Source organism: Diplotaxodon limnothrissa, linkage group LG5 (genome assembly GCF_057381915.1).
Source record: "Diplotaxodon limnothrissa isolate DT_005_m linkage group LG5, D_limnothrissa_male_GT1.1, whole genome shotgun sequence".
In the NCBI taxonomy this organism is placed as follows: Eukaryota; Metazoa; Chordata; class Actinopteri; order Cichliformes; family Cichlidae; genus Diplotaxodon; species Diplotaxodon limnothrissa.
The window spans coordinates 2736133-2880311 of NC_140600.1; the positions used below are offsets into that span (position 1 = coordinate 2736133).

At 46.2% G+C, this 144179-nt stretch overlaps 1 protein-coding gene across 1 annotated transcript; it reads right to left on the reverse strand.

The window, feature by feature from the left end:
• Positions 1 to 837: 837 nt before the first annotated feature.
• Positions 838 to 69748, reverse strand: plekha6 (pleckstrin homology domain containing A6). The gene is made up of 23 exons (XM_085354814.1): positions 69185 to 69748; positions 63720 to 63795; positions 63196 to 63296; positions 48751 to 48866; positions 40154 to 40552; positions 39026 to 39488; positions 38717 to 38803; positions 38229 to 38282; positions 31818 to 31889; positions 31158 to 31238; positions 30164 to 30313; positions 29899 to 29994; positions 25893 to 26004; positions 25655 to 25794; positions 20712 to 20879; positions 20253 to 20328; positions 19885 to 19988; positions 19022 to 19180; positions 17956 to 18102; positions 17684 to 17814; positions 9655 to 9803; positions 4129 to 4236; positions 838 to 3808 (listed from the first exon to the last, which is right to left on the reverse strand). Exons 1-22 carry the CDS (start codon positions 69746 to 69748, stop codon positions 4139 to 4141), a joined length of 3543 nt encoding a protein of 1180 aa, XP_085210940.1. The 3' UTR covers positions 838 to 3808; positions 4129 to 4138.
• Between the last annotated feature and the right edge of the window lie 74431 nt (positions 69749 to 144179).

Genomic DNA, 144179 nt, shown 5'->3' on the forward strand with positions numbered 1-144179 from the left:
GTGAGGACCTGATTACTTTCCATTGTAACATGATACTTAGAGGGTTTTAAGTATCACAGAGCGCACTTAGCTTTTTTTTTTTTGTACTATATATATATATATATATATATATATATATATATATATATATATATATTAGGGGTGCAACGGTATTTGTATCGACATTGAACCGTTCAATACAGTGCTTTCGGTTCGGTAAGCATATGTATCGAACAATACAAAATTTGTAATTTATTTTATCAACTTTCCTTCTGACAATGCTGTCTGTGTTGTGCGCTCAGTGAATCTGCGTTTGACTACTCCGCCTAGGCTGCACTGTCGAGCGCAGATCCACTGAGCGCTCAACACAGACAGCATAGGCAGAAGGAAGAGCGCAGGGCAAGCTAGCAAGACAGAAGTTAAGCTCTCCTTGCAACATGGCAAATTGAACCTCATTCAGATCTGGCGTTTGGAACTATTTTGGTTTTCATGTGATGTATGACCCTGAAGGTAAGCGCGTCATGGACTAAAGTAAAACAGTATGTTGGATGTGCCACGCAGTGTTGGTCAAGTTACTTGAAAAAAGTAATCAATAACTAATTACTGATTACTTCCCCAAAAAAGTAATCCCGTTACTTTACTGATTACTTATTTTCAAAAGTAATTAATTACTTGGTTACTCAGTTACTTTTTAAAAACACGATTTACAACCTGAAGAGGTGATAAAGCGATAGATCTTTCAGTCCAAAAAATGTACAAGTACAAAATGTAATCAAATGGAAAAGTCTCTTTTTTAAACTTGTTTTATCAGTTTTAATCTTTTAACTTTATGCATCAAGCAAAAATTTAATTATATGCAACATTCTCTGACTTGAATAAATTAGTTTAACATTTAAACCTATTTTCTGCACATTCCAGCACATAAAATAAAATATTTTTTGTGTTTACACTCACTCTTTCAAATAGATGCAAGTAAAACACAGCAGAAAATAAATAAAGTCAAAGACTCAGCGGTCCTGTTGCTCTATTTTCACCTGTAAAGCAGGACTGCGGTAGGCGGAGGTTTACCCTGGTGCAGGTGTGCCGCGGTCAGTTGAAGAATCCGTGACTTTCTCTGTGAGTTTCCCATTACGTCGTAGCTACTCGGTGCTTGCTTGGAAGTTTAGGGGTTTTTTCGCTGTAAAAAGAAGTTTTCTTCCCACGCACAATGTACGCTAATGTTTTTGTCACTTTTTATGGAATCAAACTCAAAGTACGGTCAGTACTTCCACGCTTTAAACGCTGCACGCTCATACTCTCTCCCACAATCGATATGTGATCCATTGTTGATCTGCACACAGCTGTTGTCACTAACGGCGCACTCGCTTACGTCACTGTCGTGAGACATTCTCGCAAAAAATCACGGTTTTAGTAACGCAGTAGCGCAGCGTTCCTACGGGAAAGTAACGGTAATCTAATTACCGTTTTTGCAATAGTAATCCCTTACTTTACTCGTTACTTGAAAAAAGTAATCAGATTACAGATTGCCCATCTCTGGTGCCACGCAATGCTCAATTACATAGGTGGGAACTAGTGTGTTAGCGCAGTTAGCTCGTTAACGTGTTGGCCGTCTAGCCCCATGCACGGGGCGATCCGCGGTAGTTCGTTAACGGAGATTTGCCGTGTTGTGGCGTTAAGGTCATTTCAACGAGATTAACGCTGACAGCACTAGTGGGAACACAATGAATATGACTGCACATTTACGCCGACATCATCCTAGTGCAAAGACAAGTGGAAGCAGACAAAAACAACAAGCACGCATGCTACAAACTTTACCAGAGTCATTTAGACAGCCGTTAGCACACGATTCTCCTTATGGGGACCTGATATGTTTAATATGCTGCTGAGAATAAAGCCCAGAAGAAGCGTATAGTATAGCTTTTATTTTGGAAAGAGACATTTCTCTGTCAATCGCTGTCAAAATAAAAAACACGCACAAGGGTTAGGGTTAAATTTAAAAACTGTACTTTTGAGTTAAAATATATATTCATAATTTTAATAAATGACAAATTAAAAAGGCATGAACATTTTTGTCGAAAAAATATCGAACCGTGACACCAAAGTATCGAACCGAACCGTGAATTTTGTGTATCGTTGCACTCCTAATATATATATATATATATATATATGTGTGTGTGTGTGTGTGTACAGTACAAGAAGCAAATAAAATGTTATGGCTCTGCATTATTGGATGAAATGCCAGTGTTTCACAAAAGAGAACATCTTTTAAATAACAAACTACCAAACTGCTCTTCTAAGGTCACTTCTATTGTCCCATATACAGCATATCATTATCTAGAGAAACAAACAATCCACATACCTATAAACGTGACACAATCACAGGGAAAAGTCATCGAGGAACTCCTACTCAATTTGATGTTAAGTGCAAAGCCATTTAACCAAATGCAGTATGTGTCTGTGTTGAGGTAATCATGTCTCTTAAAAATAGAACTACCAATCCTGTATGTGAGTCCAATTTAAATTACATTCATATACAACAACTTATCTTGGTTTCCACCAGATTTCAGCTACATAAATTTTCAACATCCCTCAATATTTGCTGTACAGTACCCACACCAGTCAGATGGCTATTTCAATGTACAGAGGTTATAGGTCTCTTCAGCGTCCCGGACATCGTGCTCAGAGATAAACCTGTAACACTACGAAGGGTACATGACTACACGGCATCTGTGTTCAGCTCTTGGTAGGCTGTATAAAATGTAAAGAAAAACAAAAGATCCATATCAAATGTTGACATAAAGCAGCAACATATTTTAAAGCTGCTGCGTGTCACTGGTGCACAGCTTCAAGGCCAGCATCAGTAACAATTTGAGGGTGCAGCATGGTATAGATATTTTCAACATCTGTGAAGGCAAATGTGAATTTACTTACATGCAACGATATGTGTACAAGTTTATACAGCAACATGCTCTCAATCACACATGCTTTTCTGCCAAATCCTTGGACTGTATCAGCATTGATAACATGTCCAGGTCCTAAAATGGCCTGCCTCCACTTCAGGTCCTACTTCACTCACTGTAAACATTTGGTGCATTATGAAATGAATTACACCAAACATGGGAGCTTCTTCTTTTCAAAAAAATTTCTCCTTTTTATTATATATATAGTTTTTCTTGTACCGTTTTCATAAACGTAATTAATTTGTTTGTAAATCATTACATTCTGTTTTTATTTGCATTTTACACAGCATCTGACCGTAAAGAAAATGTGATTCTGTTACACGAAACTTTCCAAAGACTTCAACCAGTGTGAATAAATATCCATAGCCTCACTCCTCACTGAGCTTCACAGGCCAGTAGTTGGGCTGGTTGGTTCTTCAACTTTGGCTTTCAGGGCCCAGATGCATCTTTAGATTCATTTACATCACACTCTTAGAAACTGTCTCTCTTCATACTCTCTGTAGCTTTTTTTCATAGTTGATCTTCAGCGAGAGCTTCTTATATGCTATGTTCCCTTGTTAGTTTTTCAGTAATTTCTACTTTGTAGGATATATCCTGAGCTAAAAGAAAAAGAAGTATGCTAAGTAATCTGAAGTGTTCCTTTGTCATTACAGTGCATATATAACAGGAGGAGTCTTGAGTTCATGAGTCTTACCCCATTCTTTTGGATTTCAAATTGTTATTACCTCCCAGAAATTTAATTTGACACATTTAAATGATTTTGTTGTAAAAATTTGGTCTTTCTTTTTCCATTTTCTGAGACTTTCCAGTTTTTTGAGTCAATCCTCAGAAAGATGCTCCATCAACCTTAACAGCGCCCAGGGCTTGAACTAAAAGAGGAATAAAATAAAATTATAAGAGAGGCAAAGATAGCTTATCGTGGGTAATAAATGGTTATACTTTTTCTGTATAACCATGTCATTTTTCTTATGATGTTGTAAATTAATAAAATAAGCATCAAGACTGTGATATTACTGAGGGAACACTTGCCCACATTGTGAACATAACTACGACTTTTCAAAACCTACATCCTTATAAATAGTCATATCATTTGGGAGATATCACACAAAAACAGCACCAGAGAGTAATGTAAGAAGACGTTCTTCTGAAAAGGACAGGTGGAAAGGTTATGCTGCTAATAGAGACTCACCTTGTGAGAATCACACCTTCATGGTGTGGGTTGAGATGGGAAAGTCAGCCGAGGAAGGGGGAGAAACTATGTTTGTTGGGGAGACTGGAGAACTGGAGGCACACTGAGCTGCAGTGAGAAGAGACGGGCAGAAGGTGAAAATGTAAAACAAAACAGAGCAGTGATTTCTTTCCACTCAGACATGGAGCATCAAAGAAGCTCCAGACTGGGCTTCATGTGATTTGAGACACTGCAAAGTAACACAAGTACAGTTGAATACGCTCAAGGACACATTTCTTCTGTATTTTTGCAAAGTAAAGATGAGAAGGTTAAAATTTTAGATCCTCCCGCAGGCCCACCACCCGCAGGAGGCGCCATAGTGTGCATTGTGTGCCGGGTGGCGGCCAGGAGCAGAGGCCCTGGCGGACTGATCTCCGGCTGCCAAGACTGGCAATAGGGACATGGAATGTCACCTCTCTGGTGGGCAAGGAGCCTGAGTTAGTGCGTGAGGTTGAGAGGTACCGGCTAGATATAGTCGGGCTCACCTCTACGCATGGCTTGGGCGCTGCAACCAGTCTCCTAGAGAGGGGCTGGACACTGTCTCAGTCTGGAGTTGCCCCTGGTGAGAGGCGGCGGGCTGGGGTGGGTATTCTAATATTCCCTCAGCTGGCTGCCGGTACGTTGGGGTTTTTCCAGGTGGATGAGAGGGTTTGTTCCCTGCGCCTTAGGGTCGGGGAACGGGTCTCGACTGTCATCTGCGCTTGTCATCGGTGCTGGAAGGTGCTCCACGTGGAGACTCTGTTGTCCTGCAGGGAGACTTCAGTGCTCACATGGGTAACAACAGCGAGACCTGGAGGGGCGTCATTGGGAGGAACGGCCTCCCTGATCAGAACCCTAATGGTGTTTTATTGGACTTCTGTGCAAATCACAGTTTGGCCATAACGAACACCTTGTTCGAACATAAGGTTGTCCATAAGTGCACGTGGCACCAGGACGCTCTAGGCCGTAGGTCGATGATCGATTTTGTAATCGTATCACCAGACCTGCGACCATATGTTCTGGACACTCGGGTAAAGAGAGGGGCTGGCTGTCAACTGATCACCACCTGGTGGTGAGTTGGATCAGGTGGCGGGGGAGGACGCTGGACAGACCCGGTGCACCTAAACGCGTAGTGAGGGTGTGCTGGGAAGGTCTAGCAGAGGCCCCAGTCCGCGAGAGCTTCAACGCACACCTCCGGTAGAGCTTCAACAGCATTCCGAGGGAGACTGGGGACACTGAGTCCGAATGGACCATGTTCAGCGTCTCCATTGCCGAAGCTGCTACATTGCGCTGCGGCCGCAAGGAGGTTGGTGCCTGCCGTGGTGGTAATCCCCGAACCAAATGGTGGACACCGGAGGTCAAGGGAGCCACCAGGCTGAAGAAGGAGTCCTATCGGGCTTGGTTAGCCTGTGGGACTCCAGAGGCAGCCAACAGGCCAAGCGGAATGTGGCTTGGGCAGTGGCTGAAGCAAAAACTCGGGTGTGGGAGGAGTTCGGAGAGGCCATGGAAAAAGACTTTTGGACTGCCTCGAAGAGATTCTGGCAAACCGTCAGGCATCTCAGGAGGGGAAAGCGGTGCTCTACCTGCACTGTGTATAGTGCTGCCGGAGCGCTGCTGACGTCGACTGAGAAAATTGTCAGGCGGTGGAAGGAATACTTCGAGGACCTCCTTAATCCCACTGAGACGTCTTCCAAGGAGGAAGCAAAGTCTGGGGATGAGTCGCCAATTTCCGGGGGCGAGGTCATTGAGGCAGTTAAACAACTCCTTGGTGGCAGAGCCCCTGGTGTTGATGAGGTCCGCCCCGAGTTCCTGAAAGCTCTGGACGTTGTAGGGTTGTCCTGGTTGACACGCCTCTACAATGTTGCGTGGGGATCCGGGGCAGTACCCCTGGACTGGCAGACCAGGGTGGTGGTCCCCATCTTTAAGAAGAGAGACCAGAGGGTGTGTTCCAACTACAGGGGGATCACACTCCTCAGCCTCCCTGGGAAAGTCTATGCCAGGGTGTTGGAAAGGAGACTTCGTCCGCTAGTCGAATCTCAGATACAGGAGGAACAATAATAATAATAATAATGGATTGGATTTATATAGCGCTTTTCAAGGCACCCAAAGCGCTTTACAATACCACTATTCATTCACTCTCACATTCATACACTGGTGGAAGCAAGCTACCGTTTGTAGCCACAGCTGCCCTGGGGCAGACTGACAGAAGCGAGGCTGCCATATCGCGCCATCGGCCCCTCTGGCCAACACCAGTAGGCAAGTAGGGTAAAGTGTCTTGCCCAAGGACACAACGACTAGGACAGAGAGCCCAGGGATCGAACCGGCGACCTTCCGGTTACAGATGCAATTCCCAACCCCCTGAGCCACGGTCGCCCCAATGCGGTTTTCATCCTGGTCGCGGAACACTGGACCAGCTTTTTATCCTCTCAAGGATACTTGAGGGTGCATGGGAGTTTGCCCAACCAGTCTACATGTGTTTTGTGGACTTGGAGAAGGCATTCGACCGTGTCCCTCGGGGTGTCCTGTGGGAGGTGTTGCGGGAGTATGGGGTGTCTGGCCCATTGCTACGGGCCATTCAATCCCTATACAACCGTTGCAAGAGCTTGGTTCACATTGCCGGCAATAAGTCGGACTCGTTCCAGGTGGGTGATGGGCTCCGCCAGGGCTGCCCTTTGTCTCCGGTTCTGTTCATAATTTTTATGGACAGGATTTCTAGGCGCAGCCAAGTGGCGGAGGGCTTTCGCTTTGGTGGCCTCAGAATCTCATCTCTGCTTTTTGTGGATGATGTGGTTCTGTTGGCTTCATCGGGTGAGGGCCTCCAGCTCGCACTGGAACGGTTTGCAGCCGAGTGTGAAGCAGCGGGAATGAGGATCAGCACCTCCAAATCTGAGGCCATGGTTCTCAGCCGGAAAAGGGTGGAGTGCCCACTCCGGGTCGGGGATGAGTTTCTGCCTCAAGTGTCTCGGGGTCTTGTTCGCGAGTGATGGGAGAAGGGAGCCGGAGATCGACAGACGGATTGGGGCTGCAGCTGCAGTAATGCGGACGCTGCACCGGTCCATTGTGGTGAAGAGGGAGCTGAGTGTAAAAGTGAAGCTCTCAATTTACCGGTTGATCTACGTCCCTACCCTCACCTATGGCCACGAGCTGTGGGTAGTGACCAAAAGAACGAGATCGCGGATACAAGCGGCAGAAATGAGCTTTCTCCGATGGGTGGCTGGCCTCTCCCTTAGAGATAGGGTGAGAAGTTCGGCCATCCGGGAGGGGCTCAGAGTAGAGCCGCTGCTGCTCCACATCGAAAGGAGCCAGCTGCTCCACATCGAAAGGAGCAGGATGCCTCCTGGGCGCTTCCTGGGTGAGGTGTTCCAGGCATGTCCCACCAGGAGGAGGCCCTGGGGCAGACCCAGGACACGCTGGAGCGATTATATCTCTCGGCTGGCCTGGGAATGCCTTGGTGTTCCCCCGGATAAGTTGGAGGAGGTGGCTGGGGAGAGGGAGGTCTGGGCCTCTCGGCTGCTGCCCCTGCGACCCGGCCTCGGATAAAGCAGATGAAGATGGATGGATGGATGAAGCTGATAGTAATATATATATATATATATATATACATATATATATATATATATTAGGGGTGCAACAATACTCGTATCGATATTGAACCGTTCGATACAGTGCTTTCGGTTCGGTACGCATATGTATTGAACAATACAACATTTTAAATTTATTTGATCAACTTTCCTTCTGACGATGCTGTCTGTGTTGAGCGCTCAGTGGATCTGTGCTCGACAGTGCAGCCTAGGCGGAGTAGTCAAACGCAGATTCACTGAGCGCAGAGCAAGCTAGCGAGACAGAAGTTAAGCTCTCTAATATGGCAAATTGAACCTCCCCCACCCTAATTCAGATCTGGCGTTTGGAACTATTTTGGTTTTCATGTGAAGTATGACACTGAAGGTAAGCGCGTCGTGGACAAAAGTAAAACAGTATGTTGGATGTGCCACGCAATGCTCAATTGGTGGGAACTAGTGCGTTAGCGCAGTTAGTTCGTTAACGTGTTGATGCCGTCCAGCCCCACGCACAGGGCGATCCGCGGTAGCTCGTTAACGGAGATTTGCCGTGTTGTGACGTTAACGTCATTTCAGATTAACGCTGACAGCACTAGTGGGAACACAATGAATATGACTGCACATTTACTCCAACATCATCCTAGTGCAAAGACAAGTGGAAGCAGACAAAAACAACAAGCACGCATGCTACAAACTTTACCAGAGTCATTTAGACAGCCGTTAGCACACGATTCTCCTTATGGGGACCTGATATGTTTAATATGCTGCTGAGAGTATACCCCAGAAGAAGCGTATAGTATAGCTTTTATTTTGAAAGAGCCATTTCTCTGTAATAAACTCTCTTTTCCAAAGAGGAGTGATTCCTCGATCAGATAGATTAATTTTTTTATTACTTTGTTGTTTCAGCAACATTACATTTAAAAACTGTACTTTTGAGTTAAAATACATATATATATAATTTTAATAAATGACAAATTAAAAAGGCATGAACATTTTTTTTTGTATCGAAAAAATATCGAACCGTGACACCAAAGTATCGAACTGAACCGTAAATTTTGTGTATCGTTGCACCCCTAAAAAAAAAAAAAAAAAAAAAAAATACATATATATATATATATATATATATATATATATATATATGACTCATCCAGGCTACAGAAACTGATCAGGAAGGCTGGCTCTGTGGTTGGCATGAAGCTGGACACTCTGGTGACAGTGGCAGAGAAAAGGACACTAAAAAAACTGCTGGACAATTATGGACAATGCTGGGCATCCTCTGCACACGGCCATAAACAACCAGAAGAGTCTGTTCAGTGACAGGTTGCTTCTCCCAAAGACAAGAACCAACAGACTTAAAAACTCCTTTGTCCCACACGCCGTCAGACTGTTTAACGCCTCTCTGGAGGGGAGAGGGAGGGGGAAAAGGAGGACAAAGGAGGGGGGAACAACTAAGCTGTAGTGCCTCTTCACTTCACTGTGCAATACTTTTGTTAATAGTCAACGGTGCAATAGACCTCAATACTTTAAATGTGCAATTCACTTGTATTTTTATTTTTATTCGTATTTATTCTATTTATCCCCTTCGTATATTTTATTTATATATGTCTCTGTATTTATATATGTGTGTGTGCGTATATGTATTGTAACTTCTGTCGGTGCTGTGCCTTTGGAAACCGAATTTCCCAGACGAACCCACCCGAGGGATTAATAAAGTTTTATCTTATCTTATCTTTTATTCATATATATATATATATATATATATATATATATATATATATATATATATATATATATATATAAGTTCATGCACATAAAAGCAGCTACCAGTCAGGGCTTTAAAACACAGAGAGCAATTGTGCCACTGTGGTCCTGTCTATGTCATGACTTAGTTTTGAAAGAGTGTGGTGGACTCAGGTGCCATGTGATGCTGCCATGTGGTGAGAGTGTTCACCAGAGAGAAGGCGACTACGACGAGAGGCCTCAGCAGCCAGAGCACAGGAGATCTCAATACGCTTCTCTTGCTCCTGCAACTGCTGCTGGGAGCTGGCTGGAGCTCCACCTTCCACTGGGCCGTCCAGAAGGGGAACCATATTCTGCAGACTGACAGGAAGTACATGAATGTGATAACATTCATAAAAATTAAAATCTCTCAATATATATATTTAGTAAATTTATAAATACCCGCACGGAAAAATATTAGAAAAAATGCATACAAAACCCTCAATTTCTTAATAACATTTAACTTTTCACTAATGAATTACACAGCGTTGAGAAATACATTTCATTACAGTACGTGTTTTTTCTGAAAATGCTGTACCTGAGTTAAGGAAGTCATTCCACCACTGTTCATTTCTTCATTGTCATGTACCAACACAATTTAGAGCAGCTATCTAAACTATACTGCCACACAGGTAAGCTATCACATTAATAGTCCCCACTGTGTCCAATATTGTGAATTTTGTTGTGAGCTAGAGCATCCACCCCGAGTGGAGCTCTCTGATCGTGCAGCGAGTAAAATAGGGGACACTGAGCATTCTCCCTGGATGCATAAACGTCCACGGTCGCCTGACCGAATCGCAGCCAGATCTGCTTCCCTACCTCCGCGTGAAGCTTCCAGTCCCCATACAGCGGGTTGCCCCTGGAGAGAAGATCTGCTCCAAAGTTCAAGATCCCCGGCACGTGAGTTGCTCTCAGTGACAGCAGGTGGACACTGCTCCAGACTATCAGTCTGTGTGCCAGCGTGTGTAACTTGGGGGACCCCAGACCCCCCTGTCTGTTGATGTAGGCCACAACGGTGGAATTGTCCGACCTCACTAAAACATGATGACCTCTCAGCCAAGGGAGAAAGTGTTTTAGTGACAGGTGAACCGCCAGCAGTTCCAGACAGTTTCTGTGGGCGGAGCGCATGTGAGGGCCCCATTCCCCATTCACTGTTCTGCCCACGTGGGTGGCCCCCCAGCCGGAAAGAGAGGCATCTGTGGAAATCACCTTCCTGGCTGAAACTGCCCCCATGGCAACGCCCTGAGACAAGAAACCTGGCCTCTTCCACTCGTGGAGAGCGAGTGAACAGTCTGCAGAGACTCTCACGCGACGGTGGCCGTCTCGGTGAGGGTCCAGTCCCCGCGAGCCCACCCAGCGCTGAAAGCCTCTCATGTGCAGGCGTCCCAGTGGTATCGCCACTAGAGAAGAAGCCATCAGACCGAGCAGCCTCTGGCACTGTTTGAGGGTCACTGTGTTGCCTCTGCGAAACAGTGCAAGGGATGACTGTATGGCCGCCGTTCTCTCCGGGGACAGAAAAGCCCTCACCCGAAGGGAGTCTAGGCTGAGCCCTATGAAAGTAATGCATTGAGTTGGCGTCAATGTGCTCTTTTCCACGTTTATCTGGAAACCCAAACTCTCCAGATGGTGTATGAGAGCATTTGTGTGACAAGTCGCTCCCTGGCGGGTTGGGGCTGCCACCAGCCAATCGTCGATGTACGTGGCCACCCGAATGCCCTTTTTCCTGAGCGGGGCCACTGCTGCCTCGGTGCATTTCACAAACACCCTTGGGCTCAGTGAGAGACCAAAAGGCAGGACTACAAACTCGTATGCCATCCCCTGGAAAGCAAATCTCAGATACCTTCGGTGTGGGGGATATATGGGGATGTGGAAATAAGCATCCCTCAGGTCGATTGATGTGAACCAGTCGCCCGCTCGTACAAACCGTAGCAGCGAGGCGTGCGTCAACATCCTGAACTTGTATGTCCTCAAATGCCGGTTCAGGGCACAGAGGGCTCTCATCCCCCTCCCCCCCCTTCTTTGGCACAAGGAAATACCTTGAATAAAATCCGTTGTGCATTTCCTCGGGAGGGACAACTCTTATAGCTCCTTTGTCTCTCAAGGTGGAAATTTCCTCCAGGAGAAAACTGGCAGACTCGCCCGGAGCACGAGAGTAAATAATTTCTTTGAATTGTGGTGGAGCGACACTGAATTGCAGCCTGTAGCCCTTTTTCAATGTCCTCAGCACCCATGCTGACTGAGTGCAGGTGGCCCAGCTCTTCATGTGGAGAGACAGGCGAACGAGGTGACGGGCTCATCTGCATCATCACAGCCGTGGAAACGCGAGTCTCCACGGGCTGCGTTATGGCAGACGGTGCTCCGTTTTTCAGCATGTTTGATTTTTTCATGTGTTTTGCAACACTCGACAGCGCCGCCCTTGGCAAACTGCCTGGATGCATGTGTCGGGGCTTTTTTAATACAGAATGCATGAGAGAAGTGCTCGTGAAACAACACTGCGAACTTTGGCTCTCTTTCCCTCTGGCGGGTCCGGTGACAGGAACGCCGGCCCGAGTTAAGCACTCTGTGTGGAACATGTCCCGTTGAACTTGCTCTGGAACGGAGCTGGGAGGCGGGAGGGTGGCCCATGAAGGGGGGAAACTGGGTTCGCTCCCGCCTAGAAGAGAGGCTGTCAGGCCGGCCGCTTCTTCCTCCTCACGATCGCGGCAGCGGGGTGAGGAGGAGGGGCCGCTTGAGGTCTGGCCTGGGGAGATTGCTTCCGAGTCCATGGATTCTTAGGGGCCCCGGCAGCCTGGGGGGCTGCCTGCGTCTTAGGCACTTTGGGAATCCTGAAAGCGGGGACCGGGCGAGACGCTGCCTGCGCGAATGACTGGCGCGGCGCTGCTGGGGTGGCGTGCTGGGCCCTCCTCGGCAGGCAGAGTTTCAGAGCCTCATCATCTCTCTTTTTCTCCTCACATCTCTTCTGCATGGATGTAACAGCCGCACCGAAGAGACCGTGAGGGACGACAGGGGTGTCGAGGAGTTCCTCTTTTTCCTTAGTCATCAGGTTGGTGAGCGTGCTCGCTCCTGAAGAACCATGAGGCCCATGGCTCTCCCAGTAGCCTGTATGGCTACCTTGTGGAGGCGGAGGACGTGGTCAGTTATAACACAGATTTCTTCCCACACTGTGGTATCTGTGTTAGCTGTCATGTCCTCTTCTAGCTCAGCTTGGTAATAATAATAATAATAATAATAATTATTATTATTATTATTATTATTATTTTAGCACAAGGTTTAGTTTAAGTTTGCACAAAAATAGCTGACAGAATTGTTCATTAAGGAGCTACTTTTTACTTTCTTACTTTGAGTACATTTCAGAGCCTGTACTTTCTCACTTTTACTCGAGTAAAGAAGTTGCTTCACTACTTTAAATTTCACTGGAGTGTTTTCTTTTTTGTGAAAGTCTGTCATTTTGCCACCCCTCACAGTTTGTACTGACAAGTATGCTTAGTTATGTGTCAGTTTCATTTCATTGTATACAGTAAATCCTAGTCTGATAAATTGAGTCAATGTAAAAGAGTCACACTGTTAAAACTGAAAGGTTTCCCTTTTCAGCTTTTGTATTGTCAGTTTGGGTTCCTTAATGGATATTGTATTTATTTTAGGTACATTGCTTTATATGTTTTTAGACCTGGGACATAGTAATTCTTCAAATTTTGGGGTATATAAAGTATTCCTTATTCTTACAAATATCATGGTTCTGGGTCCTTTTGACCCAGCATTTTATGTTTTTATGACCTGTTGTATTATGGTTTATGATTCTTTGTGGTATCCTGAGTTTATTCTGTGTTAACCTTTGTACTTTGTGTCTCCCTCTGTGCATCGGTGTTTATTTAATTGTGTGAGTGCTTGACCCTTGTTTCCCCTCCTTGTGTTCAGTGTTGGGAAGGTTACTTTTAAAATGTATTCCACTACAGATTACAGATTGCATGCCCCAAAATGTATTTTGTAAGGTATTCTGTTACGTTACGTTCTGTTACACGCGTATATAAAACAGGTCTGCGGCTCCCAACCATAGTAAAGGGACCTCTGGCTAATACATCGGGTTTGTGTCAGGCTCTTAGCCAAAAACTAGCTTTACTTTGTTCTCTGGGTCCCTTTGCTAGCGAGAGACAGAGAGAGGCGTAGAAAGGCTGCTTCAACGGAGCTTATTGTTTCGGAGGAAAACACGAACACAGCGTACAGTCGAGTCTTAATAGCTTACTTACAGCTGGGCTACACTGCCCATGAGGCTACATTCTTTAGGGCTATGCCTGTCACACTCTGCCTATTGCCTTCAAATTAAATAATTTTTTGAACAATAATTTTTTAAAATATTTCTTTATGTCATTATGCGGACCGCAAGTAGAGCTGTCATAGGCCGTGGGATTGAGACACAGGCTTTAGAGCCTCTTGATGTGTGTTTTGATTGGGTTTCCACCGGCGTGGAATTACCAAAAATAGAGAGAGCATAGCCTAACATATGAAACAGTAAAAGATCGCTGTGTAATACATTTATTTCAACAACGTAACTGTATTCTAAATACCACCTTTTTAAATGGTAACTGTAACGGAATACAGTTACCCATATTTTGTATTTTAAATACATAATGCCGGTACATGTAATCTGTGACTCCCCAACACTGGTTGTGTTTTATTTCATCATGTTTCCCCAGCCCAGTCTGTGCTCTCCCCCATGCTCCTCTGTGTTCTCTCTCCCCCTCTGTGTACTTCCTGTTTTACTTTGATAGTCTCCCGTCAGTGTACGTCATGTTGTGTTTGCTCCTGCCTGTCTCGTTATGATTATTTGTCTCAGCTGTGTTCCCCGTGTGCTCCCACGTCACTTGTTATCTTTCTCTATATTGTGTCCACGTCTCCCTCATGCTGTGTGCGTTTCACTCTATGATTCTCCGTGACTTTTGTTTATATTATCCCAGTGTAGTATTGTATGCTTTTTCCCTTGAGTCAGCAATAAAACTGCTTTTTGAGTTTGCATTTTTGCCTCTGTGAAGTCTGCTTTTGGGTCCGATATCCTGCCTGCCACTCAGCGACTCGTGACAACAAATTGTTTTTCTAACCACAGTTCTCTTTTGAATATCATCTATGGGCAGAAATCTGTGCCATCAGAAACTGAATTTGAATAAGTTGAATTTGAATTGCTCAGATTGAATCTGAATTGTAACTTGAATAAATGCTTTTGAAAACTGAATTTGAATTAGTCTAATTTGAAATTGAATTTATGGTTTGAAAATGATGATCACTAAATTGAAATTGAATTTATATTTTGAAAATGAATTGATTTGCTTTGAAACTGCATTTTATCCTTTAAAAATTCAGCTCTCGAATAATTTCAGTTTCACTTCTCACCATTCAGTTTCAGTTCTACAATTCAATTTCAGTTCCAAAATTCAGTTTTTTGGAACTTACATCCGGTTCCGGTTCAAGCGCAGATTAATAGAACTACGTTTTACTAGCGGACCGAAAGTGTTACTGACGGGAATCTACAGCATGTTGAGCTGAATTAAGACTTCAGAAGTCATTCGTCATGTCGAATGACCAGCGGATAAACTCTCAGGTTGGTAATAAATGTATTACATGTATAAGAACAAGCGTTATGTTAACAAATGATAGCCATAAGGTAACTTTTGTGCTTATTGTAGCTGCTAGCTAAAAACGCTAATTTAGCGTAGTTTGCCCTGAATTCAGCTTTGACAAACAAATATGATCGGCTGTTTCTAGTAGAATTCCAAAGTTGTCATCTTGGACCCTCTCAGAGTACCCCCTCTGTATGCTTGCAGAGACCCCTACAGTTAGGGAAACATGCAAAACGGTGCCCAAACCTTTGTATTTTAGCTTTATTTATGTCTTACACAGCATCCCAACTCTTTAGCTAACTTAATAACTTTAGCTAAAGTGAATAGTTAGTCTAATTCATTAGTGCAGCATTACTGGATCATCTCTGTTTGAAGTGATATAATATGATATACAACTATCACTGAAACGGCAAACTTTGTAAATAAGCAAACAACACTTCTCATTCTCTAAACGTTTGGCCACAGCTGTAGATTACACTATCAGTGCTTGTTCACTCTTGACAATAATTACATTTCTAAATTCTCTTTGTGCATTTACAGGTAAACAATATCTAATATTTTATCTAAATGACTGCTTTGTCTTTTAAAAAGGGTGAAGAGCCTGAGGCCGGTGACAGTCCAGTTCTACTCTAAGTACATCCTTACAGTGGATCTCAGGACAAGGCCACATTCTTGTCCTGCCAGAAGAGAAGAGAAACTTCAGAGTCTTCATGCAGTTCAACCACACCTGTCATATTCCGTATGACAGGGGTCTCAAACTCCAGTCCTCGAGGGCCGGTGTCATGCAACTTTTCCATGCCCTCGAGGACTGGAGTTTGAGACACCTGCCGTATGGTGTTCATGCTGTTTTCTACCACACAGTTACAGCATGTCTGACTGCCTGTTCAGCATATGCAAAAATATATGATGAGTTTAAGCATGTGATGACTAAGGCCTTCCATTATGGTGTTTGTCATCACATGTCACAGACATCTGGATGATCATTTGGAATAAACAAAAAACTTGTTACTTCATCTTTTATCTTTATTATTATTATTGTTCTTATTTTACATTTTTCATTGTTAGGCATTGGGTTTATTTGTAGTAGTCCTTTCCAACGTCTTTCCCTCTTCCATGTTACTGTGTCAGCATCTATTTGGGTTTGGAAGTGGAACAGAAATTAAAGAAATCCAAAGTGCCATTAAAACCAGGAGACATTCTTATATTTCAGAAGAAGGGATTAATTCAAAAGAAATGACCTCAATGCCATATTTTATTTAGGAACCCGAGAGAGCACTTTGCAAAATAACACATTCTTATAATTTCACCCTCAGATGAGCCAAGCTACAACTGTCAGGGAAGGTGGTGTAGGCACAGAGCATATGAGAGTGGTTAAGTTAATGTCTCTTGTCTAGATGAAGGCACAATACGGATCAATGGCAAGGCGTAGAGATTCAGTATCTTCAGTCTTCAGTGGACACTCCATTTCTGGCACAAAACACCTGTAAAAGATGGTCGATTTAGGAGGTGACCCGACAACTTCAGCCTGTCAAACATATTAATGGAGCAGTATGCTTTAAAAAAAAAAAAAAAAAAAAATCAAATTAAGCATGCATTCAGTACCCTAAGAATTATTATGGTAGTTAAACACAGTGATAGTTGTATATCACTTCAAACAGAGGTGATCCAGTAATGCTGCACTAATGAATTAGACTAACTATTCACTTTAGCTAAAGTTATCAAGTTAGCTACAGAGTTGGGATGCTGTGCAAGACATAAATAAAGCTAAAATACAAAGGTTTGGACACTGTTTTGCATGTTTCCCTACTGTAGGGGTCTCTGCAAGCATACAGAGGGGGTACTCTGAGAGGGTACAAGATGACAACTTTGGAATTCTACTAGAAACAGTCGATCATATTTGTTTGTCAAAGCTGAATTCAGGGAAAACTACGCTAAATTAACGTTTTTAGCTAACAGCTACAATAAGCACAAAAGTTACCTTACGGCTATCATTTGTTAACATGACGCTTGTTCTTATACATGTAATACATTTATTACCAACCTGAGAGTTTATCCGCTGGTCATTCGACATGACGAATGACTTCTGAAGTCTTAATTCAGCTCAACATGCTGTAGATTCCCGTCAGTAACACTTTCGGTCCGCTAGTAAAACGTAGTTCTATTAATCTGCGCTTGAACCGGAACCGGATGTAAGTTCCAAAAAACTGAATTTTGGAACTGAAATTGAATTGTAGAACTGAAACTGAATGGTGAGAAGTGAAACTGAAATTATTCGAGAGCTGAATTTTTAAAGGATAAAATTCAGTTTCAAAGCAAATCAATTCATTTTCAAAATATAAATTCAATTTCAATTTAGACTAATTCAAATTCAGTTTTCAAAAGCATTTATTCAAGTTACAATTCAGATTCAATCTGAGCAATTCAAATTCAAATTGAACTTATTCAAATTCAGTTTCTGATGGCACAGATTTCTGCCCATAATCATCTCCTTTTATTATAAATGAAGAGGTAAAAGATGTTACAAATTTAAAATGTGTACAGCTTTAAATAAACAGACTTTTGCTAGAAATTTAAAGGAAGTTAAAACTGTACTTTGATTTGGCAATAAGGGTCTTGATTCGTTCTAGCTTCTTCTGCTTCTCCTTCTGCTCCTCTGGGCTCAAGAGAGTGTTATTCTCCACATCCAGGTAGCGTTCAGGGATCAGAACCTTGTCAGGAGCCATCTTTTATAACAAGAAAGAAAAAATCTCTTTTATCTTTGTCTTTTATGATTTTGGACACAAAGGTAAGCTATTATGATTCTATTGTGAACATACCTGCCTTAAAATAGCCACAAAGTTAATAAATGATTCAACTTATTTCACCTCTTTGCTGATGTTGTAATGCTCTGGTTCAATCTGTAAACGTCTCAGACGAGCAATTTCTTCCTCTGGTGACTCTTGCCCCTGTCCTCGAACTGCCTTCTCTAAGTCTTTGATGTCAATCTCATGAGCTGTCAGCCGCCTACGGACCTGTGAATACAAACACAAACTAGATAGGACACACAGGCAGATACAATCAAATCATCAGCTAGCTAAAATGCGTATACCCTAGTCATACAACTTTGGCCTATCTCAATCACTGGTTTTATATTTGTAAATATTGGCAATGTTTTTCAGTGGATTATCTTACCCACCTGGAAGTACCAGAAATGCAAACAGGTGGACAATACGCATGGTACATGGACTGGTTTTTACTTTCCTACCATATCTAAATGCTCAAAGCACTTTACAGAATTTGCCTCGTTCCCACAAGCACTTTTTCTATGCAAGTGCTTTCTATCTAGCATTCACACACATTCATACTCCAATGGACGCACTGGAGAGCAACTTGGGGTTAGTATCTTGGAAAATTTAGCATACAGACTGGAGCAGGCAGGAATCGACCAACCAACCTTCCAATTAGCAGATGACCTTCTCTACCTTCTGAGCTACAGCCACCCCAGTGTGATCAGTGTAAAGTGATCTCTATCATTCTGTCATTTTTACACATGAACTGACGGTGTTGGAGAATCACATTCACACAACAGGAGAAGGTCCATTTCAGATAAGTTGTAACTACTTGGTGTTTACATGGGTTATGTCTAGCTATTGTACCCAAGTGAATTTGCTAGACCACAACTTTCTCAGATGGGCTCACATGGAAATTACAAAGCTTTGTACTGGGGTAGGCAGGTATGACAGCAACAATTTGGGAAATCTGGGAAATGTGTGATATTGAGAAAAATTTCAAGCTGCAGTACATGTGTGAAAGTTCTTTCACACATGTACTGCAGCTATGACTATCATCTGAAAAATAAACACATACATGATTCATTTTTTACTTTACCAGCTCACTGTGACAATACTACAATTAAATACATGACAAGGATCACCATTAGCTTGCTCATACCACTTTGTAATTGGCTGGAGACTGGCCTCCTGACAGGTTTAGGCTTCTCCTTTTGTCCCTCATAGAACTGCACTGGTTGCGACGAAGTCGCTCATTTTGTTCCTCCACACTCATCTTCATCTTAATTTCTGTGGGAAAAGCAGCACTTTTTGGGCGCTCCTATGACAGAGAACAGGCTTATTTTTAGAGATAATTTCTCTCATATAAAAATATAATAAAATGGATTATAAATAAATTAATGCTGTCAGTGATAATCTCGTTAAAATGACGTTAACGCCATAACCGCATTAACGCGGTGGAGATTTGTGGTTATGGCGGTTATGGCATTAACGTCATTTTAACGAGATTAACGCTGACAGCGCTAAAATGAATATCAACCTTGTAACAGTTGCAGTGGTGTGGTGTCTCTTTAAGACAATGTAAGGGTTAGAGATGTCATAAGTATGCACCACTGCCCACTTTGGAGTATGAGATCCACTTGCTTGCAAGTGAGTTTATGGACTCGGACCTCTTTAACTTTTTGCAACGGGTTGTAGGAACACTGTGCTTCATGTATGATAATTAGTAGCTGTTCAATGGGTCTTTGTAAGGTTGAGTGTGCATTAAAATACAAGCACTGTGGAATTCCCAGTGCCAGTGTGGTCATGAGTTTTTCTGACTGTCCTGCTAAGTGTTTCCACTGCTCCTCTCAACCACTGAGTACAACCCACATTACAACCTCTTATGTGCATTCATGTCTAATGTTGTGAATATGACCCATTTCACATGTTTCTCAGTTCCACTGACCTGTTCATTGTTTATTATTGTTTGTTGTTTATTAAGGCTTATATTTTTTCTCTCCTAACCAGAGTGGGTTGACATACCCTGGAGACTCCATTAAGCACTCTGCTGTTACGGCGATGAACTTCAGTAAAGTTCCTCTGTGATTCATCAGTGGGGGATTTGGTTCTAGGAGGAACAATGCCAACTGTGCATGTGAAAAAATAAATACACTTATAAGTACAGGCCAAAAAAAACATGTTTGTATTCTCAAACATAACACTATGAGTCAGTCTTTAAAGTGTCACTTGATTAATTCATGCAATCAGACGTCAAAAGACAGAATACTGAATTTTTATCTTTAACTTGCTATTATAAGCGCCTTAAAGAATGTATCTCTGGGTTCTGCATACCCAAGTTATTGTTGTCATTGTTATTGCCATTTTTAAATCTTGATATTAAACTGTTGTACCTTTATTCATGGTGGACTGCCTGTCCTGGGCCTGCTCCTGAACATCACTGATATTGTTCGATTCTCCAAACTTGGGCTGGAATGCAGAGATGTTTTTATTTTGTCAGCACTGAACCTGAAGGTAGTGAACGATTCTAATACTGTTCAAAAAACTCAAGAATGCATTAGATAATGCCTTGTAATGGAAGAAACAGCTGGTACACCTGAAGAATCCCCAATGATGCAATCACACTATGGTTGAAAAAGTCTTCTTATTTTAAAGGAATTGCAGTAACCCATTCTTTAACAGTACTATACCTTTACTGTACAGCTGACCAGCTGCCAACTGAAGTGACAGTGCTGATCAAAATGTCCTCTTCAAGTACACATGACTTCAACAAATGTGATGCACCAAGGTTGGTTCACATTTTATTTCTTTCTCTAATGAAAGAGAGTATACCAGCAGAAATACCCAATTACCTTTCTGAAGTCAGAATCTTCACCACCAAGGTAATCAACATCGATGCCGAAGCTGTGTGGCCAGGTCGTGCTGTCAAAAGGCAGGGGAGGGATGGAGGGAGGAAAGGTATAGGAGGGATCCAATGGGTAATAGGATTTGGGAAGGGGAGGCCTAGGGGGAACACTTTCCTTGATCACCATAAGGGCAGTAGGGAGTGAAGAAGGAAGTTAACATAGGATAGGAGGAAGAGAGAGTGCTGCATATCAGGATAAGTGACAATAAGCCAGGCAAATTGCAAAGCAGAAATGTATTGATTGAGTTTCAGTCTAGTTAGTTAAAGAGTTGGATGAAAATCCCCAGCTGGTTGCTGAAACACTGATCACACCTTATAATAGCTAAACTCTAAGAAGCATTAAGACAGACTTAATTCAACATATGAAAATAATTATTTACGCATATTAATGTCTGTGAAGGTTCTCAGTCATCCAGGTCATCGTAGTCAAAGGAGCTTGCAAAGAAAAGCGTCTGGACTTCTTTAAGTTACTTGAAGACGTTTCACCTCTCATCCGAGAAGCTTCTTCAGTTCTAAGGTCAAATGGTGGAGAGTCCCAGATATAAACCTAGTGGGAGTTTCCCCCCACAGAGGGACAAAAGGACCCCCTGATGATCCTCTAATCGCTTGAGCCAAGGTGTGAAACTGGGTGTGGGTCACAATCAGCCAGAGTTTCGGGTGAGTTCATTGTGAAACCTGGCCCCACCTTATCATGCGAATTCCTGAGGTCAGATGGCCCAGGATGTGAGTGGGCGTTAAGGCGTCTGGGAAGGGATCTCAAAACTGGATTATAGATGGCAGAGAGTTGGTGTCGTAAACCCCCGCCTCTGTTCAAAGATGGTCGCTCACAGTGGACATAGATGGCTTCTTTCACTCCTCTTTCAAACCATCTGTCCTCTCTGTCCAAAATGTGAACATTGGCATCCTCGAAAGAGTGACCTTTGTCCTTAAGATGCAGATGGACTGCTGAGTCTTGTCCTGTGGAGGTGGCTCTTCTGTGTTGTGCCATGCGCCTGTGAAGTGGCTGTTTGGTCTCTCCAATGTAGAGGCCCAGACCTCTACATTGGAGAGACCAAACAGTCACAAAGTCCAGACGCTTTTCTTTGCAAGCTCCATATTAATGTGGAATCAAGTAATATGAAAGTTCAAGGCATCGTCTTTTCACAAACTAATGTTAATCTAAAGTATTGATCTAAAGATGGTCTTAAGTGTTGACCATAAACCTAACACTGGCCAGCCAAGTAAGAGCCGTATACCTGTCAAATTTAAACTAAAACATTATACGGTAGGGCTGCACAGCAATTGTGAGGTTTGAAACAGGCTTGATTGTTTACAAGAATATTAAGGGTATAGAGTGCAAAACTACATCTTAACCATACCTCAAGTAGAACAGTGTGGTAAAAAGCACTGATCATGCACTCTTCCCTTCTTATCTTAACATCTAATATCTTAGACTTGTCACCCCTTTGTATTTCTATTTGTATTCTATCCCTTTATTCTATCCCCCACCTCCTCCTTTTTGGTTGGTTTTATTTTTGTTTATTTCTCTTGCCTGTCTTGCTGTATACATCATCATACAATGTAATAGCTGAAATAAAACAAATTAAAATGAATAAATAAATAGATTAAAGATTCACATGAAGAGGATGGACCCATAGACACTCTAGCTGTTCGTGCAATAGCAAAATGTGTTTGGCACCATAATGCATTCAGATCACAATTCGGATAGGACAGGATTTTTTGAAATACTTTATCTCTTCTTCTTATTTACCTCTTCTTAAGTTGTTCAGAACTTTAGTTGTTCAGTTGAAGTTGATGTTGATACTAAAATAATTAGGAAACAATTTGAAATTAATCTAAAATAATTTGGCTTTGACTTTGTTCTTTATTTTATTGACAGGGACTCTGGAATTCAAGCCTGAATATTTGTCATTGTCCTTGACCCAGTGTTTTGCACACGCACACACACACACACACACACACACACACACACACACACACACACACACACACACACACACAAAACAAGGTGCACGTCAGGTGTTGAGAAACCAGGACACCTTGATGAGAAGTGGGCTACTGGAACAATATGGCATAAGTGGGAAAGAGAAGAAAATAGGGCGCTGTTGATATCGAAACAGCTAGGAGCTCAGTATTTCAACATTCAGAAGAAGGAACTGCTCTCACAGCTAGAGATTGACAAGGTACAAAACAAATGTTATGGCAAGGGGGAGCCTGGACAACATGTCAGGGGGATCAAGTATCAGAGCTGCAGAGAGGTGCAATGGAGAAGGTGCCTAAGACGTACAGCAAGCTGTCCATACTGGAGGCCTTGGAAACTGCCAAGCAAAGATTCACAGCCTTGGCCAGCCACTTGACAAGGTACACCAGAGAAATAGAAAGCAGGAGAATGAACCAGCTGTTCTCTGCAGAACCATCCAAAGTGTACTCTCAGTGGCAGGGGAACAGTATGAGAACAATATGAGAACAGCACCAACAAAGCTGGAGACTGGAAAATACTGAAAGAACATATATGAGAAGGATGCAACTCATAACAGCAATGCTCAGTGGCTAGTGGATCTAGAAGCAGACCACAGGAACCTCCATGAACAGGGTCCAGTAACCATCACAGTGGCAGACATCCAAGAAAGGGTCTCCAGTATGAAGAGTTGGACAGCACCAGGCCCCGACATGGTTCACACCTAATGGATGAAGAAGCTGACTGCACTCCACAAGCGTCTGGCAGCACAAATGAACCAGCTGCTTGTCGATGAGAGACACCCAGAATGGCTAACTGAAGGCCAGGCAATCCTGATCCCCAGAAGGGACCGGTCCCATCCGGCCAATAACCTGCCTCAGTACCACCTGACAGTCATCATAGTGGCTAAGATGAACAGGTCTATGGCTCAATACATGAGCGGGGCACAGAAAGGGATTGGCAAGAATACCAGAGGCGCAAAACACCAGCTACTGGGAGACAGACCAGTCACACCAGACTGCAAGATGAGGCTGACTAACGTGTGCACTACCTGGATTGATTACAAGACGGCCTATGACTTAATGCCCCACAACTGTATCCTGGAATGCCTAGACCTATACAAGATCAACAGGACCCCAAGATCCTTCATCAGGAACTCAATGGGGATGTGGCGTACAACACTAGAGGTCAACTTTAAGTCCATAGCACAAGTCAGCATCAAGTGCGGGATCTACCAAGGAGATGCTCTGTCCTCACTGCTGTTCTGCATAGGCCTGAACCCCCTCAGTGAAATCATTGACAAGACTGGCTACGGATACTGACTACGGAGTTGAGCAGTTGTTAGCCACCTCCTCTACATGGATGACATCAAGCTGTATGCCGATTCACTGATCCACACCACCAGGATATACAGCAATGACATCGGAATGTTGTTCGGATTGGAGAACCTGGTACCTGGGAATCCCACAGGCAAATGGGAACAACGAGGAGCCCGTTAGGAAAGATGCAAACACCAAGTACCTGCAGAAGGTCAGGCAAGTCTTGAAGAGTCAGCTGAATGGTAAGAACAAGATCCTGACATCAAGACCAGGATGCTCCTGACCATGCTTGGAGGGTTTCACTCCAAGTCCAGCACCCTGAGGCTGTATGCTAAGTGGAAGGAAGGAGGCCAGGGACTGGTGAGTGTCAGTACCACAGTCCACGATGAGACAACAAAAATCCTTGAGTACATCAAAAAGACAGCCACAACTGACTGTGTGCTCAGTGAATATCTTAGGCAGCAGAAACCCAAGAAAGAGGAGGAACCATCATGGAAGGACAGGCCCCTGCACAGTATGTACCACCGACAGACAGAGGAAGTGGCTGACATCCTACCAGTGGCTGGACAAAGCTGGACATTTAGACTGGTTGGGCAAACTCACGTGCATCCTTGAATATCCTTGAGTGGATAAAGAGGAGTTCTAAGACAAGGAACGAAACTGCTTTGTTCCTCCTGAATCTAAGGTTCAACAAACAGATGGACTCCCCTCTCCAGTCCTGGCATAGACTTTCCCACTGTGATCCCCCTATAATTGGAGCATAATCTCTTGTCCTCTTTCTTAAATATGGGAACAAATACCCCAATCTCCCATTTTAAAGGCACCACTTCAGACCTCCACAGAACATTGCAAAAAAACATGGCAGCCAGGACAGCTATAGCATGGCAATACGATGCTATGAACAGCTAATAAATAAATGATTTGTTCTTAAATTTAGAAATAGTGAAGCCATTATTTAGAAATTATGAAAACACCTTTCATCAAACAGGTTGTATATTAAGTTATTAATTAAGAATAAAAATGTCATACCTGTGTTTTTTTAAATGCACACTGATGTAATGAACTATTTACTTAAACACTTACTGAATGAGCCCGATGTTAGGAAACACCCCAGTAATCATGGGAAAACTAACAATGATCCAGATGTAAGCATGTTACGACATGTTTTCTGAGGACAAGCTTGGCTTCATCTCTGCAACCTTCGAAGGTTAACTAATTAATCTCTCGAGTATCAGAATGGATATGGATTGCATCTGAGTGCTGATTGGTATATTCAGAATATTGGCATTGTACACCAAGAAAACTGGTCTGTTCTCTGGCCTTTCCTGGGTTTATAGCTTAGTTAGTCCCTTTTTGATCTATTTCCTCCTCTACAGGGTTTAATGTCCTTAAGGACTCCCTGAGGTTCTAGAAAGCTAGAGTAATCTATGAAAAGTATGCTCACAGTTTTCACAACCATAATAATTTACATGTTCTGCATAAGACACTGGGTCAGCTTCCCTATAACTTTGGGGTCCATGGTTTGGCATTTTGTCAGGTTTGAAATTAGGCACAAGGCATGGCTTGGGACGTTTAGAATTTCCTCTTCTATGCAATTTAGGATTAAGTGCTTACCTCCAGACCCAACTCCTTGGTTGGAGAAGCCTGGCAAACAGGCACTGGGGAGTAGGGGCTCAGTGGACTGGTAAGGCTTACTGAGCTCAGTGGGCTTGCTGGACTATTGGTGGTAAAGGACCCTGATGCACCACTGTCAACTGAAAAGAGAAACAAACTTAAAGTGTCAGGAAAAGGCCATTAGATAGAAGGTAGAAACACAGGCCATTATGTTCAAGATTAGTTTAGTTTCTTTTACCTCTACCCTTGGCTGTTTTTATGCCTCTGGATAAGCTGTTCTTTTGTAGACCTTCTAATACATCCTGGACTCTCCAAAACTCTTTTTGGATGTGCCGCCGAACTAATTCACTCTAAAAAGAAATTACAAGGAAAAATAGCAGAAATTAGACCCTAATACTAATAACAGTCAGGTCCATTTATTAATTTCAGTTATGTGGAAAAAATGTGGAATTGGTGTTCCCCCGGATAAGCTGGAGGAGGTGGCTGGGGAGAGGGAGGTCTGGGCCTCTTTGCTTAGGCTGCTGCTCCCGCGACCCGGCCCCGGATAAAGCGGATGAAGATGGATGGATGGATGGATGGAAAAAAATAACTACATGTCATCGAAATTGCTGGCATTTTTTTTTGTTTCATTTTAACAAAAAAAGAGGAAAAAACAAACAAAATCTGTTGTTATGGAATCATTAAAGGATTAGATATATATAAAATATATGATAGCAGACCTCCACTAAGATAGCAGAGAATATCATTCTGAGTACTTACTTCGCATGCACTAGTATTTGTAATATACTCATTTTGTTTTCTTTGTTTTTTCTAAATGTTGTTTAAAAAGTTTGTAGTGCAGTAAAAATTAGATAACATGACATATTTTTACTTTGATTACACAAAGATTACGTAGAAGTAATGGATAATAGGTTTTTGTACTTTTCTCGATATATATCTTGTGTTTTTTGTTTAGCGTTGCCCTGTTTAGTTTTGATAATTTTTCTCAGTCTCCCCATGACTGTTTGTTTTTTTGTTCAGCCAGAAATAAACGGCTCTCCTTTTGTTTGCTCCATTTCTGTCTCCATTTATCTGCCTTTGGGTCCACACACTCCACTCCACGCCGTCAGCTACAGCAGACATGAAACATCCCAATGGCATTCAACTCTGGATAATATGGCTCTTCGGAAAGAAGACTCAAATCAGGCTCGACTCCCTAAAATAACTCTCAAAGGCGAATTTTATGAGCTGGAGAGGAATGGCATCTCACTAGTTTAGAAGATGATCGTTTAGGCTGGAAAGAGTTTGCTCCTCCATAAAGCTCACTAAGTCACTGACTTAAGAAAATAAGAGGTTTATTTTCAGAGTCATAGCTCTGTTAAGCCAAGCATTCCTTTAACCTTAACCAGTAACAACTTTATGAATTTCATTACACAAAGATTTTTAACCGTTAGAGAATTATTTATTCATAACATCTGACTGCTCAAAGAAATACTACCATAAATTAATGCTTTAATCATATAAAGGCGCTCAATCAGTCCCTATTACTGGGCTGCATACCACAGGCCTTTAAGGTGGCAGTGATTAAACCATTACTTAAAAAGCCATCACTTTACTCAACTGTCTTAGCTAATTAAAGGACATTCTCTAACTATCCTTTTATCTGAAAAATTCTTGAAATAGCAGTCATAAAACAGCTAACTGCTCATCTGCAGAGGAACTATTTATTTGAAGAGCTTCAAAAAGGCAGAAACATGATTACTGAAGATCACAATGATCTTCTTATGGCCTCTGACAGTGGACTTACCGTGTGCATGTTTTACTTGACCTCAGTGCAGCTTTAGATACTGTTGATCATTGCGTTTTATTACAGAGCATGTCACAGGTATTAAAAGGTACTGTGCTGCAATGGTTTGAATCATATCTATCTGATATACTCAAATTTGTTCATATTAATGTGGAGTCCTCTTCATACAATGAGGTTAATTACAGAGTTCACAGGCTTATGTGCAAGGATATGTTCTATTTAAATTATACATGCTTCCCATCTTATCTTAAAGACCTCATAGTCTACCACTTTGTTCTTAGACTGCTGGCTTACTTGTCATGGTACTCCAGTCCTTCTGTGTGTCCACTTTGCCCTAATCTCCTCCTGTGCACATATTTTCTGCCTCTCCCTCTGTTTTAATCAGGTTTGTACAGTTGTTGTTGGGTTGGGACCTTAGTTACACTACAGTGCAACATGTCACAATTAAAAGCTAATCTTTAGCTATTAGCAGTCGCTTATTGACAAAGTAGTTTACTTTTTGCTGGAATCTCCTGCTCTAATTACATCCCACCATCTATTTTCTGACCATGACAATTATACCTTCTTCCATCTCATCCTCACTCTGTTGTTGGGACTGCTAATCCAGAATTCAAAATTGTGCTCCTCACATACAAGGTCTTAAATAATCAGGCCCCATCTTATCTTAATGACCTTGTAGTACCATATCACCCTATTAGAGCACTTTGCTCTCACACTGCAGGCCTACTTGTTGTTCCTAGAGTATTTAAAAGTAGAATGGGAGGCAGAGCCCACAGTTTTCAGGCTCCTCTTCTGTGGAACCAGCTTCCAGTTTGAATTCAGGAGACAGACACTATCTCTACTTTCAAGATTAGGCTTCAAACTTTCCTTTTTGCTAAAGCATATAGTTAGGGCTGGACCAGGTGACCCTGAATCCTCCCTTAGTTATGCTGCAATCAGTGTAGGCTGCTGGGGGATTCCCATGATGCATTGGGTGTTTGTTCTTCATTCACTATGTGTTAATAGACCTCTCTGCACTGAATCATACTCGTTATTTATCTCTGTCTCTCTTCCGCAGCATGTCTTTATCCGGTCTTCCTTCTCTCACCCCAACTGGTCACAGCAGATGGCCCCGCCCCTCCCTGAGCCTGGTTCTGCCGGAGGTGTCTTCCTGTTAAAAGGGAGTTTTTCCTTCCCACTGTCACCAAAGTCCTTGCTCATAGGGGGTCATATGATTGTTTTTGTTTTTTTCTCTGTATGTATTATTGTAGGGTCTACCTTACAATATAAAGTGCCGTGAGGCCACTGTTGTTGTGATTTGTTGCTGTATAAATAAAATTGAATTAAATTGAAAATTCAATTATCCATTCTCTGGCACTTCTTGGGATTGCGAGGGCTGGTTACTAGTTGTTGCTGGTACTGTTGACAGTGCAGCAACAGCCCTGACACCTGACTGTCAGTGAATATGAGAGTTTGCTGCATCTATTTCTATTTTCTTTTTCTCTCTCAGCTTTTCAGCTCCACCTTTTTGTGTTTGTTCATCTTTATCAACCACTTCTCCCCCACTAAACTCTGTTCCACAAGGTGCACCCAGGGAAGGTAAAGGAGGAGCCGGTAACATAAAGAGATTAGATTAGGAAATCAGTGTCAGAAATTACAATGAACAAATGGGCTGCAAGTGCTTGTAGGACTGGTGAGCAGCGGACTCTGTTTTAAAGTGAGATTTAGGTTTAGGTGTTGATATTACTGGATTTTTATCAATTGAGAGAGTCAATAAAACGTTGTTTAGTTAATAATTAGAAACTGGCAGAAAAAGCAGGCTCACTTTGCTTAATTTAAACGTTCCAAATTAATCACAAAATGTGCATATCCTGCATATCTGGCCTTTTTCAATTTAATCTCATTTTTTCCACACAGTGACAAACTTGTTAAATTAGCCTCTGGAATTACTTATATGTAATTCACACAAGCTTAATATTTAAAATTGTTTTCCAGTGTCACTTTGACACAAATCAACAGAATGTAGCCAGCCAACCTCCTTTGACCTAAGGTTGCAAAAACCCTATAATAGCCAGTTGCTGTAAAAATATTTAATCAGATTTTTAGATTAACTTATATCACATCAAAACCTCTGCTGTCTTGTTTTCGTTTTTTGTTTTGTTGTCATCATTAAAAATCATTCAAAACAGACAAATAAAGAAAAAATGACAGTTACTACAAATCAAAAAAAGTAGATGGTGGTGGCTGGCTGAATAATTATGACTAGATAATCTCTTACTGTAAAATAACCTAAAAATAATGATTAATTAAAAAGGGGGGGGGGGGGGGGGGGGATTACAGATATGATGATATTGTTCAATTCAATTTCAATTAAATTTTATTTATATAGCGCCAAATCACAACAAAAGTCGCCTCGAGGCGCTTTATATTAATAATAATATTAATAATATATGTATTATATTACATTGTGACCTTTTACCTGTCCTCCAGCATTAAGCTGCTCCCACAGGTCTCCATGGATGGCATTGGCCTCATCCTCTAATGCTTCAAACTCCATGCAAGCAGTTGTTAAAGCCTGAGAGACATACAAAATAAAATAAAAATAGTATTATTTATACTGTCAGCAATATTCAGACTGTTTGATTTAGACATATAACAAATAGAACATTTAATGAGCAGATGTACATTGCACAATCACGTGGAGCTGTGCATTTTTTGAAATGCAGACAAGTTACTGAACTCACACTGGAGGCCTGGGAGAGCTCCCCTCTGATGTTAATCAGCTGGTTCTGCTGGGTTTCCTTTTTGAACTGCAGCTTTTCCATGATTAAAGGCTGGTTATGGTATATCTCCATTTCCTGATGAGTAGCCAACAGTGCTTCCTCTAGGCTGTCCTGGTAACAGCAAGTGTTTTGTTGAAAATTAGTTTTTCTGCTTATTTAGTAAATAGACAGTGCACTGCAACATCCCTGTTGATCTATTTAAGAGAACATACACATTTCATCTAAATATTCGGATGTAAGGTTATAATGGTTTCACATAAATAAATGAGTGAAATTATTAGCTACGATACATGCTAACTGACCAGAAGAAACACTACATTGTGCACTAATTTAACGCAAGAGTCAGAAGACGTTGATTCAACTCTGTGGTCATTAATTGTGCTGTAGTTAGTGGGGTTGTTGTATTGGAACAATTCAGCCTCACCGCAGGGAGTAAAACTACTTGGGTAGGGTTAGAAAAAAATCATGCTTTGGGTTAAAACACAACAGATAACACTTTTTTCAAAGCTTGCCAGAGCGACGCATCCCCTCAGAATCCACATAGGCACGAGACATTCCTCCAGTTGAAATACATTTGTTTCAAAGTCGTGCTGACTGTAATGAAAAAAGAGGCCAGGGTGGTGAAAAACAAAACAACTTTCAGTGTAAAGAGGTCCCGTACAACAACACCACAAAATACAGCTTGAAGTCACCACAAATTAAGTGTTGACTAAAGGTAAGGTTGTATTAATAGCTAGGTTGTTCTAATGTACTGAGTTAAACTGCTTTCCTCTGATATATAAAGTATATTATCTTCAAATATGGTTAGGACAAATAAGGCTTTATGGGTTTCCTTTACCATGACAGTAGTACATTGCTGTGTTCAGTAGCTATTAAAAAACTCCAGTGATTTCATACGAAGCGTTTCTTAAGAATTTCACAATAAAATGTCACATTTCCGAGGAAAATTGTGTACCTTATTCATTCTCAGTCTGTGGACAACTGCCTCATGGTCTTTCAAAATCTGGTTCTGCTCACATAATCGCCCCAAGAGCTTCTGTGTAACAAGGAGTGGTTATTTTGTGAATTTGAGAGACACCAGGAAGGAAATATAAAACAAAGACAGGACAGCAGTGTGTATATGTCAGTAAAAAATATACAGCATAGTATATATGTGCACAAAAACATCACATTTGTATGCAATATGTGACTCTTAATCTGCTTCTTCTAGTTTCAACCACTAAACTGAGTAGCAACTGATTTCAGACATTTAATAAATAGGGTTACTGTAATTATATTTTTTATTGTTTTACTGACAATGTTCACCCTCATGCAAAAACTAGGAAAACTATATTGTAAATATATTATTGTGGACTTCTTGATGCATTCTCAATCATCCAGGAAAGTAAATCTCCAAAAGTTGATTCTGTTCATCTGGACGTAGCGTTTTCAAAAACGCTACATCCAGATGAACAGAATCAACTTTTGGAGATTATTGTGGACTGTAAAATTGAGATTAGGTTCCTAGTCTACAGGACATACAAACATGGGGAAATGAGTGCTCACATACTTCTCACCATGCACTGTATAAAAAAATAAAAAGCACATCATTTGGGTGTGAATGCAAAACTCTTACACTGGTTTCGATCTCATTGAGTTTCAGTGTAGGATGCAGTTCTCTGTAGTTTATATCCTGGAAAGGAGGCACCTGTAAAAAATGATTTGCCTGTCATTATCAATCAGAGACTGTATACTGTTCCACTGAGACGAAAACAAAATTAAAATATATATTCTGGTCTTTATTAAAGTAATGTAAAGCCCAATTACATCTTTACATTGAAATAAAATCTCAATGATTCTATTTATTCACAAAATTATTGAGATCAATGGTTATGTTCTTTCTGAGATCAACAGTTCCTGTACTGTTAAACTTGACTAAATTGAGCTATGTAACGGTTTTCAATCTAGTCAACATGACTGTATTAAAATTACATACCAACAAAAACAAACAAAACCAACAAGTACATAAAATAAAACAAAATCATAAATTTCCACTTTTTTCTAAAAATTTCAATTCACCCCTTTAAAAGGGTGATAAATAATTAGAAAGCAAACAGTAATGTCAAGGTTGAGCTTAAACATAAGCAATTCAGAAGTGTGAGAGAAAAAAGTAAAACAACATGTGACCACATTAACGAAACCAATATTTCAAATTATGGGATCCCCGATAATCACAGCAGAAGGGGTAAAAAGACGAGCGTGACACGGATTGCTTTTGGATTGACTAAATCCTGTTTGTGTTGTGGGGTGGTGACATTAAGATTGTAAGTAACAAATCTGTATCGCAACCAATGTTCTGGCCACACACGAGAGTGTTTGATATATTTTGGGACTACGACTATAAATAATTAGCAGTTTTCACAACTGTGGCTCAAATATCCTGCCAAGTGCAGCATTCAGTTATGTTGAATTCACTCTAGAGATCTTCTTGTCACTATGCTTGCACATTTTAATTTTAATGCCATAAATGCCAGTGAATCAGACCTGAATTCAGCTGATTCTCCATGTATATCTTCAGTGAAATCTCAGCTGCAGGGGAGGGGTTGAGTGTACAATAAAATAAGCAGTCACCATTATTCCTTAGTGCTAGTGGTGCTGAAACCCAGTAGTGTGATGACAAATCGATGACCTCCACAACAGTTGGAGGTAGTGATGGGATTTCCAGCTCTTTTTAGAGAACCGGCTCTTTCGGCTCGGCTCACTAAGAAGAGCCGGCTCTTTCGGGTCCCAAGCGGCTCTTCAGATTGTTTTGTTGCTTTAATTTATTATTAACAACAATATAAAATTATGCAGAAAAGGAATTAGTAATGTAAAAAAAAAAGTGGTTTTATTTGTATATGCTTATATATAAATATATACGGTGGCCCCTTGAAACAAAGCACGTACAAATCCCAAAGCACGTACAAACTCCAAAACACATTTCTAGCGTTAACTGAACTTCCAAAACAGAGCTACCTAGATCACTTAAATTGCACAATTAAAAGCATATGTGTATTGTTTGTGTATTTATACACAAGCACTCATATATATTCAAATAATTCAAAAACTTTTCATTTACCTGTTACTACCACACACCAAATCCAGTCGTTGGTACTTCCTGGCTTGTGTAGCCACTAGGTAACAAAAGCTCAACACTGCGCCTAGCATCATGGAGCACTTCTGTTGTGTTTTGTATGTGCTTCGGAGTTTGTACGTGCTATGGAGTTTTTACGTGTTTTGGAGTTTTTACATGTTTTGGTGTTTGTACGTGCTTCAGGGTTTGTACGTCCTTCAGAGTTTGTACGTGCTATGCAGTTTGTACATGTTTTGGAGTTTTTACGTGTTTTGGTGTTTGTACGTGCTTCAGGGTTTGTACGTCCTTCAGAGTTTGTACGTGCTATGGAGTTTGTACGTGCTATGAAGTTTTTACGTGTTTTGGAATTTTTACGTGCTTCGGGGTTTGTACTTGCTTCGGAGTTTGTATGTGCTATGGAGTTTTTACGTGTTTTGGAGTTTCTACGTGCTTCGGGGTTTGTATGTGCCGTAAATATACTTTAAATATACTTTTGTTTATTCACTCCACATAAAATGTTAAAAAGAAATCATATAATACAAAAACCAACTATTTACATTTCAACTTTTAACTATTTAAATTTTCAGATTTTTCCTTTTAAACAAATTTAAAGTAAAACAACATAAAACACTGCAAGTCACAACACAATTAAATATAAATTAAAATATAAAAACAAAAAGAAGATGTACATTCTCTGTCATATGGGCCTGCATGAATAAACTTTCTGAATCCTTTATCATCCGCAACTGAAAATAGTTGTGGACCATTACTATACCTTTTTAATGTGAAGTTGTTGTCACTGGCTCTCTTTCTCTATCTCTCCCTCCCGCTCTGTTCCTGTGCTACTAAGAGTGTAACTACCAGCCCTCCCCCCTCTTCCCAGCGCAAAGCACAGGTCGCGTGCGAAGTGAAGCGGAAAAAAAGTTCAAGAGAGAGGGTGAGAGAAAGAAGAAAAAAAAAACCACGGCTCGCGTCGTTCACTTCAAAGACCCGGCTCTAAGAGCCGTTTCGTTCGCGACCGACACATCACTAGTTGGAGGTGCTAGTCCAGACAGTGGTGGAACTGCCAGCTATACAACTTCAAGCAGGCGGCAGCGAATTGCCGATGGCTGGACAGGGTTAAAAAATTATTCAAAAGGAATGACTGGCCATTGGGGCGGGGGGGCTGGAAGGAGGTGTTGGCCGTCCGATTGGGATCTGGGATGCGGGGCCTCCCTGCTGCTGCGGAGCCTGGGACGGTCTGCTTGCTTCCACCCTGGGGGGAAGGGTAAAATCTCCTGGGTCTAGATGCCAAGGTGTTGGAAATGATTTTCTGTCTGTTAGTCGATACAAGAGGGAAAATGCGGTTTTAATACTGGACAAGCCCTTCATGCTATGGAGGATACTTGATGGGGCATGTGAGTTTGCCCAACCAGTCTGCATGTGTTTTGACTTGGAGAAGGCATTTGACCACATATGACAGGTGCTTCAGGAGTATGGGGTGTCATTCAAACCTTATACAACCATTGCAAGAGTTTGGTACGCATTGCTGGCAAGACCCTGGTGGTGACCAAGGGCCAGCGCTGGTCCACCAGATGACGGGGTTCTGTTGGCTTCATCAAGTGATGGCCTCCAACTCAAACTAGAGCAGCAGCGGGTATGAGAATCGGCCCCGGAAGGGTCGAGTGCCTACTCTGGGTCAGGGATGAGTTCCTGCCCCAAGTAGAGGAGTTTAATTATCTCAGGGTTTTTTTCATGCGTGAGGAGAGAAGAGAGCGGGGGATTGACAGACAAATTGGTGCGGCTGCTGCAGTGATGCGGATGCTGTACCGGTCTGTTGTGGTGAAGAGATATCTGAGCGTAAAAGCGAAGCTCTCAATTTCTTGGTTGGTCTACATCCCTACCTTTACCTATGATATGAGCTTTGGGTAGTGACTGGAGAGATCTCTCAGCTGGCCTGGGAAGGCCTTGGTGTTCCCCTAGAAAAGAGGCTGGAGGAGGTCTGGCCTTCTCTACTTAGGGTGCTGCCCCCGCGGCCCAGTCCAGGATAAGTGTAAGAAAATGGATGGATGGATGGAATGAATAATGGCCCAATTTCATTGGCCGGGGATTTGGGAGGACATGCACCAGTGACGCTGTAACTTAGGTGGTAAAGCAGGTCGCCTACTAATTATTGGTTCAGATACTAATCCTATGTTGCTCTCTGATGCATCCATCGGAGTATGAATGCATCTGAATGTTAGATAGAAGGCACTTACATAGAAATAGCATATAAAAAAAAGTGCTTATGTGAAGCAAGATGTGTAAACCGCTTTGAATGCTCAGAGTAGAAAAGCGTTATATAAGAACCAGTCCAGTCCATTTGGTGTGCATCGTACTCTGATTGTGAGCTGGTGAACCAGTGGGCCATTTCAAAAACACCCAGTAGTGTTAAGGGTACTCTCATTCAAGCGCACTGGCATGGACCGGCATGAGGACTACTGTTCCCTTCACGGTCTTTTTGAACTCCTCTCTCTTTGTTATTTCTCAAGTTTCTCATGTTCCTACTTCCTAGTGTTTCTATCATTTGGTATAGCTACATCTATCACTGGTGTCATCCTCCTCTGCTTGTCCACCTCTACTATGTCCGGTTGATTAGCCATCAGCTGTTTATCAATTTGTATCTGGAAGTCCCACAGGATCTTAGGTTGGTCAATCTCAACTACCCTTGGGAGGCAAGACAAGGGTAGTTTGACCTCTGGACCTCCAGGCCATACCCAGCACAGATATCCCTGTATACTATGCTAGTCACTTGGTTAGGGCATTTCATGTATTCCCTACTTGCGATTATCTTGCGCCCTGCTGTTACTTGCTTGTCTTGGGGGAATCTCTGCACAGCCTGCACCTGGGATCTTTTGCTTAGAGTATGTTCCTGTGCTGTCTTGATTATTTCCTCTGTGCTTTCTTTGAGTCTAGCATTCTCTAGCCATTGTAGGATTTCTTGACATCAGCTATGTCTTCTATCTGCCAGTGGTAGATGCGGTGCACAGACCTGTCTTTCCATAATAGTCCCCTTCTTGCTCCTCTGCATGTGCCTGTTCATGCTAACTACTATGATGCCTGACAGGAGCTTCCATGTTGAGCTGAAGGTTATTTGTCGGTAGTTGGATGTGACCGGTGCAATATGGGGATCCGTGGGTATCAGGACTGTCTGTCTTTCAGTTAGCCATTCTCTGTGTATCTCATCCATTAGCGGCTGGTTCATTTGTGCTGAGAGACATTTGTGGAGTGTAATTAGCTTTGTTAACCAGTAGGTTAGAATCATGTTAGGGCCTGGTACTGTGTAACTTTTCATGCTTGAGACACTTTCTTGGAGATGTCTGCCACTGTGATGGTTACTGAATCCTTTTTAGGGATGTTACTGTGGTCTGCCACTTGCCACTAAGCAAGAGAACAAAAACAATTTTTGGATAGATTAAACAAGATTCCGGTACAAGATTATCTGGTACCTGATTGATGGGAAGAGAAAAGTATGGAGAACTAAAGGAACAACATTATCTTTCCAACATGTTGAAGGTGTTATGGCATGGACATGTATGGCTGCATTTGGAAGCAGGTCACTACTGATGATGATAATGATGTGACTGCTGATTGAATTGGCAGGATGAATTCTGAGGTTTACACGGCTATGCTCTCTGGCGGTTCAAACCTTCAGGTACAGAAACAGCCAAGTATTAAGCATTTAGTATAGTTACTTATAAACCCCTGAAAATGTGGGACTATGGCTGGAAACAGTTAATTCAGTACTTTTGTTGAAGGTCTTGAAGCCTTTACTTCATTTTTTCTTATTTAAAATTCCCTGTTGTTATGTACAGAGACATAAATTACACAAATTGTGTCAATGCCCAAACTTTTATGGGCCTAACTGTAGGTGGACAGCAGCTATCATAACCAGAACTGTGCACTTAAGATGAGCATATTAAGGACATCCCAACTTGTTGGTGTCAAAAAATTTCAAATACAGTGGAACCCCGACATACAAATACCCCGTTTCACAAAAAATTCAAGTTACGAAGGCACTGAACGTCAATATTTTTGCCCGTGTTACGGCAAAATGCCCGAGTAACAAAATACGCTGGCTCTGATTGGCTGAGCCTACAATGCCCACAATGCCTTTCGAATCATGTGACAACCCCTTGGCTTCCGTACTTGCGCTTCGCTGTTCCACTTGAATGACATATTGTTGTTCTAGTTAGCAATTAGCCTATAGCCTATCGTGCAGCATCGCCTCAGTCAAAACGCGCGATGGATGCTTCGGCTTGTGAAAATTTTCGATTTAAGAAAGACCCTCGGGAATGAATTAATTTCGTAAGTCGGGGTTCCACTGTAATTCAAAGCATAAATAAAAATGGGAGTTTTCATGTATGTAATCTCCAAAGTCTGTATCCCACATTACACAGCCAATACATTAATTTGATTTTGACTTCAATAAGAAATGAAGGTAGGCAACACATTAAATTAGGCTGACTATTTAGGACACTATACCATACAAAAAGAGCAAAATAAATGACATTTTGTTGTTATGGTGGTGTTATAAATACGTTTAGTCTCAACTGAAGCCTGCCTCCTCAGGGGCTGCTACTTTCCTTACTTCTACTTTGTTGTTGAGGGTGAGTGCTCGAAAAAATTGGGGACCATCCCAAATAGAGAGCTTTCCCTGAGTAACTGAAGCTTGGATTATAGACCAGAGAAGAAAGTTGTATGACAGGACAACTGGAACAATATTTGAACTGTTATAAAGGAATCATATTTTCGAAGTTAATGGACAGCCAAAGATACTCTATACAAGAGAAGCACACAAAAAACATAGAAAAGAGATTTTAAAGGGCAGTAAAGTAGGTAAGAACTGTCAAGAATTATGAAAAATGGTGTGTATAAAGTATTTATTGGCAAACACTACTGTATGTTTCCTCCTACCTGTTGATCTAGGTAATCCAGGTTACGCTGGAGCTGAAAATCTAATATATCCTCCTGAACCAAGCAGCAGCATTGGTGGCAAGCGTGGAAATCAAAAAGACAAATATTGTATAGATAGCAACTCTTTATCTTATTATTTTGATCTTATGATGTATTGTTTTAATAAATGCATATGCAATAAATATATATTTGTAAAGTTCCTTTAAAAACAAGACCAAAATGTGAAAGTCATCCTTAATGTCCCCTTTGCATATCATTCCTAGTTTATTTTTCACAATCACAAATACAGTGTATTAATGGTACCCAATCATTGCTTATTATCAGTAGATACCCAAAGCCAAGGTAACCAAAATGGATCAGACATCTCTACTTGGACATACAGATAATTAATGCCAGACCCCACAGCTGACAGCATTTACAATACAAAGTTACATATGCCACAGCATGAAGTGCATTAAGTACAATTTACATACTTTTGCAGCACATACCATTTTACTGTGAACAGAAGGGGAAACAGGGTAGTTGTGGTGGTATAATCCTTGGTTTAATGATCTCCTATCACCATGGTAGTTATACTAAAGGCAGTAGGGAAGAGAACATAGAAAGAAGAAAGGACAAAATAGAAGTAAGGTGAGTGAGAGTGTCAGAGTGGTGTTAGATGAATATGGTGTCACTATATCAAAACTGGAGAGTCTTGATTTTATCCCTGCTGACTTTCTGTATTGATAAATGTTATTCAAAGACTTATCAAACATTAGTTTCTCAAAGCTACACACAAACACAGTAAACCGGTTCACCTTTGGGGAGCTGAAAGATCTTCTCAGACTGTAGACTGGTGGATAGATTGCATCTTCATTCATCCTCCCTGAAAACCGGTCAAAACCATTGGATAGTGATCGAGCAGGTGAGGCATAGGTGCATGACGCTGGTGAATAGGGCCGCCTCGATGATGAGGATGGTGATCTGGGCACAGACTTGGAGCGTGGCTGAATAAACAGGCTCCTCATGGATGTTTCCATTCCACCATAGTACTGTGGCCCCCATTGGTCTTGGGGCATCTGTTTCCTGTACAACCGGTGGGGTTCATCCCTCAGAGAGTGTCGCTTTTGCTCAATAGTCCATAGTCTGTCATAGCCCCCCACAGCAGACATAGAGCAGATGCTGTCTGGTCGGACCCCTGGTAGGTACAAAGAGTATTCGTCCACAAAGTTATAGTAGCCAGCTGAGACTTCTTGGTTCACAGAATAGTAAGAGGGTGGCCTGAAAGCACAGGAAAAATTAGAGAATATTTCCGACATGAAAAACTATTTGAATGTGTGAAAGTTTATCTTGGTCTAGTTCTTCTTTAAGAAACACAATAGGATAAAGACTAAAATTACATTTTTCCCTTTTTAAAATACACATTAATTTTTATATATATACATTACATTTTCATAAAACAAATCAAATTAAGTCTTTCTAGAAACACAGAAAGGAAACTTACTCATGAAATAGCAGTTATAGACAAACAATACAAAACAGAAAAGATGAAAATAAAAACAGTTGAAAGGTTTTATTTAATTATGGGATCTTTGAAATTAGTGTGATAATATTTTTTTGGGATTAAATAAGAAGTGTGAATAATTTGGTTAGTGCCAAAGGTGTCTGAAAACTATAGAAAATCATTTGAGAACCAACACTTCTTCAAACAGCCTTACAAAACAAGTTGTGCACTGCTTTAATATTTGTTTTTGAAAGGTTTTCTATTCCATTAAAATAATCAACAATAATGTATATAATCTGTATTTCTGATAGTTTACATTATTAGTGTGCACGTAATTCAATGATCACTGTGCCAGTGTAAAATCATAGTAAATAACTTATAATATTTGAAGACCTGGAGACACAAAGAGCAGTTATATTTCTTCTCTTCTAAATTGAGCTACCTGTTGATGTCTTCTTGCGAGGCCATGCCCCGCCGCTGGTTGACCCACTGTTGCAGTTGAGCCATTGAGCACTTTCTTTGGGCCAACCTCTCTGGAGCTGTCCTTGGGACAAAACCTCTCCTCAGCACCACATTCTCCTGTTGTTCCCTGGGCTCATATGATAAACCAACACCTGGCTCTTCATGTCCCTCAGCTGGTTGATGTCCATTGTGGCTGTTGGATGGAGGGGGTTTACTACTGCTGTTGAGGGGCATGGCACTAGGAGGAGGAGTTGTTCTTCCCCCTTCAGCTTCTTCACTTTTCCCTTCCATTCTATCATTTATGTGAGAGCATAAGTGTTGTGTTTGTGAGTTATGAGGCTTTGTCTCCATGCTGTGGTTGATAAAATCTTGGTGTTTCCTGGGTATTTGGAAGAAAAAGAATGAATGAGAATTAGGACAGCACTGGATCTGACACCAAAAGATCAAGCAGAGTACGGCACCAAAGAGTCAAGAGTCACTGTTACCGATATTACCCCACTTATTTATTTAATAATAGTAGTTTCTGTTGTTGCTGAGTCCTTGGTATGTGCCAGGGACTTGTCCTGCTCCAGGGCCTTTCCGTAGGACATGCCTGGAATAGCTCACCTAGGAAGCGTCCAGGAGGAATCCTAGTCTGATGCCCAACTACCTCAACTGGCACAGAAGCAGAAGTAGAGGAGCAGCCGTTCTACACTGTGTCCCTCTTGAATAACCAAGCTCTTCACCCTATCTCTAAGGGAGGGCCTAGCCACTCTTCTAAAGAAATTTATTCCACTTGTGTCCACAACCTGATTGTTTCATCCACTAATGAGAGCTTGTGACCATAGGGTGAGAATAGGAACACAGATTGCCTGGTAAAAATACATCCTCGCTTTTATTCTCAGCTCTCTCATTGCCACAACAGAGCTCATGTGTTGTATTATCTCATGTTGACAGATGACGTGAGGGAGTGTTCCATTCTCCCCTCAGTTGGGAACAAATACGTGAGATACTTCAGCTCCACTGCTTGGGGGGTATAACTCGGCCCTGATCTGCAGTCGGTGCTCTGCCCTTTCAGACTTGGAGGTGTTAATTATTATTCCCGCCGTTTCACACTCGGCCACAAAAAGCTCCAGTGCAAACTGGTGGTCACCACCTGATGAAGCCTGAAGGCTATCACTTAGCTATGTCTAGATATTTTTTCACAGCCAGGTTCCACCATCACCCATTGCTGGCTGACTTCTGGCATGGTAAGTGGTATGTCATAGAGATATGGGTTTTGGGTCACTGTTTATGTGATGGCATGCCACATCTGGCCAGATTGTGGCTTGGTTTATGTGGCCCAGGCTCATAGGAAACAGGACTGGCCTGGATCCGGCATCAAGTTGGCACTTCTGACTGACTGGTGTCATGGCAGGGTGTATGTCAGCCAGATGTGGGCCAGGTCTGGCAATGATGTTTAGTTGGAGGCCAGGATGGGACAGTTCAGGAGGCCTCCTGGCCTGGCCTCCTGTGTTATCGGGCCCCAGGCCGGCCACCTGAACTGTGTTTCGGACTCTGCTCCCCTGTGAGTTTTGTGTGCCTTATTTTGGGACTCTGGGGCCTCCATCTTTGGTCATGGCCCGGTCCCTCCGTCCTGGGCCCCCTGCCGCCCGCAGGTGGTGTGTTTCTGTGGCTGTCGGGGGCCAGCCCTTGAGGGGGGGGTACTGTCATGGTCCTGTGGCCATGACTCAGTGACTTTGTGTTTATGTTCTTTATTGTTATTACTTTCATTATTATTCGTGGCTGTTTGGGGATGGTTTGTGTTTGGGATTTTAGATACTGGGTTCTGGGTTTGTGCTCCCTCTATTGGTCCCTGGTGTTAGTGTTCCCCTGTCTCGTCAGGTTAATCAGGTCCAGCTGTTTCCCCCACCTGTGTGTGATTTCCCAGTGTCTCTCTGTGTACTTATAGTGTGTGTTTTCCTCTGCTCCTCGTCGCGTCGTCTGTGTTCATACCCTGTGAAATCCCCTGCGTGCTCTCCCTGCTGTTCTCCCTTCATGTTCAGGTTTGCCACTCCTTTGTGTAGTTTCTCCCAGTTTAGTTCGTCCTGAGTTCAGTTTTTGCCATCTCCACTTTATGTTTGGTATTGTCAATAAATCACCCTTCACGTCTGAAATAGTGCTGCGTTTGAGTCCTCCTTCCACTCTTCACACGGCCGCTGACCCGGACCGTGACAGAAACCTGGCTTACAAAATCAATTCCTGACAGACATCACAATAACGGCTTTTCTGTTGCGACTGCCCCAGGGTGGCGGTTTTGCAATTTATGTAAAAAAGTTCCTAATTAAGTTCAGTTCCTTAATCTTAATTATGCAAATTCTCATGACCAATGATCAGTGGGCTGGTTTCAGTCATTATGCAAATGTGCTGTTTATAAGATTGGGGAAACCTGCTGAGACTGAAGAAGTCACTTGGATGAGCGACAAAACGTTTCTCCCACAAAACGCTACGTCCAGATGAACAGAATCAACTTTTTGGAGGTTTTCAAAGGCTATTTTATCACCATTGTGGGCTGTTACAGACACCCCTCGGCTAGTAGTGAGGCTTGAATTTCATTTAGTGAAAAACTATCTACATTAGATTTTGATGAAATTGTGCTGGCTGAAGAGTTCAACTGGGACTGGTCGTCTTCTGCCTCAGACTTTTTTAAATCTATGTGTGATTCATACAATCTCACACAACTAATTTACAACTCATCCAAATCCTAAATGCCCATAAAAGTCGTCACTTATAGATTTAGTTTTAACTGACACGCTGTAAATACTGTAAATATTCTCACACTGGGTTTTTTGCAAATTATATCAGTGACCACTGTCTGATAACTGTAGTCAAACAACTGAAGGTCCCAAAATCGAGACCACAAATAGTTTTTAAATAAGATTTGAAGCATTTCTGTGAGCAAGCTTTCTTTCGAGTTTTATGGGACTATAACTGGAATAAAATCCACCTGATCACTGATGTTGAGCTCAGATGGAATTATTTGTATGGCAGTTTTATCAAAATTATAAATAAACATGCCCCCATGCGCAAATTTAGAGTAAAGTGCAGAAACAACCCTTGGTTTTCTCCTCAGCTATCCAGTCTCCTCAAAAAAGGGATGCTGCCTGGGCTCAGGCCAGAAAAACTCAGTCTGAAGCGGATTGTCTGATTTTTAGACAGCTCAGACTTCGTTCAACCTCCATAATTAAAAAGGCCAAATCAGAATTCTGTCTTTAAAAAACAACTAAACATCTGAATGACCCTAAAAAATTCTGGATATAATAAAAAAATGAAAAATAAGAAAATCTTCTCATGGGGACATAACTACCAATGAGATGCCAGTGTGCACGTTAACAGAAAAATGTGACATCTTAAACTGCTTTAATGGGCATTTTCTTTCATCAGGGTCTTTATTTGAATCTTTCTATCCAGATTTAAAACAGCTTAATCAACAGAAGTCTCTCTGCAACCACTCAAAATCAGTGTGATTGTTTCTAATATACTTCATAATGATCAGTTATTGCATTTTTTTAACGTTTGTATGGGATATTGTATTTATTTTAATTGTTATGTACTTATGTGGTACATGTATTTTTGGCTTTTGCTGGTAGGTCTCTCTTGGAAATTAGATTTTTAATCTCAATGAGATTTTTACCTGGATAAATAAAGGACTAATGAAAAAAAAACTATAAACAGAATTGGTGACAAAGAGCAGCCCTGGCAGTCTAAAAATACACCATAAACTAGTCTGATTCACTGCCGGCAATACAACCAAGATCTTCCTGCAGTTGTACAGGGTCTAAATGGCCTCCATCGACTGGACAGACACCCTGTACGCCCAAAGCAGGCTCACAGGTTTCCTCCAGGGACCTGGTCGAATGCCACAAAACACATGTAGACTGGTTGGGCAAACTCCCACACACCCTCAATTGAAATTAGCTTTGGTCAAAATAATAACTATTAACAGCATTCATAAATTTAAAAAAGCAAAAAGATAGCACCCCCCCCCCCCCCCAAAAAAAAAGATAATAAAAATAAAGCAAAGTGAGGTAAAAGAAATAGAAAATCAATAAGATATTGCTTGAAACCAACAAAAGACCAGCAAAAATTAGATGGAACACAAGGTAAATACAAGAAGTAGCCATAAAATTAAATAATAGTTAATAGCAATAACTTGTCACAAGGAAAGAGTTACTGCCCCAAGTGGAGCAGTCCACATATCTCGAGTCTTGTTCCTGAGTGAGGGGAGAGTGAACGGTGAGATTAGCAGACCGAATGGGGCACCATTTGCATCTGTTGTGGTGAAGAGAGAGCTGAGCATTAAAGCAAAGCTGTCGATTTACCAGTCAGTCTACATTCATACCCTCGCCTGTGGTCACATGCTGTTAGTAGTGGACGAAAGAATGAAGTCAAGAATACAACTGGCAGAAATTTTTTTTTCTTTTCGAAGAGCGGCAAGACTCTGCCTTAGAGATGGGTGAGGGGCTTGGTTACTTAAGACGGCCTTGGAGTAGCGCCACTGCTCCTCCACTTCGAAAGGAGTCTGTTAAGGTGGTTCAGGCATCTTAATAGGATGCCTCCAGTATGACTCCTAGGTAAGGTATTCTGGGTATGTCCTACCAGGAGGAGGCCCTGGGGCACACCTAGGTTTGCTGAGAGATTATATCTCTCGCTAGCATGGGACTCACTTGGTGTCGCCCTGATTGAGCTGGATGAGTTGATGGGCATAGGAACTCCAGAGCGATAAAAGCGCACTGTAGGTATTACAGGTACTGCACTGCAGTGGTTTGTATCATATCTATCTAATATACTCCAATTTGGTTATGTAAAGTGAGAGTCGTCTTCACACACTAGGGTTAATAATGTAGTTCCACAGGGTTCCATGCCCCATTAGAGCACTTCGCTCTCGCTCATTGCTACGGGCCATTCGATCCCTATACAACCGTTGCAAGAGCTTGGTTCGCATTGCGGGCAATAAGTCGGACTCGTTCCCGGTGGGTGATGGGCTTCGCCAGGGCTGCCCTTTGTCTCCGGTTCTGTTCATAATTTTTATGGACAGGATTTCTAGGCGCAGCCAAGTGGCGGAGGGCTTTCGCTTTGGTGGCCTCAAAATCTCATCTCTGATTTTTGCAGATGATGTGGTTCTGTTGGCTTCATTGGGTGAAGGCCTCCAGCTCGCACTGGAACGGTTCGCAGCCGAGTGTGAAGCAGCGGGAATGAGGATCAGCACCTCCAAATCTGAGGCCATGGTTCTCAGCCGGAAAAGGGTGGAGTGCCCACTCCGGGTCGGGGATGAGTTCCTGCCCCAAGTGGAGGAGTTCAAGTATCTCGGGGTCTTGTTCGCGAGTGATGGGAGAAGGGAGCCGGAGATCGACAGACGGATTGGGGCTGCAGCTGCAGTAATGCGGACGCTGCACCGGTCCGTCGTGGTGAAGAGGGAGCTGAGTGTAAAAGTGAAGCTCTCAATTTACCGGTCGATCTACGTCCCTACCCTCACCTATGGCCACGAGCTGTGGGTAGTGACCGAAAGAACGAGATCGCGGATACAAGCGGCAGAAATGAGCTTCCTCCGAAGGGTGGCTGGCCTCTCCCTTAGAGATAGGGTGAGAAGTTCGGCCATCCGGGAGGGGCTCAGAGTAGAGCAGCTGCTGCTCCACATCGAAAGGAGCCAGCTGAGGTGGTTCGGGCATCTGACAAGGATGCCCCCTGGGCGCCTCCTGGGTGAGGTGTTCCAGGCATGTCCCACCGGGAGGAGGCCCCGGGGCAGACCCAGGACACGCTGGAGAGATTATATCTCTCGGCTGGCCTGGGAACGCCTTGGTATTCCCCCGGACAAGCTGGAGGAGGTGGCTGGGGAGAGGGAGGTCTGGGCCTCTTTGCAAAGGCTGCTGCCCCCGCGACCCGGCCCCGGACAAAGCGGATGAAGATGGATGGATGGATGGATGGGCTCTCGCTCTGCAGACCTACTTGTTGTTCCTAGAGTATTTAAAAGTAGAATGGGAGGCAGAGCCTTCAGTTTTCAGGCCCCTCTTCTGTGGAACCAGCTTCCAGTTTGGATTCAGGAGACAGACACTATCTCTATTTTTAAGATTAGGCTTCAAACTTTCCTTTTTGCTAAAGCATATAGTTAGGGCTGGACCAGGTGACCCTGAATCCTCCTCTCCCGCGTTACACTGCAATAGGTGTAGGCTACTGGGGGATTTCTATTATGAGTATTTCTTCTTCAGTCACCTGTTCCACTCACTATGTGTTTATACACCTCTGCATTTAATCAGTATTAGCATTAAGCTGTTAATCTGTCCAGGATGTACCCTGCCTCTCTCCGTGACCCTGATAAGGGGGAGAGAATGGATGGCTGGATCAATCTTTAAAATATGAAAGTGATCTGTGACATCAACATTTCTAAATTGTGAAATGGTAAATGGCCTGTATTTGTATAGCGCTTTACTAGTCCCTAAGGACCCCAAAGCGCTTTGCACATCCAGTCATCCGCCCATTCATGCACACATTCACACACTGGTGATGGCAAGCTAACAGACACAGAACAAATACTCACTCAGATCTTGTAATATATGATCAAAAACATTCATTTTCTGAGCCACATAAGTCTATTCACCTGCTAAGTTGCATCATTAAAATATTCTTTTCATTTCATGTCAAATTGTGCCACTCAACTCTGCCACTATTTATTCTGTAGTAATTCACAGCCTTGGCTCTTGTACTGTGTACTGTAGTTAGGACTGATAGAGATCAATAACCAATAACCAAGAGATCAATAACCAAGTTGTCAATTCACTGGTTTTAGGAAAGGAGTCTGTATTTGCTGATAAAAATGGATCTGCTATGTGGTTACAATTATGCCCTGGCTATGGCCTTGGGGATAAGTTGACCTTTTGTACATTTCTGCTCTTTTCATGCAAAATAACAACATGATCCAAATTTTCCATTTATCTCTTGCCTGGCTTGCATTCACACCAATCTGACTGGAAATCTGGATAGGTTCAAATGAATTGGCCCAATAGACTATGGCTGAATATATACATATACATATTTTCAAGTGCCATGTATAGAGATTGACAGACCACGTGACTTTCGCACATTGCATTGTGGGTACGAGTGGCAACAAAATCAAAACACTGCATCAAGCGCTAGCATTTCCAGCACAGGTAATCGTTATTTCTGCGGTTTTAATCCCTACTTGCATTTTATTTGCCCCAAAAACTGTTATGTACAAAACGAAGGAGAACACGGCAGCTCCGTACAAAGACAGACGTGACGAAAAGGCAAAAAAATGTACGAGGAAAAAAATCAAAGGAGTGAAAGGGTAAGACCCATACAAGCATACAGAGTGGAGTAAGGACGTTAGCGTGCTGCCCAACTTTCATCACGCAAATATTTATTATTATATGGTCCTAAGTGTGAGTGCATACACTCACTTACTTACTCACTCACTTACTTTGGTGATTTGGACTATTCCATTTCACAGCTGTTGTTAATTTTTCCCCCTTTATCGCCTGTACAGGTCAACGCAATCTAGTTGTCGTTTCAGGTTGTAGTGTTACACAACATTCTCAGATCTATTAGAAATAAAATTAGTGTTTTGTAATTCATTCAATTATAGTCTTTATTTGTAACTGGCATTATTGTTTCGTTCTATTATAGAATCTTACAAGAAAGAGGCAAAATTGTATTCCATCACGCTTTATTAGCTGCTTCGGTGAAAAACAAATCAACAATGCAACAAAAATAAGCCATTGCAAAACAACATACTGGAAAACAGTTATTCATCAATTGATTGCTTCAATACAACACTTGGGCACATATATGCAGGACTTTTCGTGGCTGTTTTGATATCGCTCTCTCTCTCTCAAATCTCGCTGTGGTAGCAGCTTTAAACTCGGTCTGACCCAGGTTGATAGAGGGGCCCAGTCTGGATCACATTCCAGCATTTTGTAGGCTGGTTTTCTTACAAAACACAAGAAATAATAGCCCGCAAAGCCACAGTGAACAAAGCAGCATAGCGCAATGAATTCAATTCAAATCAATATAAGACTTGATTGTAACCTACATCAATAATTATGTTATGATAAATTACGTAATAACTACAACAGAAGACTTACCTTTGTGGAAATGCTTGGAGCAGACTAACATGTGAGCTGGAGTGTTCTGGGACGTTATAGTTGACTCTTCATATTACTGTGAAGCACTTTGGTGTGCCTTCGGGTTTTTAAATGTGCTATATAAATAAAATTGTATTGTATTGTATTGTATAGTTGGTCTTCGAATGGCTGCAATCCAGGCCATCCGTCGGCTCTTTGTTACTTCAGAAACATGGCTTAAACAATTTCTCTTCCACGACGCTTCCCGTGAGTGTTATGCGACCGGATATTGCAGTTTATACTACAACAGCTTCTTGCCATTCTTTGTGTTTCTTTTTATGGCTGTGTAACTGTTTTCACGTGAAAGCCTGCGTGCGCTAGTACCGCTTGCCACTCGTACCCACAATCCTTTGCGGTTTTACCCCAAAATGATGTCACATTTTCAATCTCTTTATAGCTCCATGCATGTGTGTGTGTAAACCTGTTTCTTGGTTGACTAGTGACCTCAGCAGCATCACTCAGGGCTCTGATCCACTCTTCCTGTTCTGCATAGCTGTCTGTGCTGAAATAGTATGTCCTGGTCCCGACATGCTCCACCTGAATGCAAAATCAAATAAACGCTTTAAATTGCCTTTTTCACTTTTCTCCTCTTCCTTCCACACCTGCAGAGTGAAACAAAGAGATGCAACACATTCAACTCAGTCTCAAACTGTCATGGTCTCCGTGCCTGCCCGGCCGGCCCCACAAAGCTACATGTGCTGTTTTGGTTCTCTCTCTCTCTCTCTCCCTCTCTGCCTGGGCGGAGCTCACTGTGGGCTCCCGCCCTTGACCCACACACCTGACAACAATCACCTGTCATCACCGGGAGCACTATTTGAGGCTGGAACACAATTCCTCTTGTCACTGGATGATTGTACTACTGATGTTAGTGTTTCTCGCAGCTCCTGTGAACTTGTGCTTAGTAATTTGAGATTCGTGATTCGTTTCTTCTCTTTCCTTCTCTCCTGCTTTCAGACCTTCCTCCCCAGACCTGTGACCTCCCTGCCGTGTGAACGTGTGTGAGTGTGGGAAGAAGACGTGAGCGAGTGTGAGAGAGCTACCCTGTGATTCCCTGGAGTTTTGGATTCCCTTCACTGGATATACTGTGCACTGGTGCTGTAAATAAACTGTTTTTTGGAGACATCTAACACCTGAGTTCCTACAACCAGATTGTGACACAAACTACTATCCTGCAGGCAGTAATTTTGACACTTATTATTTTTCTATAAATGTAATAATATATTTAATAATAAAAGCGCATTAGTATTGGTAGCTGGCTTTATAAAAATTATAAAATAAAATAAAGGTTTTTTTTTTTCTTTTTTATTCTGAAACGCTCGTGGGTGAGTGGTGCCATCATATTCCCAGAGTGTGGTTTTGTTTAATAATAAAATTAGAATGCAAACTAGTCCAAAGTGCTAATAGCTCAGTATTATCCTGGGTATAGTTTCTGATTAGCTTTGCTAAGTAGCATGCCAGAATCCTTACATGTTCTCTTGAGGTGAAAGTGAAACTTTATGAACTAAACCAGGATGAAGAATAGAGATGACATACAGATAATAAATGGTAAATGGCCTGTATTTATATAGCGCTTTATTAGTCCCTAAGGACCCCAAAGCGCTTTGCATATCCAGTCATCCACCCATTGGGGGCAGGGATAGCTCAGTAGGTAAAGTGGTCGCCCCATGATCGGAAGGTCGGCGGTTCGAATCCACTTAACGGCTACCCTGAGGTACCCCTGAGCAAGGTACCGTCCCCACACACTGCTCCCCGGGCGCCTGCTTAGTGGGCTGCCCACTGCTTCACTGAGTGAATGGGTCAAATGCAGAGAAAAACAAGTAATTTCCCCATGGGGATCAATAAAGTATCCATTATTATTATTATTATTCATACACACATTCACACACAATAACTGAAAAAATGGCATGCAGTTCAGTGCAACAGAGATAATAGTGCATTCCTTGCAGGCAGGGAAGTTCTAAATCAGAGTAAGACATAAAATATTAATGCTGTATTGTTCACTATCTTACAATGCTGTGTTTGCACCCATTCCCCAACTCTCTGCGAATGGTACTCATGGCCATTGATCAGTTGTTGTTGATCAATGGTCATGCCAATTTGCATAATAATGATCAAGAACTGACCTACCAGACCATGAATCATTCAGTGGGCTGGTTTCAGTCATTATGCAAATGTACTGTTTATAATTTTGGAAACCTGCAGTCACTTGGATGAGTGACAAAATGTTTCTCCCACTGAAAACGCTACGTCCAGATGAACAGAAACAACTTTTGGGATATTAATGTTGTTACCAACTGCGTTTCCAAATAAAACAAAAAGACAAAGCCCTCATGTGTGTAGATGAAAGTGGGAGGAAAAAAACACAGAGGGGAGGAAAAGATTAGCTGTGACAAAAGCCACCAGTCACTGCTCTTTATAAAATGCTGCACTATACTCTAGCTTCAACACACTGTGCACTATGGATCACAATGCTTTAAATATCTACCAAATATTAATAATTGCTTTATCTAGTACTGTAGTTATTTCAAATAATGACATAATCAATCCATTTTGGCTACACAGGTAATTCTTCATATTTCAAGAAACTCATATCTGTCAGTCCGATTTAAATTCTGGGATGTAGATTTAGTTTGGACACATTTTTCATAACTCCTTTTCATTTGCGGTTCTAATTTTAAAGCATACTGCCTCTGAAAACACAATGTGTGACTGGTAAATCGACAGCTTTGCTTTAATGCTCAGCTCTCTCTTCACCACAACAGATGCAAATGGTGCCCCATTCGGTCTGCTAATCTCACCGTTCACTCTCCCCTCACTCAGGAACAAGACTCGAGATATGTGGACTGCTCCACTTGGGGCAGTGTGTGTGTGTGTGTGTGTGTGTGTGTGTGTGTGTAGAGAAGATGTCCTCTAATGTGGATAGAGGACATGATGTCACTCATAAACAAGAGTCATTTCCTTCCACGGTGGAACATCATGAGACTCCACCTCCAGCACTCACAGAGGGTGATGCAACTGTGTGAAATGGCTGAATATTAAGACGCAGCAGTAACCTAGCAACAGAGGTTGGGGCAGAGCATGTGTGTGCATGTACGTGTATGTATAACCCTTCTTTGTTGTCCTTTCTTTCTTTCTAGAGCAGAAAATGAAAGAAGGAGAACAAGTTACTGATCCCTCCATTCTTTGCTCCTTTCTTAAATCATGAACGTATTACTTACAATTATACAAATATACTTTTTAAATCTACTGTATACTATTTGCTATTATACTTAATACCAAAACTAACACAAAATGAAAATGCATTTAGGCAAAGGCATTAGATTGGGAAGCAGAAAAAAATTAAATAAATTAAAAAAGAAAAGGCTAAAAAGATAATATAAGAAATGGAATGACAATAGAGCAAAAACATAGTAAGGTTTCCAGTTTCACGTTTCCTCACTGGAAACTTAAGACTGAAAAATAAACAAAAGATGAGAAACAATTAAAGACGGAAGAAAGGAAGAACAAATAGAGAAGAAACAAAGGAAAAACAAAGCCAATAAAGAAAATACTAAGGTGGCAATAATATGCTTCAGTGAACTAGAGATGAAGCAGACAATAGCACACTACATAAAACCTCTTCAAAAGTAGAAAAAAAAAGAACCTGAATTAAACAAAAAATGTAATTAAACTTCAGCACTTTTTAATAAGAGGCAAAATCAGGTCAAATACTTATGGATGCAATTGTTTTTGTATTTTATATAACAAAATGTTAATGCATCTATAAAATATTTCTGTGCCCTTCACCTTTGACCTAAGTACATTACTTGCATAAATGAAGCTCAATAAACAGAAAAAAAAATTCCTAACCACTGAACACTCTGAAAAACACTAAAACCACAGTGCAGCTCTAAGCCTGGTACGTCCTTGGGTTGGGTTTGAGCTCCTATAAAAGCAGTAAAATAACTTTCTTTTTTGTGGTTACAGCTAAATTTTCATTGTAGTCAGTGTTATTCAAATGAATGCTATCCACATTAAATAAATATTTTACTGATCCAACAAGGGACATTTTTCTGTTACAGTAGCATGATAAACAGTAAAAATAGTATAGTCTACAATACACAACAACACAGCTGAAATGAAACGCAGGCTCCTGGAATATGATAAATGGTAAATGGACTAGTTTCTATATAGTGCTTTTCTACTCTTCTGAACACTCAAAGCACTTTACACAACTTGTGCTTTCACCCATTCACACCAGCACATTTTCTAAGTGCTTTCTAACTGACATTCACACACACATTCATACTCCGACGGATGCATCGGGGAGCAATTTGGGGTTAGTATCTTGCCCAAGGATGTTTGGCATGCAGACTAGGAGAAGCCAGGAATTGAACCACCAACCTTCTGATCAGTAGATGACCTGCTCTACAGCCACCCCTTGTACTATGAAAGAGCGCAGGAATTTATATATTGACAAGAGTGAGACAAAGTAAGCTAATGCTCACAAGAAATATACAAATCTCTTCTGACTACAATTACTAATACTAGTATAGTAGCACTTCACCACAAATCAGAAGGGCAGGAGAATATTGGACAGGGTAGCAATAGAGCTAATATTCGGAAACAGAAAGTGTACTCATGTTACATGAAAAGGAATTGAATATTAGATACAGTTATTTTGTCAAATCCTAAAGATAGGGGTACCAAAAGTACAGAAATTATTTACTTAAGATGAAGCATAGATACTTGCGTGAAAAAAGACTCCAGTAAAAGTAAAACTACAGCTAAATAAACCTAATGCTGTATTAGTCCTAGGGATGGGTATTGATAAGATTTTAATGATTCCGATTCCATTTTCGATTCTGTTTAACGATTCGATTCTTTATCGATTCTCTTATGGATTCTTATTTTTAAAAAAGGAGAACACTAAAGTCGATTAGCTTAGAACTGTGTTTTATATCTTCTCTTTGAACAAGATAGAAATTTAAGAGTAACATGGCCTTACAAACCCAACAGTGAGATCTTAAGAGATCCAGCCTACGGCTCTTCAATGGGGTGTCACAGGGTCCCCAGGAAAAAAAATGTAAATGTAAAATAATAAAATAAATATTCTCCTGTAGCAATAACAAAGTGTAACATAAATGATTCTGTAGCAATTACACAAGAATATACAGTAATGTCCCTGCCTACAATTAAACACATTCACTTACCAAAGTGAAATCGGGAGCATCTGCTGTAGCAAATGGGTGCAAGCCTTTGACCACAAACTTAGTCACTGCTCGGTGACATTCGTCTATCCTGGCCTGAAAGGAGACGCTACCAGGTAGACTGCAGCGAGAACTGCCAGCATCTGAGCCAGCCAGACTCTGTCTCTCTCATCATGGTTATCTAAATGCACAGTAATGGCAGGTTTTGTAAGAAGGCAGATCGCGCTAACATAATATGCACTGTTAGTTGATTATTTACCTGCCGCATTAACACGAGAGGACGTGCAAACGTTACCGCTGCTGCTCGGTTGAGATTCACGAGTCCGGAGCGGAATTAAAAACACGACATTCATTTAAGGTCATCGCGTGTTTTGTGAGCAAATGCTTTTGATATTCGTAGTGTTTCCTCCCTTAAATGAAATATCTACTTTGCAAGTATTGCAAGTTGCCCTGTTGTCATCCGTTCTCGTAAAGTATAACCAAACTTTTGAGCGTTTGAGCCGCTTAGGCGCCGTGTTTCCTGCCGGGTAAATGAAGCGCCACAACGTGGTGACGTCATTCGGGGCGACTGGAATCGATAAGGGAATCCTTTGCAAAAATGGCAAACGATTCCAAGGAATTGAAACAGTGGGAACCGGTTGTCAACAAGAACCGGGTTTCGATACCCATCCCTAATTAGTCCATGGGAATACAAACTTTTCTTTTTACTTTGCCCCCACACCTGAACAGGAAACTTAATATGTTAGGGTAATAAAGTGGTTTTAGTGGGAGGGAAAATCTTCAGTTTGGTTGTAGTGACACAGTATGGTGAAATGATCACAAATAAAAATAATTTCTTTTGTGAGTTCAAATGGATTTTCTTTTGTTCACAGCCTATGATCAATGGATCAACTGTGATCATGAAACTACATAAAGGTTTACTGCTCTTAGTGGAACTGAATTCAATAAGATAAAAGCAGCTTAGCTCAATTCCATTCCCTACACTTACAATATACTGTTTATACTGTGTTTTTACTAGGCAGAATAAACAGTATTGAATTCTGTGAATAAAGCTAAGCATGTTCAGTTTAAATTTGAATACATCTGAGCGACACTTGATATAACCTCACACTGACTATGAACACAACAGCCACTGTGGACCAGTCCAACACAGTCCTTTACTGTCATGGTACTGGGTCTATGATCCAGTGTTTCTGTTCCTTAGGCTTTTACTGGTATTGTTTAGGTTTCTACTTTAATCATTTGGATTTCTAGTTGTTTAATTATTCTGCTCAGATTATATTGATAGATTCTAATCCCTACGTTTCTGTTACTGTGCTTCCCCTGTATCCTACGTTTCATATCTAGTCTTGCTTGTCTTCATGTTCGTTTATCTCCAGTATCTGTTTTCTGTGTTTTCTTTCGTTTTCCCCAGTCAGCTATGTTCTTAAGTCTGTTGAAGATGGAGAACCAGCTTCAGCAGAATAATGTCAGTAAAGTCTGGAGAGGTCTTAGAACCATCTCGGGCCACAAAGATCAAAACTCTCTGCCTGTGGGGGATGTGAGGCGGACAAATGAACTGACTCTTTTCTTTAACAGGTTTGATTCATCCAGGATGCAGTCTCCAACATCGGCTGCAGACTCACCCACCCCCACTGCTGCTGTTCCACCTCTGAAACCTCAGCCACTTCACACCTTCTCCACTCACCACGGTCACTACTCCCCATCCCCATCCCCAACCACAGCACCCAGTACACATCCTGCACAAGGTTCCTGCCTGTCTCTCTCAACTACCCAGGTTAGGAGGGAACTGAGGAGGATTAAAGCCAAGAAGGCAGCGGGTCCAGATGGCATCAGCTCAAGGGTCCTCAGGTCCTGCGCAGACAACTGTGTGGGGTGATGGAGCACCTCTTCAACCGGAGGCTGAGGCTGGGGAGAGTCCCACGGCTCTGGAAAACCTCCTGTGTTGTACCAGTGCCAAAGACCTCACGCCCCAAGGACCTCAACAGCTACAGGCCGGTGGCTCTGACATTCCACCTCTTGAAGACCCTGAAGCAGCTGGTCCTGTTACAGCTTCTGGCCCTGGTGAGCTCATCACTGGACCCACTTCAGTTCGCTTTCCAGCCTGGCACTGGAGTGGATGATGCTTTCATTCATCACCTACATTGTTCCCTCTCTCACTTAGAGCCCGCTGGGAGCACTGTGAGAATCATGTTCTTTGATTTCTCCAGTGCTTTTAACAGCATTCTGCCCATGGTCCCGAAGGACAAGCTGGAGAACTCAGGAGTGGACCATCACCTTACAACATGGATACTGGACTACCTCACTGACCGACCACAGTATCCCTTTAGCGTTCTGCTCAACGATATGGTAGAGCACATTTTCAGGCCCTATATCTAACTGAGGCTTTCACTGAAATTGACCTTCCTTATTGAGTCTTTTCTACCAATAGTTTTACATCTGTAATGCCAAAAAAAAAAAAAAAATCCACCAGAAGGCACTGTGAATGGAAACTGTTAAACTGTTGGCTCTTCTTATACCTCTCCCAACCAGGAAGTCAGAAACAAAAACCCATCCAACATATTTTGAGTGTTTTTGATGAAACTAAGGTAGGATGATATAATCTTTTGATATATGATAGTGTTAGATGACTTACTAAACAGATGTATGTCACTTGACACCATTAAAAAAGTGAAAATAAATGTTTAATAATTTTTTTAAAAGGTGGTCAACCAAACGGTTGATTTGTCACTTTATGGTGCTACTGCTGATATAACCTAAATGTTATTTAAATTGATTTTTTGACATAAATTCAGACCACTAGACCCATTGTGTTTATCCGTTGCTATTGATAAATCACATTAAGTGTTTGCACAGCAAGAATATGGTGAATTTCCTCAGTAAGTCATTTTTGTAACTTTCTGAGTTAATATTAACAATTATTGTAAAAATCAAGAATAACATGTGGAAATCAGAAATATCAAAACTGATTTCCTTTTAACCAAATTACAGTAGCTGGTAAATTAATATTACTAAGTTGTCAAAAATTTTATTTCATGTTTAACAAGTGCTATATGGACTATAAACAATTATATGGCTAAAAATCGCATGGTTCTGTGGCATGATACTAATGATACCATCCACCTTCAACCACAGTGTGTTTGAGGTCATGGTTTCATATGAAGCCACAAGGGCTGGCACTCTCCACCACTATATTGCAAACAAACCAGATGAGTGGGGCTTTAAATTGTTCTGCCAAGCAAGTTTATCTGGCATCATCCACGACATGCTGCTGTATCAAGGGGGGTCTACATTCTTCAATGTTCCCCTCAGTGAAAAACAAACAGAAGCTATCTCTAAGGGGCCAAAGTTGTAAAAAAAAACAAAAAACACTATGCAAACCCATTAAAGAACCTCAGCTCAGAACCTACAGGCTCTAATGAAGGTCTGATTGCAATATAATGGTTTGACACCAAATGTGTCAACCTCCTAAACAATGCCTGTGGGTTCATGGTTTTTTCATCGGTCAAACGGTAGAGCAAAGAGACCAATGCAAAGATCACCATCCCATGCCCATCACTCATCCCTGTATATAATTAACATATGGGGGGAATTAAGCTTTCTGATATGCTATTACACCTGTATAAGACAAGTTATAGTTATAGTAAGTTATAGTAAGTAAGTAAGTAAAGTTTATTTTATTAAGTGCTTTTCATGGACAGGCCGTCACAAAGCGCTGTACAAAAAGATTAAAATGAACAGAAAGTTAAGTCACAGAATAAGATATAATTAACAAGTTAAGGAGATGGCAAATTCCACGGTTCGGATACATCCTTAACTTGAATACCTGGTCTACAAGTTAACAAGCCAGCATCTAGAGTTAGACAACCATGATCCAGCTCTTCAAGACCACAGAATAAATGCTACACCCTAAAACCCCAACGACCAAAACCACAAGCAGATGTGCTCGATTTGCACTGTTTTTATTTTATTTTTATAAAAAAAAAAAAGATTTTGCATAGTAGCATTCATTTAGAAGTGGCCTGAATGTGAGTATTTTGTGCTATTGCACATTTTTCACGTTTGCAGATTACAAAAATATGTATTTTGTTGTTTGATATAATACTTTCCTTTGATGAAATGAATACAGCAATATTCACTGGCATGCTACTAGAAATAAACTGTATCAAATGCCCTGGATAGTTTTTGTCAGTAATTTAATTATAATTTGGCCCTTTATTAGATTTTTTCAACTGTATTATCTACTGTACTTGTATTTGCATTATTTCATTTCATACTTTTACCATTAAGTGAAATCTCAACCATTTGGTAGAGATCAATAATTTGAAAACTAATTTAAATTTTTTTATTTTGAAAAAAAAAATTGATTGTGGTTATTATTCACCCAAGTCATTAAGAAATGCAAACAAAAAAAATTTCCATTGCGTTTTTTTCTTGGTGTGGACCTCAAGGGGGTATGTGAGAACTCAGGGCTGTGTGTCGGACAGGGTCGTCTGCAGTACGGGGGCCCCACAGGGAATGGTTCTGGCTCCGTTCCTCTTCACCATCTACACTGCAGACTTCTCCCACAACTCCACCCAGTGCTTCCTGCAGAAGTTCTCTGATGACTCTGCAATAGTTGGCCTCATCACTGATAGGGGATGACAAGGAGTACAGAGAACTGACACAAGACTTTGTGGACTGGTGCCAGCTGAACTACCTCCAGATCAACGCCAGTAAAACCAAGGAGTTGATGGTAGACTTCCGCAGGCACAAGCATTCTCCACTGCAACCACTGAACATCCAAGGTATGGACATTGAGACTGTGGACAGCTACAGGTACCTTGGTGTTCATCTGAACAATAAACTGGACTGACTCATAATTCAGACGCCCTCTACAGGACAGGGCAGAGCAGGCTGTACCTGCTGTGGAGACTCAGGTCTTTTGGCATGAAGGGCCCACTCCTGAAGACCTTCTATGACTCTGTGGTGGCCTCAGCCATCTTTTACGGTGTGGTCTGCTGAGGCGGCAGCATCTCTGCTGGGGACATGAAGAGACTGAACAGGCTGATCCACAGGGCCAGCTCTGTTCTGCCCTCTGGACCCAGTGGAGGTGTTGAGTGACAGGAGAATGGTGGCTAAGCTGTCATCCCTGTTGGACAACATCTCCCACCCCATGCAGGAGACTGTGACAGCACTGAGCAGCTCCTTCAGTGGCAGGCTGCGGCAGACAGACCCACACGCACATCCAAAACACAATGATAACTTTCACCCTGTCTCCCTAATGTGCAACAGTACCAAGTGCAATTTTCCCAATAGAGCAAAGTATTTTATTCTTTTTGTATAGCATGTTATTCTATCTTATCTTATTCTACTCGGTTTTTTTCTTTTTTTCTTAATTTTTACTGCTCTTAACATTTCTGCTGTGACCAAAAAAATTTCCCACGTGTGGGACTAATAAAGGTTTATCTGATCTTATTCTTCCCTGGTCCTAGTATCAAGTCCTGTGTCTCAGTGTGTGACTCATGTTTCCTATTTTACTTTGATAGTCCCTTGCCCTATTTTTAGTTTACTCATTTTTGCTTCCTCTCTGTCTTGTTATGACAGATTAGCTCCAGCTGTGTTTCCCTCCTGTTTCTCATTCCCTTGTTATCCTCTGTATATTTAGTCTTGTTTTCATTTGCCTGTTGACACATCATCCCATGTTCCTGTGTATGTTTCCTGTCCTCCAGGTTATTTCTGAGTTTGTTCCTAGTCTAAGTTCTATTTTTCAGATTTAGTTTTTATTTCACTTCTATGTTTCATTTGGATTTTTTCACAGCAATATAGCTGCTTCTTTGAGTTTATCCTGTTTCGTTTAAGTCCTGCATTTGGGTCCCGCACCACCAGGACATTTACTGTACATTCATCACAGTTGCCCCCTGACAGGGTCTCCCAAAGCAAACTGGTCCTGGAAGAGTGGCTAGACAAAGAGTAATTCAGTCAACCCCTTTGTGAGAGAAAAAAGCAAGTGTATTCTGGAGTAGGGTTACTGGGCCCCACCTTTGAACTAGAAAATCAGACTCATTCCCAGTGCGGGTTGGACTCTGCCTGGGCTTCCCTTTGTGACCAATTTTGCTCTGTGTTTTTATGGATAGAATTTCTACTCATAGCCAGGTGGCAAAAGGCTACCATTTTAGTGGCCATAGAATTGCATCTCTTATTTTTTCAGATTATTCTGCATGGTTCTGTTGGTCTTATCAGGCAGTGGCCTTTAGCTCACACTGGAGTGGTTCTTAGCTGAGTGTGAAACAGCAGATATAAGAATGAGAACATCCAAGTCGGAAGCTATGGTCCTCAGCCAGAAAAGGGTGGAGTCTCTACTTCAGGTCAGGGAGAAGTGACTGCCCCAGTGGAGGAGTTTAAGTATATCAGAGTCTTGCTCATGAGGCATGAGATTGTCAGATGGACTGGGGCCAAAGTGGTTCAGTGATTTGGGCATCTGACAAGGTGAGGTGTTTGAGGCATGTGCCATTGGGAGGAGGCCTTGGGGCAGACCCACTACACTGGACAAATCAGCTGGCCCAGGAACACCTCATGTTTCCCCAGATAAGGTGGAGGAGGTGGCAAGAGAGAGATCTGGGTATCCTTGCTGTGACAACTGCCCCTGTGACTCAGATAAATGTAAGAAAATGGGTGGATGGATAGATGCATGCAGATGCGCAGAGTACACTGAGAGAGAGAGAGAGAGAGAGAGAGAGAGAGAGAGAGAGAGAGAGCTGTGCAGGAAGTGTGATTTTTATTGTGGTGGAGGGAATTCATGACAATTTTTATCAAACGTGAAGCATAATTTGGATCTTCTTTTGCTGCTGATTCAGTGAACTTTGGGGATGAAACCTGCATCTTTAGAATCTGTTAGATGTTGGCTTTCAGCTCAGATGGCATGCCTGCGTATGTGCCATCAGGTGAACAATGCTCTGTGTTTACATCTTTGTGCTGAATCCGTGTAACTGCTCTCATTTACTGTTTTAGCTGTTTAGTGGTCATTAAAATAGTTTTGTGAGCTTTAACCTGAGATTCTGGCATTTCTGGCAAAGTCCATTTACATTTAAAAAAATCGATTTGAGATTTAATGAATCGATATTGCTTTATTTAAGATAAAATTAATTTGACTTGGGAAAATCGTTTTTTAAAACCCAATCCTATTTCTGCATCCTTATTTTAACTTTAAGAATAGTAAAAAGAAAGTGTCAGTCATATGCAGTCCCACAGCATAAGACTTTCAGATAAATCTAGCACAATAGCTGATATTGTGAATAAATCTGACAAGCCAGCCTTATTTGCCATAAAGGAGAAATTGACATGATATAGAACCTTGAGTTCTTCTCAGGTGGCTGTAACTCAGATAGTAGCGCAGATCCTTTCCTAATTGAAAGGCTGGTGGTTTTGATCCATGGCTGCTCCAGTCTGCATGTCAAATATCCATGGACAAAATACTAATACCAAGTTACCCTCTGATGTATGAATATTAGAAAGAAAGCACTTCAGTAGAAAGAAGTGCTTGGCTGAATGAGGCAAGTTGTATAAAGTGCTTTGACATTTGATTAAATATTTCTATTAAAATATAATAATTTTGGTTTGGCTTGAACACTAAGGTGAAACATAACTTTTAGTTGCACATTTGTCAACTTTACTGAAACCCTTAAATGTACCCTAGGTTAACCCACACCACTGTACAGGAAGGTGGTAAATCTGCTGATAAAACCGGTTTCAATAGCTTGCTAGTTGAGCTGATATTTGAACCATGCTGATAAAAAACTGAAATGCCTTGATTATCTGTCTCATACATAAACACATACCCAGCCAGATGCAGCTATATCATTAAAACTACACAATGAACTTAGGCTGCTGCCCCCGCGACCCGGCCTCGGATAAAGCGGATGAAGATGGATGGATGGATAGATGAACTGAAGGACCTGAAATTTTGGTGTGCATGTTCATGGTTTCAAAATGACCGCTTTTCTGAACTTAACAGAAAGATTTTATTACATATTCACCAATCTATTTTTGTTATTAGCAAGGAAAAAAATCTTGCTACACTGAAAATGGTCAGCAATGACCTCCCGCATGCTTCTGTAAATGTGAAAACAAGAGTTGCAATTATCTGTGTTCGTTTTAACGTTTTAACACTTTGCAACAGGATTAACAAGACATAAAAAACACAGTTTGACTTAGCTGGTCGAGTACACCACTCACTGATGGACCTGCTATTATGTAACTGTATGGTCTCTGTACACCCAAAACCAAATACCTTAGTTATGAGGAAAAGAGACAAGAGTACTAAGTACTGTAACAACACTGAATAAAAAAAGGGTTTTTCAGTTCATGTTCTTTAGGGGGGAAAAAAGCAGTCTGTCTCCACTCAGTAAACAACCTACTTGGGCTTTTGTTTGTGTGTGTGTACACACTGGGTACATAAACTGGACTTTGAGCCAGAGTTTGCACTAGTGAAGAGAGAGTGACAGAAAAGCCTAGATCTACTGAAAAGTGAAAAAGAAAACAGTGATTGCAGTAAAAGCTGAAAATAAAAGGCAAATATAATGTACTAAAGACTAAAATGGGGTGTGGTGGCTCAAGTGGTAGAGCACATCAGCTACTGATTAGAAGGTCAGTGGTTCGATCCTTGGCTTCCCCAGTCTACATGTCAAATATCCTTGGGCAAGATACTAACCCCAAGTTGCCCTCCGATGCATTCATTGGAGTGTGAATAAATGTGAATGTAGATTAGTTTGCACTTGTGTTTAGAAGTGAATGAGGCATGTTGTATAGAGCGTTTTGAGTACTCCGGGAGAGTAGAAAAGCGCTATATAAGAATCAGTCCATTTACCATTTAAAATAACTGAATATATTTTAATAATAATCCATTGTTCTAATCCCAGGTCTTTTCTTTAAATGAAAATAAAACATAAATCTTTCACTATGATGTAAACGTTGCCTCAGCCCAAGGCTATTAAACTTTTATTAGCCAGTACCAAATCAACATCCTTCACTACACCAAGGCAAAAAAACAACAACAAAGTTCCAACATTAGCAAATCCTAATTTTTTCAATGAGACGTTTTGTTGCACAAGGGAGCTCAGGGGTTAAAACAGCTGTTCTGTGAGGAACTGTTATCACTCAGGAGAACAGGTAACAACCATCCCACTATATGGGATATTATAACAGCTGCCTATTTCATTATAAAAATCATCTTGTGCTAAAGAGAACCTTTCTAAAGACCTTCATTAATCAGTTGTATAAGTTAAGGCAAAGTACACTAATACGAAGAACCAAGTCATATTTGCTTTCCACTAAGCTACAGACTAAAGACTACAGAAGTGGCTTTAGCTCAGGAGGTAGAGCAGGTCATCTGCTAATCAGAAGATTGGCGATTACCAGAATACTAACCTACTAACTAAGTTGCTCTTGGATGGATCTGTTGGAGTGTGAAAGCTAGCTATAAGCACTTACATAGAAAATACATACTGATGTATGAATGGGAGAGTGAAGCGAATGCTTTGACTGCTAAGATGGAAAAGCATTATATAAGAACCAATGCATTTATTGCAACAATTGCACATTCCAAAGTCATTTAATAGATCTATGCTGTTCAATACACAATGTATTTCTTCCATAACAAGCAATTATATATGAACCTTTTGTAATGTTCAGTTACTGACCTTAAAGGCAAATTTGCAGGTGATGTTTTCTGAAAGCTCTACTCCTCCAATCTGGAAACTGAGCAGGGGCAGACTCCCTAACACTGTATCCTCTTTGTCATCTGTGAATAAAAAAATTAAAAATGTAAAAAAAATATCCAGAATATTACACTTGAGTAGTGCTACAAATATGTGAGAGAAATAGCAATTACAGCTTGGGTTAGTAAAAATTGGCAGGATTAAGAAACAATAAAAGGAAGCAGGAATGTCTAGCCCAAACATGACTGGAATAAGAACTGCTCTTCTAGGACACCCAGCAATCCCCTCAGCTTCCACATTGAAAGTTTCCCACAATATAGGTCCATAATGGTCTGAACAAGCCTGTGATATGCAGTGACAAAGGCACAGACATTCTTCCTCACACATACCCAAAGGTATCCAGTGGAGATAAACAGGCGTACTGTAGAAGGGGCGTACCAGCACTGACTAAAGAATAAAACACATGAAAATTGAAGTAGTTTGAAAAATAATCAGTGTTTTCCTACCTCTTAAATCGCAAATGTAGCTGCGCACCGACAATTTTGCTTTGGCTGAGTGTGTGCCTTTACGTGTAGGCGTGCACTACAGAGAAAAATAGAGACAACAGAAAAGGGCAGGGAAGCAGAGAGACGGAGGGAGCGACAGGGCGAGAGCTCTAAAGGGAGGGGGAAGGGCTTGTGCAATCACAGAATACACAGATCCCTGCTCTGTGTGCCTATTTGTGTGAGATAATCATCAGCCCATGTGACTAAGTGTTGCAAGAATCTAAGCCCAGCCAGCTGAACCTGCTGCTTGCCTGCACCAATGAGACTCAAGCAACGCATGTGCTTGCATGTTTGAGCGCTTCTTCAATTCTGCTCATTGCTCCCATGCATATGTGAAAAATGTATTGATTTATTATATTTATAGACTGGAGCCATAAGACAAGATAAACCTAATCCCACATGTGGGAAATCTTTTGGTCATGGCAGAAAGTACAAGTTAAGAGCAGTAAAAATTAAGAAAAAAAGGGGAAAAAACAGTAGAATAGAATAACTATACAAACTAGAATAAAATACTATATACAATATAAAAAGTACTATGCAAATAGAATAAAATACTTCGTTCTATTTGGAATATTACTATTGAAAAAGTACATGGCAGTAGTGGTCGATAAGACTGAAAAAGCAGAACTATTTGAACAGAAAACACAATGTATGCAAAAACGGTGCAGTGCACAAAATAAATGAATGAAAACATTTTACAACGTTAAACTAAATAGTCCCAGAATGTCTCTGGGACATTTTACTGTATGGTATAGTATTTTTAAAATCACACAGACAATAATTAACATTAATGTTAGTAAAGGAAGAAGCCAGAACTTTTATGTGAGGTTGAGAGGTACCATGGAAATAAAGGTAGGACCACATCAATACACAGTCTTGTTTCTGGAACTAGTCTCCTGGGAAGAGGCTGGACTCATTTCCACTCCACCATTGGTAAGGTCATTATACTTCAATGTCTGTACATTGGGATTTTTGGTAGGCAAGAGGACTGTTTCCTTGACTTGGTTTGCAGCCTAGGTCAAACCTATGTTGATGTTTTTGTAAATGTATCATCAGATTCGCAGCCATATGGTCTTCTTATTTCATACGAGTAGTGAGTCACTTAGTTGGGTGATGAGAGGAGCAGAACGGCATAGGAGCATTTGGGATCAGCCAAATATACCAACATTTTTAAAGGACTTCTTTGTTTCCTCCACAGAACGCATTTCAGTCCCACAGAGATGTTCAGAGTGTAGGGATTTGGCCATCTGAGAATGGGGTCAGTGAAGTAAATAAACATATCTTTGTTGACAAAGCCGTCCTAGCCACCCTCACCCGAGAAACTGATACAGTTGCAGGGAATGGCTGGGCCTTAGCTATCCTGGGAGCAGGAACACAAGGACAAACAGCAGTGGCAGACTGTGTGGTTTTCTTTTGAGATGACCCAAATGTGGACTTTAACAAAGAGTGTGTAGTTTATTATGGCAGATGACAAAAACAGGTTTTCACAGTTGACGAACATCATCTAATCATACCTTTATAATTTTCCGGAGAGGTCTAGCTTAGTAACGTATGTAGCATTAACCTTTCTGTAATCAGTACAGAAACGTGGGATGTTATCTGGTTTGGGCACCAAAATACAGGGCGAACTCCATGCACTGCTACTGGGCACAGCTAACCCATGTTTAACTAGATATTCAACTTACTGTTACATTAAAACCAGTTGGTTGGTAGGATTCACTCTATAGGTGTGTTGTTTTATTGCCTTATCAACTTCCACAACGATGTCATCACCAATGTTTGCCGAGGATAGTCAGAAAAAAGCAGCAGATTAGCTTTCATCAAATCGATGATATCTTTGAGGGTGGAATCCAGTGATGGGAATAACGGCGTTACAAGTAACAGCGTTACTAACGTCGTTAATTTTTTTAGTAACGAGTAATCTAACTAATTGCTATTCCTATCGTTACAACGCTGTTACCGTTAGAAAGAAAGAAAGGAAGAAAGAAAGAAAGAAAGAAAATGCGGTGCGGTCGCGTTACTATTTTTCAACAAACAGACGGTTGAAGCTGTCTTTAGTCTACCGCACCTTATATCAGTTGAATGGAAGTAGCTGTCTATGTAAGTAATCTGGGCGCTACAGCTTTAAGCAGCTGTGCACGCTCCTGCGGGCAGCAATCACTGTCTGGTAGATGATCACTTTTTGGCACAACACCTGGAGCTCAGGGGGCAAACCAATCGCATGAGTGCTGCTGTTTGGCTGAGGAAGAATAAAGTAGTCTTGGTAAGCCAATCACATGACCACTTTAAGATGACAAAGCAACAAGGTGATATATACCAGTTTTTAAATTGTGTTGATAGTCCACGTAAAACCAGAGTCATGATAAACAATATATACGCGTTTTTTCTTCAATAGTTTTGTCACGTTTACTGTCTAAGGACAGCGCGGCGAGCACTCTCTGCTTATGAGCAAAAAATAAAAATACAAAAAAAAACAGCCCGTTCATGTTGGTGGAAAAAGGCACCATGTCGACCAATCAAAAAATGATATGGCAAAATGACTGCTGCTGCTGCTGGAAGTTCTATGCATTAAAGAATGCTACCACAGTTGATAAATCCCAGCCATTTTCTTCGCCGTGACTTCCTGTCAGGATTTGTGTTGTGTGGAGGTGAGGAAGTGACCCAAACGCAGGACTCGTGGATAATGAAGAACGGAAGATTGTTTATTACAAAGAGTGGATGAACAGGGCAGGAACGAAAGGACTGACTGGCTGAAAGACTGGATGGCTGGCTGAACTGAACGCAGGCAGAAACGACAACATAACATCAATGACACAACAGTGAACAAGTGGAAACAGAGGACTTAAATACACAGACTGATAAGGATGATAATGAGAGACCGGTGAGTACACAGCTGAACATAATCTGACTAACGACACAAGAGACGAGCTGACACAGGAAAAGCAGGAAGTGAGAACATTGATGTGGCAACATAAACTAAACCTGACAAAACTGAAAGCACTGGGTCAAAGACCCAGGAACTCTGACACCTCCCCACAGTTTCTCAAGCACAGCACAGGTGTAGCACTGAATTTAGACTTTTGTTTAGGTCCTATGAAAAAACATATAATTCAATTCAATTCAATTAAACTTTATTGATCCCGAAGGTTGACCCCGAAGGAAATTGGATTAAGGCTGCCGACCTTTTGCCAACTCCATCTTACCCTTCCGACCATACATACATTACACAACATCACATGGGGAAGACAGGTCAGAGAGGTATATCAATGGAAAATGCACTACATGAGGAAAGACAAGGAGAAAAAAGAACTCCAACAGGGAGCTCAGTTTGAGAACAGAAAAAAACCTCAGTAAATAGCACATGAATCATCACATCTCACAACATAGAAGACATAAGCTTCAAAGGTGTTTGGAGGGGGTGGGGGGTGGGTGGGTGTAGATCTGTGTCAGTGTACATGTGTAGGTGTGCGTGTGTGTGTTCCATGTTCAGCCGAGAGAAAGTGTCCCTTCACCCGGTTAGGCAAAAGTCAACAATCTTCGGTCGACGCGGGTGACCTTGAATGAGGAGGGAGAGAGTCACAACAGTCTTATTATCTAAGGGAGAATTGTTATTCCCGTCAGCTTTTGCCTTGAGCATCCAGCTGGTGCCAGGGGGGCCACATGAGATGAAGATGGTAGTGGTTTTGGTTAGTGCAAACAAACTGCATCCAATTTTACAGTAGGTCTAATGTCCGTCACTAGTCACCAGGTCTCTCAATTCCCGTTGTTCTTCTCCAAGATCTTATCCATATTGCATTCAAAAAAACACAGTCTGAGTACACACAGTCCTGCCCGTCATCTATCATGTTGGCCAGCCTTGTGGGTTTTTTAACAGCTGTAGCTGCTTTTGTTCCTCGATAAGCCGGGTCTGAGCCAGCTCCAATAGGCCAGAACTCTGTTATCATGGTTCCGAATTGGTAGATGTTATTCAATGTCTTCCATCGATAGTGTTGCCAGACACACGATACAACCGGCCATCGAGTATCCGGCAGGGAGAGGGAGCAGGAGAAAGTGCGACCGCCTCCGTCAAGAGCCAAGAGATGACAAAATTCCCGCCACATGTTGGAATTAGTTGTTGTGAACTGCGTTACCCAAATACTTGTCCACCCATCTTCTGTAATCTCAATGTCCATTTCTCTTTCCCATTTCTGTTTTATGTAAATTGTTGAGTCCTTTTAAGCTTAATCATACATTTGTACACTTTACTTATCAGTGCTTTGTTACTCTCGGAGTCATAAGCGTCAATGAAGATGATAACAATCGAGAAGTCTCCAAGGACACAGCTGTTTATTCTTTTGCCAATATAGTCACAAAATTGCAAGTATTGGAAGAAGTCTTGTTTATCGAGGTCATAAGTCTTACATAAGGCATCTAAAGCCATAATTTTAGATTTTGCGATAACTGTACACACAGAAGTCTAAGGAGCTTGCAAAGAAAAGCGTCTGGACTTCTTTAAGTTGCTTGAAGACGTTTCACCTCTCATCCGAGAAGCTTCTTCAGTTCTAAGGTCAAGTGGTCAGGAGTCCCAGATTTAACCCTAGTGGGAGTATCCCCCCACAGAGGGACAAAAGGACCCCCTGATGATCCTCTAATCGCCTGAGCCAGGGTGTGAAACTGGGTGTGGGTCCCAATCAGCCATAGTTTCGGATGAGCTCGTTGTGAAACCTGGCCCCACCTTATCATGCGAATTCCTGAGGTCAGATGGCCCAGGATGTGAGTGGGCGTTAAGGCGTCTGGGGAGGGAACTCAACAACAACACACAGGGCGCCCTCTGACCCCGGATGGACACACCGTCGCAGCGAGAGGGCGTCACCCGTCACTATGGCAACATAAACAAACAGAACTGTACAAACAGAACCCCAAACAGCCCTGACCCGCTACATAGCCCCCACCTAAGGGGTCAGTCGTACCCGAGGACCCCATTACCCCACACAAAGTCCTGCAAATGTCCAGGTGCCTTCTTTTGGCGCACCGGCTGGTCACGGCCGCCGGGGGAAAAGTCACTCGGGTCAGAACATGGGGTGCCACCATCATCCCCTGCCCCGGCGTCTGCCGGAGCGAGCGGTCGGTACGGTGAGAGCCTGTCCCGATGCAACACCACGATGCGTCCCGGGCCCGGCATGCGGATACGGTACACCACGTCTGTTAGCTGCTCCACGACCTCCGCCGGCCCTTGCCAGTGACTGCAGAGTTTGGGGGACACTCCTCTCTGGCGAACCGAGCAGTACACCCAAACCTTGTCGCCAGGCATGAAAACCCCCCCTTGGCACTTGGTGTCATAGGCTCTTTTCTGTCGTACTCCGGCGCTGGCCTGGGCCTGGCGGGTGTAGTCACGAACCACCTGCAGCGTTCCCTCAGCCTCCTGTAGTAGTCCATCTCTGGCCCACCATCAATCTCCGGCTCGGGGGGGGGGACCCGAACACCAGGTCCACAGGCATCCGGAGCTCCCGTCCAAACATCAGAGCGGCAGGTGTGCACTGGCTGGACTCCTGCACCGCAGTCCGATACGACCAAAGGACCAGGGGCACATGTCGGTCCCAATCCCGCTGGTGGCAGCTGGTGAGAATGGCGAGCTGGGTGGCCAGCGTGTGGTTGAAGCGCTCAACCAACTCTTCGCTTTGTGGGTGGAGCGGTGTGGTTCTCGTCTTCTCCACCCCCAGTCGCTGGCAGATCTCCCCGAAGACCTTCGATTCGAAGTTACGCCCCTGGTCACTGTGGAGCTCAGCCGGGACCCCAAAACGGGTGAACATCTCCTCCACCAGCTTCTCGGCCGTCGTCGTTGCGCTCTGGTCCGGCACCGCGTAGGCCTCTGGCCACTTCGTGAAATAGTCCATAGCCACCAACACATACCGGTTCCCTGACTCTGTGACGGGAAAGGCCCTTGGACGTCCACTCCGACTCTTTCCATTGGGGCCCCCACCAGGTACTGCTGAAGGGGGGCAGTGGAGCATTGAGTTGGGCCCTTCTGTGCCGTGCAGGTGTCACAGCAGTGCACATGAAGTTCCACATCCCGTCGACAGCCAGGCCAGTAGAACCGTCCCCTGAGGCGGTGGAGAGTTTTGGCGTTCCCATAGTGTCATGCCTCCACCGAGCCGTGGACCAGCTCAAGCACCTGCGACCGCAGCGACCGAGGCACCAACAGCTGCAGGAGATCTCTGCCCTGACCGGGGGCTCGCCATCTCCGGTACAGGAGGCCGTCGTGGGTCTCCAGATTGTTGTGCTGGGAGTAGTAGGCCTTCACCTCGGGCTCCTTTCCCAACACCCCCGTCCAGGCGGGGCGTTGCGCCGCCTCTAGCCAGGCCCCCACCTGAACCAATGTTGCTGCTGCTCCCGCTTCAGCTGCTGCTTTGTCAATGGGAGCCACCCCCCTCCACCGGCTGTGGCCTGAGCAGTAGCCACCCCCAGCACCTCCCGGGCCCGCTCCTCCTGTCGCAGGCAGTAGCGGCACTCGACTCGAAATCTGCTGAGCGGCAGCTGCTCGACGCCTGTCTCGTCTGGTCCCCGCTCCCTACTTTTGGCCACGCTGGAGAGGAAAAATCTCTGCGCCAAGAGTGATAGCCAGCTTCGCGGTGTCGACACAGGCCCCCCAGCGGCTCAGCAGATCCAGGCCAATGATGCACTGGTCTTGAATGTCGGCGAGCCAGAAGTCGTGCACCAGCTCTAGATCCTTCACTCGGATCCGCAACGGTTTCTTCCCCCGCATAACAGTTTTCTCCCCCTTCACTGTCATCAGCTGGGTGTCTGTGGGCAACCAACCCTTCACCAGTGGCCCGGATGTTTCAGGGAGCATGCCAGGTCGTATCAGGGAAATGGTAGACCCCGTGTCCACCAGGGCCTGGCATGGCTGGCCCTCAACACAGCAGCTCAGGTAGAGTCCCTTGAGGTGCCCGACTCGGCCCACCACTGTGCATCGTCCTTGGAGGGGGGCAGGAAGCTGGAGCGGTGGTCCCCTCGCTACACCGCTCCCTCCTCATTTCCCTGAGGCTGCGTAGTTCTGGTCTTTGGAGCTGGTGCTGGGCAGTCATGCGCCACGTGGCCAGGCTCATCGCACCGGTAGCTGCGGTCGGTCAGTCGACGAGGACGCCTCCGGGGCACTGAGGGTTGCAGCTGGGACATCTCAGTGACCTCCCCCTCCCCGTCGCAGTCTGCGGCTCTGATTTGGGGGTAGTTTGGGGGGGGGGGGGCACCTGCTGGTTAGGTTGCGAGGTGAGCACCGGCCTCTGAATGTCTCTCTCCATTACGGCGAGGGTGAGCTATCCCACTTCTGACACCAATGTGGCGAGCTCAGACAAGGAGGAGACGGAGGTATCGTTTGGTCTTGCTTCCCGTGAGGTAGCCAGGGAGCACAGCCGTTTATTAACATTTGCAGAAGAAGTCAAAGGAGCTTGCAAAGAAAAGCGTCTGGACTTCTTTAAGTTACTTGAAGACGTTTCACCTCTCATCCGAGAAGCTTCTTCAGTTCTAAGGTCAAATTGTGGTGGACCACTAGAGGGCTTCACTCACACCCAGTGTATAGAAAGTGTGTTCCTGTGTTTTGTGGCGCGATATGCGCAGTTGATGTTGGAGACGAATAAAGGAGTGAGAACTGAGAGCTCTGTGTCGTTGATGCTTACCTCCACATTGGTGACCCCTGACTTGAGCATGCAACGGGCCGTAGATAACGCAGACTCCGCTATGGATGCATCAGCGGCCGCCGGACCTCCGCCTCCTGTTGCAGCTACGTTCGCTGTGGCGCTGAAACTGCCGGACTTTTGGCCCCCCGTCATGGTTTGTACACGTGGAGGCTCAGTTCGCCCTTCGCGGCATCTCGGCTGACGACACGAAGTATCACCATGTGGTGGCCTCGCTCGACCCGCTGGCCACCCGTCGCGCGATGGCGCTCCTCCGGGACCCACCCGCCCAAGGGAAATACGCCGCCTTCAAAGAGCTGCTTCTTCGGTGCTATGCCCTCTCCGACGCCGAACGAGCCGAAAAGCTCCTCAACCTGTCAGGCTTGGGTGGCGGTACCGCGCTCGAGCTCATGGAGAACATGCTATCGTTGCTCGGGCCGGATCACGGTGGTTTCCTCTTCGTGCACCTCTTCCTCCGCCAACTACCGGCCGCCGTGAGAGCTGTCCTCGCAAACTCTCCGCTTCTGCCTGCGAAGGATTATCGCTCCCTGGCTGAAGAAGCGGATCGCATTCTCCTGGCTAGCCGCACTTTCGACGTTCACGCCCTGGCTACGGACACGCCAGCGGCACCTTCCACGCCTCCACCTGCCTCCCCCGGAGCATCCGCCCCCTTGCTGACAGCAGGGATTGCTACACGCTGGCACCGCGGAAAGAGCATCTGTTTCTACCATCAGTGTTTTGGCGACAGAGCGCGTCGCTGCCTGCCGCCTTGCGCTTTCACGGCCCAGGGAAACGGACCCGCCAGCGCGCCGTAGCAGCCGCGACCGCTGGCAATACAGAAAGACTGCTCTTCATAGAGGACTCGCGCTCCGGGAGACGTTTTCTCGTGGACTCCGGCTCCCAGAAGAGCCTCCTTCCCCCTACCGCTGCCGACGGACTAGCAGCGAACTGTGGGACGCAGCTCATTGCAACTAATGGCTCTCCCATCAAAACGTTTGGGGAAAGGTTGGTGACTGTTTGTTTTCATGGCCGGGATTTCCAGTGGAACTTTGTTGTTTCCGCTAGCTCTGTACCTATTTTGGGTGCTGATTTCCTGTGTGCTCATGGACTACTTGTCGATGTTGCTAACAGACGTTTAATCGATGCTCTCTCATTTTCTTCGCTACCCTGTTTTACTCGGGCCGCCGAGCCCCTGATTCGGGCTAATGTAGTGACCTCCGGGGATGCTTTTCAGCGTTTGCTTTTAGAGTTTCCATCGCTGTCTGTCCCTAATTTCTCTAGCACGGTAACGAAGCATGGGGTTGAGCATTATATTCCCACGGTCGGGCCCCTGGTGTTCGCGCGCGCACGCCGCCTCGACCCCGCGAAACTGTCCGTCGCTCGGGAAGAGTTTGCAGCCATGGAGCGCCTTGTACAGCGTTTGAACAGTGCATGGGCCTCTCCGCTTCACATGGTGCCCAAATCGGACGGTCGGTGGCGGCCATGCGGAGATTTCCGCCGTTTAAATAATGCCATGGAGAATGACTGTTACCCCATCCCCCACATTCAGGATTTTTCTGCCAATCTCACCGGAACGTCGATTTTTTCTAAAATTGACTTGGTGCGGGGGTATCACCAGGTTCCCGTGCGCGCCGAAGACTTTCCTAAAACCGCTGTCATTACCCCCTTTGGCTTGTTCGAGTTTTTGCGCATGCTGTTTGGCCTGAAAGGTGCCGCCCAAACCTTTCAGCGGCTGATGGACTCCGTTTTGCATGGGCTGCCGTTCGTTTTTGTTTATCTGGACGATATATTGGTGGCCAGCTGCTCAGCGAGCCAGCACGAGTCCCATCTGCGCCAGGTTTTCCAGCGTTTGGCAGCGCATGTCCTGATCATCAACCCTTCCAAGTGCCAGTTTGGGTTGCCTGTTCTGGATTTCCTCGGGCACCGCATTTCCGCTGAAGGTGTGGTTCCGTTGCCCGACAGAGTCCAGGCCGTTTCGGCTTTCCCGCGTCCCACGTTGGTTAAAGCGTTGCAGGAGTTCTTGGGGATGATAAATTTTTACAACCGCTTTCTCCCCAGAGCTGCCCACCTGCTACAGCCAACTCTATGCTACCTTAAAAGGTAAAACAGCCGGTTGACTGGCTGAAGGAACGCGTCCGTGCGTTTTCCGCAGCCAAGTCTGCGCTGGCTGACGCCGCCCTGCTGGCCCACCCGCTTCCGTCGGCAGAGATCGCGTTGACCACCGACGCCTCTGACGTGGCAGTGGGTGGGGTGTTGGAACGGCGGGTTTCTGGTCTCTGGCAACCGCTCGCCTTTTACAGTCGTACGCTCCGGGATGCTGAACGCAAGTACAGTGTTTTTGACAGGGAGTTGCTGGCCCTGCACCTCGCGACACAACATTTTCGTTTTTTCCTTGAGGGTCGCAACTTTATTGCATAAGTTGACCACAAACCTTTGACGTTTGCGATGTCCAAGGTCTCTGACCCATGGAGCGCACGCCAGCAGCGCCAGTTGGCGGCCATTTCTGAGTTTACCACAGACATTCAGCATGTGGCTGGTAAGTCCAATCACGTCGCTGACTGTCTCTCACGTGTGTTGGTTTCTCCGGTGTATGTCGGCATCAACTACGCTGCCATGGCCGCCGAGCAACGTGCTGACCCGGACGTCCTTGCCCTTCAGTCAACAAAAACGGGCCTCGTGCTGGAGGACACTCCGGTGTGGGATGGCGGTCCGCACCTTCTTTGCGACGTTTCCACCGGCCGCCCCCGCCTGGTGGTTCCCCTTTCGTGGCGTCGTCATGTCATCCCGGCGTCCGGGCCTCGGTCAAGCTGGTCAGCCCAGGTTTGTTTGGCCGGGCCTTCGCAAGACGGTGAAAGGATGGGCGGCGGTTTGTATCCCATGCCAACGCTCGAAAATCCACCGGCACACACAGGCACCCCTCGAACCCTTCCGTGTCCCGGGTAGGCGTTTCGATCACGTTCATGTGGACCTGGTTGGTTTCACTTTTCGGCCCCCCTGCTGACATTACCTCGGACAGTGGCCCCCAGTTTGTTTCCGAGCTTTGGTCTGCTATGGCTGACGGCCTGGGAGTCAAGGTCCACCGCACCATAGCATACCACCCGCAAGCTAATGGGATGTGCGAACGGTTTCACTGGTCACTCCGTGCTTCCTTAACAAGTGGCGACTGGGTCGACTGTCTTCCGTGGGTTTTGCTGGGATTGCGTAGCACGGTTAAAGAAGACCTCGGGGTTTCCCCGGCTGAACTGGTCCTCGGCCAGCCTCTCCGGGTCCCCGGGTAATTCTTACCTGAGAGCCCTCCCCCATGTTTCGATACCTCTCTGTTGCCTTTTCGCCCCCCAAGAGACTCATTTCCTGTTCCTGGTCCTGTGCACCACTGCCTGCCTGACACTTTTGTTCCGAGTTCATTGGACTCTGCTCGTTTCGTTTTCGTCAGGCACGATGCCCATAGGACTCCGTTGCGTCCACCATATGACGGGCCATACAGGGTTCTTAAACCAGGCAACAAACATTTTATTTTGGACTTTGGCGGTCGGCAGGAAGTTGTCTCTGTTGACAGACTTAAGCCTGCACATGTTATGCAAGAGGATCAGGTGGTCCCGGCCCAGGTCCCTCGCCCGCCCACCTGCCACCGGGCTGATGGATTCTGTTTTTTCCCCCAGGAGCGACCCAAAATCAACGGAGTCCGAGTCGTCTGCAGCTTTTTCTGACCGCCAGTGCCAGCCTCGCTCCCGGGCTGGGTTGCCCTCTGTCAGTTCCCCCCCCCCCCCCAGTTCAGCCGTTCTGGCCGTTTGCTTAAGCCCGGGGCCTGGACTAGTTCTGCTGGGTGTTCGGGGGGGGCATGTGTGGTGGACCACTAGAGGGCTCCACTCACACCCAGTGTATAGGAAGTGTGTTCCTGTGTTTTGTGGCGCGATATGCGCAGTTGATGTTGGAGACGAATAAAGAAGGAGTGAGAACTGAGAGCTCTGTGTCGTTGATGCTTACCTCCACAAAATGGTGGAGAGTCCCAGATATAGGGCTTTGGAACGTGATGTCACGGGGGTGGGCGTGGAAAGGATTTTGCCCCGATCCGCCATTTTGGGGGTCTAGCGCAAGTGAAAAGGGAGCGAAGGCACACACAACAGCCATGGTTCGTATTTGCCGTGTGGTCAGCTGCAATGTTCGATCACACGACCGGCAAGAGAATAAGCTTGAAAAGGGTTTGTCTTTTCATTCTTTCCCAACCTGGAAGCAACATGAGGCAGCTCGTGTATCGGATGTTACCAAACGAAGGCGTCTAGCCTGGATAGCAGCTGTGAGACGAGCTGACGTGCAGTTCTCTTCCATCTCCAGATATCTGTTGGTGCTCCAGACATTTTCATTCCGGTAAGTTCTAAATATGTTCATATCACTCTTTATAGCCTATTAGTTTTATTTTCTATGCGCTCTGAGCTCATAGCAAATTAGAACAAACATCCTACTGAGTGATTTTGCAGAACTACCTTCTATTTATAGAGTTGCTAATTATTTGGCATTATTGCAGCAAACCAGCCTATGAAATGGATGAAACACATCGTGACTGAGTTCCAGCGCTACACAAGGGACCTGCTTCAAACATCAGATTACTTCTTCCATGTGAGGGTGAAGAGGTGACCCTCCTGGATAAGATGGTGAAGGTTTGCTGCGTTTGGTGAACAGTGTGATAATAAAACCAGGGAAAAATGAAACCTGCTCCTGTTAAATATTCTTAAGTCTTGTGCTGTTAAAATTGCTGTATTTTTTCAAAAGATACAGTAAATAAAGTAATGTTAGTAGTGGGTGATATCATGTAAACACTCATGATTTTGTTTAAACATTTTGTCATTTGTAAACTATAAATGTAATGGATTCTACATTGTAACTGATGTGATGTTCTATAAAGTGGTTTTAATTAAAAAAAAAAAAAGAGGCAAAAAGTAGTTTGTTTCTTTATTCAACTTTTGAACAGTGGGACTCAGTCAGTACATATTCAGTAAATGCAAATTATTTACATGGCAGAGCACAACAGGCATAAATCTAGACCCCTAGATAAATCATTATGGGTCATTCCCACAACCCACAGCTTTACTGTGTTCCAGCAAAGTATCCAATAGCAGTGACAACTCCTCCACAGTAGCAGGTGGGATTTTTCTGTTTTGAGGACAGCTCCTTTTACCTGTCACTACAGATGGTCTGTTTATGTTTTGATTGAGAGCCTTTTTTTGGGCAGCTGAAGAGGAGAAGTCTATCTTATGGCCAACCTCTGGCGTTATCTTGGTCATATTACCCAGCAAAACCCAGTATGCAGGTTCATCTGTAACAGTCCTTGTGCCACGGATCAACACTGTTGCTTCTACATTAAACAGAAGAGCAGTGACGTGGGTGCAGGTCTCTGCGACTCCGGCCATACAGGTGCAGTGGGCTGCTTCAACCTTCCCTGTGATGCTCACAGTGACCCGTGGCTGCAATGCTGGTTCGTTCAGTCTTTGAGAGTGCAGGACCTGAAACACACACAGACAAAGTTCATTTAAAGACAAGAACTAATGGGCCAAGGCCGACATAAATGTCTTTAATCTACTTTATCATAAATGTAACAAAGTGTTTAGAAAGTTAGCACATACATGTAATTTTTCATTTCTTTATGTGTCCATCTATAGAACGCTGCATGTTATATTCTAAATCTGCCTGTTCTGTCAGAAACCTGCCTGCAGAAAATGAACCTAAAGTATGTAATGCAAGGATGTAATCACTTTCAAGATGGAGAAAGCATAAAGTGACAATTATGAATCACTTAACATGATAAGGAGATTCTGCAGGTCATTAATCAATGTATAAAATTAAAATAAAATTTATTTTTAGTGACACAGGATACAAACATGGAAGCAAGATGTATAATTAGGATTATTTATAATAAATATGAATAAATTAGTGCAATTTCTTAAACCATAAAGAATAACTAAATCCTTCAGGACAATGTCACATCAATGCACTGGACTCACTATGTTATCCACCTAACAGCCTCCACATGTTCTCACTGTAATTTCCCCTCATGAATGAATTTATGCTGCACTAATCTGAATGTTTGCAGGGAAATCAAATGCATTTCACACGCAGTACTCAAGCTGACTTACCTTTGTTTGAATGACGACTTGTACGCGCTGACTCCACAGACAAGGTACGAAAATATGTCAGGCTACGTCAATAGTGGTTGGTCTTCAGGGTTTCTACTCCACGGCCGTATTTCATACGGGTCCACATTTCCAATGCACGCTATTTTCTGCAAGTACCGCTGCTTCGCCTCTGGACGCAATCGGTCTCTATACAGTTCATTCTCTTTTGAGCTGCTTTTAAGCATCTTTCTTGTAGTCGTCGTTCCAACACAGTGTGTTGTTTCGATTCGTAGACCCCGAAAATGGCGCTGCGCTTCCACAATGCATTGCGGCGTGACGTCAACTCCAAAGCCCTATAAACCTAGTGGGAGTATCCCCCCACAGAGGGACAAAAGGACCCCCTGATGATCCTCTAATCGCCTGAGCCAAGGTGTGAAACTGGGTGTGGGTCCCAATCAGCCAGAGTTTTGGGTGAGTTCATTGTGAAACCTGGCCCCACCTTATCATGCGAATTCCTGAGATCAGATGGCCCAGGATGTGAGTGGGCGTTAAGGCGTCTGGGAAGGGATCTCAAAACTGGATTATAGATGGCAGAGAGTTGGTGTCGTAAACCCCCGCCTCTGTTCAAAGATGGTCGCTCACAGTGGCTTCTTTCACTCCTCTTTCAAATCATCTGTCCTCTCTGTCCAAAATGTGAGCATTGGCATCCTCGAAAGAGTGTCCTTTGTCCTTAAGATGCAGATGGACAGCTGAGTCTTGTCCTGGGCCATCTGATCTCAGGAATTCGCATGATAAGGTGCCTGTGGTTGGCTCCTCCATAGGAGGGGTAAAGTCTGTTTGAGGAGCAATGCACACTTTCAAGGCATTCCTGTGTAAAGTTTGTATATTACCCCCCTTTTCTGGTTTGACCTTATACACTAAGCCCATATCTCGCACCTGTTCCAACACCACATACGGCTCAGCAGACCACCAGGAACACAGTTTTCCTTTGCTCTGCCTGTTTCGGTCACATACCCAGACTCTCTCTCCGGGCAACAGTGGGAGGGTACAACCTCTCTTCTCATACTGGCTTTTGTGTTGGGAGGCAGCCCTATACATCCTCTGCCCAGCCAAACGGTAAGCTAGGGAGAGTTTCTGTTGATGAGAATACACCCATTCACTTACATCCTGCCTCGCCTGCTGGGGGCCACGCCTAATGGGAAGTCTCAAGGGTCAACCAAACATCAAATAGGCAGGTGCATAACCTGTGGAAATATGGATAGTATTGTTATAAGCATGGACGAGTTCTGGCAGATTTCCTACCCACTGACTCTGTCTAACTGATTCTAGTGAGCGAAGCATGTTCAATAGGGTCTGATTGAAACGTTCTACACTACCATTCCCTGCAGGGTGGTAAGGTGTCGTGCGGTTGTTTCATTAATGCAGATTCGAAATTAGACCCACGGTCGGAGTGGAGTCGGCCTGGGCAACTGAACGGCTGTATCACATACTTCCACAAAGCCTTTACTATAGTCTCTGCTGTTTGGTTTATTGTAGGGATAGCCCAAGCGAACCGTGTAAACAGATCAGTAACCACAAGTATGATCTGGTAAGTGTCAGTGGGCCGGCCTAAGGACAGGAAATCCATGCCTACGACCTCCAAAGGGTATGAGACTGAAATAGGGTGTAGTGGAGCCCTAGGTTCTACTCTCTCCTTCTGTAAACTACAGGGGACACAACCCAGATGAAACTGATGTACCTTCCCTTCCATGTTAACCCAGTAGAACCGCTGCCGTATCCGAGAGAGGGTTCGGTCTATCCCCGCATGGGCAGCAGCCTCGTGGATCCTCCGCCACACCTCATGGCACTTGGAACTGGGACACACAACTTGATAAAGAAACTCCTGGGTATATTCATCCAGCACTTTACGGCACAGTATGCCATCTTGGATCAGAAGTCTTTGTTGTTGCTGCAGGAGTCGCCGCACACCATGTGACAATGTCTGACGTTCTAACTTTATGGGCGCGACATGAGCTTCCACAAGTTGCTTTACCACTTGAATATCCGGATCACCAGCTTGTGCTTCTGCCCAGTCACTCCCCTCTGCCTCACAGGTCAGTTCAATGGCTGCTGAAGTGACTCCACGCTCTGATCCAGCCTCTTCCAGGTGCTATGCTGGACAGTGGGGAATCGAGAAAGGGCATCAGCATTAATATTGCTCTTACCCGAACGATACTTGATCTCGTAGTTGAAAGAGGCCACCTGGGCAACACAATGTTGTTCTACTGCACAAAGGCTTGACAATGTCTCTTCTATTCGTGGCAGGGGGAAAGCATCCTTATGTGTCACCGCATTACATTTTCTGTAGTCCACACAGAACCTCCAGGTACCATCTTTTTTCCTCAACAAAACAATGGGTGCAGTCCACGGGCTACAGCTTTCCCGGATAACTCCCTTTTCCATCATATCTGTCAAGAGGCTCCTCATTTTTTTATACATTGCAGGGGGCAAAGGACAATACTTCCCCCTAATGGGGGCTGCATCACCTGTGGGGATACAATGATGCACCAGGTCAGTCCTCCCAAAATCTTCGTCATCCTTAGAGAACACCTTCTTCCATTTAAGCAGTAAAGCCCGCAGCTCGCCCTGTTGCAGTTCAGACAGATCAGGTCTTTCAATCAATTTACTCACCTCCTCAGGTAATCCTTCATCCTCCGCGGGGGCGCCACTGTCGACCAGAGCCACCTCCACCACATCATCTGTCCCAAGGGACAGGCTCTGGTCCTGTGAGCCATGTACGTCGGCTTCATCTACGCAGAATAACTTTCACAGTTTCTGGTAGCGACCTATAAAAAGAGGATAGGGGTGTGGGTTACAAATCCTCACTGGCACTCTCCCGGCCTTTACCATGACGAGGGTTCTCGCCACCCCCACATCAGGGGTTTCAGGCAGTGCCTCCACCAGGGCACAATAATCCGTTCCTTGCGGACCCATCTGAGCCTGGCCCCACACCATTATTTCACTCCTTGGGGGAATTTTAATTTTGCCTCGGCCAGCTAACCGTACATACCCCACCATTCCGTCCTCCACTGTACTTGCTGCTACGCATGTTGCGAAGGCAGTCCTCCAGGCCTGTTGATTCGTTAATTGCTGTGGGACAGGAGCAGTCTTTTCCGGCCACTTAAATACATTCCAACAGGCAGTCACAACATTCATACCAACAATCAGTGGGTGCGTGCAATGGTCATCTTTTACCACCACAACCCCGCGTCCAGGAACCTTAACATCTTCTATTTCCATGTCCAGGACAGCATAGGTGGTATAGGGAATTTCCAGACCATTGGCGGCTCTCAGCTTAAAGGCGGTTGGAGTTTTCTCAAGCTTAGCCTGGGAAAAATGCTCATTTAACAAACTCTCCTATATCAAAATCACTTGTGATCCTGTATCTAACAAGCCTTGAAGCTCCACCCCCTCGATCACTATCTTCACTGTTGGACACTGCCCAATAAATGTTTCTGTGGCCCTTAATTCCTTAGGTGAACCAAAAGCTCCCGCCCCTCGGACCTCAGCAGCAGGGTCATCTAGTTTAAACTTGGCTGAGAAGACATGGAGGTCTGGCAAAACCTAGCTATATGTCCTGCTAGTTTACAACTCCGACAGATAGGCCGACCTTGTGCATCCCAGCTAGCATTTGATCGTCGCAGTCCTCTCCTAAACTGAGAGGACTGCGGCCAACTCTCCTATATCAAAATCACTTGTGATCCTGTATCTAACAAGCCTTGAAGCTCCACCCCCTCGATCACTATCTTCACTGTTGGACACTGCCCAATAAATGTTTCTGTGGCCCTTAATTCCTTAGGTGAACCAAAAGCTCCCGCCCCTCGGACCTCAGCAGCAGGGTCATCTAGTTTAAACTTGGCTGAGAAGACATGGAGGTCTGGCAAAACCTAGCTATATGTCCTGCTAGTTTACAACTCCGACAGATAGGCCGACCTTGTGCATCCCAGCTAGCATTTGATCGTCGCAGTCCTCTCCTAAACTGAGGTGCAGGCGGAGGAGTAGCTACAGCTGGCTTGTGGCCCTTGTGTATTGTGAATCGCATCAGCCAGCAACACAAGCCCTGGTGTAATGTGGATGGCCTCAGACAGCAACGCAGGCCCTGGTGTTGTGAAAATGGCCTCACAGTGAGCACTGGGACTGATGAAATGTGGATGGTATCAGCAAGTAGCACAGGCCCTTTTTTTGTGGATGGCATCAGCCAGCAACACTGGCCCTTGTGTATTGTGGATGGCATCAGCCACCAACACAGGCCCTGGTGAAATGTAGTTGGCCTCAGCCATGAACACAGGCCCTGGTGAAATGTAAATGTTCTCAGCCAGTAGCACAGGCCCGGTTGTAATGTGGATAGCCTCATCTAACAACACTGGCCCTGGTGAAACATGGATGGTATTGGTCAGCACCACACACCCTAGTGTAATGTGGATGGCCTTAGCTAACACCACTGGCCCTGGTGAAATGTGTATGGTAGAAGCCGGCATCACAGTCCCTGGTGTAATGTGGATGGCCTCAGACAGCAGCAAAGGCCCTGGTGTGGTGAAGATGGCCTCACAGGGAGCACAGGCCCTGGTGTAATGTGGATGGCATCAGTAAGTAGCACAGGCCTTTGTGTATTGTGGATGGGATCAGCCAGCAACAAAGGCCCTTGCGAAATGTTGTTGGCCTCAGCCATGAACACTGGCCCTGGTGAAGTGTAGATGGCCTCAGCTTGCAACATACACCCTCGTGAAATGTAGTTGTTCTCAGCTTGCAACATACACCCTGGTGAAATGTAGTTGGCCTCAGCCAGTAGCAGAGGCCCTGTTGTAATGTGTATGGCCTCATCTAACAACACTGGTGAAATATGGATGGGATTGGTCAGCAACACACACCCTGGTGTAATGTGGATGGTATCAGCCTGCAGCACAGGCCCTGGTGTGGTGAAGATGGCCTCACAGGGAGCACTGGCCGTGGTGAAATGTGGATGGCATCAGCAATAGCAGAGGCCCTTGTTCATTGTGGATGGCAACAGCCAGCAACAAACTCCCTTGTGTATTGTGGATGGCAACAGCCAGCAACGTACGCCCTGGTGAAATTTAGCTGGCCTCAGCCAATAGCAAAGGCCCTGGTGAAATTTAGATGGCCTCAGACAGCAGCACAAGCCCTGGTGAAATGTAGATGGCCTCAGCCAGTAGCACAGGCCCTGTTGTAATGTGAATGGCCTCATCTAAAAATACTGGCCCTGGTGAAACATGGATGGTATTGGTCAGCACCACACACCCTGGTGTAATGTAGATGGCCTTAGCTAACACCACTGGCCCTGGTGAAATGTGCATGATATCGGCCAGCACCATAGGCGCTAATGTGGATGGCATCAACAAGCAGAAGAGGCCCTCGTGGGGTGAAGATTGCCTCACAGGAAGCACTGTCCCTGGTGTAATGTGTATGGTAGAAGCCGGCATCACAGTCCCTGGTGTAATGTGGATGGCCTCAGCCAACAGCACAGGCCCTGGTGTGGTGAAGATGGCCTCACAGGGAACACTTGCCCTGGTGTAATGTGTATGGTAGAAGCCGGCATCACAGTCCCTGGTGTAATGTGGATGGCCTCAGCCAACAGCACAGGCCCTGGTGTGGTGAAGAAGGCCTCACAGGGAACACTTGCCCTGGTGTAATGTGGATGGCATCAGCAAGTAGCACCGGCCTTTGTGTATTGTGAATGGGATCAGCCAGCAACACAGGCCCTTGAGAAATGTTGTTGGGCTCAGCCATGAACACAGGCCCTGGTGAAATGTAGATGTTCTCAGATGGCAACATACACCCTGGTGAATTGTAGTTGACCTCAGCCAGTAGCAGAGGCCCATTTGTAATGTGGATGGCCTCATCTAACAACACTGTCCCTGGTGAAATATGGATGGGATTGGTCAGCAACACACACCCTGGTGTAATGTGGATGGCATCAACGAGCAGCACACGCCCTGGTGTGGTGAAGATGGACTCCCAGGAAGCATTGGCCCTGGTGTAATGTGGATGGTATAAGCCAGCATCACAGGCTCTGGTGTAATGTGGATGGTATAAGATAGCATCACAGGCCCTAGTGCAATGTGGATGGCCTCATCTAACAACACTGGCCCTGGTGAAATATGGATGGTATTGGTCAGTGCTGCGAGATCGATCAACTTTAGACCAGACAACAAACGACGGAGACTCCGGAAAAGTGCAATCAAACGATGAGTTTTATCATCACAGGAGAACAACCAACCATCAGCATACGGAATGTGTTGCTCTGACAAGAATACATTGGGTTCTGGTTTTATAGGACAAAATATCACACCTACGTCAATACAGTTCAAAAATACATGGTGACAGACGGGCAAAAGTTCAACTCGTGCAGACAAGGGTACATCACGTACATATAACCTTACACCGACATATAACTTCTCCTTTCTACATTACTTGCCTTTTAAGGTAATAACTTCAGGTCTTAGCATCTCTGAGAGCTAATAATGGACCCTCGTCATTAATCACTAAGTAGAGTACTTTGCAGCCAGTCTCAAACTGAAGCAGAAGACGCTTAGGCCTTTGCTCAGACCTGCTACTAGATTAATATGTGTATCGTAAGCGTGCATGCAATTAACCTGCTATGTTCTCATCTCCCCGCAGCATGTATCATCTGGACACTCTCACCAGTGAAGCTTAAAACCTTCTAGAATGGAACATCAACTCTAACCAAGCACATTTATGCATTGTGTATAAAATGAACTCAACCTATAAACATAGAAAGGTCAATGTGATGACAGACATATTCAATGCAATATAAACCCTGTAGGAAATATTACTGATAAATGATACTGTGAAACATGTTATTAATACATTCTTCATAAGGCAAATTATATGATAGCAATAAAAGAATCTCTGAATCCCAACATTCCCTCTTTTGACATTCCAACAGGAATGTCACCATACTTCATGTTGCCCCCAACCCAGCCAGGGTTCGCAACCCTCGCCACTATCTTTACCAACAATCCTCTGACACATACAACACCCAGCGATGACCAATATTCCCAAAAATACAGCCAATGAGCACATCACTGATATAGCCACACCTTTCCATTGTCCAAACACGGATGTCATCCAGGATGCCAGCGGGTTTTCAATACCTGAGTGCTCATGCATGGTTTTAGACAAATTTTCAGGCCCTCCAGAGCTCGGGTTACTGAGCCATCTGGGGCAGTATTGTTGTTCCATGGCGTCCCTGGTAAGGCTAGAGAGTCTCAGCAAGTTGTAATGAACATAGTTAATGCGGTCATCATTCTTATTAGGCGTTATCCAAAGGAATATACTTTCAAACCCTGAAGCTACTGGGTCTGCCAGCTTATACTCGTTGGGAACTCCCCTGGGCACTCCTATGGAGTCTATCCTAGTCGGAGAGTTTAACCGGGGGTCATATGCATGTATACCCTGGGTCCCTCTTTTTGCCAAAATGTGTCTCTTATGTCTGGCTGCTAAGGTACGTGTGTTGTGTTGCTGAATAGCCTTTACCTGATTTCCAATCAGTATGAGTGGAGCTCCCAGTCGCACCATCGCACATGTCCCTACGCTTCCCATTGGGACACGAACCAAAAGGGTGCTTTGCCCACAATAATAATACAACCCACTTCTTGCCTATGTTCCCATTAATGTGCTCGGGTCACTCACATTATTCGTGGTTCTTCCCGTGGGTGTGACGGCACACCAAGTAGGGTCGATTTCTCCCACGTGGTACTTTACATTATCTGTAGAAAACCTGAAACATGTATAGTTATCTTGTTTTGGCATAAATGAATTGGCATTCTCCGCTTGCCCTATCGTGTTTGGTGCCGAGATTATTAGTTTATCAGTTAGAGTGGTGGTTGAGTTTTTAAGTGTGACTCAGGCTTTGGGGTAAACTAAGTGTACCCTAATTACCCCAAACGAATCTGTTCCTGACATGTCCACTCTGATTACCAGATAGAATACGCCTCCCGGGCTCTCGGCTTTAGGCAGTATGTTCCATGGACCTAAGAAGATGGTGACAGGGTTATGAAAAACAGAATAAACCCTTTGAATTACTATTTCTTGCAGGCCTTCTGGCACATTTGGCTGCCATCCTACTCCTGTCCAACCTACCTCACCTTCCCAGGAGCACCACTGACCTGCTGTGTATGTATGGATGTGTTTGCCCCAGGAGGGGCTCCAATAAGCATGACTGGAGCATATCATAGGGTGATTACAGACCCACACATCATATGCTCTCCAGCTGCTACTAGCTCCTGCACACTTAATGACGTCACACAAATCAAACGTGAATGAGCTGGTGGACCCTTTAACATAATTTAATTCTATGCCATTGTATGTGCTGAGACACTCATCACCTTTACCTGACACCTCGCGCTTTAGTCTTTTCAGCGATCCCGTTTGAGCAACTATTGTCTCAGGAAGTGCTGTGCTGGACTGGCATCCGCGTCCGACCGATTCAGAAAATGCGCCCTGCAACATAGAGAGACCTAATATTCAATAATCCACATTTCACTGTCTTAATCTTTGGTTCAGATGTGGATTCTGTGTTGTTTGTTCTTCGTGCTTGTTTATGTTTAAGTTGTTTATTTCTAGCTTTTAGTTTGTTCTTATCTGTTTGGAAGCTGGCATAGTCTCTATGGATAAGGGTTTTTTCCCCGGGTACCCTAAGGAGAAAAGCTCCAGAGAGGCGTGTTTCATATTAAAAGTTAAAATATAACAAAAGAGATTTTGCTCAACAAAACAATACCTTTTAATTGCCGAACCCTATCTCTCCCCTCAACGGGTTGTATGCTTCAATGTTTCCTAATTATTTTGTCATCAAAAAATCAAACAAATAAATCAAGCTGTGAGACAGCACCTTGCGTTTACGCCGGGCTGTGAGCTGCCCTAAATCTACTTCCTACACCTTCACTCCTTCTAGTTCTTTCAATTTGTTACCGCTCCTTTTGGTGGCGCGGCGACCTTCTGCGATGCTCTTCTTCTTTCTTCGGCCTTCCAGGTGGACTACTGGTCGGCCCGTTGCACAGGTGAGAGGGTTTATTCTGCCTCTGTTTGTTGACACCTGTGTTCTTTGAAGACGAGTTTTCCTCTACCAAGCTCTCGTGTGCTGGTGCACACTGCGACCAGTGGTATCAGGTGTCGCCTTTCTCTTCCAGTTGAACTGCTGTAGTCGTTCTGGCAATGACCTCGTAAGGACCCGTCCAGCGTGGTTCCTTCCACTTTCGTTTGAGCACCTTCAGCCACACCACCTTTGCCTCCGGGGTCGCCCTGTCCACAGCGTGTACTCCAGATGTGACCTGTTTTGTGAAACTGGAGATCCTCGCCACCCCTGTGGTCGCTGTGGTACTGGAATGTTCTCCTGTAAAGGATAGAAAGCAGAAAGCCTCTCCCTGCTACACCTCACTAATCTACTGTGTTCATCTAATGTTCCCTTAATCATTCAAAGTTGGTTCAAGATACCATGTTCTGGGCTCTATCCTTTATATTAACTTTACTTAATCTCAATGCTCTTTATGTGTGTAAAGAGTTTATCTTCTAAACAGGATTCAGTTCATTTTAATCCTTCAACTTGAACATGAAAATAACAATTTCTGCCTCAGTTTCACCATATCTAAATCATCAAACACCCCAAAAGTCATAAAATGATCCTAAAACCCATTTCAAATTAAACCTTAAATCCCCCCTTTTGTGACACATTAAGATGTGTCACAAATGCTTCACCTGAGCTTAGAAAATTAAAGAAAAAGGTTAGTCATATCATTTCACACCTCATCAATCCTCTTCTCAGGTAAACAAAACCTGTGTGTTAACCCAAACTTCACATTTCATACTGAGTTTTCCTCACTTATCATCCAATCTGTGTTATAAGAAAGAAAACTTAAAACAGAACAGTCATCAGTCATGTGCTTAACCTTAGTCCAGTCTTTACCTCAGTGTCCAGTTGGTCCAACCTTCGTTCACCTCGTCCGTCCAGTCACCGTCCATTTGCACACATCCTATTCATACATATTCACACCAGGTATTGCTAATAGTGGAGACCCCCGCGCAAATAATCAGATTCTCCACTCTCAGCAACATGAGCTCATTCATTTGTTTTATTCTGTTTTGTTTTTTGTTTCTTGTTTTGGAAGCTAGTTTTTTATGCTTTTGACTGGATTGAATCGCTACAATCCTTTTAGACAGACCTGATCACAGGTAGGCTTCTCCTCAGCCAGTTGTAATCTGGAAAGCCCACCTTATATTTGCTCTTCCTGAGAATTTTCAGCGCTGTTATTCACTGTTGCAGGCCTGCTTAGAACAAAAATGAGAGAAAGAGAGCTGATTATTAGCTCATCAAAGCACAAAACAAAATCACCTGACAGGTTTTCTCTAAGTGCACTGTTACCAAAATAATGGGCCCCTCTCAGACATGTCCATGGATAATCAAACTCCCTCTATTAAAATAACAAGAACATCCAAAGCAAACTGACCGAATCAATCCATCACTACAACAACAACCTCAAATATCCTAAACACAGAACATTTTGCCACAAGTTCTTCATGGTCCTGTCACTCCGAAGTCAACTGACATAATTTCACCTGCTCAATACACAGAAAGTCTTGTTAAACGCCACACAGTCACAGTGTCTCCTCCAGTGCAAGCTTCACTCACACAGTCAGACAGGAAACCCAAGTTCCTCTTTTTCTTTTCCTGTCCCAAGTCATTCAACTACTTTGCATACTGAGTCATCTCTCAAGAAGTTGCCGTGACCAGAGAAATACATGTTCAAACATTACCACCTTAAATTATTTTATTTCTTTCAACCGTGATCACTGGTTTTGATCACTCAGTACGAGAGCACTCCTAAGTCACTCTTTTAAAACTACTTTAATCACTGTTTCTTTTTTCCATAACTGTCATGAATCGCTGTGCGGCAGGCAGGAGTTGGACCCAAAATGCAGGACTCACAGACTCAGGGAGGTGAACTCAAAACTCAGCTTTATTTGCTGGCAGGGAAAAAACATACAAACTAATCTAAACTGGGAACTTGGAAAACTCACAGAGAGACACACAGGGAGATCCACACAGCATGAGGGACGACGCGACACTGACTCAGAGAAACACAGGGTTTAAATACACTGGGAAGTAACGAGGGGAATGAGACACAGAAGGAGGGCACAGCTGGGAGAAATCAGGACTGACGAGACAAGCAAAGCAGGACGCATTCACATGAGACACGGACCATCAAAGTAAAACAGGAAGTATCACACAGAGACGCGAACTTGACACAGTGGAGACAGCAACTAAGAAATACAGAGACATAAACCATAAGGCAGAGGTCTAAGAACCAAAATACACAGGGAAATACTCAGCTGGGAACACAAGAGACTAGACTAGAGAGAGTAACAAAAAAACCAACCATGAGAACATAATGCACAATGCAGAGTGACAGAAAACAAGAAACTCAAACATGCAAAGACACACAATTACACAGAACAGAGGGGACACAGAGAGACATGAAGGGCAAGGGATCAAAACTAGAAGCCATAGAATAAATCACACACAAGTACAATAATACAAAAATCACAAAGAACTAAAAACGCTGGGTCAGGAGACCCAGGACCGTGACAGTACCCCCCCCCTCAAGGGCTGGCTCCAGACAGCCCAAACACAGAAAAACAAAACCAAACAGAAAACAACCCAGGGCGGGCGGCGGGGGCCCAGGACGGAGGGCTCGGAACAGAAAACAAAAGAAGAGCACAGCAAACACCGGAGCCCAAGAAAACAACCCAAACACAGAGCAGTTCAGGGGGCCGACCATGCGGAAGGCAACGGCGGAGACGTGGAACCAGTTCAGGGGGCCGACCGTGCGCAAGGCAACGGCGGCGATGCGGAAACAGTGCAGGAGGCCGGCCGTGCGCAAGGCAACGGCGGCGACGTGGAAACAGTTCAGGAGGCCGGCCGTGCGCAAGGCAACGGCGGCGGCGAAGGAGACAACGGAGCAGTTCAGGAGGCTGACCGCGCGGAAGGTAGCGGCGGCGGCGAAGGAGACAACGGAGCAGTTCAGGGGGCCGACCGCGCGGAAGGCAGCGGCGGCCCTCCAGTCTCAGGCGTGCTGGCCATGGCCTGGTGGGCACAGGACCAGACGAGGCAGGACCAGACGAGGCAGGACCAGACGAGGCAGGACCAGGCGAAGCACAGGCTGAGGCTGGACCAGACGAGGACGAAGACTCGGAGGCTGGACCAGACGAGGACGAAGACTCGGAGGCTGGACCAGACGAGGACGAAGACTCGGAGGCTGGACCAGACGAGGACGAAGACTCGGAGGCTGGACCAGACGAGGACGAAGACTCGGAGGCTGGACCAGACGAGGTTGCAGAGGCTGAGGCTGGACCAGGCGGAGCTGCAGAGGCTGAGGCTGGACCAGGCGGAGCTGCAGAGGCTGAGGCTGGACCAGGCGGAGCTGCAGAGGCTGAGGCTGGACCAGGCGGAGCTGCAGAGGCTGGACCAGGGGGAGCACAGGCTGAAGCCGAAGCTGGGCCAGGCGGAGCAGAAGCAGAAGCCAAAGCTGGACCAGAAGCAGAGGCTGAGACCGGACCAGGCGTAGCAGAAGCAGAGGCAGAGGCTGGCCCAGGCGTAGCAGAAGCAGAGGCAGAGGCTGGCCCAGGCGTAGCAGAAGCACAGGCAGATGCAGCCGGACCAGGCGACGACGAGGCGGTCGCAGGTGGCGGCTGGACAGGCTCCTCGGGCCCTCCAGCTGATGCGGCGTGAGGCTGAACGGGCCCCTCGGACCCTCCAGCGGAGACAGGAGGCTGAACGGGCCCCTCGGACCTTCCAGCGGAGACAGGAGGCCGAACGGGCCCCTCGGACCCTCCAGCGGAGACAGGAGGCCGAACGGGCCCCTCGGACCCTCCAGCGGAGACAGGAGGCCGAACGGGCCCCTCGGACCCTCCAGCGGAGACAGGTGGCTGAACGGGCTCCTCGGGCCCTCCAGCGGAGACAGGAGGCTGAACGGGCCCCTCGGACCCTCCAGCGGAGACAGGAGGCTGAACGGGCCCCTCGGGCCCTTCAGCGGAGACGAGGAGGTGCTGGCCGGGCTCACTGGAACCCCCAGCGGACGAGGTAGATGGCGGCGTGGGAGCCGCGGAGTCCTGGATGAGCTCATCCGAGCTTCCAGCAGGAGCTGATGTAGAGCCAGAGAGGTTTGGGACCCCTGGCTGAATGTTAAGCCGAACAGAAGACCGTATTGCTATCGGGGACTGGGCCAATGGTTCAGGTGCGAGCTGAGCTACTGGAGATGCGGATGAGAGTGGGAGCTGAGCTACTGATGGTGGTGAAGTAGATAATTGCACGGGAGACTGAACTGAGGGCGTCTGCACTGGCACAGGGGACTGAACTGATGTCTGTTGTAACGGAGGTGGTGAGAGTGGAGTAGGCAGTGGAGTTGATGACTTCACAGGAGAATGAACCAGAGGTGAGTGCACAGGAGACTGAGCTAGAGGTGGTAGTGATAGTTGAGGGGAAAGTGGAGCTGGTGATTGAGTGGATGACTGTGCTAAGGGATGCTGCACTGGGGACACTGGAGACTGCGCTGGGGACACTGGAGACTGCACTAGAGACTGCAGTGACGGTTGTAGTGGAGGTGTAACGGGTGGAGGAGTGGCTGAAGTGGCTGCGGGTCGGGCAGCTAGTGGCTCAGCTACAGAGTGTATTAACGGCAGGGCTATGGGTTGAATGTCTGACTGAGTAGCAGCCTGAATGGCTGGGTGTAGTGATGGTGGTGGTGGAGGCGGCGACTGGGCTTTAGGCCGGGCGGCTAACTGAGCTGAGGGCTGGGGAACACACAGTTCATTTTTAACCGAACCCTCAGGACCCTTCATTTCAGTTTGTAGCTCACAACCATCTGAGTCTAAAACAGTCTTTGGATCCTTGGAGTTATTGAGCACAGAGACACCAATCTTCCTAGTTTCATGGATAGGCTCGAAAGGAACAGGAGTGACACAGTTTGAATGGCTCAATGGGCCAGAATAATTGTCCTTAAAATAAGCAGTTCTTTCATTTCCGGTGCTGCTTACACAACAAGCCGGCCCGGAATTAACAGTTTTTATTTCTGCAGGAGCCAAAAGAGTAGCTCCACCACTCACCCTAGCCGACTGTACAGGAAGAAATCCAGGCCCTCGCTGGGGCTGTGAATGCTGGCGGGGTGTCTGCCGCTTCCCTGTTGAAGAGGGAGAAGGGCTGGCTGAAGGTGATGTGGGAAAACTCGGCTGCAGTTGCTCCTGCTGCGGTGTGGAAATGTTGGGTGCACTGGGGGGAACAATGATAATCCCCAGCATTTTATAAAATGCTTGTGCAGGCGTGAGCTGATTGCTTGCAGGCTCGTAGTAATCCTCCCGGGACCGGCTGGAGCGTTTTCTGCGAGACCTGGGCGTCCGCGGGGAGGAAGCAGACGAGTGGGCCGAAGGGTAGGCTGCCAGCGAGGAACGGCAGCACGGAGGCCCTCCAAGCGCTAGCCGAGTCCCGTCAAAACGGGAGCTGCGCTTCCACGGTGAGTCCGCTGGATCCATTACTGGTCGCGTCGTTCTGTCATGAGTCGCTGTGCGGCAGGCAGGAGTTGGACCCAAAATGCAGGACTCACAGACTCAGGGAGGTGAACTCAAAACTCAGCTTTATTTGCTGGCAGGGAAAAAACATACAAACTAATCTAAACTGGGAACTTGGAAAACTCACAGAGAGACACACAGGGAGATCCACACAGCATGAGGGACGACGCGACACTGACTCAGAGAAACACAGGGTTTAAATACACTGGGAAGTAACGAGGGGAATGAGACACAGAAGGAGGGCACAGCTGGGAGAAATCAGGACTGACGAGACAAGCAAAGCAGGACGCATTCACATGAGACACGGACCATCAAAGTAAAACAGGAAGTATCACACAGAGACGCGAACTTGACACAGTGGAGACAGCAACTAAGAAATACAGAGACATAAACCATAAGGCAGAGGTCTAAGAACCAAAATACACAGGGAAATACTCAGCTGGGAACACAAGAGACTAGACTAGAGAGAGTAACAAAAAAACCAACCATGAGAACATAATGCACAATGCAGAGTGACAGAAAACAAGAAACTCAAACATGCAAAGACACACAATTACACAGAACAGAGGGGACACAGAGAGACATGAAGGGCAAGGGATCAAAACTAGAAGCCATAGAATAAATCACACACAAGTACAATAATACAAAAATCACAAAGAACTAAAAACGCTGGGTCAGGAGACCCAGGACCGTGACAATAACTCCCTTTGTCATATAGCTTCTTTTGAGTTATTCCTCAGCTTCAAACTCAAGTGTATTCTATTATACATTCACCCCATTCTATCACTCATACAAATAGCAAGCTGATCTTCATCGCGTATGTTTGTGTTCTAAGCCAGGTTTAATCAATGTCTATGCATTAATCATCATGAGCTTGTCTTGTCTTTGTAAGGTTAATGCATTTTCTGTTTGTGTGTGTGTGATTTTGCATGTGTTGCTTTGCAGTGTTTCAGACTCCTTCACAGTTTTCCCTTTAAACAGTCAATTTTCTCCTTCCCAAATTTGCTAACCCAAATTTTGATTTCCCACCTTAAATAACAGCATTCCTTGTCCTCAGCCAGAAGGTAGGGCTCCACTTGCCACTTTCCCCCTCCGCCTCAGCCAGCGGCTTTACCCTTGAGGCCCCGTCTTCTTCACTTCATCTCACCAGTGAGTCTGAGCTCACAGGGACTGAGTGAGGCCGAGTAATCGTGACTGTGCCTGCCTTAGGTTGTCCCAGGGTTTCGAGGTGGGATCTTACCCGTCATGGGCTATCCAGCCTTCCATACTCGCCTGATACGGGGGCCAAGTGTGCAGGGGTGCTATGAGGGGAGGGGACACACTGGCTCTGGAGTGTAAGTGTCAGGCGCAGTGGCCCGTGGACATGGGATGGACTCAAGTGCAGATTCAAAACCGGAGGCCAGGGGTGAGGTGTAACGAAAAGAGATTTATTTTTACAATGCTCAGAGGCTAACAGAAAGTGCAGACTGAATCAATGAACATAAACTAGGTGTCTGAGGCGAGAGAAAAATACTGTGGTGATAACTAGATGGCAGGGATAACTGGGTGCAGGTACTGGGCAGGGGAAACTGTGGCGGGCCAGGGCACTGAAACAGAGGACAGAGCAGTCAGGGGAATCCCACAGAGGTTTGCGAGTGAATCCAAGGATAGTACACTGAGCTGTCTTACAAGCTTGCAGGTGGGGGTTGCGTGGAGGGGGGAGGCAGGAGAGGTCCAGGCGGGTGCTGCATGCAATGCAGGGAGGCAGGCAGCAACTGGTATCCAGGAGAGCTTGGTAGGTGGGTTTCAGAGGCTGACGAGAAAAAACAGAGATTCGGTTAACACACACGATTAGTCACCAAGGAACGGACGTGAGGCCGAGAACTGACTAAAGTTGGCAGATAATCTGGCGAAGACCAGTTGAGTGCGCCGGTCATAAATACTGCTGGTACGATTGCCATCAGGTGAGGAGCAACAAAGACTCCACCCAGTGGGGAGGAGCTGATGCTGTGGAAAACCACCCAGACCACGACAGTAAGCTGCTTCCTTCATTGCATCTTATATTAAACTATCTCACTTCTGATTCTTTCCTAGAATAATTTCACATATGGCACTTTGTGTATGTGTGTTTTCTATTCATTAATGTAATTGTCAGTTATTTTCTCTCTTTATTTGACTTTTTTATCTGTTTGTTTGTGACGTTCTACTTTAGTTCTACTAAATCTTGATGTAAAAACAATACCCCCTCTTTCACGCACGCACTCTGCAGTTTGCCTACGCACACACTTCTCTCTCAGACTTCCTCTGTTCATACACTCACCTATGAGTTATTATTAGTTATTTATTATTTTGTACAAATCACACAGAATCATTCAAATCGAGTACTCACAGCATTCACACACTTAGAATCACTCAAAAATACGCTTTCCTAAGAGTATTTTATCAAACATGCTTTCAAGAATCCGAAAGAGGAAGTAGACAACACTCAGTAACTGCGTCTGTCCTCTTAAAAGAGAAGAGAAATAAACACATATGGGACAATTCTCCCCATCTTAGACAAAATGTGACCTTAAATGTCCTTTTCTAAGTCATGTTCTATTTATTTGATTATGCTTCAAATGTTATGTTATACATATTTCACCAGACACAGTTTTCTGTAGAAACAGGAAGCTGACCCTGTGACACTGAAATTTACCGCTAGAGACCAGTACAGAAATACATATCCGCAGAAGTTGACTTGCATTATATTATTCTTAGAAATTGACTTGCAACACACATACTTTGTGACACACACACACACACACACACACACACACACACACACACACACACACACACACACACACACACACACACAGCTTACACACAGACAGCATCAGGACCTGCGTAACAGGAAATGTGATTATATTTGCATATTGACGATGTAACCTATAAATAAAGAGCTGTGCCTCGCACTGTGTGTGATTGCTCTGAGTAATTCACCCGTGCAGCACGTTAATTATCTCGAGTGTCTCAGTGTTGATTATTCACCTGACTGTTTGTTAACTGTAAATCTCTAACAAAAACCTATACTTTGTTTCGGGCGAGTTCCCCATTCAAATGCATGTAATCGCAAGAAACGTACTGTCTTGACGAAATAAAGCGTTTTTGTACAACTTCATATAAATAGCTGTAACTTTTGATAGAAGACTCAGACATACATATTTATGGCTTTATCTTATAGAAGTCAATATCCCCGTGCTGGGCAAACAGGTTTTGCAGCTGTTTGAGCTAAGATATTAAAGTTATTCACATAATGAAAACCTATACTTTGTTTCGGGCGAGTTCCCCATTCAAATGCATGTAACAGTGAGAAACGCACTGTCTTGACGAAAGAAAGCGTTCTTGTACAACTTCATATAAATAGCTGTAACTTTTGATAGAAGACTCAGACACAAGTGTTTATGGTTTTATCTTATAGAATTCAATATCCCCGTGCTGGGCAAACAGGTTTTGCAGCTGTTTGAGCTAAGACTTTCAAGTTATTCACATAATGAAAACCTATACTTTGTTTCGGGCGAGTTCCCCATTCAAATGCATGGAAATCGTAAGAAACACACTGTCTTGGCGAAAGAAAGCGTTTTTGTAAAACTTCATATAAATAGCTGTAACTTTTGATAGAAGACTCAGACACACGTGTTTATGGCGATATCTTATAGATAAACTTTCTTTTTATTTTTTAACAGCCCTCTGTATCTTTAGCACCATTGTTACATCCATACAATATTGATTGAAAATAAGGTTAGCACGTTGTTAAAGCAGTTTGTTAAAGCAGGCCATACAAAAGGCATCATACGTTTCATACTTCAATATTCCCGTGCTGGGCAAACAGGTTTTGCAGCTGTTTGAGCTAAGATTTTCAAGTTATTCATATAATGAAAACCTATACTTTGTGTCGGGCTAGAACTCCATTCAAATGCATGTAACAGTCAGAAACGCACTGTCTTGACGAAATAAAGCATTTTTGTACAACTTCATATAAATAGCTGTAACTTTTGATAGACGACTCAGACACACAAATTTATGGCTTCATCTTATAGAATTCAATATCCCCGTGCTGGGCAAACAGGTTTTGCAGCTGTTTGAGCTAAGATTCTCAAGTTATTCACATAATGAAAACCTATACTTTCTTTCGGGCGAGTTCCCCATTCAAATGCATGTAATAATCAGAAGAGCACGGTCTCGGCGAAATAAATTGTTTTTGTACAACTTCATATAAATACTTGTAACTTTTTATATAAGACTCAGATATACGTATTCATGGCTTTATCTTTTAGAATTCAATATCCCCGTGCTGGGCAAGCAGGTTTTGCAGCTGTTTGAGCTAAGATTCTCAAGTTATTCACATAATGAAAACCTATACTTTCTTTCGTGCGAGTTCCCCATTCAAATGCATGTAATCGTCAGAAACGCACTGTCTTGACGAAATAAAGCGTTTTTGTACAACTTCATATAAATAGCTGTAACTTTTGATAGAAGACTCAGATATACGTATTCATGGCTTTATCTTATAGAATTCAATTTCCCCGTGCTGGGCAAACAGGTTTTACAGATGTGTGAGCTAAGATTTTCAAGTTATTCACAAAATGAAAACTACTTTGTGTCGGGCGAGAACTCCATTCAAATGCATGTAATAGGGAGAAACGCACTAACGTGGTGAAATAAAGCGTTTTTCATGGTCTTCATAAAGCCCACAACGAAGGATGATCAGTGACAGCTGGCTGGCAAATTAGATGCAGGTGTGTCAGCCACTGGGTGGAGGAGGAGAGAGAGAGAGAAGCACACACATACACACACACACAGGCAGGTCGCCCCGGGAAGGACCGTCCGACCATGACAGTACCCCCCCTCTAACGGGAGCCTCCGGGCGACCCACGAAACTTGTCAGGGTGCCGACGGCGGAACTCTCTCACCATACCGTGATCGAGAATTGCAGACCGCGGCACCCAGGAACGCTCTTCCGGACCGTACCCCGACCAATCCACCAAAAACTGGAAGCCCCTACCGCGGCGCCTGGCGTCCAATATGCGAGTAATGGAATACGCCGGAGCGCCAGCGATATCCCGGGCGGGTGGTGGGGGCCCGGGAGGCGGGCACAACGGGCTGGTCCGGACCGGCCTGATCTGAGAAACATGAAACACGTTGTGTACCTTCATGTTGCACGGGAGGGCCAGTCGGACAGTCACTGGATTCAGGATGGCTTACACAGAAAAGGGTCCAAGGAACCGGGGAGCCAGCTTCTTGGACTCAGTCCGCAGAGTGATGTTCCTAGAGGAAAGCCATACCTGCTGGCCCACCCGATAGGCCGGTGTAGGGACGCGGCGGCGGTCAGCCAGTCTCTTGTTTTGAGCGCTCGTACGCAGTAGGGCCGCTCGAGTTGCCCGCCAGATCCGTCGACAGCGCCTCATGTGATGTTGCACGGAAGGCACGGCCACCTCTCCCTCCGTGATGGAGAGGAGTGGGGGTTGATACCCCAGGGATGCTTCGAAGGGAGAGACACCCGTAGCGGCCGACGTGCTAGAGTTATGGGCGTATTCGGCCCATGCCAACTGCTCACTCCATGACGACTGGTTGGAGGAAACGACGCAGCGCAGCATGGCCTCCAGCTCCTGGTTCGCTTGCTCAGTCTGCCCATTAGTCTGCGGGTGAAAACCAGAAGACAGGCTGACCTGGACCCCCAGCTCGGTACAAAACATCTTCCATACCCGAGAGCTGAACTGGGGCCCATGGTCAGAAACAATGTCCAGAGGAATGCCGTGAAGGCGGAAAACATGCTGGGTCATGAGCTGGGCAGTCTCTAGAGCGGTGGGAAGTTTGGCAAGGGCAACAAAATGAGGAGCCTTAGAAAAACAGTCAACGGTGGTGAGTATAACAGTTTTACCAGAGGACGGAGGGCGTCCAGTGATGAAGTCCAGAGCGACGTGCGACCACGGCTGGCTGGGGACAGGCAGTGGTCTGAGGAGTCCCGATGGAGGGGAGTTGGACGTCTTATTTCGGGCGCACACAGGACATGCGGCCACATACTCCCGGACGTCCTGAGAGAGAGAGGGCTACCAAAACAGTCTTTGTAAAAAGGTGACAGTTCGGTTCCTGCCTGGATGGCAGGAAAACCGTGCGGTGTGTGCCCAGTGGATGACCTTACCCCTGACCGCTGAGGGAACGTACAATCTACCTGCTGGACCAGTGCCGGGGTCGGGTTCTTCTCGCTGAGCATCTCGGACCACCCTTTCTATCTCCCAGGTGAGGGTCCCCACAATGCATGAGGCTGGCAGAATGGGCCTCTCCTTCTCCTCAGGGTCCGTGTCTGGCGCGAACTGGCGTGACAAGGCGTCTGGTTTCGTATTCCGGGACCCGGGCCTGTAGGTAATGGTTAGGTCAAACCGTGCAAAAAACAATGCCCACCTGGCCTGTCGGGCGTTCAGGCGCTTAGCCGCTTGGAGGTAGGCGAGGTTCTTGTGGTCCGTCCACACGATAACAGGATGTTCGCTCCCCTCCAACCAGTGCCGCCACTCCTCCAGCGCCAACTTGATGGCAAGAAGCTCCCGGTCGCCCACGTCATAATTCCTTTCAGCCTGAGTGAGCCGACGGGAGAAAAAGGCACAGGGGTGTAATTTACCTGCCTTGCGCTGAGAGAGAACCGCCCCAACTCCCGAATCAGAAGCATCCACTTCCACCACGAACGGCAGGGCGAGGTCAGCCTGGGCCAGGATGGGGGCCGAGGCAAACAGGCTCTTGAGACGGTCGAATGCTTGCTGAGCTGCTGGAGACCACAGGTACGGCTGTTTGGGCGACGTGAGTTGAGTAAGAGACAATGCCACCTTACTGAAGTCCCGGATGAAACGTCTGTAGAAGTTGCCGAATCCCAGAAAACTTTGCAACTTCTTCCGGGTGCTGGGCACAGGCCACTCCAACACAGCTTTGACCTTAGCCGGGTCCGCTCGCAACCGGCCCTGTTCAATGATGAAACCCAGAAAAGAGACAGTTGAGGCATGAAACTCACAGTTTTCCGCTTTACAAAACAGCCGATTCTCCAGCAGGCGGTGCAACACCAGTCTCACATGCTTAACATACTCAGCTCTGGACCTGGAGAAAATCAGAATGTCATCAAGGTAAACGAACACGAAGTGGTTCAAAAAATCCCGTAGGACGTCATTTACTAGGGCTTGGAAAATGGCAGGGGCATTAGTGAGTCCGAACGGCATTACCAGGTACTCGAAGTGGCCCAGATGGGTGTTGAAGGCCGTCTTCCACTCGTCCCCCTCGCGGATGCGGACCAGGTGATAAGCATTGCGGAGATCAAGTTTGGTGAAATGGGTGGCTCCTTGAAGGAGTTCAAAAGCTGAGGCGAGCAGAGGTAGAGGATATTTGTTTTTGATAGTGATCTTGTTCAGTCCCCGATAGTCAATGCAGGGGCGTAGGGACGCATCTTTCTTTTCAACAAAAAAGAAGCCTGCACCCAAGGGAGAGGTGGAGGGACGGATGATGCCTGCTGCCAGGGAGTCTGTAATGTAGCGCTCCATAGACTCGCGCTCAGGTTTCGAGATACTGTAGAGTCGGCTAGTGGGCAAGGGGGCGCCTGGGAGCAAATCAATCCCGCAGTCGTACGGACGATGGGGGGGCAGCGATTGGGCCCCGTCTTTGCTAAAGACTCGACCTAGATCATGATATTCGGCTGGCACAGTTGACAAGTCGAGACGAGTTGGCGGCCCCGCAGGATCATCTGACATGCAACCCGGCACAGCAGAGCGTAAACACTGCTCATGGCAATGGGTGCTCCACCCTACGATACATCCCTTGGCCCAATCAATCTGTGGATTGTGTCGCTGGAGCCAGGGGAATCCCAAAACTAAGGGTGTGTCAGGTGCCTTGAAGAGAAACAGGAACATCTGTTCAGTGTGATTGCCGGAGAGAGTGAGTGTGATTTCTTGAGTGCGGTGAGTGACAGCGGCTAAAGGCCTGCCATTAAGCGCTGACACCTGGAGTGTTTCAGGGAGAGGAACAACAGGCAAACCCATCTTGTGGGCCAAAGCCTCATCCAAAAAACTTTGTTCAGCTCCTGAGTCTATTAGTGCATCACAAGAATGGGTGCGGGAAAGAAACCGTAATTTAGCGGGGCAGCTGAGGTGGAGGAATGTATTCACCGGCGCACCCGTCAGTATCCCCACCTTTACTGACGGGCTGAGTCTTTTAGCCGTGAGGGACAGGAGTCCGCGAAATGCCCCTTCTTCCCGCACACAAAACACTCACCCACCAGTTGTCTTCTGCTCCGGGTGAATTTAGTCCGTTCCCTCCTCTCTCCACTCGAGAGAGGGGAGTCCAGTCGGAACTCCTACGCCCCCTACTGACCCTCGCCCATCTCCAGTCCGCCTGCCAAACTCCCGCATATGGTCGTCTAGACTGATACACATGTTAACCAGGGCACTTAACGATTTAGGAAGCTCTTTAGTGGCCAACTCACGTTTGACATTCTCGTTTAAGCTGTTTAGGAATGCTCCTCGGAGCGCCTTTTCCTCCCAACCCATCTCCTCGGCCAGGATCCAAAAGTCCACGGAGAAGTCTGCCACGCTCCGCCAGCCCTGCTTTAAAGTAAACATGCGATGAGCAGCACTGTCAGGGTTAGAGCCTTTGTCAAACACACACCGAAATTTGCTCAAAAAATCACTATATGAGATGGAGGGTTGGGCGCTCAGGACTGCTTGAGCCCAGAGTAGTGCTCGTCCGGTCATGAGCTCCACCATGAGGGTGATCTTGGCAATATCAGAGGCATAAGCTCGAGTCAGCTGCCTAAAAATCAGAGAGCATTCAGTCAAAAATCCCCGGCTTTTGTCCAACTCTCCACTGAATTTTTCAGGTATAGGTAACATGTGTTCTCGCTGAGGCGGAGGCGGAGATGGACGAAGGGGACAGGCCGCTGCTACATTTAGAAGCTCCACTGGTGGTTGTGGTGGTGTAGTGGGCTCTGGTGGTTGAACGGGTGCTCTAGGTGTAGCAAGCATCATACCTTTCAGTTCAGATACCACCTGTAGTAGCGCGGACTGCTCCTCGGCCACATGCTGCAGCATCTTTTCATGCCGCTCCAACCGTTCAGCTTGAAGCGCGAGCTCGCGCTGGACTGGGGTTGAGTCCGCTGAGTCCATTGCTGGCTGGATTGCTCTGTCACGGGTAATGGGGAAATACAGACTCAGTCGCGGAGCTCTGGATGCGAAGCAAACAGTGCGTTTATTTACAGTGCTCAAAAACAGTCTCAAAACACAAAGCGAAGTGCAAAAAATTCAACGGCGATCATCTCCAAATTCCCAGTGGTGTGCAGGTGAGTCTCCCAAGTGATTATCCAAGTGTGTTACTCCTCCGAGAGCTTAATCCAGCAGGCTCCTTCTCTCCAACCTTCTGCTCCGTATCACTTCCTCCTACAAACGAGTGACGACAACAACAGGTGAGAAGGGTAGCCGGCTAAAGCTATTTTACAAGTAACAAACACTCTTTACTACCAAGCTTCCAGTACAATCCAGCGTCGACTGCCATCCGGACACACAGTTAAATACCTCAGCCCACAACGAAGGATGAGCAGTGACAGTTGGGTGGCAAATTAGGTGCAGGTGTGTCAGCCACTGGGTGGAGGAGAGAGAGAGAGAAGCACACACATACACACACACACAGGAGGGTCGCCCCGGGAAGGACCGTCCGACCATGACATATAGAGGTCAATATCCCCGTGCTGGGCAAACAGGTTTTGCAGCTGTTTGAGTTAAGATATGCAAGTTATTCACATAATGAAAACCTATACTTTGTTTCGGGTGAGTTCCCCATTCAAATGCATGGAAATCGCAAGAAACGCACTGTCTTGACGAAATAAAGCGTTTTTGTACAACTTCATATAAATAGCTGTAACGTTTGATAGAAGACTCAGACATACATATTTATGGCTTTATCTTATAGAAGTCAATATCCCCGTGCTGGGCAAACAGGTTTTGCAGCTGTTTGAGTTAAGATATTCAAGTTATTCACATAATGAAAACCTATACTTTGTTTCGGGCGAGTTCCCCATTCAAATGCATGGAAATCGCAAGAAACGTGCTGTCGTGACGTATTAAAGCGTTTTTGTACAACTTCATATAAATAGCTGTAACTTTTGATAGAAGACTCAGACATACATATTCATGGCTTTATCTTATAGAAGTCAATATCCCCGTGCTGGGCAAACAGGTTTTGCAGCTGTTTGAGTTAAGATATTCAAGTTATTCACATAATGAAAACCTATACTTTGTTTCGGGCGACTTCCCCATTGAAATGCATGTGATCGCAAGAAACGTACTGTCTTGACGAACTAAAGGGTTTTTGTACAACTTCATATAAATAGCTGTAACTTTTGATAGAAGACTCAGACATACATATTTATGGCTTTATCTTATAGAAGTCAATATCCCCGTGCTGGGCAAGCAGGTTTTGCAGCTGTTTGAGCTAAGATATTCAAGTTATTCACATAATGAAAACCTATACTTTGTTTCGGGCGAGTTCCCCATTCAAAAGGATGTAATAGTGAGAAACGCACTGTCTTGACGAAATAAAGTGTTTTTGTACAACTTCATATAAATAGCTGTAACTTTTGATAGAAGACTCAGAAATACATATTTATGGCTTCATCTTATAGAATTCAATATCCCCGTGCTGGGCAAACAGGTTTTGCAGCTGTGTGAGCTAAGATTTTCTTTTTTTTTTTTTTTTTTTTTTTTGCCTGTCCCGTTTGGCTCTTTTGCCATCAGAATTATTGTCTAAAGGCAAAGAAAGATGCCCAACGGATTTACTTTACCAAATTGACCATCCCAGCCTTGCCGTAATGGTCCATTTGATTCACCTTTTAGTGTTTATTTTATTTTCACTTACTGAATACGGGACAGACTTGACTGGGGGAAAGAAGGGGAGAAAGAAAGAGGGAAAGAGAAACAGCTGAGAAGAGGGACGGGGGAGAAGGGCAAAAGACAAAAACCAACAGAACGGGCAGAAAAAAAAATGCATATATCAATCACCTGGATCACCTGCTGAGAAAGAAAAAAGAAAACAAGCAGAAGAGAACAAGAGTAATAGAATAAACAACATCACAATGATATATGGGAATATGACAGTAAATACTAAATATTAAACATTATTGTGCAGCACATAAGATCAACAGAACACAGTGTGCTTTGAGGTAGGAGCCAAAAAGGGTGTAGTTTGTGGGTGTGATCACCCGTGTGTACACCTGTGAGCATGGACGCGCTTGTTTTTTGTTTTTTAAAAGGTTCCTTCATGTAATAATCTGCTAGAGGGTGTGGGGGGGCCACAGCCCCGTCCTCCAGGGCATGAAGCAGGTATGGAGGAGATCAAAACTCCAGACATCCAGAGGCCCCCAGAACACAAGAGACCAAGGAAGACCAACAGAGGGGCAGCCGCACCACTGTCCCAGAAAGAGCTGAGGAGAGTCCCAGATGAGGGCTCACTCAGCAGCCGCGGAGCAGAAGCCAGGGGGAGTTGCAGTGACGCACCCGTGAGCTCCGCCGGCAGCCAGCCGCGCCTGAGTGACCGAGCCCAAGGCCGAGAGGCCGGGGGCACCCCACCTCCGAAGTGGCCCGAGCGAGCCCCAGGCTCCAGGCCCCGATAAGCGGCCGCCAAGGAGTGAGCCGGCGTGTACCTGGACGCCCATCCCCGGACACAAAGAACCACCAACGCACCGATGTCTGAGGGGGTCCGCCACTGGCAGGGGAAGTGGTGGTAGGGGGAGATAGGCCTCCAAACCTTGGAGGGCCTGAGATGTCCCCAGAGAGGTGGCGCCTGACACCCAACCTGACATATAGACACAGACATACAGGCACACACAGATACAAACATCCATTCCCACCCTCATGCTCTCATATGCACTTACTCCACACTCAACCAACGTGGAGACAGACATAAAGAGACGCTGTACACACGATCACACTCCCCAAGCGTACTCTACAAACCGGGTCTAGGTACCCTTGCCCCTGGAGGGGGGAACTGCACCCAGACCCAGGTGGTGTTACCCTTTTCCCTGCGGTGGGGGGAGGCAGACCGCCCCGACTCCGCAGCAGCAGGAAGGCCCCACACTCCAGACCGCAGTCGGACGGCCAACTCCTCCTCCTAGCCCCCCCGCTCCAGCAGGTCGCAGAGAATGGGGGTGAGAGAAGACTCCAAACCTCCCTCCACCCGCTCATTGTAGTGTTGATGCATGTGTGTTCTAAGGTGCATTTAAAACCCAGGAGGGCATGGAGCTACCTGCCAGAGAGCAGCAGGTAAGCGCATGGTCCCTCCTGCTAGCCCTCAATGTCTACGTGTATTTAAAATTGAGAGGTGGGCAACAACGCCAGGGGTGGGGTGTACACCCTGATGGTACTTTGGATTCCGTGTATCGTGCCCACCCCCAAGATCCTATATGTATGTGTAATGAGAGTGTGAGTAATGTGAATGTCTAAGTTGTGGGATAAAATTGAGGCAGAGGCAGCCAGAAGGGGACAGAGGGGGGGGGGGGGGGTAGCTTCCTCTGCACCCTGGTGACATACCCCTACTCCAAGGTCCTGCATGTGTGGGTGGTTGTGGTGGAGCGGGAAGAGGGAGGCAGCTGGAGATGGGGAGGGAAGGAAGGGAGGGGCAAGTGACCCCTCCCTGGGGCCAGCTCCCCCGCTGACCCCAGTAGGCACCCCCATACTCCGCGACCCGCCAGGGAAAGGGGGCCCAGGCCCATCCAGACCAGGGCCCAGTGCAGCAGTGCCTCCCGGCCCCACAGAGCCCGGGACAGTCCACCCAACCCCACCACAGAGAAAACTGCACCCACCCCACCATCCACTCATCTTCCAGACTACATAAGACAATAAACACCCAGGCTGAGATCTTCCTCCACCTCTCCTGTATCTCCCCCTCCTGCAGAGGGAGCTCCTGAGGAGAGGAAAGCTCCTGCAAGATGTGACAATCTCCCCCATCAGTTGAAGAGCCCCCCAGGTGGCTCGATGCACCGGCGGCACCCTGCTCCAGGGCTGGGCCCCCATGCACCCACCCGCCCACAACCCCGGCAACACACCAACCAGGACCCAAGCCCCCGAGGCCCGGTCTGGGTCCCAGCCCAGAGACGGAGCGCCCCCAGAACCTCACGCCCATCCCGGACCCACCCAGGGGCAGCCAGGCTACCAGGTCAGTAACCCACGTCCATCAGCACAGACCCTCCCCTAGCCCCGCTGCACGCAGCCGCGAGGAAACAGTCACCTGAGAGCCAACAGAGCCCCTAACCGGACATGACCGCTACCCCGGGTTGAGCCCCCCAAGGAAGATGCCTCCGGGGAACCCCCCGACGCCCTAAGCCTGTCCCTACCCCCACACCAATCACAACAGTGAAGGCGGGACCAAACTATGACCCCCCACCCCCACTAGGTGATGGAGCTGATCAAAGGAGCCCAGAGCAATTGATCTGATGTGGTGGCAGAGGCTGTATCAAGACTAATGTAATCTAATAGATAATTTCTATATTGGTTAGAATTAAGATTATTTTTATTTTTCCAGTTCATGAGGACTGTTTTCTTGGCTATGCATAGGGCAGTGAAAACCATATGGGCGATATTCTTTTCTGAAGTGACATTATCTAAGCTGCCCAACAAACACACTAACTAAGATTTTCAAGTTATTCACATAATGAAAACGTATACTTTCTTTCGGGCGAGTTCCCCATTCAAATGCATGTAATCGCAAGAAGCGAAGTCTTGGCGAAATAAATTGTTTTTGTACAACTTCATATAAATAGTTGTATCTGAGTATCTGAGTCTTTTGATGGCTTTATCTTATAGAATTCAATATCCCTGTGCTGGGCAAACAGGTTTTGCAGCTGTTTGAGCTAAGATTTTCAAGTTATTCACAAAATGAAAACTACTTTGTGTCGGGCGAGAACTCCATTCAAATGCATGTAATAGCGAGAAACGCACTAATGTGGTGAAATAAAGCGTTTTTCATGGTCTTCATAAAGACAGCTGTAACTTTTGATAGAAGACTCAGAAATACACATTTATGGCTTTGCCTGATAGAATTCAATATCCCCGTGTTGAGCAAACAGGTTTTGCAGCTGTGTGAGCTAAGATTTTCAAGTTATTCACAAAATGAATACCTATACTTTGTGTCGGGCGAGAACGCCATTCAAATGCATGTAACAGTCAGAAACGCACTGTCTTGACGAAAGAAAGCGTTTTTGTACAACTTCATATAAATATTTGTAACTTTTGATAGACGACTCAGACTATGGAACGCCAGGACACCCATAATGAATTAATTAAATACACCATTAAATAATTAATTAAATGTGTCAATAATTAATTAAAATTGGAATTAATTAATTAAATAAATAGTTATGATACATGTAATTAATTAATTATTGACACATTTAATTAATTATTTATGTATTTCACATTTTAATTAATTATTGACACATTTAATTAATTAATTATTGACACATTTAATTAGTTATTTATGTATTTCACATTTAATTAATTATTGACACATTTAATTAATTATTTAATGATATATTTATTTATTTCATTTTTGCAGTCCTGGCGCCTGGCTCTCATCATGAAATAATTTTATCTGTCAGCCTCACCCATCAAACTCAGGGGGCGGGGTTAACTCTGCCCATGCAGCTTCTCTAACATTTGATTGGTTGCCGTGCAAAGTAAGTCAAAACAGGTCGATCCTAGATAATCGATTGCTTGTGTAGACTTGGGGCAGCTACACTTTTAACAGTGTTTTAGCCGCGAATGTCGCGACGTATGTCTGGTCAGGTTGTCAACATAGAACATGTTTGCAAAAGTGCTCAGATGTTTTCAGAGATTTCACTAGCTCTGCTAACAATTAGCATGCAGAGTGCACCGAGGGGGTTACGTTAACCGGTTTGTTTACATATTCCACTCTCCGTGTTCCACATGTTGCATTCGCAGATTCTCATTTTCACCGAACGATCGTCTCTTTCCGCCTGGTTTTGTGTCTCTGTGCTTCTGTAACATAAAGAACGAGCTGACATTTTTCTCACGAAACCAGCGATCAGCTCAACAGACCCTCAGTTTACCTGCATGCATCCTCCTCCTCATCTGTCAGCTGTTTAACACCTGCTGCTAATTCAAGAAACACGCCTACGTTACCTGGTGATAGTCACAGTTTAACTGGGCAGCCGGTGCTCGATATAAAGCAATGTCAGCGCATTTTTCTGCACAAGATAAGTAAATATAGTGTTTTCCCCGAGCGAAACAGGCGAACAGCTTCATCAGCGGCTGATGTCCAATCACCGGCACACAGCTTTGAAACCTCAGCTGAGTTTTAGCTCTCAGTGGTTAAACGCTGGACTTCATTCACTCAGGTTCTGTCTGTCGGCTCACGTTTACTTCGCTGTTTTATTTACAACTGAGCAAATCGGTTTGGCTGAGGTTAAAGTTACGTTTCATAACTGCATAGTTTCACAGACGTTTAATGGTTCACTGGCACATGTGTTAGACTGAACTATCATCTAAATATCATCTGTTTTTTAATAGTTATTCAACTGTATTCTAAGCACCAGCTGTCTGTTAGAATGTGATTTTTTTCTCTCTCTCTGTTGGCAGAGGTATAAAAATGCGCAGGAAAATCTGACGTGCACGGCAAACTTCACCGACGATATTTAGGGAGGAATAAACACACATCAAACATAAATGAACCATTTGCCTGTCTCCATAATTGAGAGCATTTTCTCTTCTTATGTCAACACTCTCTCTCTCTCTTTCTTTTTTTTTTTTTTTTGCTTTTTCGGTCATGTTATGTTTACCTGTCAAAGGCTTGTTACAAACTATGAAACACATCGTGCAGACTTCTGGATGTTAGAAGAAAACTAATACTGCTCATGAAGGAGACTAAAGGCAGGAAGGTGTCCTTTAAAACTAAACATGTTAATAGGACCTCCCTATTTATATCATAGTTTATGATATAGCACGTGTATTTCAGTAATAGCCTGCTGAGGCCACTATACGTGCTGGCCTCATATCAAATGTGAAGGCAGACTGAGTCTATGTTTGACGTTTGTTTATATCTAATCTTCCTTTTCAAACATTTAAACAGCAGCGAGTCTGCAGCTGAGGGAATACAAACTCAAATTGTCGGAACAGGTTTGCTCGTTTCTTGGATTCATTTGGTGATTTATTAAATGTATAACTGTTATTCTAATCTGCTGCTGAGTCTCTTACACTTTTCTTTATGCTGTATATTTTCACGTCTTTGGAATAGTTGGAAGTTAGATAGTCTGGGAAGCTGGGAAACTTTGTGTTAACTCATGGAGCTGAGGATATCGTGGATATCGTGGATATGCTGACCTCGCTGCGTGGTGTACAGAGTGAGGTCAGGATGATTAATATTCACAATAAAAATATTAGCCGAACATCATGAAGTCTGTATGTGTTTCATAGTGTCGAACAACCTTTGTACAGTTAAAGCCAGCAGTTACTACATGACGGAAACACCAACGTTATCTCTTTTATGTGTTTATACACAGGTCACGCTGATTACTGAACAAAAACCCAAAGATCAGATGTTAAACAGATTTATTTGCTCTCTCTCCTCCTTAAACATGTTTTTAATGTTAGTTATAATTCAGAATTGGCAACTGAAACACGTAGGACACATAAGAACATCAGGAAATAAAACACCGATAAATATAACCTCAGTAAAAGAAGTCAGCGGGGGTTACTACAGCTGTGTACCGGGGCCCGCGCTTTGTCGGTGGGATTGCTTGCGAGGCGAGCAGGTCTATCCCACGCTTTGCCGTGAGACTGGGCAGACATCTCTGAAATCATCGAAACACTTTTGCAAAGAGGCTGTATCTTGACAAACCGACCAGACACATGAAGATTAAACCACTACATTCTCGGCTAAAAAAATATTAAAACGGTATTTGGTAACACACAAACAGGGTTTTTCAAAGCTCAGTTCTGTTAGCTTCCACATGCCGGTTGTTGTGTGCTAGAAACAATGGCTACCAGGCCAAAGCAATGGTTTTGACTCGATCAGCGTTAACCCCGCCCCCTGAGTTTGATGGGTGAGGCTGACAGATAAAATTATTTCATAAAGAGAGCCAGGCGCCAGGACTGCCAAAATGAAATAAATAAATATATCATTAAATAATTAATTAAATGTGTCAATAATTAATTAAGTGTGTCAATAATTAATTAAAATGTGAAATACATAAATAATTAATTAAAATGTGAAATACATAAATAATTAATTAAATGTGTCAATAATTAATTAATTAAATGTGTCAATAATTAATTAAAATGTGAAATACATAAATAATTAATTAAATGTGTCAATAATTAATTAATTACATGTGTCATAACTATTTATTTAATTAACTAATTCCAATTTTAATTAATTATTGCCACATTTAATTAATTATTTAATGGTGTATTTAATTAATTCATTATGGCAGTCCTGGCGTTCCATATCAGACACACATGTTCATGGCTTTATCTTATAGAATTCAATATCCCCGTGCTGGGCAAACAGGTTTTGCAGCTGTGTGAGCTAAGATATTCAAGTTATTCACATAATGAAAACCTATACTTTGTTTCGGGCGAGTTCCCAATTCAAATGCATGGAAATCGCAAGAAACGCACTGTCTTGACGAAATAAAGCGTTTTTGTACAACTTCATATAAATAGCTGTAACTTTTGATAGAAGACTCAGACATACATATTTATGGCTTTATCTTATAGAAGTCAATATCCCCGTGCTGGGTAAACAGGTTTTGCAGCTGTGTGACCTAAGATATTCAAGTTATTCACATAATGAAAACCTATACTTTGTTTCGGGCGAGTTCCCCATTCAAATGGATGTAATAGTGAGAAACGCACTGTCTTGGCGAAATAAAGCGTTTTTGTACAACTTCATATAAATAACTGTAACTTTTGATAGAAGACTCAGACACACATGTTTATGGCTTTATGTTATAGAAATTATTATCCCCGTGCTGGCCAAACAGGTTTTGCAGCTGTTTGAGGTAAGATTTTCAAGTTATTCACATAATGAAAACCTATACTTTCTTTCGGGCGAGTTCCCCATTGAAATGCATGTAATACTGAGAAACGCACTGTCTTGACGAAATAAAGCGTTTTTGTACAACTTCATATATCCATTCACAGGGAGCAATGGCCCTAGTGTAATGTTGATGGCATCAGCCAGTAGCAAAGGCCTTTGTATATTGTGGATGGGATCAGCCACCAAAACAGGCCCTGGTGAAATGTAAATATCCTCAGCCAGTAGCACAGGTCCTGTTATAATGTGGATGGCCTCATCTAACAACACTGGCAATGGTGAAATATGGATGGTATTGGTCAGCACCACACACCCTGGTGTAATGTGAATGGTCTTAGCCAAAACCACTGGCTCTGGTGAAATGTGCATGATATCGGTGAGCACCACAGGCCCTTGTGTAATGTGAATGGTATCAACGAGCAGCAGAGGCTCTGGTGGCGTGAAGATGGCCTCACAGGAAGCACTGTCCCTGGTGTGATGTGGATGGTAGAAGCCAACAACATTTGCCCTGGGGAAATGTGGATGGTATTGGCCAGCACCAAAGTCCCTGGAGTAATGTGGATGGCAACAGCCAACAATACAGGCCCTGTTGTGTTGAAGATGGCCTCACAGGAAGCACTGTCCGTGATGTAAAGTTTATGCCCTCAGCCAACAACAGTGGTCCTGGTGAAATGTGGATGGTATTGGCCAGGACCACAGGCCCTGGTGTAATGTGAATAGCCTTAGCCAACACCACTGGCCCTGGTGAATTGTGCATGATATTGGTCAGCACCACAGGCCCAGGTGTATTGTGGATGGCATCAGCAAGTAGCACAGGCCCTGGTGTGGTGAAGATGGCCTCACAGGAAGCACTGTCCCTTGTGTAAAATGTATGGCCTCAGCCAACAACAGTGGTCCTGGTGAAATGTGGATGGTATTGGCCAGCACCACAGGCCCTGGTGTGGTGATGAATGAATCAAAGGAAGCACTGGCAGTGGTGTAATGTGGATGGCCTCAGCCAACAACACTGGCCCTGGTGAAATGTGGATGGTATTGGCCAGCACCAAAGGCCCTGGTGTAATGTGCATGGCCTCAACCAGCACCACAGGCCCTGGTGTGGTGATGATGGCCTCACAGGAAGCACTGGTAGTGGTGTAATGTCGATGGCATCAGCCAGTATCACAGGCCCCTGTGTTTTGTGGATGTCATCAGGCAGAAACACAAGCACTGGTGAAATGTGGATGGTTTCGGACAACACCACAGGCCCTGGTGTAAGGTCGATGACCCCTGAGAGTATCACAGGCCCTGGTGTGGTGAAGATGGCCTCACAGGATGCACTGTCCCTGGTCTAATGTATTTGGCCTCAGCCAACAACAGTGGCCCTTGTGAAATGTGGATGATATATGGCCAGCACCACAGGCCCTTGTGAAATGTGGATGGCATGACCCAGCAACGCAGGCCCTGGTAAAATGTGGATGGTATCAGCCAGCAGCACAGGCCCTGGTGTGGTGAAGATGGTCTCACAGGAAGCACTGTCCCTGATGTAAAGTGTATGGCCTCAGCCAACAACAGTGGTCCTGACGAAATGTGGATGGTATTGGCCAGCACCATAGGCCCTGGTGTAATGTGAATATTTCTTCACCCAGTAGCACAGGCCCTTGTGTATTGCGGATCGCATCAGCCAGCAACACAAACCCTGGTGAAATGTGGATGGTATCAACGAGTAGCACAGGCAGTGGTGTGCTGAAGATGGCTTCACAGGGACCACTGGGCCTGGTGTAATGTGGATGGCATCAGCCAGTAGCACAGGCCTTTGTATATTGTGGATGGGATCAGCCACCAACACAGGACCTGGTGAAATGTAGTTGGCCTCATCCATGACCACAGGCCCTTGTGAAATGTAAATGTCCTCAGCCAGTAGCACAGGCCCTGTTGTAATGTGGATGGCCTCATCTAACAATACTGTCCCTGGTGAAATATCGATGGTATTGGACAGCACCACACACCCTGGTCTAATGTAAATGGCCATAGCCAACACCACTTGATCTGGTGAAATGTGCATAAAATGGTTCAGCACCACAGGCCCAGGTGTAATGTGAATGTCCTCAACCAACACCACTGGCCCTGGTAAAATGTGGATGGTATCAGCCAGCAGCACAGGCCCTGGTGTGGTGAATATGGCCTCGCAGGGAGCATTGGCCCTGGTGCAATGTGTACGGCCTCAGCCAGCAACACAGACAGTGGTGTGGTGAAGATGGCTTCACAGGGAGCACTGGCCCTTGTGTAATGTGGATGGCCTCATCCAGCACCACAGACAGTGGTGTGGTGATGATGGCCTCACAGGAAGCACTGGTAGTGGTGTAATGTGGATGGCATCAGCCAGTATCACAGTTCCCTGTGTTTTGTGGATGTCATCAGGCAGAAACGCAAGCCCTGGTGAAATGTGGATGGTTTCGGACAACACCACAGGCACTGGTGTAATGTGGATGACCACTGACAGTATCACAGGCAGTGGTGTGGTGAAGATGGCCTCACAAGAAGCACTGTCCCTGGTGTAATGTGGATAGGAGAAGCCAAGAACAGTGAACCTGGTGAAATATGGATGGTATTGGTCAGTACCACACACCCTGGTGTAATGTGGATGGCATCAACGAGCAGCAGAGGCCCTGGTCGGGTGAAGATGGCCTCACAGGAAACACTGTCCGTGGTGTAATGTGGATGGGATCAGCCACCAACACAGGCCCTGGTGAAATGTGGATTGTATTGGCCAGCACCAAAGGCCCTGGTGTAATGTGGATGGCATCAGCCAGCAGCACAGGCCCTTGTGTATTGTGGATGGCATCAACAAGCAACAGAGGCCCTGGTCGGGTGAAGATGGCCTCACAGGAAGCACCGTCCCTGGTGTTATGTTGATGGTAGAAGCAAACAACATTTGCCTTGGTGAAATGTGGATAGTATTGGCCAGCACCAAAGTCCCTGGAGTAATGTGGATTGCCTCAGCCAACAGTACAGGCCCTGTTGTGTTGAAGATGGCCTCACAGGAAGCACTGTCCCTGGTGAAAAGTGTATGGCCTCAGCCAACAACAGTGGCCCTGGTTAAATGTCAATGGTATTGGCCAGCACCACAGGCCCTGGTGTAATGTGAATGTCTTCAGCCAGTAGCACGGGCCTTTGTGTATTGTGGATCGCATCAGACAGCAACACAAACCTTGGTGAAATGTGGATGGTATTGGTCAGCACCACACACCCTGGGGTAATGTGAATAGCCTTTTAGCCAACACCACTGGCCCTGGTGAAATGTGCATGATATTGGTCAGCACCAAAGGCCCAGGTGTATTGTGGATGGCATCAACAAGCAGCAGAGGCCCTGGTTGGGTGAAGATGGCCTCAAGGGAAGCACTGTCCCTGGTGTAATGTGTATGGCCTCAGCTAAGAACCTTGGCCCTGGTGAAATGTGGATGGCATCAGCAAGTAGCACAGGCCCTGGTGTGGTGATGATGGCCTCACAGTAAGAACTGTCCCTGGTGTAATGTGGATGTCCTCATCCAACAGTACAGGCCCTGGTGTGGTGAAGATGGCCTCACAGGAAGCACTGTCCCTGGTGTAAAGTGTATGGCCTCAGCCAACGACAGTGGCCCTGGTGAAATGTGGATGGTATTGGCCAGCACCACAGGCACTGCTGTAGTGATGAATGAATCAAAGGAAGCACTGGCAGTGGTGTAATGTGGATGGCCTCAGTCAACAACACTGGCCCTGGTGAAATGTGGATGGTATTCGCCAGCACCACAGGCCCTGCTGTAATGTGGATGGCCTCATCCAGCACCACAGGCCCTGGTGTGGTGATGATGGCCTCACAGGAAGCACTGGTATTGGTGTAATGTGGATGGCATCAGACATTATCACAGGCCTCTGTGTTTTGTGGATATCATCAGGCAGAAACACAAGCCCTGGTGAAATGTGGATGGTGTCGGACAACACCACAGGCCCGGGTGTAGTGTGGATGGCCTGTGCCAGTAACACAGGCAGTGGTGTGGTGAAGATGGCCTCACAGGAAGTACTGTCCCTGGTGTAATGTGTATGGCCTCAGCCAACAACAGTGGCCCTGGTGAAATGTGGATGGTATTGGCCAGCACCACAGGCCTTGGTGTAATGTGGATGGCATCAACGAGTAACACAGGCCCTAGTGTAATGTGGATGGCCTCATCCAGCACCACACGCCCTGGTGTGGTGATGATGGCCTCAGCCAAAAGCACTGTCCCTGGTGTTAGGTGTATGGCCTCAACCAACAACAGTGGCCCTGGTGAAATATGGATCGCATTGGTCAGCACCACACACCCTGGTTTAATGTGAATGGCCTTAGCCAGTAGCACAGGCCCTTGTGAATTGTGGATCACATCAGCCAGCAACGCAGGCCCTGGTGTTGTGAAGATGGCCTCAAATGGAGAACTTGCCCTGGTGTAATGTGGATGGGCATCAGCCAGTAGCACAGGCCTTTTTACATTGTGGATGGGATCAGCCACCAACACAGGCCCTGATGAAATGTAAATGTCCTCAGCCAGTATCACAGGCCCTGTTGTAATGTGGATGGCATGATCTAACAACACTGTCCCTGGTGAAATATGGATGGTATTGGTCAGCACGACACACCCTGGTGTAATGTGAATGGCCATAGCCAACACCACTTGATCTGGTGAAATGTGGATGATATCGTTCAGTACCACAGGCCCAGGTGTAATGTGAATGTCCTCAGCCAACTCCACTGGCCCTGGTGTAATGTGGATGGCATCAGCCAATAGCACAGGCCCTTGTGTATTGTGGATGGCATCAGCCAGTAGCACAGGACCTGGTGTATTGTGGATGGCATCAACAAGCAGCAGAGGCCCTGGTCGGGTGAAGATGGCCTCACAGGAAGCATCGTCCCTGGTGTTAAGTGGATGGTAGAAGCCAACAACATTTGCCCTGGTGAAATGTGGATGGTATTGGCAAGCACCAAACTCCCTGGAGTAATGTGGATGTCCTTATCCAACAGTACAGGCCCTGGTGTGGTGAAGATGGCCTCACAGGAAGCACTGTCCCTGGTGTAAAGTGTATGGCCTCAGCCAACAACAGTGGCCCTGGTGAAATGTGGATGGTATTGGCCAGAACCACAGACCCTGGTGTGGTGATGATGGAATCACAGGAAGCACTGTCCCTGGTGTAATGTGGATGGCCTCAGCCAAAAACACTGGCCCTGGTGAAATGTGGATGGTATTGGTCAGCAACACGCACTCTGGTGTAATGTGAATAGCCTTAGCCAACACCACTGGCCCTGGTGTAATGTGGATGGCATCAACAAGTAACATGGGCCTGGTGAAATGTAGTTGGCCTCAGCCAGTAGCACAGGCCCTGGTGTAAAGTGGATGGCATGACTCAGCAACGCAGGCCCTGGTAAAATGTGGATGGCCTCTGCCAGCAACACAGGCAGTGGTGTGGTGAAGACGGCCTCACAGAGAGCACTGCCCTTGGTGTAATGTGGATGGTATCAGCCAGTAGCACAGTCCTTTGTATATTGTGGATGGGATCAGCCACCAACACAGGCCCTGGTGAAATGTAGTTGGCCTCAGCCATGACCATAGGCCCTGGTGAAATGTAAATATCCTCAGCCAGTATCACAGGCCCTGTTGTAATGTGGATGGCCTCATCTAAAAACACAAACCGTGGTGAAATGTGGATGGTATTGGTCAGCACCACACACCCTGGTGTAATGTGAATGGCCATAGCCAACACCACTTGATCTGGTGAAATGTGCATGAAATGGTTCAGCACCACTGGCCCTGTTGTAATGTGAATGGCATCAGCAAAAATCACAGGCCCTGGTGTGGTGAAGATGGCTTCACAGGGAGCACTGGCCCTGGTGTAATGTGGATGGCCTCAGCCAACAACACTGGCCCTGGTGAAATTTGGATCGCATCAGCCAGCAACACAAACCCTGGTGAAAGGTGGATGGCATCAACTAGTAGCACACACCCTGGTGTAATGTGAATGGCCATAGCCAACACCACTTGATCTGGTGAAATGTGGATGATATCGTTCAGCACCACAGGCCCAGGTGTAATGTGAATGTCCTCAGCCAAAACCACTGGCTCTGGTGTAATGTGGATGGCATCAGCCAGTAGCACAGGCCCTTATGTATTGTTGATGGCATCAGCCAGTAGCACTGTCCCTGGTGTAAAGTGTATTGCCTCAGCCAAAAACAGTGGCCCTGGTGAAATGTGGATGGTATTGGCCAGCACCACAGGCCCTGGTGTAATGTGGTTGGCATCAACGAGTAACACAGGCCCTGGTGTAATGTGGATGGCCTCATCCAGCACCACACGCCCTGGTGTGGTGATGATGGCCTCAGCCAAAAGCATTGTCCCTGGTCTTATGTGTATGGCCTCAGCCAACAACAGTGGCCCCGGTGACATATCGATCGTATTGGTCAGCACCACACACCCTGGTTTAATGTGAAATGCCTTAGCCAGTAGCACAGGCCGTTGTGAATTGTGGATCACATCAGCCCACAACGCAGGCCCTGGTGTGGTGAAGATGGCCTCACAGGGAGCATTGGCCCTGGTGAAATGTGTATGGCCTCTGTCAGCAACACAGGCAGTGGTGTGGTGAAGATGTCTTCACAGGCAGCACTGGCCCTGGTGTAATGTGGATGGCCTCAGCCAACAACATTGGCCCTGGTGAAATGTGGATCGCATTAGCCAGCAACACAAACCCTGGTGAAATGTGGATGGAATCAACGAGTAGCACACAACCTGGTGTAATGTGAATGGCATCAGCCAAAAGCACAGAACCTGGTAAATTTTGGATGGTATCAGCCAGCAGCACAGGCCCTGGTGTGGTGAATATGGCCTCACAGGGAGCATTGGCCCTGGTGTAATGTGGATGTCCTCAGCCAAAACCACTGGCCCTGGTGTAATGTGGATGGCATCAGCCAGCAGCACAGGCCCTTGTGTATTGTTGATGGCATCAGCCAGTAGCAGTGTCCCTGGTGTAAAGTGTATGGCCTCAGCCAACAACAGTGGCCCTGGTGAAATATCCATCGTATTGGTCAGCACCACACACCTGATTTAATGTAAATGGCCTTAGCCAGTAGCACATGCCCTTGTGAATTGTGGATCACATCAGCCAGCAACGCAGGCCCTGGTGTGGTGAAGATGGCCTCACAGGGAGCACTGCCCCGGGTGTAATGTGGATGGCATCAGCCAGTATCACAGTCCTTTGTATATTGTGGATGGGATCAGCCACCAACACAGGCCCTGGTGAAATGTAGTTGGCCACAGCCATGACCACAGGCCCTGGTGAAATGTAAATGTCCTCAGCCAGTATCACAGGCCATGTTGTAATTTGGATGGCCTCATCTAAAAATACTGTCCCTGGTGAAATATGGATGGTATTAGTCAGCACCACACACCCTGGTGTAATGTGAATGGCCATAGCCAACACCACTTGATCTGGTGAAATGTGCATGATATCGTTCAGCACCACAGGCCCAGGTTTAATGTGGATGGCATCAGCCAAAAGCACAGGCCCTTGTGTATTGTGGATGGCATCAGGCAGTAGCACAGGCCCTGCTGTAATGTGGATGGCATCAATGAGCAGCAGAGGCGCTGATGGGGTGAAGATGGCCTCACAGGAAGCACTGTCCCTGGTGTAATGTGAATGGCCTCATCCAACAACACTGGCACTGGTAAAAATGTGGATGGTGACTGCCAAAACCACAGGCCCTGGTGTAATGTGCATGGCATCAACGAGTAGCAAAGGCCCTGGTGAAATTTAATTGGTCTAAGCCAGCAACACAGGCCCTTGTGTAATGTAGATGGCCTCAGAAAGCAGTACAGGCCCTGGTGTGGTGAAGATGGACTCACAGGAGGCAGTGGCCCTGATATAATGTGGATTGCATTAGGCACTAGCAAAGACCCTGGTCTGGGGAAGATGTTCTCACAGGTAGCACTGGATCTGGTGTAATGTTGATGGCATCAGGCAGCAGCACAGACCCTGGTCTGGTGAAGATGGTCTCAGACAGAAAGCACAGGCCCTGGTGTGGTGAAGACAGCTTCACAGGGAGCAGTGGCCCTGGTGAAACATGGATGGCCTCAGCCAGCACCACAGGCCCTGGTGTGGTGATGATGGCCTCACAGGAAGCACTGGCAGAGGTGTAATGTGGATGGTCTCAGCCAACAACACTGACCCTGGTGAAATGTGGATGGCATCATCCAGCACCACATGCCCTGGTGTAATATGGATGGCATGAGCAAGCAACGCAGGCCCTGGTGAAATCAGGATGGTATCAGCCAGAAGCACAGGCCCTGGTGTGGTGAATATGGCCTCACAGGGAGCAGTGGCCCTGGTGCAATGTGGATGGCCTCAGCCAGCAAAGCAGGTCTTTGTATATTGTGGATGGGATCAGCCACCAACACAGACCCTGGTGAAATGTAGATGTCCTCAGCCAGAAGCACAGGCCCTGTTTTAAAGTGGATGGCCTCATCTAACAACACTGTCCTTGGTTAAATGTGCATTATATCGGTCAGCATCAAAGGGCCAGGTGTAATGTGGATGGCATCAATGAGCAGCAGAGGCCCTGGCGTGGTGAAGATGGCCTCAAAGGAAGCACTGTCCCTGGTGTAATGTGAATGTCCTCAGCCAACACCACTGGCCCTGGTGTAATGTGGATGGCATCAACCATGACCACAGGCCCTGGTGAAATGTAGTTGGCCTCAGCCAACAGCAAAGAACCTTGTGTGGTGAAGATCGCCTCACAGGAAGCACTCTCCCTGGTGTAAAGTTTATGGCCTCAGCCAACAACAGTGGCCCTGCTCAAATATCGATGGTATCGGCCAGCACCACAGGCCCTGGTGTAATGTGAATGTCTTCAGCCAGTAGTAGAGGCCCTTGTGTATTGTGGATCGCATCAGCCAGCAACACAAGCCCTGGTGAAATGTGGATGGTATCAACGAGTAGCACAGGCCCTGATGTGGTGATTATGGCATCATAGGAAGCACTGGCAGTGGTGTAATCTGGGTGGCCTCAGCCAACAACACTGGCCCTGGTGAAATGTGGATGTATTGGCCAGGACCACAGGCCCTGGTGTAATGTGAATGGTATTGGCATAGGCCCTGGTGTAATGTGAATGTCCTCAGCCAACACCAGTGGCCCTGGTGTAATGTGGATGGCATCAGCCAGCAACACAAGCCATGGTGAAAAGTGGATGGTTTCGGACAGCAAAACAGGCCCGGGTGTAATGTGGATGCAATCAACGAGTAGCACAGTCCCTGGTCAAATGTAGTTGGCCTCAGCCAGCAACGCAGGCCCTGGTGAAAGGAGAATGGTATAAGCCAGCAGCACAGGCCCTGGTGTGGTGAGTATGGCCTCACAAGGAGCACTGGCCCTGGTGTAATGTGGATGGCATGAGCCAGCAACTCAGGCCCTGGTGAAATGAGGATGGTATCAGCAAGCAGACCAGGCCCTGGTGTTGTGAATATCGCCTCACAGGTAGCAGTGGCCCTGTTGCAATGTGGATGGCATCATCCAGTAGCACATGCTTTTTTATATTGTGGATGGGATCAGCCACCAACACAGGCCCTGGTGAAATGTAGTTGACCTCAGCCATCACCACAAGCCCTGGTGAAATGTAAATGTCCTCACCCAGTAGGACAGGCCCTGTTGTATAATATGGATTGCCTCAGCGAACAGCAAACAACCTTGTGTGGTGAAGATCGCCTCACAGGAAGCACTCTCCCTGGTGTAAAACGTACGGCCTCAGCATACAAAAGTGGCCCTGGTGAAATATGGATGGTATTGGCCAGCACCAAAGGCCCAGGTGTTATGTGGATGGCCTCAGCCAACAGTACAGGCCCTGGTGTGGTGAAGATGCCCTCACAGGAAGCACTGTCCCTGATGTAAAGTTTATGGCCTCAGCCAACAAAAGTGGCCCTGGTGAAATATCGATGGTATTGGCCAGCACCACAGGCCCTGGTGTAACGTGAATGTCTTCAGCCAGTAGCAGAGGCCCTTGTGTATTGTGGATCGCATCAGCCAGCAACACAAGCCCTGGTGAAATGTGGATGGTATCAACGAGTAGCACAGGCCCTGATGTGGTGATGATGGTGTAGCGCCTCTACTCAGGACCAGTACACTCTCACTTCAAATAGAGACCCTAGACATCTTACTAGGTTCAGGAGGAGGTTTTGTTTTGGGGACTCACAAAAGGAGTTGGCTTGGAAGTGAATAACTGGGACCTTTATTGCCTCAGTACCATTTATATACATATACAACACAATAACCCAAATTGCACACTAATAGTGCATTTTAAAGGTGAATACATGTAAAACAAAACAAAATAAAGACATTTAAATGGAAGATTTATACTGAACAGTATCAGAGCTCTTGGGAATGAATGAAACAGATTAAAGTGTTCCTGTTGTGAAGTTTGAATTGTCCAGTCTGAATTGGCCTTTAAAGTCGTTGAAAACCCAAACAGGTGTACTGTAGGGGAATTGTCAGTGTGCAAACCCTATTATCCGGGTAGGAAAAGTAGTGCATAGGGCTTATCTGTAATCCAGGGTTGCTTGAATCAGTTTCTCAGGCAAATCCCACAATCCGATCGCATGGCTGGCCACACCATTTCACGATCATCCAGGATCTCATTTGGGCTGTTCTCGCCGTCAGTGGTTCCCCAGAATCCTTCTAGTAGTTCAAAAAAACCAATCTACACAAACAGTGCAGAACAATCAATTTCTTTTCCCATTTTGTGTTCTTAACATGAGCTCATTAACTTCTTTTCCAAATGTATTAATCACAAATGGCATTCCCTTTAGCTTTACCAAGTTACAAGAGTTACAGTAACTTGTTTGTACCAGTATCAACAATTTTATCAAAATTATATCACAACAAAGAACATCAGCAGCTTAAACAGTAATGTAAACAGTCATAGCAATGAAAGTGACATTCATCCTTAAGGCTTACAAGAAAATGTAACTTAATTCAGTGCAAATACTATTAAACTTGAAATATGCTCATATCTATTAAGACATAACCATTCTAATATAAACAGAGCTATTGCTTCTACTTGAATACCTCCCCGATCGGAATATGGCTTCAGCGGGGTGGGGTGGCTAACAGCTATTAGCAGCTAGCATCGCATCTAGCATCGGCATCGTTTAGCTCAAAGCATTCAACACTTATAACACACTGTAAAGAACAACAGGAGAAGTGAAACAACACGCCAGATTCTCATAGCTCCCGATTGGTTTTTGTTCAAAGGTTTCTGAGCTGAATCGGCTAGTGAAATACATTATCTAACTTAACAGGTAGCTAACGAAAGCACGTGACTCACCGGGATTTTCAGACACAAATAACTTGACAGACGTTATTCCCTTTGTGGTCAGAGTTCGGGGCCTAATAAAAGAGTACCTTATTAGCATTTATACGTAAAACAATCTGGTCTCATTAACCGGGTTGCAGTATTGCATACCAAGATACTTTTTCCATGCGCTCCGACACGTACTTGACCGCCATCAGAGGGAAGATCTCACAGGAAGAGAGAGGTAATACTTCCTGCGCACTAGACGCAAGGACGTCAGAACACAATACTGCATCACAGCGGCCCCTTGTGACAATAACAGGCTATAGCCTTAGATTACAAAAAGGGATTTTGCAGCCCTGTATTTCACATGGGTTACAATGGCATCACAGGAAGCACTGGCAGTGGTGTAACCTGGATGGCCTAAGCCAACAACAGTGGCCCTGGTGAAATGTGGATGGCATCAGCCAGTATCACAGGCCCTAGTGTTTTGTGGATGTCATCAGCCAGCAACACAAGCCATTGGGAAATGTGGATGGTTTCAAACATCACCACAGGCCCGGGGTAATGCGGATGGCATGAGCCAGGAACGCAGGGCCTGCTGAAATGAGAATGGTATCAGCCAGCAGCACAGGCCCTGGTGTGGTGAATATGACCTCACAGGAGGCAATGTGCCTGGTGTAATGTCCATGGCCTCATCCAACAGTACAGTCCCTGGTGTGGTGAAGATGGCCTCACAGGAAGCCCTGTCCCTGGTGTAATGTGTATGGCCTCAGCCAACAACAGTGGCCCTGGTGAAATATGGATGGTATTGGTCAGCACCACACACCCTGGTGTAATGTGAATGGCCTTAGCCAGTAGCACAGGTCCTTGTGTATTATGGATCGCATCAGCCAGCAATGCAGGCCCTGGTGAAATGAGGATGGCCTCAGCCAGCAAATCAGGCCCTGGTGTGGTGAGTATGGCCTCACATGGAGCACTGGCCCTGGTGTAATGTGGATGGCATGAGACAGCAACGCAGGCCCTGGTGAAATGAGGATGGTATCAGCAAGCAGGACAGGCCCGGGTGTTGTGAATATGGCCTCAGAGGGAGCAGTGGCCCTGTTGCAATGTGGATGGCATCATCCAGTAGCACATGCTTTTTTATATTGTGGATGGGATCAGCCACCAACACAGGCCCTAGTGAAATGTAAATGTCCTCACCCAGTAGGACAGGCCCTGGTGTAATGTGGATGGTCTCAGCGAACAGCAAAGAACCTTGTGAGGTGAAGATCGCCTCACAGGAAGCACTCTCCCTGGTGTAAAATGTACGGCCTCAGCCAACAACAGTGGCCCTGGTGAAATGTGGATGGTATTGGCCAGTACCAAAGGCCCTGGTGTGATGTGGATGGTCTCAGCCAACAGTACAGGCCCTTGTGTATTGTGGATCGCATCAGCCAGCAACACAAGCCCTGGGGAAATGTGGATGGTATCAACGAGTAGCACAGGCCCTGATGTGGTGATTATGGCATCATAGGAAGCACTGGCAGTGGGGTAATCTGGATGGCCTCAGCCAACAACACTGGCCCTGGTGAAATGTGAATGGTATTGGCACAGGCCCTGGTGTAATGTGAATGTCCTCAGCTAACATCAGTGGCCCTGGTGTAATGTGGATGGCATCAGCCAGTATCAAAGGCCCTTGTGTATTGTGGATGTCGTCAGCCAGCAACACAAGACCTGGTGAAATGAAGTTGGCCTCACCCAGTAGCACAGGCCCTGTTGAAATGAGGATGGCCTCAGCCAGCAACAAAGGCCCTGGTGTGGTGAAGATGGCCTCACAGGGAGCACTGGCCCTGGTGTAATGTGGATGGCATCAGCCAGTAGCACAGGCCTTTGTATATTGTGGATGGGATCAGGCACCAATACAGGCCCTGGTGATATGTAGTGTGCCTCAGCAATGACCACACCCTGGTGTAATGTAAATGTCCTAAGCCAGTGGAAAAAGGCCCAGGTGTAATGTGAATGACCTTAGCCAACACCACTGGCCCTGGTGAAATGTGCATGATATCGGTCAGCACCACAGGCCCAGGCGTAATGTGGATGGCCTCAGCCCAGGGCAAAGGCCCTTGTGTGGTGAAGATCGCCTCACAGGAATCAGTCTCACTGGTGTAAAAGGTATGGCCTCAGCCAACAACAGTGGCCCTGGTGAAATGTGGATGGTATTGGCCAGCACCACTGGCCCTGGTGTAATGTGGATTGCCTCAGCCAGTAGTACAGAAACCTTGTATATTGTGGATCGCATCAGAAAACTACACAAGCCCTGGGGTGGTGATGATGGCCTCACAGGAAGCACTTGCAGTGGTGTAATATGGATGGCCTAAGCCAACAACACTGGCACTGGTGAAATGTGGATGGTATTGGCCAGCACCAAAGGCCCTGGTGTAATGTGAATGTACTCAGCCAAAACAACTGGCCCTGGTTTAATGTGGATGGTAGAAGCCTGCATCACAGGCAGTGATGTAATGTGGATGGCCTCAGCCAAAAGCACAGACCCTGGTGTGGTGAAGATGGCCTAACAGGAAGCACTGTCCCTGGTGTAAAGTGTATGGCCTAAGCCAACAACAGTGGCCCTGGTGAAATGTGGATGGCATCAGCCAACACCACTGGCCCTGGTGTAATGTGGATGGCATCAGCCAGTATCACAGGAAGCCCTTGTGCTTTGTGGATGTCATCAGCCAGCAACACAAGCCCTGGGGAAATGTGGATGGTTTCGGACATCACCAAAGGCGCAGGGGAAATGAGGATGGTATCAACCAGCAGCACAGACCCTGGTGTGGTGAAGATGGCTTCACAGGGAGCACTGGCCCTGGTGTAATGTGTATGGCATCAGCCAGTAGCACATGATCTGGTGTATTGTGGATGGCATGAGCCAGCAACGCAGGCCCTGGTGAAATGAGGATGGTATCAGCAAGCAGCACAGGCCCTGGTGTTTTGAATATGGCCTCACAGGGAGCAGTGGCCCTATTGCAATGTGGATGGCATCATCCAGTAGCACAGGCCCTTGTGTTTTGTGGATGTCATCAGCCACCAACACAGGCCCTGGTGAAATGTAGTTGACCTCAGCCATCACCACAAGCCCTGGTGAAATGTAAATGTCCCCACCCAGTAGGACAGGCCCTGTTGTAATATGGATGGCCTCAGCGAACAGCAAACAACCTTGTGTGGTGAAGATCGCCTCACAGGAAGCACTCTCCCTGGTGTAAAATGTACGGCCTCAGCCAACAACAGTGGCCCTGGTGAAATGTGGATGGTATTGGCCAGCACCAAAGGCCCTGGTGTGATGTGGATGGCCTCAACCAACAGTACAGGCCCTGGTGAGGTGAAGATGCCCTCACATTAAGCACTATTCCTGATGTAAAGTTTATGGCCTCAACCAACAACAGTGGCCCTGGTGAAATATCGATGGTATTGGCCAGCACCACAGGCCCTGGTGTAATGTGAATGTCTTCAGCCAGTAGCAGAGGCTCTTGTGTATTGTGGATCGCATCAGCCAGCAACACAAACCCTGGTGAAATGTGTATGGTATCAACGAGTAGCACAGGCCCTGATGTGGTGATGATGGCATCACAGGAAGCACTGGCAGTGGTGTAATCTGAGTGGCCTCAGCCAAAAACACTGGCCATGGTGTAATGTGAATGGAATCAACGAGTAGCACAGTCACTGGTGTAATGTGGATGGCCTCATCCAACAACACTGGCCCTGGTGTAATGTGAATGTCCTCAGCCAAAACCACTGGCCCTGGCGTAATGTACATGTCCTAAGCCAATAGCAAAGGCCCTGGTGCAATGTGAATGGCCTTAGCCAACACCACTGGCCCTGGTGAAATGTGCATGATATCGGTCAGCACCACAGTCCCAAGTGTAATGTGGATGGCATCAACGAGCAGCAGAGGCCCTGGTTGGGTGAAGATGGCCTCACAGGAAGCACTGTCCCTGGTGTAATGTGGATGGTAGAAGCCTGCATCACAGGCCCTGATGTAATGTGGATGGCCTCAGCCAAAAGCACAGACCCTGGTGTGGTGAAGATGGCCTAACAGGAAGTACTGTCCCTGGTGTAAAGTGTATGGTCTAAGCCAACAACAGTGGCCCTGGTGAAACGTGGATGGCATCAGCCAACACCACTGGCCCTGGTGTAATGTGGATGGCATCAGCCAGAAACACAAGCCCTGGGGAAATGTGGATGGTTTCGGACATAACCACAGGCCCGGGGGTAATGTGGATGGCATCAACGAGCAGCACAGGCCCTAATGTAATGTGGATGGAATGAGCCAGCAACGCAGGGCTTGGTAAAATGAGGATGGTATCAGCCAGCAGCACAGGCCCTGGTGTGGTGAATCTGGCCTCACAGGGAGCAATGTCCCTGGTGTAATGTCCATGGCCTCATCCAACAGTACAGTCCCTGGTGTGGTGAAGATGGCCTCACAGGAAGCCCTTTCCCTGGTGTAATGTGTATGGCCTCAGCCAACAACAGTGTCTATGGAGAAATATGGATGGTATTGGTCAGGACGACAGGCCCTGGTGTGATGTGGATGGCCTCAGCCAACAGTACAGGCCCTGGTGTGGTGAAGATGCCCTCACAGGAAGCACTGTCCCTGATGTAAAGTTTATGGCCTCAGCCAACAACAGTGGCCCTGGTGAAATATCGATGGTATTGGCCAGCACCACAGGCCCTGGTGTAATGTGAATGTCTTCAGCCAGTAGCAGAGGCCCTTGTGTATTGTGGATCGCATCAGCCAGCAACAAAAGCCCTGGTGAAATGTGGTTGGTATCAACGAGTAGCACAGGCCCTGATGTGGTGATTATGGCATCATAGGAAGCACTGGCAGTGGTGTAATCTGGATGGCCTCAGCCAACAACACTGGCCCTGGTGAAATGTGGATGGTATTGGCCAGCACCACAGGCCCTGGTGTAATGTGAATGGAATCAACGAGTAGCACAGGCACTGGTGTAATGTGGATGGCCTCATCCAACAACACTGGCCCTGGTGAAATGTGGATGGTATTGGCACAGGCCCTGGTGTAATGTGAGTGTCCTCAGCCAACACCACTGGCCCTGGTGTAATGTGGATGGCATCAGCCAGTATCAAAGGCCCTTGTGTTTTGTGAATGTCATCAGCCAGCAACACAAGCCATGGTGAAATGTGGATGGTTTCGGACAGCAAAACAGGCCCGGGTGTAATGTGGATGCAATCAACGAGTAGCACAGTCCCTGGTCAAATGTAGTTGGCCTCAGCCAGCAACGCAGGCCCTGGTGAAAGGAGTATGGTATAAGCCAGCAGCACAGGCCCTGGTGTGGTGGATATGGTCTCACAGGTAGCACTGGCCCTGGTGTAATGTGGATGGTAGAAGCCGGCATCACAGGCCCTGGTGTAATGTGGATGTCATCGGCCAACACCACTGTTGGATGGCCCTGGTGAAATGTGGATGGTATCAACGAGTAGCACAGGCCCTGGTGTAATGTGGATGGCCTCATCCAGCACCACAGGCCCTGGTGTGTTGATGATGGCCTCAATGGAAGCACTGGCAGTGGTGTAATGTGGATGGCCTCATCCAACAACACTGGCCCTGGTGAAATGTGGATGGTTTTGGAAAGCACCACTTGCGCTGGTATAATGTGGATGGCATCAACGACTAGCACAGGCCCTGATGAAATGTAGTTGGCCTCAGCCAGTAGCACAGGCCCTGTTGTTATGTGGATGGCATGAGCCAGCAATGCAGGCCCTTGTGAAATGTGGATGGCCTCATCTAACAACACTGTCCCTGGTGAAATATGGATGGTATTGGTCAGCACCACTGGCCCTGTCACGGTCCGTGGAGATAGACCGTGTGGGAATGTGTGTGTTGGACCCAGACGCGAACACAAGCGAAGATGCAGGAGTGGATTAAACAAAAGCGAGCCTTTTATTATGGCTGATAACAGAACAAACCAGAGCGAGGGCAGTATAAGGGTAATAGTTCAAACAGAAAACCTAAACTGGACATAAACTAAGAAAAAGCTATGGCTGGAGATACGGAACACAGGGGGTGGTAACACAGACGACGCGACACAGACTACATGAAACACAGAGACTAAATACACAAGAGGAATGATCAGGGGAAGTGGCCACACATGGGAACACAGCTGACACAGATAAACATAACAAGACATGGCAGGAGTAAACAACACTGACGGGAGACTGTCAAAGTAAAACAGGAAGTACACAGGTGCAAACAGGAGGAGAGAGAGAGCACGGGCATAGTGGGCTGGGGAAACATGGAATGAAACAAGGAGGGGAGATGAGGGCTCACAGATACATAGAGGGGCACACAGGGGATAAAAGTCACAAGGGGAAGTCAAATAAGGAACACCACAACAGGACAACGTAGGAAACATGGCCTAAATAAGGAACGAAATACAAAAATACAAGAAACTAAGAATACTGGGCCCACATGGCCCAGGACCATGACAGGCCCTGGTGAAATGTAGTTGGCCTCACCCTGTAGCACAGTCCCTGGTGTAATGTGGATGGCATGACGAAGCAACGCAGGCCCTGGTGAAGTGAGGATGTCATCAGCCAGCAACAAAGGCCCTGGTGTGGTGAAGATGGCCTCACAGGAGCACTGGCCCTGGTTTAATGTGGATGGCATCATCCAGTAGCACATGCTTTTTTATATAGTGGATGGGATCAGCCACCAATACAGGCCCTGGTGAAATGTAAATGTCCTCACCCAGTAGAAAAGGCCCTGTTGTAATGTTGATGGCCTCATCTAACAACACTGTCCTTGGTGGAATATGGATGGAATTGGTCAGGATCACACACCCTGGTGTAGTGTGAATGGCCTTTGCCAACACCACTGGCCCTGGTGAAATGTGGATGGCATCAGCCAGTAGCACAGGCCTTTGTATATTGTGGATGGGATCAGCCACCAATACAGGCCCTGGTGAAATGTACTTGGCCTCAGCCAAGACCACACACCCTGGTGTAATGTAAATGTCCTAAGCCACTAGCAAAGGCCCTGGTGTAATGTGAATGGCCTTAGCCAACACCACTGGCCCTGGTGAAATGTGCATGATATCGGTCAGCACCACAGGCCCAAGTGTAATGTGGATGGCATCAATGAGCAGCAGAGGCCCTGGTCGGGTGAAGATGCCCTCACAGGAAGCACTGTCCTTGGTGTAATGTGGATGGTAGAAGCCTGCATCACGGGCAGTGATGTAATGTGGATGGCCTCAGCCAAAAGCACAGACCCTGGTGTGGTGAAGATGGCCTAACAGGAAGCAATGTCCCTGGTGTAAAGTGTATGGCCTAAGCCAACTACAGTGGCCCTGGTGAAACGTGGCTGGCATCAGCCAACACCACTGGCCCTGGTGTAATGTGGATGGCATCAGCCAGTATCACAGGCCCTTGTGTTTTGTGGATGTCATCAGCCAGCAACACAAGCTCTTGGGAAATGTGGATGGTTTCGGACATCACCACAGGCCCGGGGGTAATGTGGATGGCATCAACGAGCAGCAGAGGCCCTGGTGTGGTGAATCTGGCCTCACAGGGAGCAATGTCCCTGGTGTAATGTCCATGGCCTCATCCAACAGTACAGTCCCTGGTGTGGTGAAGATGGCCTCACAGGAAGCCCTGTCCCTGGTGTATTGCCTCAGACAACAACAGTGGCCCTGGTGAAATATGGATGGTATTGGTCAGCACCACACACCCTGGTGTAATGTGAATGGCCTTGGCCAATAGTACAGGCCCTTGTGTATTGTGGATCGCATCAGCCAAACACGCAGGCCCTGGTGAAATGAGGATGGCCTCAGCCAGCAACGCAGGCCCTGGTGTGGTGAGTATGGCCTCACAGGGAGCACTGGCCCTGGTGTAATGTGGATGGCATCAGCCAGTAGCACATGATCTGGTGTAATGTGGATGGCATGAGCCAGCAACGCAGGCCCTGGTGAAATGAGGATGGTATCAGCAAGCAGCACAGGCCCTGGTGTTGTGAATATGGCCTCAGAGGGAGCAGTGGCCCTGTTGCAATGTGGATGGGATCATCCAGTAGCACAGGCCTTTTTTATATTGTGGATGGGATCAGCCAACACCACTGGCCCTGGTGAAATATGGATGGTATTGGCCAGCACCAAAGGTCCTGGTGTGATGTGGATGGCCTCAGCCAACAGTATAGGCCCTGGTGTGGTGAAGATGCCCTCACAGGAAGCAGTGTCCCTGATGTAAAGTTTATGGCCTCAGCCAACAAAAGTGGCCCTGGTGAAATATCGATGGTATTGGCCAGCACCACAGGCCCTGATGTAACGTGGAAGTCTTCAGCCAGTAGCAGAGGTCCTTGTGTATTGTGGATCGCATCAGCCAGCAACCCAAGCCCTGTTGAAATGTGGATGGTATCAACGAGTAGCACAGGCCCTGATGTGGTGATTATGGCATCATAGGAAGCACTGGCCCTGGTGTAATGTGAATGTCCTCAGCCAACACCACTGGCCCTGGTGTAATGTGGATGGCATCAGCCAGTATCAAAGGCTCTTGTGTTTTGTGAATGTCATCAGCCAGCAACACAAGCCATGGTGAAATGTGGATGGTTTCGGACAGCAAAACAGGCCCGGGTGTAATGTGGATGCAATCAACAAGTAGCACAGTACCTGGTCAAATGTAGTTGGCCTCAGCCAGCAACGCAGGCCCTGGTGAAATGAGGATGGTATAAGCCAGCAGCACAGGCCCTGGTGTGGTGAATATGGTCTCACAGGTAGCACTGGCCCTGGTGTAATGTGGATGGTAGAAGCCGGCATCACAGGCCCTGGTGTAATGTGGATGTCGTCGGCCAACACCACTGTTGGATGGCCCTGGTGAAATGTGGATGGTATCAACGAGTAGCACAGGCCCTGGTGTAATGTGGATGGCCTCATCCAGCACCACAGGCCCTGGTGTGTTGATGATGGCCTCAATGGAAGCACTGGCAGTGGTGTAATGTGGATGGCCTCATCCAACAACACTGGCCCTGGTGAAATGTGGATGGTTTTGGAAAGCACCACTTGCGCTGGTATAATGTGGATGGCATCAACGACTAGCACAGGCCCTGATGAAATGTAGTTGGCCTCACCCTGTAGCACAGTCCGTGGTGTAATGTGGATGGCATGACCAAGCAACGCAGGCCCTGGTGAAGTGAGGATGGTCTCAGCCAGCAACAAAGGCCCTGGTGTGGTGAAGATGGCCTCACAGGAGCACTGGCCCTGGTTTAATGTGGATGGCATCAACCAGTAGCACAGGCCTTTGTATATTGTGGATGGGATCAGGCACCAATACAGGCCCTGGTGATATGTATTTGGCCTCAGCCATGACCACACCCTGGTGTAATGTAAATGTCCTAAGCCAGTAGCAAAGGTCCTGGTGTAATGTGAATGACCATAGCCAACACCACTGGCTCTGGTGAAATGTGCATGATATCAGTCAGCACCACAGGCCCAGGGGTAATGTGGATGGCATCAACGAGCAGCAGAGGCCCTGGTGGGGTGAAGATGGCCTCAAAGGAAGCACTGTCCCTGGTGTAATGTGGATGGTAGAAGTCGGCATCACAGGCCCTGATGTAATGCGGATGGCCTCAGCCAAAAGCACATTCCCTGGTTTGGTTAAGATGGCCTCACAGGAAGCAATGTCTCTGGTGTAATGTGAATGGCCTTAGCCAACACCACTGGCCCTGGGAAATGTGGATGGCCTCAGCCCAGGGCAAAGGCTCTTGTGTGGTGAAGATCGCCTCACAGGAAGCACTCTCCCTGGTGTAAAATGTATGGCCTCAGCCAACAACAGTGGCCCTGGTGAAATGTTGATGGTATTGGCCAGCACCACTGGCCCTGGTGTAATGTGAATGGCCTCAGCCAGTAGTACAGAAACCTTGTATATTGTGGATCGCATCAGAAAGCTACAAAAGCCCTGGTGTGGTGATGATGGCCTCATAGGAAGCACTGGCAGTGGTGTAATGTGGATGGCCTAAGCCAACAACACTGGCACTGGTGAAATGTGGATGGTATTGGCCAGCACCAAAGGCCCAGGTGTAATTTGAATGTCCTCATTCAAAACCACTGGCCCTGGCGTAATGTGGATGGCATCAACGAATAGCACAGGCGACGGTGTAATGTGGATGGCATGAGCAAGCAATGCAGGCCCTGGTGTGGTGAAGATGGCCTCACAGGGAGCATTAGCCCTGGTGCAATGTGGATGGCCTCATCCAGCAACGCAGGCCCTGGTGTGGTGATGATGGCCTCACAGGAAGCACTGGCAGTGGTGTAATGTGGATGGTCTCATCCGACAACACTGGCCCTGGTGTAATGTGGATGGCATCAGCCAGTAGCACAGGCCTTTGTATATTGTGGATGGGATCAGCGACCAATACAATACCTGGTGAAATGTACTTGGCCTCAGCCAAGACCACACACCCTGGTGTAATGTAAATGTCCTAAGCCAAAAGCAACGGCCCTGGTGTAATGTGAATGGCCTTAGCCAACACCACTGGCCCTGGTGAAATGTGCATGATATCGGTCAGCACCACAGGCCCAAGTGTAATGTGGATGGCATCAATGAGCAGCAGAGGCACTGGTCGGGTGAAGATGGCCTCACAAGAAGCACTGTCCTTGGTGTAACGTGAATGTCTTCAGCCAGTAGCAGAGGCCCTTGTGTATTGTGGATCGCATCAGCCATCAACACAAGCCCTGGTGAAATTTGGATGGTATCAACGAGTGGCACAGGCCCTGATGTGGTGATGATGGCAACACAGGAAGCACTGGCAGTGGTGTAATCTGGATAGCCTCAGCCAACAACACTGGCCCTGGTGAAATGTGGATGGTATTGGCCAGCAACACAGGCCCTGGTGTAATGTGAATGTCCTCAGCCAAAACCACTGGCCCTGGCGTAATGTGGATGGCATCAACGAATAGCACAGGCGACGGTGTAATGTGGATGTCATGAGCAAGAAACGCAGGCCCTGGTGTGGTGAAGATGGCCTCAGAGGGAGCAGTAGCCCTGGTGCAATGTGGATGGCCTCAGCCAGCAAGGCAGGCCCTGGTGTGGTGATGATGGCCTCACAGGAAGCACTGGCAGTGGTGTAATGTGGATGGTCTCATCCGACAACACTGGCCCTGGTGAAATGTGGATGGTATTGGCCAGCACCACAGGCCATGGTGTAATGTGAATGGAATCAACGAGTAGCAAAGGCCCAGGTGTAATGTGGATGGCATCAGCCAGTAGCAAAGGCCTTTGTATATTGTGGATGTGATCAGCCACCAATACAGGCCCTGGTGAAATGTACTTGGCCTCAGCCAAGACCACACACCTTGGTGTAATGTAAATGTCCTGGGCCAATAGCAAAGGCCCTGGTGTAATGTGAATGGCCTTAGGCAACACCACTGGCCCTGGTGAAATGTGCATGATGTTGGTCAGCACCACAGGCCCAAGTGTAATGTGGATGGCATCAACAAGCAGCAGAGGCACTGGTTGGGTGAAGATGGCCTCACAGGAATCACTGTCCCTGGTGTAAAGTGTATGGCTTATGCCAACAACAGTGGCCCTGGTGAAATGTAGATGGCATCAGCCAACAACACTGGCCCTGGTTAAATGTGGATGGTATTGGCACAGGCCCTGGTGTAATGTGAATGTCCTCAGCCAACACCACTGGCCCTGGTGTAATGTGGATGGCATCTGCCACTATCAAAGGCCCTTGTGTTTTGTGAATGTCATCAGCCAGCAACACAAGCCCTGGTGAAATGTGGATGGTTTCGGACAGCAAAACAGGCCCGGGTGTGATGTGGATGCAATCAACGAGTAGCACAGTCCGTGGTCAAATGTAGTTGGCCTCAGACAGTAGAAAAGGCCCTGTTGTAATGTTGATGGCCTCATCTAACAACACTGTCCTTGGTGAAATATGGATGGTATTGGTCAGCATCAAACACCCTGGTGTAGTGTGAATGGCCTTTGCCAACACCACTGGCCCTGGTGAAATGTGCATGATATCCAGCACCACACGCCCAGGTTTAATGTGGTTGGCATCAACGAGCAGCAGAGGCCCTGGTGGCGTGAAGATTGCCTCAATGGAAGCACTGTCTCTGGTGTAATGTGAATGGCCTTAGCCAACACCACTGGCCCTGGGACATGTGCATGATATCGGTTAGCACCACAGGCCCTGATATAATCTGGATGGCCTCAGCCCAGGGCAAAGGCCCTTGTGTGGTGAAGATCGCCTCACAGGAAGCACTCTCCCTGGTGTAAAATGTATGGCCTCAGCCAACAACAGTGGCCCTGGTGAAATGTGGATGGTATTGGCCAGCACCACTGGCCCTGGTGTAATGTGGATGGCCTCAGCCAGTAGTACAGAAACCTTGTATATTGTGGATCGCACCAGATGGCTACACAAGCCCTGGTGTGGTGATGATGGCCTCACATGAAGCACTGGCAGTGGTGTAATGTGGATGGCCTAAGCCAACAACACTGGCACTGGTGAAATGTGGATGGTATTGGCCAGCACCAAAGGCCCTGGTGTAATGTGAGTGTCCTCAGCCAAAACCACTCGCCCTGGCGTAATGTGGATGGCATCAACGAATAGCATAGGCGACGGTGTAATGTGGATGGCATGAGCAAGCAACGCAGGCCGTGGTGTGGTGAAGATGGCCTCAAAGGGAACATTAGCCCTGGTGCAATGTGGATGGCCTCAGCCAGCAACGCAGGCCCTGGTGTGGTGATGATGGCCTTACAGGAAGCACTGGCAGTGGTGTAATGTGGATGGCATCAGCCAGTAGCACAGGCCTTTGTATATTGTGGATGGTATCAGCCACCAATATAGGCCCTGGTGAAATGTACTTGGCCTCAGCCAAGACCACACACCCTGGTGTAATGTAAATGTCCTAAGCCAATAGCAAAGGCCCTGGTGTAATGTGAATGGCCTTAGCCAACACCACTGGCCCTGGTGAAATGTGCATGATATCGGTCAGCACCACAGTCCCAAGTGTAATGTGGATGGCATCAACGAGCAGCAGAGGCCCTGGTGGGGTGAAGATGGCCTCAAAGGAAGCACTGTCCCTGGTGTAATGTGGATGGTAGAAGCCTGCATCACAGGCCCTGATGTAATGTGGATGGCCTCAGCCAAAAGCACAGACCCTGGTGTGGTGAAGATGGCCTCACAGGAAGTACTGTCCGTGGTGTAAAGTGTATGGCCTAAGCCAACAACAGTGGCCCTGGTGAAACGTGGATGGCATCAGCCAACACCACTGGCCCTGGTGTAATGTGGATGGCATCAGCCAGTATCACAAGTCCTTGTGTTTTGTGGATGTCATCAGCCAGAAACACAAGCCCTGGGGAAATGTGGATGGTTTCGGACATAACCACAGGCCCGGGGGTAATGTGGATGGCATCAACGAGCAGCACAGGCCCTGATGTAATGTGGATGGAATAAGCCAGCAACGCAGGGCTTGGTAAAATGAGGATGGTATCAGCCAGCAGCACAGGCCCTGGTGTGGTGAATCTGGCCTCACAGGGAGCAATGTCCCCGGTGTAATGTCCATGGCCTCATCCAACAGTACAGCCCCTGGTGCGGTGAAGATGGCCTCACAGGAAGCCCTGTCCCTGGTGTAATGTGTATGGCCTCAGCCAACAACAGTGGCTCTGGTGAAATATGGATGGTATTGGTCAGCACCACAGGCCCTGGTGTGATGTGGATGGCCTCAGCCAACAGTACAGGCCCTGGTGTCGTGAAGATGCCCTCACAGGAAGCACTGTCCCTGATGTAAAGTTTATGGCCTCAGCCAACAACAGAGGCCCTGGTGAAATATCGATGGTATTGGCCAGCACCACAGGCGTAATGTGAATGGAATCAACGAGTAGCACAGGCACTGGTGTAATGTGGATGGCCTCATCCAACAACACTGGCCCTGGTGAAATGTGGATGGTATTGGCACAGGCCCTGGTGTAATGTGAGTGTCCTCAGCCAACACCACTGGCCCTGGTGTAATGTGGATGGCATCAGCCAGTATCAAAGGCCCTTGTGTTTTGTGAGTGTCATCAGCCAGCAACACAAGCCATGGTGAAATGTGGATGGTTTCGGACAGCACCACACGCCCGGGTGTAATGTGGATGCAATCAACGAATAGCACAGTCCCTGGTCAAATGTAGTTGGCCTCAGCCAGCAACGCAGGGCCTGGTGAAATGAGGATGGTTTCAGCCAGCAGCACAGGCCCTAGTGTGGTGAATCTGGCCTCACAGGGAGCAGTGTCCCTGGTGTAATGTCCATGGCCTCATCCAACAGTACAGTCCCTGGTGTGGTGAAGATGGCCTCACAGGAAGCCCTGTCCCTGGTGTAATGTGTATTGCCTCAGCCAACAACAGTGGCTCTGGTGAAATATGGATGGTATTGGTCAGCACCACACACCCTGGTGTAATGTGAATGGCCTTGGCCAGTAGTACAGGCCCTTGTGTATTGTGGATGGCATCAGCCAACAACGCAGGCCCTGGTGAAATGAGGATGGCCTCAGCCAGCAACGCAGGCCCTGGTGTGGTGAATCTGGCCTCACAGGGAGCAGTGTCCCTGGTGTAATGTCCATGGCCTCATCCAACAGTACAGTCCCTGGTGTGGTGAAGATGGCCTCACAGGAAGCACTGGCAGTGGTGTAATGTGGATGGCCTAAGCCAACAACACTGGCACTGGTGAAATGTGGATGGTATTGGCCAGCACCAAAGGCCCTGGTGTAATGTGAGTGTCCTCAGCCAAAACCACTGGCCCTGACGTAATGTGGATGGCATCAACGAATAGCACAGGCGACGGTGTAAATGTGGATGGCATGAGCAAGCAACGCAGGCCGTGGTGTGGTGAAGATGGCCTCAAAGGGAGCATTAGCCCTGGTGCAATGTGGATGGCCTCAGCCAGCAACGCAGGCCCTGGTGTGGTGATGATGGCCTTACAGGAAGCACTGGCAGTGGTGTAATGTGGATGGCATCAGCCAGTAGCACAGGCCTTTGTATATTGTGGATGGTATCAGCCACCAATATAGGCCCTGGTGAAATGTACTTGGCCTCAGCCAAGACCACACACCCTGGTGTAATGTACATGTCCTAAGCCAATAGCAAAGGCCCTGGTGTAATGTGAATGGCCTTAGCCAACACCACTGGCCCTGGTGAAATGTGCATGATATCGGTCAGCACCACAGTCCCAAGTGTAATGTGGATGGCATCAACGAGCAGCAGAGGCCCTGGTGGGGTGAAGATGGCCTCACAGGAAGCACTGTCCCTGGTGTAATGTGGATGGTAGAAGCCTGCATCACAGGCCCTGATGTAATGTGGATGTCCTCAGCCAAAAGCACAGACCCTGGTGTGGTGAAGATGGCCTCACAGGAAGTACTGTCCGTGGTGTAAAGTGTATGGCCTAAGCCAACACCACTGGCCCTGGTGTAATGTGGATGGCATCAGCCAGTATCACAAGCCCTTGTGTTTTGTGGATGTCATCAGCCAGAAACACAAGCCCTGGGGAAATGTGGATGGTTTCGGACATAACCACAGGCCCGGGGGTAATGTGGATGGCATCAACGAGCAGCACAGGCCCTGATGTAATGTGGATGGAATGAGCCAGCAACGCAGGGCTTGGTAAAATGAGGATGGTATCAGCCAGCAGCACAGGCCCTGGTATGGTGAATCTGGCCTCACAGGGAGCAATGTCCCCGGTGTAATGTCCATGGCCTCATCCAACAGTACAGCCCCTGGTGCGGTGAAGATGGCCTCACAGGAAGCCCTGTCCCTGGTGTAATGTGTATGGCCTCAGCCAACAACAGTGGCTCTGGTGAAATATGGATGGTATTGGTCAGCACCACAGGCCCTGGTGTGATGTGGATGGCCTCAGCCAACAGTACAGGCCCTGGTGTCGTGAAGATGCCCTCACAGGAAGCACTGTCCCTGATGTAAAGTTTATGGCCTCAGCCAACAACAGAGGCCCTGGTGAAATATCGATGGTATTGGCCAGCACCACAGGCGTAATGTGAATGGAATCAACGAGTAGCACAGGCACTGGTGTAATGTGGATGGCCTCATCCAACAACACTGGCCCTGGTGAAATGTGGATGGTATTGGCACAGGCCCTGGTGTAATGTGAGTGTCCTCAGCCAACACCACTGGCCCTGGTGTAATGTGGATGGCATCAGCCAGTATCAAAGGCCCTTGTGTTTTGTGAGTGTCATCAGCCAGCAACACAAGCCATGGTGAAATGTGGATGGTTTCGGACAGCACCACACGCCCGGGTGTAATGTGGATGCAATCAACGAATAGCACAGTCCCTGGTCAAATGTAGTTGGCCTCAGCAAGCAACGCAGGGCCTGGTGAAATGAGGATGGTTTCAGCCAGCAGCACAGGCCCTAGTGTGGTGAATCTGGCCTCACAGGGAGCAGTGTCCCTGGTGTAATGTCCATGGCGTCATCCAACAGTACAGTCCCTGGTGTGGTGAAGATGGCCTCACAGGAAGCCCTGTCCCTGGTGTAATGTGTATTGCCTCAGCCAACAACAGTGGCTCTGGTGAAATATGGATGGTATTGGTCAGCACCACACACCCTGGTGTAATGTGAATGGCCTTGGCCAGTAGTACAGGCCCTTGTGTATTGTGGATCGCATCAGCCAACAACGCAGGCCCTGGTGAAATGAGGATGGCCTCAGCCAGCAACGCAGGCCCTGGTGTGGTGAGTATGGCCTCACAGGGAGCACTGGCCCGGGTGTAATGTGGATGGCATCATCCAGTAGCACATGATCTGGTGTAATGTGGATGGCATGAGCCAGCAACGCAGGCCCAGGTGAAATGAGGATGGTATCAGCAAGCAGCACAGGCCCTGGTGTTGTGAATATGGCCTCAGAGGGAGCAGTGGCCCTGTTGCAATGTGGATGGGATCATCCAGTAGCACAGGCCTTTTTTATATTGTGGATGGGATCAGCCACCAACACAGGCCCTGGTGAAATGTAGTTGACCTCAGCCATCACCACAGGCCCTGTTTAAATGTAAATGTCCTCACCCAGTAGGACAGGGCCTGTTGTAATATGGATGGCCTCAGCAAACAGCAAAGAACCTTGTGTGGTGAAGATCGCCTCACAGGAAGCACTCTCCCTGGTGTAAAACCTACTGCCTCAGCCAAAAACAGTGGCCCTGGTGAAATATGGATGGTATTGGCCAGCACCACAGGCCCTGATGTAACGTGGAAGTCTTCAGCCAGTAGCAGAGGTCCTTGTGTATTGTGGATCGCATCAGCCAGCAACCCAAGCCCTGTTGAAATGTGGATGGTATCAACGATTAGCACAGGCCCTGATGTGGTGATTATGGCATCATAGGAAGCACTGGCAGTGGTGTAATCTGGATGGCCTCAGCCAACAACACTGGCCCTGGTGTAATGTGAATGTCCTCAGCCAACACCACTGGCCCTGGTGTAATGTGGATGGCATCAGCCAGTATCAAAGGCTCTTGTGTTTTGTGAATGTCATCAGCCAGCAACACAAGCCATGGTGAAATGTGGATGGTTTCGGACAGCAAAACAGGCCCGGGTGTAATGTGAATGCAATCAACGAGTAGCACAGTCTGTGGCCAAATGTAGTTGGCCTCAGCCAGCAACGCAGGCCCTGGTGAAAGGAGGATGGTATAAGCCAGCAGCACAGGCCCTGGTGTGGTGAATATGGTCTCACAGGTACCACTGGCCCTGGTGTAATGTGGATGGGATCAGCCAGTAGCACAGACCTTTGTATATTGTGGATTTGATCAGCCACCAAGACAGGCACTGGTGAAATGTAGTTGGCCTCAGCCAGTAGAAAAGGCCCTGTTGTAATGTTGATGGCCTCATCTAACAACACTGTCCTTGGTGGAATATGGATGGAATTGGTCAGGATCACACACCCTGGTGTAGTGTGAATGGCCTTTGCCAACACCACTGGCCCTGGTGAAATGTGGATGGCATCAGCCAGTAGCACAGGCCTTTGTATATTGTGGATGGGATCAGCCACCAATACAGGCCCTGGTGAAATGTACTTGGCCTCAGCCAAGACCACACACCCTGGTGTAATGTAAATGTCCTAAGCCACTAGCAAAGGCCCTGGTGTAATGTGAATGGCCTTAGCCAACACCACTGGCCATGTTGAAATGTGCATGATATCGGTAAGCACCACAGGCCCAAGTGTAATGTGGATGGCATCAACGAGCAGCACAGACCCTGGTGTGGTGAAGATGGCCTAACAGGAAGCACTGTCCCTGGTGAAATGTGGATGGCATCAGCCAACACCACTGGCCCTGGTGTAATGTGGATGGCATCAGCCAGTATCACAGGCCCTTGTGTTTTGTGGATGTCATCAGCCAGCAACACAAGCTCTTGGGAAATGTGGATGGTTTCGGACATCACCACAGGCCCGGGGGTAATGTGGATGGCATCAACGAGCAGCACAGGCCCTGATGTAATGTGGGTGGCATGAGCCAGCAACGCAGGGCTGTGGTGAATATGGCCTCACAGGGAGCAATGTCCCTGGTGTAATGTCCATGGCCTCATCCAACAGTACAGTCCCTGGTGTGGTGAAGATGGCCTCACAGGAAGCCCTGTCCCTGGTGTAATGTGTATTGCCTCAGCCAACAAAAGTGGCCCTGGTGAAATATTGATGGTGTTGGTCAGCACCACACACCCTGGTGTAATGTGAATGGCCTTGGCCAGTAGTACAGGCCCTTCTGTATTGTGGATCGCATCAGCCAACAACGCAGGCCCTGGTGTGGTGAGTATGGCCTCACAGGGAGCACTGGCCCTGGTGTAATGTGGATGGCATCAGCCAGTAGCACAGGCCTTTGTATATTGTGGATGGGATCAGCCACCAATACCGGCCCTGGTGAAATGTACTTGGCCTCAGCCAAGACCACACACCCTGTTGTAATGTAAATGTCCTAAGCCAGTAGCAAAGGCCCTCGTGTAATGTGAATGGCCTTAGCCAACACCACTGGCCCTGGTGAAATGTGCATGATATCGGTCAGCACCACAGGCCCAAGTGTAATGTGGATGGCATCAATGAGCAGCAGAGGCCCTGGTCGGGTGAAGATGGCCTCACAGGAAGCACTGTCCTTGGTGTAATGTGGATGGTATAAGCCTGCATCACGGGCAGTGATGTAATGTGGATGACCTCAGCCAAAAGCACAGACCCTGGTGTGGTGAAGATGGCCTAACAGGAAGCACTGTCCCTGGTGTAAAGTGTATGGCCTAAGCCAACTACAGTGGCCCTGGTGAAACTTGGATGGCATCAGCCAACACCACTGGCCCTGGTGTAATGTGGATGGCATCAGCCAGTATCACAGGCCCTTGTGTTTTGTGGATGTCATCAGCCAGCAACACAAGCTCTTGGGAAATGTGGATGGTTTCGGACATCACCACAGGCCCGGGGGGAATGTGGATGGCATTAACGAGCAGCACAGGCCCTCGTGTAATGTGGGTGGCATGAGCCAGCAACGCAGGGCCTGGTGAAATGAGGATGGTTTCAGCCAGCAGCACAGGCCCTAGTGTGGTGAATCTGGCCTCACAGGGAGCAATGTCCCTGGTGTAATGTCCATGGCCTCATCCAACAGTACAGTCCCTGGTGTGGTGAAGATGGCCTCACAGGAAGCCCTGTCCCTGGTGTAATGTGTATTGCCTCAGCCAACAACAGTGGCCCTGGTGAAATATGGATGGTATTGGTCAGCACCACACACCCTGGTGTAATGTGAATGGCCTTGGCCAGTAGTACAGGCCCTTGTGTATTGTGGATCGCATCAGCCAACAACGCAGGCCCTGGTGAAATGAGGATGGCCTCAGCCAGCAACGCAGGCCCTGGTGTGGTGAGTATGGCCTCACAGGGAGCACTGGCCCGGGTGTAATGTGGATGGCATCATCCAGTAGCACATGATCTGGTGTAATGTGGATGGCATGAGCCAGCAACGCAGGCCCTGGTGAAATGAGGATGGTATCAGCAAGCAGCACAGGCCCTGGTGTTGTGAATATGGCCTCAGAGGGAGCAGTGGCCCTGTTGCAATGTGGATGGGATCATCCAGTAGCACAGGCCTTTTTTATATTGTGGATGGGATCAGCCACCAACACAGGCCCTGGTGAAATGTAGTTTACCTCAGCCATCACCACAGGCCCTGTTTAAATGTAAATGTCCTCACCCAGTAGGACAGGGCCTGTTGTAATATGGATGGCCTCAGCGAACAGCAAAGAACCTTGTGTGGTGAAGATGGCCTCACAGGAAGCACTCTCCCTGGTGTAAAACGTATGGCCTCAGCCAACAACAGTGGCCCTGGTGAAATATGGATGGTATTGGCCAGCACCACAGGCCCTGGTGTAATGTGAATGTCTTCAGCCAGTAGCCCTGTTGAAATGTGGTTGGTGTCAACGAGTAGCACAGGCCCTGATGTGGTGATTGTGGCATCATAGGAAGCACTAGCAGTGGTGTAATCTGGATGGCCTCAGCCAACAACACTGGCCATCCACATTACACCAGTGTAATGTGGATGGCATCAGCCAGTATCAAAGGCTCTTGTGTTTTGTGAATGTCATCAGTATGCAACACAAGCCATGGTGAAATGTGGATGGTTTCGGACAGCAAAACAGGCCCGGGTGTTATGGCCCTGTCCATAATCTGTTTTGGTGGCTGTTGTTGTCTGTGCCTTTAAGTCTTTGCAGGTCCCGGAGTGGATGAGCTGACGGCTGCTGATTGGTCCCCTGGCCATGTGATCTTCATTCAAATCCCTCACCAGCAGTTGTCCTGGGGCAGCCACTGACAGCAGCAGCAGACCTGACCCTGGCCTCCAAAACCTGAGACTTTTGTGCCTGTGACTTTGTGCGACTTTTTTGGAGTTTTGTATATAGTGTGTACATTAGTTTTCATTGTAAATAGCCTTGTAAATAGCACTGCAACAGAAGGGGTGAGCTGCCTTATTGTTTTTCCTTGCACTGTTTTCTCCTGTTTATTTCAGTTAGGGAGTTAGGTGTAGCGCTTGTCTTTTGTTTGATATTTGATTTCACATAGGGTTGTAGATAACACCTCCTCCTGACTTAGCTTGTTTTGTTTGTTATTTTGGCCTTTGTTCACCCCGGAGCTTCATTTTTGCAGTGCAGAAAAATAAATCACGATTCACTAAGAAATTGGTTTCCCTTTGTGTATGGTTTTGGGGACCAGGGCGGGGCAATTCTTTCAAACTTGTGTTGCGTTCCTGTACCCCTAGACTGGGGCGTAACACCGGGTGTAATGTGGATGCAATCAACGAGTAGCACAGTCCGTGGTCAAATCTAGTTGGCCACAGCCAGCAACGCAGGCCCTGGTGAAAGGAGAATGGTATAAGCCAGCAGCACAGGCCCTGGTGTGGTGAATATGGTCTCACAGGGAGCACTGGCCCAGGTGTAATGTGGATGGGATCAGCCAGTAGCACAGGCCTTTGTATATTGTGGATGGGATCAGCCACCAAGACAGGCACTGGTGAAATGTAGTTGTCCTCAGCCAGTAGAAAATGCCCTGTTGTAAGGTTGATGGCCTCATCTAACAACACTGTCCTTGGTGAAATATGGATGGTATTGGTCAGCATCACACACCCTGGTGTAGTGTGAATGGCCTTTGCCAACACCACTGGCCCTGGTGAAATGTGCATGATATCCAGCACCACACGCCCAGGTTTAATGTGGTTGGCATCAACGAGAAGGAGAGGCCCTGGTGGCGTGAAGATTGCCTCACAGGAAGCACTGTCCCTGGTGTAACTTATCCACATTACACCAGGATACATTACACCAGGCTTCTACCGGCCTGTGATACCGCCACTGTTGGATGGCCCTGGTGAAATGTGGATGGTATCAACAAGCAGCAAAGTCCCTGGTGTATTGCCTCAGACAACAACAGTGGCCCTGGTGAAATATGGATGGTATTGGTCAGCATCACACACCCTGGTGTAAAGTGAATGGCCTAAGCCTAAAGTTTTATATATTTACTAGGTATGTGTGTTTTTAAAGGGATGTCAAATGCTGTCATTTTTCTGTAAAGCAAATTTACCTTGCCTTTAGGTATAAATAAAGTTACCTTACCTTACCTTACCTAAGCCAACACCACTGGCCCTGGGACATGTGCATGATATCGGTCAGCACCACAGGCCCAGGTGTAATGTGGATGGCCTGAGCCCAGGGCAAAGGCCCTTGTGTGGTGAAGATCGCCTCACAGGAAGCACTCTCCCTGGTGTAAAATGTATGGCCTCAGCCAACAATGTGGATGGTATCGGCAAGCATCACAAGGCCCTGGTGTGGTGATGATGGCCTCACAGGAAGCACTGGCAGTGGTGTAATGTGGATGGCCTCAGCCAACAACAGTGACCCAGGTGAAATGTGGATGGCATCAGCCAGCAACACAAGCCCTGGTGAAATGAGGATGGTATTAGCCAGAAGCACAGGCCCTGGTGTGGTGAATATGGCCTCACAGGGAGAAGTGGCCCTGGTGCAATGTGGACTAGAGCTCCCAGTCATCTCAGCAAAAATGTTATTATTTATTTTGTACTGCTTTCATTTTCTGTGCGCACAGCGCGATCATACACTCGGTATGACAGACAAACGCTTCTTAAGCTACGTTCGTCAGC

What these genes read in the sequence shown, in the direction of transcription:
- plekha6 (XM_085354814.1), bottom strand. Translation starts at nt 69,748, where the DNA reads ATGCTCCACTGCCCCCCTTCAGCAGTACCTGGTGGGGGCCCCAATGGA. An exon ending in TCAATGAGATCGAAACCAGT is followed by an intron (nt 31,239 to 31,817) that starts GTAAGAGTTTTG and finishes CTTGTTACACAG; the next exon opens with AAGCTCTTGGGGCGATTATG. An exon ending in TGCTTAATGGAGTCTCCAGG is followed by an intron (nt 19,181 to 19,884) that starts GTATGTCAACCC and finishes TCTCTGTCATAG; the next exon opens with GAGCGCCCAAAAAGTGCTGC.